Genomic DNA, 137,738 nt, shown 5'->3' with positions numbered 1-137,738 from the left:
CTGCATTCCTGCAGTCACGTGAGACACTTTTATAAATAGTATATTTTCAAGTGTTCCCTGTTGATTCTGTTTCTCTAGAGAACCCTAACTAATACAGTATGTAACAGAGAAGCTTAGCCTACCTACAGGTATGCCTAAGAGTTACTTCTGGAAGACCTCTTTTGTTGCTCAGATGTGGCCTCACTCTCTCTAAGCCCAACTCTGCAAGTGAAATCATTGCCCTCTCCACTACGTGGGGCATGACATCCATGGGTGAAAGTCTTCCTGGTGGCATGGGAGAGGACTCCCAGCTTTGAATCTGGCCTTGGCACCACGGGATCAACAATGCCATCCTGACCAAAAGGGGGGAAAGAAGTGTAACAAATAAGGTATCAGTGACTGAGAGTTCAAATAGAGTCAAGAGGCTACTCTGGAGGTCACTTTTACACAACTTCAGTTAGACATTACTACCTATCATAACTTGCCAAACCCCAACAAAAACCATTCCAGCCAATTCTAAAGCACACTTAGGGCAATATATACGATTCTACAAGGGTTCCATGTACTAGGGTAACTTTCCAGAAACCTACCAATCTCTAATTGGGTGTCTGGACCAGATAAGTCCTGAAACCTAGACGGCCCAGCCTCTCCAAAACATCAGCTAATTCCATCTCCCTACTCCATATTATTGACACCCTTTCCAGCATGAAAAAGTTAGAATGGGCATAGCCCAAATATTCCTAAAGAGTGGGATAGAAAGATCAAAAGTGATGGTTGAGTTATACAGAGAAGGTAGGGTTTAACAAACAAGTATGATTGCTAAATCATTATATTGATATTTATTTTAGTCTCCTGTATCTTAGTGTAGCTAAAAGTAAAAACCTAAAATTGTGGAATTGTAACCCATACCAATCTCTGAAGTCTATTCTACAACTAATGGTTGTGCTGTGCTTTGAAATTTACTGCTCTTTTGTATGTACATTATTTTTCACAAAGAAAGTCAATTGTGATGATAAAAAAATAATTTTTCCTTCTAGCTTCCAATGTTCTGGTGAAGCTAGAAGGAAAAATCTGAGAGGATCATATAGTAGCCCATGACAAACTCTGGGATCTGTCCTGTAACTACTTGTTGAAGAGTGCTTTGATAGCTATTGTTTTTTTCTTTCTTTGCATTGTATATATTTTATATTATACCATTTAAAAAGTTAAAAAAATATTACTGTCTTTTGACAACATACCTGGGCACACAAGAGCTGTAATGGGTATGTACAATGAGATTAATGTTGTTTTCATGCCTGCTAACACAACATCCATTCTGGGCATCCATGAATCAAGGAGCCATTTCGACTTTCAAATCTTACTATTTGAGAAATACATATTGTAAGGCTAAAGCTACCATGAATAGCGATTCCTCTGATGGATCTGGGCAAAGTAAATTGAAAACCTTCTGGAAAGGATTAACCATTCTAGATACCATTAAGAACATCTATGATTCTTGGAAGCAGGTCAAAATATCAACATTAACTAGAGCTTGGAAGAAGTTGATTCCAACCCTCATGGGTGACTTTGAGGGGCTCAAATCTTCAGTGGAGGAAGTAACTGCAGATGTTAGAAATAACAAAAGAACTAAACATGGAGCCTGAAGATGTGACAATTGCTGCAATCTCATGATAAAACTTTAATGGATGAGGAGTTGTTTCTTATGGATGAGCAAAGAGAATAGATTCTTGAGATGGAATCTATACCTGGTGAAGATGCGTGAACATTGTTGAAATGACAACAAAGGATTTATCTATTCATTTATTTTAGAATAAGCAGGCAGAAAATTTATTGAACACACATGTGAGAGGACATGCAGGCACTCTCACAAAGACAGAGGTGAGAAAGGTGAAAGGCCCCCACAATGTGGGGCCATTTGCATTTTTTCCCATTTTTAATGCTATTTGTTCTAGCAGCCACAACATTCTTACAAAAGCATAATTTGAATAGTGTCATCTGCTCAGGTACTTTAATTATCAGCTCTCACTTATACTGATTGATAAATCATCTTTGGTGTTTACGGACCCTATGGCAGTAAGAGTTATAACCATACAAGGAAATGTAGTTAAATTGAAGCTTGAAATAGATCACATGAAAAGAAGTTAGCTCTGGTCTTAGCTTTTTCTAAGTAAAGCACCATAAATAAGCCATCTGCTATAGCTGCTCCTATGACAATGGAAGACAATCACACATGATGAACTGGTTTCCAGAGTTCTTCTCTAGCAGGGTCAGTAAATGGATGGCAGCTCATGCCTTGAGAAAGGATTCCTAGTAAATATCCAGAAACAACTACCAGCCAAAGTCATTATTTGTTCTCATCACATCTATGTATCTTCAGACTTGGAAGAAGAAAAAGAGACTGTACTGTGGGCTCATTCTTTTGCAGTACATGAGTGTCATGGTTAGGTTCATGTGTCAACTTGCCCAAGTGGTGGTACCTGTTTGTCTGGTTGGGCAACTGCTGGCCTATCTGTTGCAATGAGGACATTTCATAGAATTAAATCATGATCATGTCAGCTACATCTACAGCTGATTCCATTTGTAATCAGCCAAAGGGGAGTGTCTTCTGCAATGAGTGATGCGTAATCAATCACGGGAAGCCTTTTAAGGAGGATTCAGAAGAGACAGATTCCATTCCTGCTTCGGCTGGTGAGCCTCTCCTGTGGAGTTCGTCCAGACCCTCCATCAGAATTGTCAGCTTCACAGCCTGCCCTGCAGGTTTTGGACTCTGTGTTCCCACGGTCATGTGAGACACTTTTATAAATATTATATTTGCAAGTGTTCCCTGTTGATTCTGTTTCTCTAGAGAACCCTAACTAATGCAATGAGTCATGCTCTGACTCTGCCAATGCTCCTTTTTTGGATTCCAGGGGCTCATCCAATGGATCTGCCATGGAGGAAACAATAGGGATTTTCTTAGCCTGGGAATATTCATAGACCTCTTCCCATAGATCAAGAGTACAACCTTCTTCTCACTGCTCTGGGTCCTGTCCACCAGCTTCGCATAAGGTTCATCCAGCATATTTACCCCAGTCACTTCAGTGATGATATGCTTACCTTCTGACCCAGCCAGACCGGCAGGGCTGCCCTACGGCACCTCTTTGAAGAATAAGCCTGGCAGATCCTTGAATTTCATTTAAGTGAAAGCCATAACCATTTTCACCTTTAACCAGCCTGCAGAGCGTAGGCTTCCAATCTCCTACTTCCTCTGTCGTATCTGGACTTGAGACCACCAGAGAAGCAGGAGCAGGAGCCTCCTTGACAGAACCATTGGGAAATTCTTGATTTTGGTAGTAGAGAAATGGAGAAAAATGAGCCAACTATACATGTTGTCCATCTCTTTGTTGGAGGTATCCAACAGTAAAGTCTGAGCTCCACCTAACCTAATTATTTCCACCACACTGTCCTGGCCAAGGGCTTCCACAGACTTCCACTGGCATGGGGTCATTGTTCTCCCAGCTAGCCTCCTCTGCTAGCTTCCAGAATCTATGTCCTTGATGATTTGACCTTTCTGTTCTGGGCCTGCTTTCAGGTAAAATCCGTAGCCACGCGGGCCACGGTGGCTCAGCAGGCAAGAACGCTTGCCTGCCATGCCAGAGGACCCGGGTTCGATTCCTGGCACCTGACCATGTAAAAAAAAAAAAAAATCCATAGCCACTGCTTCCCTTCTTCATCTCCACACCAGGGGCTTGTAGGGTAGCAGTTTCAAACTGGCTGTTTCTCTCTTGAATTTTATCTCCTGCTGTTCTAGTTTGTTAGCTGCCGGAATGCAATATACCAAAAATGGAATGGCTTTTAACAAGGGGAATTTAATAAGTTGATAGTTCATGGTTCTAAGGCCAAGAAAATGTCCCAATTAAAACAAGTCTATAGAAATGTCCAATGTAAGGCATCCAGGGAAAGATACCTTGGTTCAAGAAGGCCGACGACATTCAATGTTTCTCTCTCAGCTGGAAGGCCACATGGCAAACATGATGGCATCTGCTGGCTTTCACGTGGCTCTACCAAAAGGAACTCTCTCCAAAATGTTTCCTCTTTTAAAGGATTCCGGCAACTCCACTTTCAGTGGGTGGAAACACACCTCCCTGGAAATCATCTAATCAAAAGTTACCACCCACACTTGGGTGGATCACATCTTCATGGAAACAATCAAAATACTCCCACCCAGCAATATTGAATGAGGACCAAAGGACATGGCTTTTCTGGGGTCCACCACAGATTCAAACCAGCACATCTGCTTACTGTGGTACCTTTCGGTTTCCTTATCCATTAACAGAAACACATGGCTTCCTGGCTGTTTCACCTTTTCAACCACTTCCATGGATGACATTTTCTGCATTGTCTCTATTCACTTCAGTCAGCTAGGATACCAGCTTTTGTGTCCACACTTTGAGGTATTATATCAGTCATGTACACTTCCATTTCCTGTGAACAGTTCTCAGAGGGCAGCCGTAGTTGTTCCCCTCCTTCTCCAGATAGCACTGCCAAGGCTGGGTCCAAGTCTGCGGTCCACCATTCACCACGGGGGGCAGTTCCTTGTCACTCAAACCAGGCACCTTCTGACTTTGACCCAACTCCTTTAAGTCCATTCATTTTTTTAATGGCTTTCTCATGGAAATTCTCAACCAGAACTAGGAAAGTCACCGGATGTTCACCCTTTCTGACCAAATCCACAACCTGCTTGTGTTCTTTCTTGTCCACAAAGACCCCATTGGTCCTCAGAACCCTGTCTCCATTCTGGAGGCCAGCCTTCTCTGCTGGGCTACACTTCTCAACCACCTGGACCACTCGGCCATCAGTGACCTCAATTTGCAGGAAGGAGCCATGACTTTGCCCTTCTTGTTTGGACAGCTTACACTGTTGAGGTTTGAAAGTGGAGGCCATTTCTGGATCTGGAAGGGAGCGGAGCGTCTCCCTTCATTTGGGAACTATCTTTCTGCTTTTGTAGATTAGCTTCACTTACTCTCCCTCTTCCCTCCTTGTTTGGGGTTTTTTCTCCTACCCTCCTTTATCTCCAGGGCAGAGTCTGATGGTAGATAGTGCATTGAGGTAGGTTGGTTGGCTCCGCGTTTCTCTGTACATTACTCACTCGTTGGGGGGGGGGGGTGGTGGAGTCCCAACAAAGGATTTATAATATTATGTCAACTTAGTTGAAAAAGCGGTAGTAGGGTTTGAGAGGATTGACTCCAATTTTGAAAGAGGTTCTACATGAGTAAAATGCTGTCAAACAGCATCCCATGCTACAGAGAAATCTTTCATGAAAGGAAGAGTCAAATGATGTGGCAGACTTCATTTTGTCTTATTTTATTAAATTGCCACAGCCACTCCAGCTTCAGCAGCCACTACCCTGAGGGTCAGCAGCCACCAACATCAAGGCAAGATCCTCACCAGCAAAAACATTACGACTCACTGAAGGCTCAGATCAAGGTTAGCATTTTTAGCAATAAAGTATTTTTAAATTAAGGTTTGTACCTTGCTTTTTAGACACATGCTATTCACACTTAATAGACTATGATATTATGTAAACAACTTTCATATGCACTGGAAAACCAAAAAAAAAAAAATCATATGTATTCACTTTATTGCAAAATTCACTCTATTGTGGTCTAGAACCAACCCACAATATATCTGAGGTATGCCTGTAAGTCTCTTCACCAAATGGTGCTGAGACTACTGGAAATTCACTTGCAAAAAGTGGACCCCTATCTCTCACCATATAAAAAATTAATTCAACATAGACTGTGCTGGTTTGAGACTGTTATGTACCCCAGAAAAGCTCTTTTAATCCAATCTTGCGGTGCAGACTTATGATGGGTGGGGTCTTTTGATTACGTTGATTCCATGGAGAATGTGATCCAACCAGTTGTGGGTGGACCCTTTTGATTATATCATTTCTATGGAAATGTGACCCTGCCCATTCAAGGTGGGTCTTAATTCATTTACTGGAGTCCTTCAAAGAGCCAACACAGAGGGTACTGAGATAAAACCAGACACAGACATCTGGAGATGCTCAAGACAGACAGAAGCTCAGAGAGAAGGCCACTGGAAGCAGTGAATCCTGGGAGCAAAGGACCAGCAGACGTCACCATGTGCCTTCCATGTGACACAGGAACCTGGACATAATTGGCTTTTCTTGAGTGAAGGTATCCTCCTGTTGATGGCTTAAGTTGGACATTTTCACAGCCTTAGAAATGTAACTTGTAGCTTAATAAATCCCCTTTATAAAAGCCAATTCATTTCTGGTTGACTGCATTCTGGCAGCTTTAGCAAACCAAAACTGATTTTGGTACCAAAGACGTGGGGTGCTGCTGAGTTTGCAAATATAAAACATGTTGGAAAGGCTTTTAAAATGGATGATGGGAAGATTCTGGAAGAATTGTGAGAAACATGAGAGGAAAGACCTAGAATGCTGTGAAGAGAGTGTTGGTAGAAATAAAGATGCTGAAAGTTCTTCCCATAAGGCCCTAGACAGAAATGATGAATGTGTCACTGCGAACTGGAGAAAAGGTGATCCTTATTTTAAAGTGGCAGAGAATTTGGCAAAATTGAGTCCTGCTATTGGATGGAAGGTAGAATTTGAAGGCAATGGGCTTGGCTATCTAGCTGAGGAAATTTCCAAACTATATGTGGAAAATGCAGCCTGGCTTAGTCTTGCAGCTTGTAGTAGAACACCACAGGAAAGAGATAAGCTGAGAACTGAACTTTTGGGTACAAAGAAACCAAAAACTGACAGTCCGGAAAATTCTGAACTTTTGGAAAATTAGACCCCAAAGAATATTGCCCCATGTGAGGATTTAACCAAACATGGAACTAGTCAGCCATTTCAGAAAAAAAGCCAGGATTGGAGATAGTTATCCAGAAAGGATTTGTGGAAAGTCCTATTGTCTTTTGGTCTTGACCCCTGTATGCTGCCTGCCAAGTCAACACATCTTTTTGTGATACCTGTATGAATGGGACCATTGCCAATCTGGACAGAAAATGGATTGATTGGAGGAAAAATGACTTCAAAAGCAGAACCATGGAAGCTAAGGTCTAGAGGCAGGAATCTCAGGCCAGGAGAGTGGGATGCACCCATGCATGTGGAGAGGATGAGTTTACCCTGGAAGCAGAGGGCAGGCTTTCCACTTCATTGCTAGGAAAAGCTGTCCCCTCCGGCCTCAGAGAGGGTGGAGCACATTCCCTGGGGAATGGGGAGCCCAGCGATCATCCCATTGTTCTGACGGTGTGGAGCACGTTGTCTGGTGCCACCTAAATGTTTGCAGAGAGTGGGGCTGAGAACAAGGTGGTCCTCCCAATGCTTTGATACATTAAAACCCTCATCCCAGTGTTTGGAGAGAACAGAGCTTCTGTGTAAGCCCTTGGAAAGGGTGGGACTGCTACTCTCTCAAGCCCCAAGGAGGAAACGTCATTCGATAAATGATTCTCAGACTTTGAAATCTAATAGAGTTTGCCGGGCTGACTTTCAGAAATGTTTGGGTCCAGTGACCTTTTCCTTTCGATTTCCCCCTACAGAAATGTGATGTTTATCCTATGGGTGTCCGTCCTTTTGTATATTGGCAGCAGATAACCTGCTATGAGTTGCACAGGTTCATAGCCAGAGGAGAACTTTGCCATAGGACAAACCATGCCTGTAACTGACTGATGAGATTTTGTACTGTTTTTGACTTTGTATTGTATTTGTACTGTTACTGGAATGGTTTAAGGTTTTCAGTACTGTGATCAAATGAATGTATTTTGTAGATGGAAAGAACTGTATTAGTTAGGGTTCTCTAGAGAAACAGAATCAACAGGAAACACTCGCAAACATAAAATTTATAAAAGTGTCTCCTGTGACCGTGGGAACGCAGAGTCCAAAATCCCCAGGGCAGACTGTGAAGCCGATGATTCTGATGGAGGGTCTGGATGAACTCCACAGGAGAGGCTCACCAGCCAAAGCAGGAAGAGAGGCTGTCTCTTCTGAATCCTCCTTAAAAGGTTTCCAGTGATTAGATTAAGCATCATTCATTGCAGAAGACACTGCCCTTGACTGATTACAAATGAAATCAGCTGTGGATGCAGCTGACGTGATCATGATTTAATTCTATGAAATGTCCTCATTGCAACAGACAGGTCAGCATTTGCCCAACCAGACAAACAGGTACCACCACTTGGCCAAATTGACACATGAACCTGACCATGACAGAACATGTCTGTTTTGGGTCCAGGGAGTAAAATGTGCTAATTTGAAACTGTTGTATACCCTCAGAAAAGCTATGCTCTTTTAATCCAATCTTGTGGATGAAGATTTATTGTGAGTGGGATCTTTTGATTAGGTTGTTTCATGGAGATGTGACCCTGCCCATTCAAAGTGGGTTTTTAGTATTAGTATTTAGTGTTAGTATACTGGAGTGCATAAAAGAGCTGACACAGAGGGCAGAGAGATAAAACCAGACACAGTTTTGAGATGCTTGGAGACAGACAGAATCTCAGAGAGGAGGCCACTGGAACCAGGAGCTGAAAGCAATGAAACCCGAGAGTAAAGGGCCAGCAGAAATGGCCATGTGCCTTCCCATGTGACAGAGAAACCCTGGACACGATTGGTCTTTCTTGAGTGGAGGGATCCTCTTGTTGATTCTTTAATTTGGACATTTTCATGGCCTTGGAATTGTAAACTTGGAACTTAAAAAGTCCCCTTTTGTATTAGTGTGCTAATGCTGTCAGAAAGCAGTATACCAGAAATGGAATGGCTTTTAAAAAGGAAATTAACTAAGTTACAAGTTTACAGTTCTAAGGCCATCAATAAGTCCTAACTAAGGCACCCAGAAAAAGATACCTTGGCTCAAGGAAGGGCAATCTGGGAAGGCATGTGGCTGATGACTCCTGGTCCTTGTTCCTGGTTCCGTCACTCCCAGCTTCTGATGTCAGTGATTTCCTCTCTAAGCATCTGTTGGCCTTCACCTAGCTTCTCCAGGACACAACTCTGGGTTCTGGCTTGCTTAACATCTCATAGAAAGGCCCTTTGGTGACGTCTGCCCGGCTCTACCTGTGTCTAGGCATCTGCTCTCTCTCTGTCGGCACTCCAAGCATCTCCAAATATCCGTGTCTCTGTCAGCTCTGAAGCATCTGAGGTTACTTCAAAATGTTTCCCCTTTTAAGAGGGATGAAAATATCAAAGGTGATGGTGGAATTATATGTAGAAGATACAACCTAACAAAGGAATATTAATGTTGAATCATTAAATTAATATCTCTTTTAGTCTCCAGTATTTTAGAGAAACCAGAAGTAAAAACCTAAAATTGTGAAATTGTAACCGATGTCAAAGTCTGAAATATATTCTACAACTAATTGTGGTGCTGTGCTTGGAAATTTATAGCTTTTTTGTATATATGTTATCATTCACAAAAAAAAAAAGAAGGAAAAAAAAGTCGATTGTGATGATACAAAAGTATTTAAGCCCTCTAGCCTCCTATATTCTATTGCAGCTAGAAGGAAAAATATGAGAGGATCCTATGGTAGCCCATGACAAACTCTGGGATCTGTCCTGTAACCATTTTTTGAAGAGTGCTTTGAAAACTATTGCCTTTTTATTTCTTTGCTTTGTATATATGCTATACTATACAATAAAAAAAAATTTTTTTTAAAGTTCCCCTTTTTAAAGAACCCCAGTAAACTAATCAAGACCCACCTTGAGTGGGCAGAGTCACGACTCCATCTAACCAAAAGGCCACACCCCCATTTGGGTGTGTCACATCTCTGTGGAGATAATCTGGTCAAAAGGGTTTCCACCCTGCAATATCGAATCAGGGTTAAAGGACATGGCTTTCCTGGAGTACACAAGACTTTCAAACTAGCACACCTTTATAAAGCCAATCCATTTTCGGTATATTGTGTTCTGGCAACATTAGCAAACCAAAATATAGAACGAAGACCTAAATATAAGAACTAATCCTATAAGACTCTTACAAGAAAGCTAGGGAAATATATTCAAGGCCTTTTAGTAAGCAACAGATTTTTAGATTTTAGACTAATAGCATGAATAACAAAAGAAAAAATAAGAAATGGACTTCATCGGAATTTAACATTTTTGTACATCAAAGAACATTACTAAGAAAGTGAAAAAACAACCTACAGGATGGGAGAACATATTCGGAAACCGCATATCTGGTAAGGGTTTAATATCTAGAATATATAAAGAGCCCCTACAACTCAACAACAAAAATATAAGCAAATCAATTAAAAATGGGCCAAGGATGTGGATAGACATTACAATGTGTAACATTACAATATGTAAACTCATGGGCATAAAGTCTAGAATATAGATAACCAGGAGATAGAACAAGGCTAGAGAAGGAGGAACAGATGCTTAATATGCACAGAATTTTTAACTAGGCTGAATTTAAATGTTTGGAAATAGATAGAGGTGATGGTAGCACATTATTGTGAGCTTAATTAACTGTGCAGAATTGTGAGCAAATGTGTTGGAAAGAGAAAGTTTAGAGTCATGTATGTCATTAGAAGGAAAGCTGGAGATTAAAGCATGGGAATATGTAACAGTGAATCTCATGGTGGATAGGTGACCATGATTAATTTAAAAAAACTTCTTTCATGTTATAGAACAAATGAATGCATGTCATTATTACGAGGAGTTAATAATAGAGTGGTATATGGGGGAAAATGCATCTATTGCAAACTATGGACTATGGTTAACAGTAATATTGTAATATTCTTTCATCATTAGTAACAAATATTCCATACTAATGCTAGGGGTCAATAACAAGAAGAGGAGGATAAGAAGTGTGAGATGTTTTGGGTTTTATTTTATTTTATTTTTTTGAGTAATGAAAATGTTCTAAAATTGATTGTGGTGATCAATGCATAACTATGTGATGATACTGCGAGCCACTGGTTGTATACTTTGGATAGATTATATGGTGTTTGAATATATCTCCACAAAATTGCATTTTTTAAAAAATCAGCCAAGGATTTGAATAGACATTTCCCCAAAGACAACATTCAAATAGCCAATAAGTACGTGAAAAAATGCTCAACATCATTAGCCATTAGATAAATGCAAATTAAAACAAAAAGAGATGCCGTTTTATACCTACTAGGATGGCTGTGATTCAAACAGCTGAAAATAAGTTTGGGGAGGATGTGGAGAAATAGGAACCCTAGTACATTGTTGGTGGGAGTGGAAAACGGTGCTACGGAAACGTCTGGCAGTTCCTCAGACAGTTAAACATAGAATTACCATAAGACCCAGCAATTCTCCTCCTGGGTATATACACAAAAGCACAGAAAGCAGGACTCGGACAGATATTTGGACAGCAATGCCCATCACATCATTATTCTCAATTGCCAAAGGTGGCTGCCAAGAAAGTGTCGGTTGACAGATGATGGAGAAACAAAACGGGGTCTGTCCATACATGGGATATTACTCAGCCATGAAAAGAAGTGACCTGCTGGAACAGGCTACAACGTGGGTGAAACTTGGAGGCATCATACAGAGTGAAATAAGCCAAACAGCAAAGGACAGATGTTGCATGATGTCTCTCAAATAAAATACTTAGAATAAGCAAAGTCGTAGAGACAGAGGGCAGAACAGGAGGTGAGCAGGGAGGGGGAAAGGGGAAATGGGGCGTTATTGCTAAATTGAGTGTGAGTTTAGGTTTAGGATGGTGAAAACAGCCTGGAAACGGATTGTGGTGAAAGTCACACAGTTTTGTCAATGTACTTAATGTAACAGAATTGTCCACTTTCAAATGGTTTAAATGATCTTATGGATATTTTGCCACAATAAAAAGAAATAATTTTTTTTTTCTTTTTGCATGGGCAGGCACCGGGAATCCAACCCGGGTCCTCTGGCATGGCAGGCAAGCATTCTTGCCTGCTGAGCCACGATGGCCCGCCCCAGTAAGTTATTTTTTTAAGTTAAAGGTATTTTATTCTCCTGTATGCCCCCACAGCACCTGGCACATCTCTTTGTGCAGAACTTGCTCAACAGATGTCCACTGATTTCACGCCATCTGTGGGACAGCCCCCAGCCTACGCCCGCCGGGAATGCACCGTCTGGCGGTGAGACCAGGCTTGCGGCCCAGGTGGGGGCTGGCTGGCTGGGGTTGCTGGGTCGCCCCGCAGGCTCAGGGCTTCCCACAGAGCAGCTCTTCTGTCTGTCTCCAAACAACTAAGCCTACCCGACGAGGGTCCACCTGTGCCAGCCCCGCACCTGCCGAAAACTGGGTGCCCGGGTTCAGAGCAGAGGAAAGGAGTGAGGGGGCGTTCTCGCCCTGGGAGGGGCTCCAGGGAGGAGGCGGGGCTCCAGGGAGGAGGCGGGGCTCGAGAGAGGAGGCGGGGCTCCGCGGAGGGGCGGGGCTCCGCGGAGGGGCGGGGCTCCGCGGAGGGGCGGGGCTCCGCGGAGGGGCGGGGCTCCGCGGAGGGTGTGGCCCCCACGAAGGTACAGGGCTCTGGCTGTCTCTTGAAAGATGAACAAGGTAGGAAAGGACCTTGCCGGGAGATGGAACAGCATACACAAAGGTAGAGGCAGGGAGGGTCTTTTGCCCCTAAAAGGGTGAGGGGTGCGAGGGGAGGGCCCACGAAGACGAAGCTAGGGAGGGGGGGAGGGCTGCCGGGTACCCTCTCTCCTGCCTGAGCTCTGAGTTCTCCACCATCATAACCGCAGGAGCCCTGAACACAGACACTGGGCGAACGCCCTGTCTTGGAGCCCGTCCGAGCCTGTCCGAGCCCGTCTGAGCCTGGTCTCTTCTCCTCCCATGCGGGGCGCACACACACACACACACGCACACACACACACTCAGACACACACAACACGGAGCAGCAGGCCCTTGCCAGCTTCAGCTGTGACAGTTGCATTTCCTAGGCAGGCACTTCTTGGGCCTCAGAGATGGGCACTGGGCAGGGAGCTGCCCCCCAGTCAGGCTGGCCGGGTGGTGGCCAAGAAGGGGCTGGGGTCCACGGCTCCCAGGGCCGCAGAGCAGCGATGGGGAGGCCCCAGGTGGCCGAGAGGGGCTATCTCTGCAAAAAGCAACCCCCACCGAAGGATCAGCTTCCTGTTCCCCCACCTGAAAACCCCACACCTGGAAGAGCTCACGGCTCGGTCAGCCAAGGAGGAGGCTCTGGTCGGCAGTCCCCGCCTGGGGCAGTTGGGGACTGTCGGAGGGGGCCAGGAAATGAGGGGCCCCCACAGGGCACCCCCAGAGGCAGGGCTGAGTGCGTCTGGCCCTGAGCCAAGACTTCCCCTGCCTTCCTGCTGAGCCCACGCGGCCCTTTGAAGTGCATGCAGCAGGAGCACCCTGGGCTCTTGGGAACCTGGCCTGGCACCAAGGAGGTGGAAGCTATGGCAACTGTAACCCCAGAAGACCAGGGACCAAGTTCATAGGTGCTTCGGACTCTCCACTGCATAACACTGCTCACTAGAGACCCCGCATTCGCCCCTCAGCCCTGGCTGCTTCCGTGCCTCGGTCTCCCAGGGAGGTCACAAGCAGGACCTCCCTCTGAGAATCCTGGGGCCACGATGGGGGGTTGTCCCCCCACCCCCTGCCCTCCACAGGGAGTGTCTCCAAAGAAGCAAGGACTCTCTTAGCTGCAGAATGTTTATTGGCTGAAAGTGGGGGAGCCTGGGAGAAGTTACATGGACGGTGGGGGGACGGGCGGGGGTCTCCAGTCTTCAGGATCCACTCTCTTGGCTCCGGGCTCGCCCTGCGCAGACAGGAAAAGCTGCCGTTCCTGTCTCCGCCGCGCACTAGGCAGACACTTCCCAGGCCACCGGACTCACCAGCCCCTTGCCCCACCATACCCGCAAGGCAGATGTGGGCTAATTCAGCCACCAAATCCTCTGCAGACGTGAACACAGCCCCTCCGCCGCCACACCCAACCCCCACCCTTACTGTCCCCCAATCCTGCGCCAACCCCAAGAAGGGATTTTGCTCAGCTCTTTCTTTTTAAGGCAACCCTTGGGGTGGCCACAGGGCAGGGAAATGCAGCTCCAGCACCAGCTGGCAGAACCTCCCTTGACAGCCGCTGAGCGCTTTGTATGGAGGGGCCTAAACAGTGCACCCCCAAAATCCACCTCCACTCTCCACATAAGAATGTGCCCTTATGTGGAAATAGCTGTTCTGCAGATGTGATCAGTTAAGACGATGCCACAGTAGTGGGCCCTAAATTCTTGAGGTCGGACTTTTGGCCTCCAGGAGATGGTAATTTCAGCCACCAGGTTGTGTTCTTTTGCTCTGGGAACTCCAGGACTTCAGTACAGCGTTCAGGGTGCTCATTCTCTGCCCCCTACACTGGCCCTACATGCTTAGGAAACATCACCGTGTAGGGAGACCAAAGTGCCTGCAGCCTTCAAACCCACGAGAAGTTAGAACAGCCCGGATGTCCCCAAACTGCAACTCAGAGGAAGGCGGCCGGCAGGCTCCAGCACTGAGCAGTCAGCGTGGTTCATCAGCCCTTTATAGCCTTAAGTGGGTTCCCATGTACCTCACTGAGAACTAGGACAGTGCCTGGTCGCGTTCCAGTGTCGAGCTTTGGGGCGAGGGTCTGCCTGAGATCCTGCCCTGCCGTGGGGTCCCGGACCTCTCCTGGCCTGGAAGACCCTGTAACCATCCAGCTGTGGGACATCCTCTCACTCCCCAGAATGGGGGGTGCTGCCCACCCTGCCCTCAGCTCATCTGTCGGCCTCCTGCCATTCGCGCCTGGAGGCTATGGGGGCACAGGGGACACCAGCCCCAATTCCATGTCCACCCAGAACCTCAGAAAGTGCCCTTGTTTGGAAATAGGCTCTTTGTCATCAGTAATGACCTTGAGACTAAACCATCCAGGATTAGGGTGGGCCCCAATCCAGCGACAGGGATCCTTAAAAGAGCTGGGCAGGGAGATGGAACAGAGGCCCTCAAGGGACAGGGCACCATGTGAGGAAGGAGGCAGTACCCCCTGGGGGTGGCAGCCACCAGCCCAGGCACCAGGGACAAGGAAGGGCTCACTGCGGGTTTTGGAGGGAGTATGAGGGATCCGCACCTCCTGTCTTAAGCCACCCCACTTGCGGTCATTTGCACAGCAGCCCAGGAGCCAGACTCCGGCGGCGGGGTGAGGGGGATGGGAGGTGCAATCAGGGAAAGCTTCTCTGAGGAGGTGTTGTCCAGGCTGGGACCTGAGCACAGGGGAGTCCCAGGGAGGCAAGGATGGGGATGGAAGCCCCCAGGGGCAGCCCAGAAGAGGGGAAGGGGCCTGGGAAGGACCCACCCTGCCCCACCTGAGAGAGGCCGAGACACCGCCGGAGGATCAGGGCGTCTCCTGGGCCCCCTTGGAGCAGGCATCTGTGGGGAGGGAGAAGGCCCATGAGCAGCCAATCCAGCCGGGGCTGCCCAGCCCTTCCCACAGCCCCCAGTCGCTGAGGCTGCCAGGGCACCAAGGGTCACAGAGCCCCTTTCCCCAGCTACCTGGGCCCTCCCACTTAGTGGGGTGGGGGCCTGAGCAGCTGCGGATGACACCCGGCTGGGAAGTGGGACTGGCCGCGTACCTGACTTGGGCAACACGACCGCCATATCATGGGGGAGCTCCAGGGTTGGATAGAAGTCTCGGAAGGCCTCCATGGCCTTGGGGCTCACCACCTGGGCCCGGCCTAGGGCAGAGGAGGGGCCACTCTGACCGATGCTGGCAGCTCAGGGCTCCCCCGGCCTCCCCTTGACTCCACATCCTGGGCGCTAACAGCAGGGTGGGCCCCCCAAGGTGGGGGGGGCACACTGGGCACTGTGCAAAGGTGCTGCCCGCCTAACAGGAATGGAATGGCAGCTGCCCAGAAGGGTGCCCCTTGCCAGTTCCCAGGAGGCTTTCTGAAGGCTGGAGTGGCCTGGCTGCTGGCCCCAAGGCCGTGACCCCCAGGCCCCCGCCGCCCTCCCTCCCTGCAGCTCCCGGACCCATCCAGGCCCCTCCTTCCCTGCAGGAAAGCCCAGTGGCCCCAGCAGGGGGATGGGACTCAGCCGGGGGTGTGCTCCCTGCTCACCTCCCTCCCCCCTCAAACCCCCTCTAGCAGTGGGGGGGCCATCCCACCTGCCCCCCACCCGCCAAAGAACAAGTCCTTGCCAGGCCCAGCATGGGGAGAGTTGGCTGGGGAGGGGCCTCTAGGGGGTGTGGGCAGGGCTGGGTCCAGAGGCGGGGGTGCGGGTGGTCTGGGGGGACCCTCACTGTAGAGCTGCACCATCGTGCTGAGCACCCCCTCCAGCTCCTTGTAGATGTAGATCACGGCGAAGGAGCCGTAGTCCGTGGCCACCACCCGCACGTCCAGGTAACCCAGGTCTGCGGAGGAGACGGGGGCAGCCGCGAGGGCAGGGGGCGACCGAGACGACCCCCACCCCCACCCCGACCCCCACCCCACTCGTTCCCGACCCCCACCCACCTGCCCCCTGCCCAGCCCTGCTGCCCAGCCCTGAGCGGGGCCCTGGGAGGGCAGAGGGGGGACGGTGCCAGGGGAGGGCCGAGGGTCAGGGGAGAGGGCGCTGGCGGGCATCACAGGGGAGGATGCGCGGCACCTACCTGGGGCGCGGAAGTGCCCCTCGGAGCTCACCTTCAGGTACTCGGCTTCCTGCTGGTGACAGCCATTGGCCCTAGGACAGCACCGCGGGTCACTTGTGCCCGCCCCGCGCCCCTTGCTCCTCCCGGCCACCCAGAGACTCACCAAGGAACCTCCATGTGGAAGTGGAGGCTGCCATTCGCCGTGGGCTGCACGGCCACGGTGGACATAAGCAGGTGTTCCTTTTGGCCCAGAAAGACCTTGCAGTTGGAGGCTATGGCGACCACATACCACAGGCCTGAGAACTGGACAGCAGCTCATTGAGAAGCAGGCCTGGCCCACGGCACCCGGGGGACAGGGTCAAGGGTCACACAGCCAGGGGTCTCCAGAGAGCCCAGGGGGTCGGGAATCCCTGTTCTGCCTCTCACCTTGGGTGGGTCACGCCCTGGCGGAGAGCCTCAGTCCCCCCAGTTATGAGATGGGTCTGGGAACTACCCCCACCCAGGATTATTTGAAGATTAAACAGAGCGTGGATCTGAGCCTTCACCGAGCAGGGGGCATAGGTCAAGCCCCACACGAGAGGGGGTGGTCATCGCCAATGTTGTTTCCTGCAGGGGCTTGGCTCCCCCGCCCCAGGCCCAGGTACCTTTTCGGCATCAAAGTTGGGCTGCACCAGGACGTCGGCCAGAGCCGCAGGGGCCCAGAGCAGCACCAGGCTCAGGGCCAGCAGAGGACACAGCATCCCCATCCCTGCTCTTGGCCCCCAGCCCTGCGCCTGCCCTGGCTTTATAGCCCAGCCCACCCACAGGCTCGCCAAGGGAGCAGGTTTGCCAGGGGTGCGGCAGGCACCAGGAAGCTCCGGCCCCCCTTTGTCCATTGTTTGGCAAGGGTCACTTCCTGGCCGGCTCCTGCCTGCCTGGCTCTCACCTGACTCACCTGGGTGAGAATGTTGTTTAAACATGTGCCAGGACCATCACCAGTCACGGGGCCCAGCATGGCCAGCTACTGAGCCACAGCAGAGACACCCGCCCCCCAACTCTTGTGACCCACCAGGGCTTGCACCCTGAGCTCCTCTGTTCTCTCCTGGGGATGGCCAGGCTGGAGGTTGGAGCCCTGGGGCCCTTGTGGGGTAGCAGCCAGGCTTGGGTTTGTGTGGCCACTGGGCCCCCAGCCAAGGTCTCTGAGCAGCTGCATCCTCGCTCCCTGTCACCCTCATTGGGTCGGCTCTGCATTGGGGGACAGAGCATGGGACAGTACAGCTAAGACCAGGCGGATGTAAGACCTGGCCGCCCTTCACCCCACAGCTGGGCCTCCAGCAGGCACATCCAGGAGGGGGGCGCTGAGCTGGCACTTAGGAGGATTAGAGCCTTATCACTGGTTGCATAAGTGGGGGTGGGGGGTGCTGACGCCAGGGAGGTGGCATGAGGCGGCCAGGCTCTCCAGGCACCCTCCGCCTTCCCGCACAGGCAGGCTCTCAGGCATATCACCCGAGACACCTCTGCCAGGGCCGGGGTCCCCGGCAGGGCAGGAGGGACACAGCCGAAGTCATGTATCACCTGCTAGCCCACCCAAAGTCCCTGAGGAAGAGCTGTGAAGCTTTCCCAGGAAAAAAATTTGCAAAACACAGCTAAGGACTGGCATTTAGAAGCTGTCTATAAACTTAGATTGGATTGTATGAAGTGTGAGTAAAACTGTTTTAAAATGAACTGAGAGAAACAAGTGCTAGAGAAAATGCAGAAAAAGAGATGTACTTATTCACTGTTGGTAGGGAAATGAGAGGTGCAGCCCCTTGGAGAGTAGTGTGGTAGTTTCACAGGAGGCTAGGGGTAAGGTTGCCTTAGGATCCTGCAACCCCCGTTGCTCAGTATATCCCTGGAGGAACTGAGTGTGGGGACACGAATGGACATTTGCACACTGGTGTTTCTGGAGGCAGTGTTCCTCCTTGTTCACAATGGATGGAGGTGGCCTAAGGGTACCACGACTGAAGAATGGAAGGGGAGCTAGTGTATACATACAACCGACCACTGAGTGGCTACAGGAAGGATGTTGTGAGGCAGGCAACTGGGCGAATGAACCTTAAGGATTACACATTGAATGAAATGTCAGAAGCAAAAAGACAAGCATCATCATGCCTCACTCATACGGATGAACCATTATATAAAAACTTGGTGAACTGAGGTCAAGAGCATGGGTTATCAGGTTGGGGCCTATTGTAAAAGGTCCTAGATTGTAAACTCTTACAGCACTCACCTATGTTCAGGAGGAAACTATTAATTCTAAATTCTGAGATACTAAGTTGTTTTTTATAACCTGGATGTTCCCGGAAACTTCGGGTATTTATGTGACACCTGAGACTCAGAATTAGAGCTCTAAAGCTATGACAGTCAGCAGTAACACATACAGGAACTGTTTAAAAAGTTGAAACAGGGATCTGACTTTGAGTACAGATATGAATGAAGCTGATCTGGTTAGGACCAAGGTAAGTCAAATACAGGATAAAGGATGATATCATCCATATTTTAAAACTTCAACTTCTGTGTGAAACCAAAGGGAGAGATGTTTATTTGGTGCAAAATTTATATTTTGGGTAGTGTATTTCCTAATTTAACTTGTATGGTCAGTTTAGTTGAACACCATAAGTACATGGAATCTTGAATAGGGTATGAAACCTTGTTGGTTTGTCCAGATTAATAAGATGCCCTGATATATCCCAGAGTAATTTGGGTAGTGAATAAAGAAGAATTTGCAAGATCCTCTGGTGACACTGGGGAGAAAGGAGGAAATAGTCAACTTCCTCATTTGAAGAATTTCTAATAACCTCACAAGCACAGGTTTGCCCCTATGAAACTTACTCCTATAAAGGATAGGCTAAGCTTACTTAAAATTAGGCCTAAGAGTCACCCTAGAGAACCTCTTTTGTTGCTCAAATGTGGCCTCTCTCTCTAAGCCAACACGGCAAGTGAACTCACTGCCCTCCCCCCACACACACACGCATGGGCCATAACTCCCAGGGGTATAAATCTCCCTGGCAATGTAGGACAGAAATCCTAGGATCAGCCAGGACCTGGCATCAAGAGACTGAGACAGTCTTCTTGACTAAAAGGGGGAAGAGAGAAATGAGACAAAATAAAGTTTCAGTAGCTGAAAGATGTCAGAGTCGAGAGGTTATCCTGGAGATTTTTCTTATGCATTATATAGACAACTCTTTTTAGTTTATGATGTATTGGAGTAGCTGGAGGGAAGTACTTGAAACTGTTGAGCTGTTTCTGTCTTGATTCTTGAAAACGATTGTATAAAGATATAACTTTACAATGTGACCATGGGATTGTGAAAACCTTGTGTCTTTTGCTCCTTTTGTCTAGGGGATGGATGGATTATATATCCTGATATTTAGAGATGATAAAGAAGTCAGTCAGGTTGGGGCTAACGTAATTCAGAACACAGGGGTAAGGAAGACAGTGTCTATATTTTAGAACCACACCTACTCTTTGAGACCAAAGGAAGAAAGGTTTATTTGTTCTGGAACTGAAATTTTCTGTAGGGCATAATCTAACTCAACCTATCTGTATAGGTCATTTGAATAATTGAAACACAGGAAGCCCACAATAAGAAAGAGGTCCTTTAATCCTGTATAGATTATTGTATATTGTATATTCCTAATATACATCCTAGAGTATATTAGGAAGATAATCAAAGAGTACTGGCAAAGTCCCTTGAAGGATGGGAGAAACGTTATGGAACTATTAAATCTTATCATCAGGGAACCCCCCAATAATATGTTCAACTTTAGGGACACCCAAATCAATAGGCCATGCCCTCGATCCCAAGGCTTACTTTCGTGAAGCTTATAGGTAGTGGAGAAGCTTAGACTACCTAAAGGTATGCCTAAGAGTTATTTCTGGAGGATCTCTGTTGTTGCTCAGATGTGGCCTCAGTCTCTCTAAGCCCAACTCTGCAAGTAAAATCATTGCCTTCCCCCCTAAATGGAACATGACATCCAGGGGTGAAGGTCTTGGTGACATGGGAGATGACTCCCAGGGATGAATCTGGCCCCGGTACCATGGGATCAACAATTCCATCCTGACCAAAAGAAGTGTAACTAATAAAGTATCAGTGGCAGAGAGAGTTCAAATAGAGTTGACAGGCTACTCTGGAGGTTGCTCTTATGCAAACCTCAGTTAGACCTTGTTAGACCTTGCTACCTATCATAACCTGCCAAACCCCAATCAGGACTATTCCAGCCAATTCTAAAGAACACCTAGAGCAATATATAGGATTCCACAAGGGTTCCATGCACTAGTGTAACTTTCTAGAAACCTACAACCTCCAGGTGGGTCCCTGGTCCAGATAAGTCCTAAAACCTAGAGGGCTCAGCCTCTCCAGAACATCAGCTAGTTCCATCCCCCTACCCCATATTACTAACAGCCCCTTCCAACATGAAAAAGTTAGAATGGCCGTAACCCAAACACCCGTGAAGAGAGGGATGGAAAGATCAAAGGTGATGGTGGAGTTATACAGTGAAGATAGGATTTAACAAATGAATATGAATGCTGAATCATTAAATTGATATCTCTTTTATCTCCAGTATCTTAGAGCAGCTAGAAGTAAAAACCTAAAATTATGGAATTATAACCCATGTCAAACTCTGAAATATGTTCTACAACTAATTGTGGTGCTGTGTTTGGAAATTTATTGCTTTTTTGTATATATGTTATTTTTCACCAAAAAAAAGAAGGAAAAATAGTTGATTCTGATGATAAAAAAAAATATTTATTCCTTCTAGCCTCCTATATTCTGGAGCAGCTAGAAGGAAAAATCTGAGAGGATCATATGGTAGCCCATGACAAACTCTGGGATCTGTCCTGTAACCATTTGTTGACGAGTGCTTTGAAAACTCTTGCTTTTTTTTTCTTTGCTTTGTATATATGTTATACAATACAATAAAAAAGTTTTTAAAAAAATGCCCAAGACCTAATAATAAGAAAACAAACAACCCCATTGAAAAAACAGCGGCAAGAAACTTGAAAAGGCACTTCACCAAAGCAGAGATGCAAGTGGAAAATAAGCACATGGAAAGGTACTCAACGTCATGAGTCCTTAGGGAGTTGCAAATCAAAACCCTGATGAGACAACCACACATCTGTCAGAAGGGTTGAGGTTTTAAAAGTAAACAGTGTCAATACTGGACACTGAACAGGAGGTTGAAAGCTGGAGCTCAGGTGTTGTGCAATGGGGGGGCCACACTTTGGAAAACAGTATGGCAAGTTTTACAAAATGAATTAGTCACGTTCCACACAATTCAACAATAACACTCCTGATTATTTACCCAAGATAAATGAAAGTGTAGGTTGACCAAAAAAGCCTGTACATGAATGTTCATTGCCACTTTATTCATAATCATTAACAATTAGAAACAAGCTCAACTTCCATCAATAGGTGAATGGACAAACAAACTAGCTCAGCCATGCAACAGAACACTTCTGATCAAGGAAAAGGGGCAAAGCACTGTGCACCCACCCACAGGATGAGAGAGAGAAACCACTTGCAGAAAGCCCCGTGCCTGGTGATTCTGAGGCCGGGTAGAATAAGTATGGTGGCTTGCTGACAGACAAACGACAAATTCCCAAAAATGGCCAGGGTGCAAGGAGAAGAGATCTCTGAGAACAGCAGTAAACAGTACCCGGGGCCAATCAATCCCACCTGGGTGAGTCACCTACAATCAAGCATCATAAAGGAGGGAAAAGAGGAGGGAATTCAAATAGTTAATACAAGTTACAAAAGAATAAAAATCTATAAAAGCAGGTTGCCTCACCGTGCCAGGGCCTCTCACCCTCACCTCTTTCTTTGCAAGAGTGCCCGTGTGTTCCTTCTCTGCATGTGTACTTAATAAATCTTCTACCTACTTGCTCTATCTGTGTTGTGTCCTTGAATTCTTTCTTGTGGTACAGCCAAGAACCTAGACCCAAATCTGGCAACATATTTTGGTGAGCCAGCCAGGAGACACTTATCCCCAGCTATCTGGATGGTAAGTCATGGCTACTGACCAGGAACCTTGGTCATGTGATTTACCTTTTTCTTCTTGCTTGGCTCATTGCTATCTTTTTCTATGTCTTCATGCAATCCTGTGTCTCTAGGAATCTGGGGCCTCTCATCTGACTCCCTCAGGTCATAAATTCAGCCCACTCTGAGTCCTCTGGCTCCCTCCTCGAAGGTGGCAGGAGCCTGTCTCCACGCCATGCAGATCCAAGGAGACTCAGAGTGGGGGGTAATGCTGCCCTTGGGACCTGCCTGGAGGCTTCTCCCCATGTCAAGCAGGAATCCAATGGGAGCCAAATCAAGTCCATCTCTCTCTCTCTGTTTTTCTCTCCCCCCATCCATTCTCCAAGACTCCCCCACACTCTCTCCTCCTCCCCTCTAGGGACCCAGACCCTTCCTCCTGCTGAATCTGTTCCTCTTTCCACCTCTATGACAGAGGTCCTCTCCCCTGCATCCATGAGAGCCTCCCTCTCTCTCCTCTGCCTGGTTTTTCCATGCCCTCTGACACATTCCGTCTTCTGTAACACAGGATTCTGGGCCTAAGGATTCTTAAACCAAACAAGATGCTGCCTTTGACATTATAGGGAGTCACCTCTGGTCTGTGTCATGGCGATTAGGTACTTCCCAGTGGGCCTTGATCCGTTAGTCTCTACTGAGATCTACTGTGGCCCAACATAAAGCTTTCTTTCTAGACCTTCAAGCGCATACTCACTTTTAGTCCTAAGGAAAATAGAGGACAAAGGTATTCTTGGAGCATGTCCTAGACTTCTCTCAGGTGGACAGGTCCCCACCTTGGAAGTGTAGGTCTGGACATCTCCCTGGGAGCAATGTCCTGGGGACGTGTTCCCAAGGCATTGGGCTGGCAGAGAGGCTGTGCAGAGTTTGAGCCCCTGATCTGCGTCTGTAAGTTCCTCTATTTCCTTATAAAGAGAAAATGGGAAGAGCCAGCAGTGAATACAGGCTAAAAGACAGGGAAGCACAGCCTTCCAATGGGACTCTAAATTACAATACCATCCTCTAGTCTGGAAAAGACAGGGAAATTGGTCAGAAATTCCCCATGCCCGGATGTCTATAGCTCTTTCAAGACAAGGACCTGAGAGAGAGTCATCGCTTGTGTTATGTCCATCTCTCAATTTCCATTTGAGGAGATCTTCTTTTTTTTTTAATATAACTTTTTTTTATTAATTAAAAAAAGAATTAACAAAACAATTAGAAATCATTCCAATCTACATGTACAATCAGTAATTCTTAATAACATCACATACTTGCATATTCATCATTTCTTAGTACATTTGCATCGATTTAGAAAAAGAAATAAAAAGACAACAGAATAAGAATTAAAACAATAATAGAAAGAAAAAAAAACGAAAAAAACAAAAACAAAAAACCTATACCTCACATGCAGCTTGAGGAGATCTTCTTGATGATCCCCTTTTTATAACATTTTAAATTGTGAAATATAACACATAATCAAAAAGCAATACATTTCAAAGCTCACTGTAATGAGCAGTTATAGGACAGATTTCAGAGTTTGGTATGAGTTACAAGTCCACAATTTAAGGTTTTTCCTTTTAGTTGCTCCAAGACGCTGGAGACTAAAAGAAATATCAACATAATGATTCAGCAGTCATACCCATTTGCTAAATTCTAGCTTCTCTCTTATAACATCTCCTTCTCCTCTGGTCCTTCTCCCAATCTTTAGGGATATTTGGGCTATGCCCATTCTGACTTTTTTCAAGTTGGAAAGTGATCTGATAATATGGGATAGGGGGATGGAACTGGGTGATGTTCTGGAGAGGCTGACCCCTCTGGATTTCAGGATTTATCTGGCCTAGGAACCATCTGAAGGTTATAGGTTTCTAGAAAGTAAACTCAGTGCATGAAACTTTTGTAGAATCCAAGTAGAGCCCTAGATACTCTTTAGGGTTAACAGGAATGGTTTGCTTGGGGGTTGGCAAACTATAGCAATTAGCAAATCTAGCTGAAGCTTGCAGAAGAGTAGCCTCCAGAATAGCTTCTTGACTTTATTTGAACTCTCTTAGCCACTGAAACCTTGTGTTGTTACAATTCTATCCCTCCTTTTGCTCAGAAAAGCATTGTCCACATCACTGTGCCAGGACAAGGCTCATTCCTGGGAGTCACATCCCACGTTGCCAAGGAGACTTTCACCCCTGGATGTCATGTCCCATGTAGAGGGGAGGGCAATGATTTCACTTGCAGAGTTGGGCTTAGAGAGAGCGAGGCCACATCTGAGCAACAAAGGAGGTTTTCTGGAAGCAACTCTTGGACATAATTACAGGTAGACTTAGCTTCTCCACTACAGAAATAAGCGTTACAAGAGCAAGCCTGAAGATCACAGGCTCGGCTTACTGCCTTGGGAGTCCCTAATGTTTGAGACAGTACCAGGGGGTTCCCAGGAGGGAAAGTTTAATGGTTCCATATTTTTTCTCCACTCCCTTAAGGGATTAATGATCCCCTTTTAAATTTGTTTGCTAAAAGGTATGGAAAATATACCACCAAGCCAGTTAGTTATAATAAGCTAAAAAAAAAAAAAAAAAAATCAGGAGAAAGAGAAAACCCTGGCCCTGTTCCAGGGGAGGCTGGTGGAGGCTCTTAAAAGTCTACCAATGTCAGCCCGACTCCCAGAAAGGTCAGATTTTGCTGGGCGCCCATCTCATCAGCCATCTGCCCCTGACACTTGGCGAAAGCTGCAAAAGCTCTCCATGGGCCCGCAAACTCGACTAATGATCTGTTAGGAACTACCTCTTCTTTTTTTATCGAGACAAGACTGAGAAGGAGGAAGGGGCAAAGAGAGGTAAGCAAAAGACTAGGGAAAGAACAGACTCAGCCTTACGTAGTCGCTGTTAAAAGCACCCTGTCCCCTCGAGATCACCCAAATTGTGGCTCCACAACTGTGGGTCAGAGGCCCACTGGCAGAGACAGTGCCAGAAATCTTGAGACAATCCTCAATCTCAGGACCCACAGGGCCTTGCTCCAGGGGCCACCAACACGGGCTCTGGGCCCAGGGACTGCACTGTCTCCCAAAGGGGTGGCAGGACAGGCCCTTGAGCCCTGCCCATGGCAAGTGAAGAAGACTGAGGGTGCCCAAGGCTACATATGGCTCTGCTGACTTCACATCTGCCGATCAACCTAGAGGAGCCTCAGGTGACACTCAACGTGAAGGTAAGATTACTAATTTCTTAATACTGGAGCCACTTACTCCGTTCTGAGCTGCCACTTTGGACCTACCTCCACTCAGACTTGCCCGATTATGAGAGTTGACAGTAAAGCCAAAACTAGAACCTTCACGATCCCTCTCCTTTGTAAGCCTGGAGAGATTCTGGTCGTTCCATCAATTTCTCATTGTCCCTGAATGCCCCACCCACTTCTAGGGAGGGGTCTTCTTCACTCCCCAGGGGCCACTTTAAGACTTGTAAACCCAGCTAGTGCTTACCCCCTTCTTTGCCCCAGGCCCCTACTAAATCAAGAGCTCTCAGCACTGCAAACAAATCCCTCAGCAAATAGACCCACCCGAGTAGCCCCTGACTGCATTCAGGTTCTCAGCTCTGGATCTTAAAAAGGCATTTTGGGGGTGCACAGCTGGTACAGTGGTAGAATGCTTGCCTTCCATGTGGGAGATCCAGGTTTGAATCCCAGACCAAGCACCTAAAAAAATAAAAAAGGCATTTTTTTTTGTAGCCCTCTTCACCCTGACTCTCAATACCTATTTGCTTTTGAATGGCAGAGACTTAACATAAGATTCCCACCCTGCTCACTTAGCTGCCCCAAGGGTGTCCAGATGGTTTCCTGGACCTGATGGCCTCCAGCTGCCTTGGAGCACAGTCTTGCCATGTGTTAACTGGTGAGCTAAACGTTCCTAGTGTGAAAGCGAATCTTGTTTGTTGTCATTGCTGACTACAAGCCCTAGAAGGTTGCTGAAGGTTTGAGAGGGTGAATTTTGTTAAAATAATGTGGATTGTTGGTCTGTTTTTAATGAAAGGTCATAATAAGTTTTTCTTAAGCATCTGAGTACTCTGCCTACAAAGATTTTATATCATATCAGAATAATATCCTCGTTGATGTTTATGTTGGTCTTCCCATCCTTTACTTCAAGAGATGTCTTCTTTCTCTTAAAACTGTTACAGAAGATTTGTTCTTTATAAGTAAAATGTTATTCATACTTTCCAAAATTGTATAAAACTCCTAAAAACTTGACAATGTCCTCACTATATGTTAGACAACAATATAAGGTTGTTAGTCATGGTTTTAGTTATTCTTAGAAAAAATTACAGATTCTAAAAACAACCACATTTATTAGTCAGTTCTTCCAAATTTAAATTTTCTGTAGCAGTTTATTTAAACAATCTAATTCAGCTTTATAAAATATTTGCAAAATCCCTTAAGAGACTAGATAAAAACATAAAACAATTTTCTTAAGCAATAGGGGCTCTCAATTTAATAAGCTAAGCTCTCAATCTTGAGGCTTGCTCTTACAAACCTTCACTCTCTCTCTAAGCCAGACTGTACAAATAAACTCACTACCTTCCCCCAACGCGGGGCATGACTTCTAGGAGTGTAAGACACCCTAGGAGAGTGAGACATGACTCCCAGGGATGAGCCCGGCCTTTGCATCATAGAATTAGTTGACCAAAAAAAGGAAAATGAAATTTCAGTGCCTAAGAAATTTCAAATAGAGTCGAAAAGTCATTTGAAAAGTTACCATTATGCAAATTTCAGCCAGATATTGCCACAGCATGCCGAGCTCCCACTAACAGTGCTCCTGAAAACTCTTAAAGAATACCCTGAGCTCCGTGTTTCCACTTCTGTTCATATCAAGCATACAATTTCTCAAACAGTTTGTTTCTTCCAGATTGGAAGCCTTTCACAACAAACTCCTCCCTGCCAGAGGCCACGCTCCCGTTGCCCACACTTCCCCAGCCACACTCAGGAGCTCAGCCAGAGACATCCATGCTCCCACGGGCAGGGCCTGCAACCCACACACAGCCTGAAGCAGCTAAAGAAGACCGTCCATGGGCCCACATTCCCTGAGATCAAGGGAGCTAGAAATCTCTGAGGGGGAAATTGAGGCAGGGTTAGTATTAGGGTGGTGGCTGGCCAACGAGCAAAGGGCAAATTCCAAGAAGCGGTTCCGCCACAAGGAGAAAGAGACATATCAGAAGAACAGCAGTAAACAGTGTTAGGTCTCAGAACAGAGTCCCTGCCCCCATCAGTTTCCTTGGCAGGTCCAGGAATCCAGATATGAATGAACCACCCATACTGGCTGATGCTGCATCCTACAGATGGCAAATGAAGACATCCCATGTAACTAGAAATACTGTTATAATCTATTTCTGCTGATAACACTCTTCCCTAATAGTGTGTTACTCTGCCTGGTACTTGTAGGTCCATTAAAGAAGAATAGTGCAGCTGGGCAGGCCATGGTGGCTCAGCAGGCAGAGTTCTCGCCTGCCATGCTAGAGACCTGGGTTTGATTCCCTGTACCTGCCCATGCAAAAAAAAAAAAAAAAAAAGGGGAATTTATCACTCCCTAAGCCAACAAGCCCCTTTGTTAGTGCAGTCTTGCTGGAGTAATTTTCTTTAAAAGGCAGCCCCCTAAGAGGGGAGCCAAAGCCACTTTTCTAAACCCTGCAGACCTCTACCTCCATGGCTTCCCTCTGCTTCTTCCCCAATAAATCTTTTTCTTTACTTTGACTCACTGTCTCACATGGAATCCTTAACAACTCGGTGCCTAACAAACAGCACCTGGAGCCAATCAACACGACCTTAGTAAGTCCTCTATGTCAAGCATTAGCAAACAAGGGAAAAGGTGTTAAAATAGTTCATACAAATTATAAAAGGAACAAAACTCTACAAAAGCAGGGTGCCCCAAAATGCCAGGCCTCTCTCCGCTCATCTCTTTCTCTGTGAGAGTGCCCACGTATTCCCTCCCCTCACGTGCACTTAAAATATTTTCTACCTACATGCTCTATCTTTGCTGCGCCCTTGAATTCTTTCTTGCGGTGGAGCCAAAAACCTAGACCCAAATGTGGCAACAATTCCATTTATGGAAATCTCTGGGAAGAAGAAGCTGCTCAGTGGTGCCAGGGGCTGTGGAGGGGCTGGCTCAGAGGGGCACAAGGGCACTTCTGGGGGTGACAGAGCTGTTCTCTCTCGAGTGGGTGGTGGTCACATGACCATGTGTCAAAATTCATGAATAACCAAAAACGGTGCATTTTACTATATGTAAGTTCTACATTTTTAAAAAATGTTTTTCATATATATAAAATAAAATCTGCCCCCACAGAGCCCTTCCTTGGACTCTGGGCAGGGAACCCTGAAGGGGCACTGAGTCCACAGGTTGGGAGAGACAGGGGGTATGAGGACAGGAGATGGACTCCAGTGGGGCCTGGAGCACATCTAAGGTCTGCAGCCACTGCGACACCCAGAGCTCCAGGGACCTGTGAGGACAGGACTGATGGTCTCCACTGCAGCGCTGCCAGACAAGAAACTGTCACAGCTGATGTCCCCCTGGTTCAGAGAGGACAGATGTGTGGCACCCCAGAGCCAGGAGAATCTGATCGCAGGAGGAGAGAACAATGGACTCCCATGTCTGGGTTTGTTCAAGTGCCCCAGGCCAGGTTTGACCTGACCCCTCCCTACCTGCTTCACCTCCAAGGGACATCCTGGCCTCAGGCTCTTCCTCGACCTCAACATAGTTGACATAGAGCACACTGCCCATTGGTGGACTCGGAAGTCCCTGCGACTAGGGCATGGATCAGAGGCCACTGCAGGACAGCTTCAGCCCCTCCTCCCTGCTGACTTAGGTACCCTGCCTGGGACGAGATGGCCAGATGAACTAAAGGGTGCAGCCTTGGCCCTGGGCCATGGGCACCCTTTCTCCCAGTCCCCAGACCCCAGTCCTAAACACAACCAGCCCCAACTCACTTCCTGGGATGGAGGACAGGGATCATCGAGGCGGGTCGGGTGGGTGACGGGGGCAAGGGCTGGGGGCCGGCTCTCCTAAGGAGCAGTCTCCACCCACCTGCCCTGCCACCGACGTCGCGAGTTGCCGGAGACAGGGAGAACGGCTCGCTATCAGGACGGATTCAGGTTGGGATGTGAAAAAACTCAGCCCCGTACCCTGTTTTTTTCTCCCCCCTGCAAATGCTCCTTGAAGCCTCCCGGGGCAGGGCCTCCGCAGAACGCGGTACTACAGAAGCAGAATCGGACAGAGATTCCCCGAGGAGTCGCTCCCCAGGGGCGGCCTGGCTGCCGGAGAGGGGCGGGGATGCGTCCGCTCCTCTAGGAGGTAGGGAGGAAAGGAGAAAAGTGGGAGCAGCTCCTCGGCCGTCTGGGAAGCTGCTGGAGAGAGCGTGGGGAGGGGACGGAGACTCAGGGGAGCGAGGACCTCCACGCACCACCCCTCGTCGCGCAGTCTGGAAGAAGAACCCCAGTGCTTTGCGGAGGGGGAGCCCCACCCCAAGCCCCCGGCTCTGCGTGTGCGCCTGGTGCAAGCTCTGCCCGGACCGTCGCCCCTCGCAGGTTAGCCCGGGTCCCCTGCACGAATCCGCCCCCCGGCCCGGCTCCTTTCCTCCGCTCGGCTCCGCCCCTTGGCCGCGCAGCTTTGACCCGCGTCAGGCTCCGCCCCCCGGGTCGGCCCCGCCCCTTGGCCGCGCAGCTTTGACCCGCGTCAGGCTCCGCCCCCCGGGTCGGCTCCGGCCCTTGGCCGCGCAGCTTTGACCCGCGTCAGGGTCCGCCCCCCAGATCGGCTCCGCCCCTTGCCCGCGCCCGGCTCCGCCCGCGTACCCGCTGTGGCCCCGCGCACGTCCACCTCGTCCAAGCCCCGCCTCCCGCGCCGAGCCAGCCATGGTGAACCTGGGCCTGTCTAGGGTGGACGACAGCGTGGCCGCCAAGCACCCGGTGACTGGGCCGTCCTGGGCTGCGGGTCCCGGACCTCGGAAGCTGGCCTGAGCGGGGCGGGGCGGGGGCCGGATGGTGGTGCCCTTGTCTGGGAAGGGGGCCGGGGAAGGGGACGGCCATCCGGGTAGGAGGGTCAGACATCCCGGGTGAGTGTGGGAGCAGCGGTGTATCCAAGCCCTCAGTGCCTCTCCCTCTCCAGTCACCCCTCCTCCTGTCCGTCCGTGGAGGTGGGGACCAGGACGGTCCTGAGCCTCCACCCCCTCCCCCTCCCCAGGGACTCGGGGAATATGCCGCGTGCCAGTCGAACGCTTTCATGAAGGGCATTTTCACCTTTGTCACAGGTAGGCTGGGGCCAGGTGTCCTGAGGAGTGGAGAGGCCGGCCTTCCTGCCTCACACCAGCTCCTACAGGGCTGGGGTGCTGAGAGCCAGCAGTGGAATGGCAGGTGCCACCCGTACAGGCCGGCTGACACCGGGCTTGGCTCTCAACAGGCACAGGTGCGGCCTTCGGCCTGCAGATGTTCATCCAGAAGAAGTTTCAGTACCCCCTGCAGTGGTCCGTGCTGGTGGCCGTGGGTGGGTACACCAGCGTGTCTGACCCCTAAAATGCACTCAAGGTGCCAGAGGTGACTCTGGCTCCTCAGCAGGTGGGTTTGCCCCCAGGGTGGAGGGACTGAGGTTTGGGGCATCCCTGCAGCCTGGAGTGGGCCCCGGAGCTCGATGGGAGCCCTGGTCGGTTGTACATCCATACACACGGTCTGCCACAAAATAGCCTCTACCTTTCCCTGAGTTGTTCAGAGACCCTGAGCCCCCAGCCCACCCCCCACCTGCTCCCCAGTTGCAGGCTCAGTAGCCAGCTACAGGATCACCCGCGTGGAGACCCAGAAATGCAGCAACCTCTGGCTTTTCCTGGAAACTGGGCAGCTCCCCAAAGACACAAGCACAGGTGAGAGGGCCCATGGGAAAGCAGGAAGCAGAGCCTGAGTCTCCAACACCCAGGGTTTAAGGCGTTACACCAGGGTGTCCCAGGGTAACAGACAGACAGAGCACCTCTCTTCTGGCCCCTGCTCCTAAGCATGAGAGTCCTGAAAGGGTCTGGAGCCAGGAATGGGTATGGTAGAGAGACCCTCGAGAACTCCAATGGCTGGAGGTAGCCCTGGGATGGAGGGGAAGTGTGCAAAGTGGGGGCCCCCCACAGAGAGGAGCCAGATTGTGCAGCCCTGCACCAGGCACCATGTGGATGGTCCCAGGCCTGGGTCTGCTTCCCACCTTCCTCCTTGATAGGGGCCTCACTTTTTTGCCATGGTAAAGTGGGTGCAGGGACCCCATGTATCTGATGGTCAGTGTGACCCTAGCTGTCTCCTTTGCCTCTTATAGATCAGCCCAGCTAGGAGAGCTCCAGAGGAGCTGCAGATCAGGTGGGGCAGGCCTGGACCACAGCCTCCAGGCCTTCACCGGCCCCAGCCTGGCCACCCCACCCCCACAACATGCTGGCCCTCTGCACCCTAGGGTGCTCCAGTCAGTGCCCTCTGTAGATATGTGCTTTTGGGTCCTGCAGACCAGTTCAGACTGCCAATCCTGCCCAGGAGGCCAGACCAGAAAAGGCTTTCCTGGGAAACTTCTGTACCCCGCTGGCCCATGAATCCCCAAAAGTCAAAGGTGACAGCTGGTACTGGGGAATGTGGGCCAATAAACAGCTCCTCTTTTTCCAACCTAATTGAGTTCTAACCTAATTGAAAAGCAAGTCAAAAGAATAGGAAAATAAGAGTCTGAGTATCGGTCATCTTTATTACCAATACAGCTTATACTGGAGGACATGTGGGCAAGGGGAGTTACTAATTCTGAACTTCAGAATGGGACAGTACTAGCGGCCCAGGTAGGCTCTGCTGGACCACCAGGGCTTCTCTGCAGGGGGCTCTGCATCTGTAACTGTGCAGCCTGACCGTCAGCTGCTGGCTGTCAAGGACATGGGAGGGGAGGTGGCTGGGCTAACCCAGCTGCTTGTCATTCTAAACTCACCAATCAGATTAAGTCACATCTCTCCAGGGGAGAGCCAAGTGAGGAGTGCAGAAGCCAGAGCTAGCTTTCTGGTGCTCTCTGCACATTAATGCAAAGCTCAAGAGTAGGCAAGTCTACCCCATTCAGCACCACTACCCCCCGAAAGAGGAAGAGGAAGAGGAAGGGATTGTACAAGACCTTGGCAAATCCCCACATCCTTTATAGTTGTCTTCAGGAGTGACACAGGTCCATACTATTCCAGCCCCTGCTCAGCTCCTGAACCTCTTGGCCCAGCCAGTCATTCAGAGGGTTATTTTTTGAGCAGCTACCAGGCCAAGACAACAATGGCTTAAACAAGCTACACTTATTTTGCTTTCATGTAGAAGTCCAAGTGAGCAGACCAAGGCTGAAGTGATGTCAGGAACTCAGGCTCCCTTTTATACTGTTCTCTGCTGTGGATGGCCTCCAATCCCAATTCCAGCCCCCCTCCACCATGATCCAAGATGGTTGTGCCAGCTCCAGCCAACACATCTCCATTCCAGTCAATAGGAAAGAGAAAGGGGAAGAAGGAAAGCAGTTGTACCCACCACTTCTCACATGCCATTGGCCAGACTAAGTCATATGGTCACATGGAATGCAGGGGAACTTGGAGGATGCAGCTTTGTCTAAGCAACCATGAGCCCCACCAAAATTTGGGGTTTCTACATCTGAGGGGGAAGGGAGAACAGCTAGCAGACTCTGCCTCAGCCAGATGCCGAGCTGGGCCCAAGGGGACCTTCAAGCACCCTGGGGGTAGAGCCTGGGCTTGGAGGGAGGGCAGGGGATGAACTTAGGGCTTTGTGCAGGAGGCCACTGAGAGGCTGGGGAGAAAAGAACCCCATCGCGTACACTTCCCAGAAGTCCCAGGCTGTTCAGTGTTGTGGGCACCAAATCTCGGGAAACTCGGGGTGCACAGAGACACAGGGAACTGACCCCTTCCATGGTAACGTGACATCTGAACCAAGAGCTAGGATTCCCCAGGGAAGTAGGGGCAGATAGGGTAGGCTGCAGGCAGCATCGCCAAGCTCGGTGTTCTAGTTTTCTGGCTGTTGAAACAAACACTTTAAATGATGGGAATGTCTTGGCTCAGGGTTTTGAGGTAGGAGGAGTCAAACAGAGGTGTCAGCAAGGGGAAGCTTTCTCCCTGAAGACAGGGTTCCCTAGGCTTCTCTGTCACACAGTGGTGTCCTCTCCTCCTCCAGCTTCTCGTAGCTTCTCACTCTGTCCAGTTCCCCTTGCTTATAAGGACTTCAGCCATGTGGGATGAAGGCCCCCTCACCCAGTTTGTGCACACCTTAACAAGAACATCTTCAGAGATCCCATCTATAAAGGGGTCTACGCCCTCAGGAGCAGAGTCTGGGAGCCTTTAGCAAGGGGACCTGGTTCAGTCCCCAACAGTTGGGAACAGACGTGGGAAGAGATGGAGTAGTGAGAGTTGAGGTGGGGGGGGGGGGCGTCTCACGAGTCACATCCCCCCAGGCATTGTCACTAGAGCTGGGGATGGGGGGAGCATGGGTGAAGGAGATCTGAATAGTTTCAGGAGCTTCAGTCTGGCTGCTCCGAGGGCACGGGCCTGAGGATATGGAGGGGAGGGGACAGGGAGGATGCAGGGGCTCCAGCAGGAGGGCTGTCTTGTTTGCCAGGGCTGCCAAGACAGACACCCCCCAGCTGGTGGCTGAGACAAAGGCTCACAATTAAGGTGTTGGCAAGGCCATGCTTCCTCCTGGAGTCTGCGGCTCTGCTGGTCACCCCCCGCAATGTTCTTGGTCTCCTCCTGTGGCTTTCTCTGGCCAGCTGTTTACAAATTTCCTCTCCTGAAGCCTCCAGTCATATGAACTAAGAACACCCTGATTCCCCTGATTATAATGTCTTCACAAGGGCCCATGTACACACACAACAGCACGCTAAGGCTCAGACCTGTCTTTGTGGGGACCAGAGTCAGTCCCCCGCAGGGGCAGTGCCAAGTCCACATGCAGCAGCCCCTCTCCCCCTACAGAGCTCCTGAGCAGAGTGGCCATGAGACCCATCCCCATTGCTGCCAGCGCCCCGGGGTGCCCAGGATGGACAGGGGGCAGTGGGAGACGCTGGAATCCCAGTGTTCCCTGGGTGTCAAGAACCCTGGTCCACATCACAATGGGCCAAGGCTCCCGGGACAATCTGACAGCAGCGGCTCTGCTGAGGAGGCAGGGCCGGTGGGTCAGGAAGTGCAGAGAGCACGTGGGAGGACCCCAGGGGGGCCACCATGAAGATGCACAAGGAAGGCGACATGGCAGACCAGATCCAGGAGCTCAAGACCATCACACGGCTCCAGGGTGAGTGGGCACAGCTGTCCCAGTGTGCCAGGGATGGAGAGGGGACTTTGGTTTGGAAACTGGAACAGACCAGGACAAACAGAAATGAGTGGGTCACCTTACTGTCCACCCCACCCCCCCAACAGTCTGGGGGAAGGGACCGAAGGGTGCCTTGCAGAGGGGAGCTGGGGCATGGCAGGGGGGAGTGTACTTAAGGAAATTTATGACTGTAAGAGTAGTGTGGACCCCAAAGCTAGAGGGGCAGAAAGGAATTGCCCTGCTGTGGCAGACTGGAAAGAATCAGAGGACAATCCAGGGTCCACCAAAGGCCTAGAGCAGAGAAGCCAGTGTCCCGGAAAGTAGGGTGGGAAGGAGGGGGCACAGCACAGAGGGCCAAGGCAGTGTCCACATGTCCCTCCACTGACGGCCTGACCATGGGTCCCCTCTACCCGCCCCCAGAGCAGTGTCGGGCACTGCAGATCCAGGATGTGAAGGAAAAGACGGTCCAGAACAAGGCGACAGTGGCCCTCTTGCGCAGCAACATCCGCCGCGGTGCCCACAACTGGGCTTTGGCCAAGGAGGTGTGCAGTTCCCTCCCAGCGCTCACACATTACACACACACACACAGCCCAGAGGTTCAGGGCAACACCACCTCTCTTTCCTGCTCTGACTCCCACCTTTCTGGAGCCAACAGGGACCCTGCAGATTCCCCACCCCCCACCCTAGAGGACTCAGCATCAGTGGGCAGGGCCTGGCTGGGATCTCTGCGCTGGGCCACCCCATGCAACAGGGGCCATTGTGACTGGGGCCTGAGCCCCCTTCTCCGGACCTTGGTCACAGCCATGCTGGGATGGCAGGGCTGGGGTCTGGTGATACCCCCACCCCACCCCCAGAGAACGGGGATTTTGCTACTGGGCTGCCAAAGGGCACAATAGGCCCTGGGGGGCGGGGGTGTAGATGGGCCCGCCAGCGCCCGCTCAGCCGCCGCTGCTCCTCAGTTGGACCAGTGGACCATTTCCAAGGCCTGCGGGATGGATGTGCCCATGAGGCTGGCGCACTGCCGCAGCACCATGCAGGTAAGGGGGCCGCAGCCCCCCGGCACCACCTCTCCCCGGGCGGGTGGCCCGGGTGCCCCCTGGCGCCCCCACAGGCGAGCCGTGCGTTCCCCGCTGCAGGGGGCGCGGGAGAAGCTGCGCAAGTACGTCTTCGACCGCGTCAACGTGCACAACGCGCTGATCCACCTGGTGCGCCGGCGCGGGGAGAAGCTGGAGAGCCTGCGGCTGGAGCTCGCCAGCCTGAGCGGCCAGCCCGAAGCCACCCAGGAGGAGCTGCGGCTGCGGCAGGTGGCGCGCGGGGGCCGGGAGGGCTCTCGGGGCGTGGCTTCCCTGGCCTGGGCGAGCGCAAGCCCTAGGAAGGGAGCCCCACCCGGACCCGGGGCCGGCCCTGCTCCTCAACAAGGGAGCCCCTCGGCGCGCCCCCAGGTCATCCGCCAGCTGGAGAACAACATCGAGAAGACGACGATGAAGATCACAACAAGCCAGAATATCCGCCGGCTGTACGCGAGCCTGCTGGACCACCTGAAGAAAGTGAGCCCCTAAGGGGCGTGTCCCAGGCCCCGGTGCACCGGTGCAAACGGCCGCGGAGCAGCCGGGAGACGGAGCCCCGACCTTGCGCACCGGACAGGGCCGCCAGCGTATTTGAACGGCGCTTCTTCAGAGCTGGGATGTGTGGGAACGGTTGGGACTCACGGGAGTGTACCCAATCTAGTGTTGTTCTTACTTTCCTGTCATTTCCCGCGCCTGGGCAGTCAGAACTGAGAACCCTGGGCTCTAGGAGACCTCCGACCCTCTGAGACGCTGCCTAGAGAAAGCAGCAGCCCCACTCCTGGTCCCTGCCGAGGCGGCTGGGGTTTGAGGAGCAAAGCCCGGCCCCTGAGGCAGAGCCACTTCCCTCGCTTCCACACCCAGCACAGGCGCCTGACCCAGGCTGGAGGGCCGGAGGGATGGGGCAGGAGGACAGAGGGATCCAGGATGGGCACCAGGGTGGGGCAGGGAGAGTGAGGGCCAAGAGCCTGGAGAGCTAGGCAGGGAGCCCCTCTAACACCTGTGTCCTAAGACCAGACAAAGGGAGAGTTAGGGTGGAGGGTGCATGTAGGAGGTGACGTGGTGAAAACGTGGTCCAGTCCAAGAGGAGGGTGTGGGCAGATGGGTGGAGCACTGTAGCTCTCCTTCTGTCCTCTGGTTGGGTCACATCCCTACCCTGTGGTCCCCCAGAGTCAGGCGGCACCCCAGCTCGGCCCCCATTATGTCCTCTTGCCTGGTACCCATTCTGCCTACGTTTGCTGGGAGGGAGGCTGGGGGCCTCTTCCCTCCCATTCACCGTTACCCCTTGCCCCCTGCTGTGCTCTGGGCACCGAACCCCCCCACAGTGGGCTCTAAGTCCCCATCCCCAGGATCCCCTTTCTGTCATGACAGAACATGCACACCTCTGTTTTCTCATAACTCCCATGGTCATCCATATTAAAATTAAAAAAACATAAGCAAAGATTCTACATTTAGGGTTATTAACAAAATACCAGTAGCTGAGGCTTATTGATATTGATGACCCTGGTCCTGTGCTTGTTTGATCCTGACACAACCTTCTGAAGGGCATCATCACCTTTTTACAGATGGGGTGCTCAGAGACGTTAAGTAAGCCTCCCTAGGTCACACAGCTAGTCAGGTTGTGGTGGGTCTCGAGCCCTTCCGCCTCACTCCAGGCGGCTTCCAAGCACAGGCCCAGCGTGGGATCTGGAGTTAGGTTTTCACATGGGGTAAATGGCAACACAACTGCTCTGGAAATTCCTCAGGGCTGTCAGCACCTGGCAGGGGGCAGAGTCCAGTGGGCCCCACCCAGGCTGGGGCCACAGGCCAGGTTCCATCACTGCACTCCCTTGGGGCTCTGTCTCCACTCAGCGTGGGGGCCACAAGAGGGCCAGGGAGGGGCCAGGGAAGCAGGCACGGAGGGGCAGCATTCAAGCTGCAGGGGCCCCTGGGCGACAAGCCCTGTGCCCACCCAGCCACGCCCTCTCATTGCAGGAGTTGGCAGAATACCCCACGCAGCTGGACAAGCTGCAGAACCTCGTGGTCGACTACTGCTCGGAGCTATCGGACATGACGGTCATGTCCCAGGACGCAATGATGATTACGGATGAGGTTAAGGTGCGCGGGGTTCCCGGGGCTGGGGAGGCCCTCAGGGTGCCCCACAGCCATCCCCATGCTGGCTCACCATGCTCCCACCCCCTGGCCTGCGCTGCTCAGCCTCTGCCAAAGCACCCTACCCTGGCCGGGACAGAGCAGCCTGCTGGGACAGCAGCCAAGAGGCCGGAATGCACAGAGAGGGCCAGCCTGGCCTGGCCAGAGCCCGCATGGAGGGCATGCAGCAGTGACCAGGGCAGGCATGGTCTCATCCTCATGGAGCGGGCAGTCTGGGGAGCAGCCCCTAGACCAGCAGCCTCTTAACACGTGTCCAGGGGCCTCTGGGCCGTGCAGGCCTGGCCCAGGGAGCTGCCATCGCCAGGAATTCAAGATGGCTTTCCACAAAAGTCACACTGGAGCTGGGATCTAAAGGAGCAAACTGGCCGACCGCAGGGGTGGAGGGAATGCGCAGGAGGAGGAGGGGCAGAGGGCAAAGGCCTGAGGCCCCCAGAGTGGGGGACAGGCAGGCGCAGCCGGCTAGGGGAGGTTGGGAGGAATGGCCCACAGGTCCAGGGACCAGCACAGTAGGAGGTGTGGGAGCCAGAGGCAGCCAGAGCTGGGAGTTTTTACGAGGGGACCACGGAGGGGTGTGTTGATGGACTGGATGAGTGGTGAGGGACAGGGCAGCATCCAGGACGGAGGTGTGGGCACTGATGATGGCCGAGCTGCCCAGGCAGGAGGCCCTGGGGGGCTCCTGGTTTGGGGGAAAAAGAGGAGTTTGTCTTCTGGTTTTATTTTTAAATAAACTGCAGTTACATATATATGACATAAATTTGGCATTTTAACCATTTTTAGGTGTGCAGCTCAGTGGCATGAATTACTTTTACAGTGTTAGGCCACGTCACAGCCACCTATTGCTAAGATGTCTCCATCTCTCCGGACTGAGTTCTGTGACCATTAAACAGTCATGCCCTCTTCCCCCTCACCTGGCCCCTAGTGACCTGTAATCTACTTTCTATGTCTATGCATTTGCCTGTTCTAGGGATAAGCGGAAGTGCTCAATATTTGTCCTTTTGCATCTGGCTGATTTTCACTTTGCATGCTGTCAAGGCTCACCCATGCCACAGCATGTACAAGAACTTCAACTCCGTTTTCTGGCTGAATAATATGCCATTGCAGTCATCTGCCTCCTTTTGTCTATCCTTTCACCCATCCGTGGACACCTGAACTGTTCCCAGCATTTGGTCTTAGACTCATGATCAGAGGTGCCTTTGGGCCCCAGGTGGAGCTCACAAAGGGGCAGCTGGATGCAGGAGTCTGGGGTTCGTGGAGAGCCCTGCTAGGGAGGGAACGCCATAAGGCCTGGTGGGAATTGGGGGTCCTGAAGCTCGGGATGACTCAGGGCAGAGGAGAGCAAGACAAAGGCAGGCAGCCTGACCCAGCTGGCAGGACGGATAGGTAACCCCAGAGGCGGACCTTACCAGCCCGGAGGTGCAGGGCTCAGCAAAGACAGTGGGGCTGGAGGGGAGCTGGGCTGCGGTGCAGATGCCAAGCCTGGAAAGATGAGGCCTGGGTGCTGGCAGCTGGCTTGGCACCCCCAGGGCTCCTGGCCTCCTTGGGGAGATAGACCCCCACCCCTCTGTCCTCAGATGAACATGAAACAAGCCGAGGCGACGTTCATCGAGGAGCGGAGGGCACGGGAGAACCGGCTCACCCAGCAGAAGAAGCTCATCGACAGGATCCACACCAAGGAGACCAGCGAGAAGTACCGGCGGGTGGGTATGGGGCGGGGGTGGGGGCGGCGGCGGGGCGCGGGGCTGGCAGCTCAGCCCCCCTGGGGATGCGGCTCACCCTGCCCTCCTCCAGCAGGGCCGGCGGGACCTGGATTTCCCCTCCAGCCTCACAGCCCAGGAGACCACGAGAGGTGAGTGGCTAGCCCCCCGGGGCACTGGGTGGGTGCCGAGGTGGAGGAGCGCTGGCCTCTCCCGGACTCACCGCGAGGCTGCGCTCATCCACTTTGGACTGGGGGCCGGGTGGGGCGGGGCCTCAGGGCTTCTCTCCTGGAAGATGCTCTTGGAACCCTGTGGCTCCCCGGACTCCCCCACCCCCTCCACCAAGCACTGCGATGCCCAGCATCCTCGGGTGGCCTCACGCATTGCTCCCACGTGTGCCCTCTCTGCTCTGCCCAGTGAAGAGAAGGGAGGCCTCCAAGGTGGACCTCGAATACCAGACAGCTGTGACCGCCTTGGTGGAGCGAGTCAAGACGGCGGTGCACTGCTCCCACCTCTGGGTAAGGCCAGGGGCTCTCCCTGGTCATGGCGGGAGGGCTCCCAAAGCTGTACCCCCTCGGCCAGCCTCCCAGGACCTGCAGCTCCCAGCATAGGGGTGCTCCGGGGCCACACTGTCACACCCCAGGGACCACACCACGCCTGGCCCCACTTGCAGGACCCAAATGCCAGCCAGGACATGGCTTTACCCACTGGCAGAGACCATCCAGCAGCCGCCACTCCAGCTGCCGCACCCCCCTTTGTTTTTATTTTATTTAAAAAAATTTATGTGGTTACATATATAACTCATAAAATGTGTGGTTTTAACCATATCAAGTGTAGACTGCAGCTCCATGAATCAAATTCACCATGTTATGCTACAATCACCATCATCCATTACCAAAACTTTCTCATTAACCCAAATAGGAAATCTGCCCCCACTGAGCAGAACACGCCCCATCCTACCTCCCTTCCCTGCTCCTGGTAACCATAATCTGTCTCAATATATTGGTTTGCTTATTTGAGGGATTCCATATAAGTGAACTTATACAATATTTGTCCTTTTGCGCCTGGCTACTTTTTACTTAGCATGTTTTCAAGATCCATCCATATTGTAGCATGTACAAGAACTTCCTTCCTTGTGAATTTTGATTTTTGACCTGCAGAAGTGCCTGGGAGTCAAAGGAGGAAATATTTCACTCAGTTTTCAAAAATGAGCTACATACATGTTTCACAGAGTACTGGTTCAGTCTTAAGATGGTGTTTCTCACTCAAGGAAGTACCTGGAGTGAATGAAGCAAGTTTTTCACTCAGGTTTCAAAACTGAGTTGCATACTGGTTTCACAGAGCACTAACTAGGTGGGTGTTCTGTGAAAATGGCATTTGTGATCCACAAAAATGTATGAGAGTCAAGGGAGCAATTATTTCACTCAGTTTTCAAAACTGAGTTACATTTGTGTTAGTTTGCTAAAAGCTGCCAGAATGTGATATACCAGAAATGGAACAGCTTTTAAAAAGGGGAATTTATTAAGTTGCAGGTTTTCAGTTCTAAGGCCATGAAAATGTCCAAATTAAGGCATCCAGGGAAAGATACCCTGGCTCAAGAAGGCTGATGATGTTCAGGGTTTCTCTCTCAGCTGGAAAGGCACATGGTGATATCTGCTAGCTCTCTCTCCAGGCTTCTTCACTGGCTTTCCTGGGGGCATTGTCTTTATGCATCCCCAAATGTTTCTGGCTGTGGGGGCTCTGGTGGTTCTAGAACTTTTTCAAAATGGTTCCCTCTTAAAGGGCCCCAGTAAGCAACCCCACTTTGAATGGGTGGAGAAGCATCTCCATGGAAACCATCTAATCAAAAGTTACCACCCACAACTGGTGGGTCCTATCTCCATGGAAACAATCAGAAAAATCCCACCCAGCAATATGGAATGAGGATTAAAGGACATGGCTTTTCTGGGATACATAATAGCTTCAAACTGGCACACTTTTTACAGCTAAATAGTCCATTGCATGGACAGACCATATTTAGTTTATCCATTCCTCTGTGAATGGCAGTCAGGTTGCTTCTACCTTTTGGCTCTTGTGAATAATGCTGCAATAAGCATTGGTGTACAAGTATCTGGCCAAGTCCCTGATTTCAGGTTTTTGGGTAGATAGCTAACAGTAGTATTGCAGGTTTAATGTATTTTTCTTTTTTTTTGTTTTTTACTCTTTTTTTCCCCAATATTGTATTTGATCAAACTTACAAGACAGTTACAAAAATAATACAACCCCCATAGAGAGAGTTTCCACATACCCAGATACCCAGACCCACTGATTTTAACATTTGCTTATCATTCTGGCTATCCACTTGTCTATCAATCCATTTTTTCAACCCTTGAGTGTATGTTATATACATGACGCTCCTTGAACACTTAAAACTGCCACACACATTACCTAAGATCAACTGAGCTTAAGTGCAGTGATCAAGTTTGAGAAATTTAACATTGATATAAAGCTTATAGTCTATATTCTAAGTTTTTCATATGTCCCAAGAATGTCCCTTTGAGCTTGAATCCTCCCTTGCTAGATCCTGTACACAACCATGTATTATATTTCATTGTCATTATCTCTTTAGTTGCTCTTTCTTCTTCTTTTTTTTTCAATTGTGGGAACATACATGCAACATAAACTTTCCCATCACAACCACTCCCAGGACACAACTCAATAGGATTAATCACGATATTGCAGAATCCACCCCCACCTACCATTACTAAACCTTTCCCATCTCCCCAAACAGTAACCCTACACCCATTATGCATTAGCTCTCCACTCTTCCTGCTGCCCAGCCCCTGGCAACCTGTACTCTAATTTCAGTCTCTATGAGCTTGGATGTTATCTGATATTTTCTCTGTCATTACTGTGGGGCTTAAATTTAACATCCTAAATCTATAACCATCTCGTTTACCTTGATACCAACTTAACTTCAACAGCGTACACAAACCGTGTTCCTGTGCCCCTCTGTCCCCCACCTGTATGCAGTTCTTGTTACAGATGGCATGTTTGCACATTTTGAATCCCAAACCACTGATTTATCATTACCGCTATACATTTGCCTTTTAGTTTCTAGAGAAATAAAAAGTAGAGTTACAAACCAAAACTACAATAATACTGGCATTTATATATTTTTAATTAAAGAAGTTGTATGTTTACCAAAAAATCATGCATAAAATACAGAGTCCCCATATGCCACCCTATTATTAACACCTTGCATTAGCATAGTACATTAGTTGCACTTCATGAAAGAACACATATAATTGTACTATGTAACTGTCCTTCATTTAAACAGGTTCACTGCACTGTAAGTTCTTATGTTTTTTGATGTTTGTTTGCTTTTTAAATTTTTATCCTAGTAACATATAAACACCTAACGTTTCCCCTTTTTACTTTTTTTTTGGGGGGGGGGGCAGTGCATGGTCCGGGAATCAAACCCGGGTCTTCTGCATGGAAGGTGAGCATTCTACCACTGAACCATTCACGTACTCTAACATTTCCCCTTTTAACCACGTTCCAATGTATAACTCAGCACTGTTAATTATGTTCACAGTGTTGTGCTACCATCACCACCACCCATTACCAAAACTTTTCCATCACCCTAATAGAAACTCTGGATAATTAACTCTCCATTCCCTAACCACAACTGGGCCCCAGCTAACCTATATTTTAGTTTCTGACTTTATGAATTTGGCATTTATACTTACCCATGTTATTACCCTCACTACAGATCCTTATTTCTTCAAGCAGCTTCCATCTATTGTTTATTGTCCTTTCCTTTCAACCTGCAGAGCTCTCTTTAGAATCTTTTGTAGGGCAGGTCTAGTGGTGATAAACTTCCTCAGTTTTTGTTTATCTGGGAAAGTCTTAATCCCTCCCTCTTTTTTTTTTTTTTGCATGGGCAGACACCGGAAATGGAACCTGGGTCTCCAGCATGGCAGGCAAGAACTCTGCCTGCTGAGCCACCATGGCTCCCACCCCCATTTTTGAAAGACAGTTTTGCCAGATTTAGAATTCCTAGTTGGCCATTATTTTGCTTTTGGCACTTACTTAACCATTATTTTTGCTTTCACCTACTACTGCCTTCTTGCATCCTCTTTTCATCTGATGATAAACTGGCACTTAATTTTATTAAGGCCCCCTTCTAAGTGACATGTTGCTTCTTTCTCGAGGTTTTCAGAACTCTGTCTTTGGTATTTGACAGTCGATTATAATATGCCATGACATGGGTCTATCCTGTTTGGAGTTCACTGAGCATCTTGGATGTGTATATTCATGTCTTCTTTCTACTCCTCAGACTGGATGATTTCAATTGTCTTATCTTCAAGTTCCCTGATTCTTTCTTCAGCCAGCTTCAAACTACTGTTGAACCCTCCAGAGAATTTTTAATTTCTGTTGTTGTGGTCTTCAGCACTATTTGGTTCCTTTTCTTAATTTCCATCTCTATTGATATTCTCTTTATGTCCATCTGTTGCTTTCCTGATTTCCTTTAGTTCTTTGCTTATGTTTTCCTTTAACTCTTGGAGCATATTTAGGACCTTTTTTTTTTTTAGTTTTTATGAATAAAACCTATCAACATACAATATGAACATTCTTTTTTCATCACAAAGTTGTATATTCATCATCATGATCATTTCTTAGAACATTTGCATCAATTCAGAAAAAGAAACAAAAAGAAAACAGAAAAAATTCATACATACCACACCCCTTACCCACCCTTTCTTTGACCACTAGCATTTCAACCTACTAAATTTATTTTAACATATGTTCCCTCTATTATTTATTTATTTTTAATCCATATGTTTTATTCATCTGTCCATAAGGTAGATAAAAGAAGCATCAGACACAAGGTTTTCACAATCACACAGTCACATTGTGAAAGCTATATCATTATACAATCATCTTCAAGAAACATGGCTACTGGAACACAGCTCTACATTTTCAGGCGTTCCCTCCAGCCTCTCTTGTTATGCCTTAACTAAAAAGGTAATATCTATTTAATGCATAAGAATAACCTCCAGGGTAACCTCTCAACTCTGTTTGGAATCTCTCAGCCATTGACACTTTATTTTGTCTCATTTCTCTCTTCCCCCTTTCAGTCAAGGTTTTCTCAATCCCTTGATGCTGAGTCTCAGCTCATTCTAGGATTTCTGTCCCACATTGCCAGGAAGGTCCACACCCTTGGGAGTCATGATTTAGGACCATTTTTAAAGGTCTGTCCTAGTATGTCCCAGCTCTGGTCCTCCTCATAGTTGGTTTCTAATGCTTTACTCTTCTCCTTTGCCTGGACAACCATTACTGTTTCTTTGTATGTGTTCTAATCTTCAGTTGAAACCTGGACATTTGATATTTTTAGGGTGTTATCAATGGAATTTAGACTCCGCAGCATATGTTCCTTGAGCTTGTATCTAGCTCAATATTTCCTTGAGTGCCAGGAGCTATGACAAGAAAGAAAAAGAGAAAGGAAAAAAGAAAACACCCTTCCCAGTCTTTGCACTGACTTGTGCTAATGCTCTCCTTCAAAGTTTAGAGAACAGCTGCAGGCCAAAGAATAGGGACCTCCCTGGTCCTCTCTGCACGTTTCTTTTCTTGGGCATGCACATGTGGCCCTAAGAACTCCCCCCACTTACACAGATACAAATGTCCCCTATTCCCAGGAAGGAGTTTCCTCATGGTTGCAGGCATTGCACTGTATACTCACAGCCAGCAATCCCCTGCCCCAGGCTGCCTCTTGCCTGCTCTCCCACAGTGTTCTGTAAGAGCACTCAGTGAACCGCCTTCTATACACAAGGCCAGTTCTAGGATCGCCAGTCCCTCAGCCACCACCAGACAGATTGGGCAAAATGTACATGCTGCCATTATGTGCATGAGGGCTACTCTGCTCCCTCCAGAACTGGGACCAGGGTGTCCACACTGGGAGCATGGGCTGATTTTACACAAGCTGGTGAGGGCTGGGGGAGAGGCCAGCCAGGATGCTAGTAGAGACCACCATTTTTAAGTAGATTTTTTCTTGATTCGGTGCTCACTCTGTACTTTGGTCCTTTGTCTGGAACTTTGAGAAAGATGTTCCTGCCAGTTCTTGCTGGTTGTTCACAGCTTCTGTTGGAGGACAGAGCCCTGAAGCTTCCCGCTCCTCCATCTTGAGCAGGGTCTCTCAGATTCAACTTTTTGAGGAACTGCTAATCTGTTTTCTACAGCAGCTGCACCATTTTATATTCCCACTCTTCTAGTTTGCTAGCTGCCGGAATGCAATATACCAGGAACAGAATGGCTTTTTAAAAGGGGAATTTAATAAGTTGCTAGTTTACAGTTCTAAGGCCAAGGCAATGTCCCAATTAAAACAAGTCTATAGAAATGTCCAATCTAAGGCATCCAGGGAAAGATACCTTGGTTCAAGGAGGCTGATAAAGTTCAGGGTTTCTCTCTCAAGTGAGAAGGCACATGGCAAACACAGTCAGGGTTTCTCTCTCAGCTGGAAGGGCACGTGGTGAAGACAGTGTCATCTGCTAGCTTCTTCTCCTGGCTTCCTGTTTCATGAAGCTCCCCAGGAGGCTTTTTCCATTTTCATCTCCAAAGATTGCTGGCTGTGGACTCTCTGCTTCGTGGTGCTGCAGCATTCTCTGCTCTCTCTGAATCTCTTTCTCCAAAATGTTCCTCTTTTATAGGACTTCAGTAAACCAATCAAGACCCACCCAAATGGGTGGAGACATGTCATCACCTAATCCAGTTTAGCAACCACTCTTGATTAAATCACATCATCCAGGGAGACAATCCAATCACAGTTTCAAACATAGAGTATTGAACAGGCATTATTCTACTTTTATGAAATGGGATTTTGATTAAAACATGACTTTTCCAGGGGGCATACATCCTTTCAAACCAGAACACCCACCAAGTGCACAAGTGTTCCAATTTCTCCACATCCTGCCAGCACTTGTTTTTTTTAATAATAACCTTTCTGTTGAGTTGGCATGGTATCTCATTGTGGTTTTGATTTGCATTTTCCCAATGACTAATGATGTTGAGCATCTTTTCATGTGCTTAGTGGCCATTTGTATATCTTCTGTGGAGAAACGCCTATTCAGGTCCTGTGCTCATCTTTTAACTGGGTTGTCTTCTGTTGTTGGATTGTAGAAGTTCTTTATATATTCTGGATACTAGACTCTTATTAGATATATGATCGGCCACTATTTTCCTGCATTCTGTAGGTTGTCTTTCCACTTTCTTGATAATGTCCTTTGATGCACAAGTTTTTAATTTGGGTAAAGTCTAATTTATTTTTTTCATTGCTTGTGCTTTTACTGTCATATGTAAGAAACCATTGCCAAATCCAAGACTGTAAAAATTTTCCCCTGTGTTTTCCACTAAGAGTTGTATGGTTTTAGTTCTTATATTTAGGTCCCTGATCCACTTTAATTTCTGTATATGGTATGAGGTAGGGGTCTTCCCCTTTGACTGAATCCTTATCCTATCTGGATTTATTATTAAGCCTTGAGCCCCCACTCTTGACCCTGAAATGAGTTCCCCCGTCCTCAGACAAGTTATTCAAAGCAACTGAGCACCTCCCAGCTACAGCCTCCTCACCTCTCTCATAGCACTCTCTACACTCCTGGTTGTAGCAAGAGTCCCATGCAAAGACACTCACTCACTTGACAGCTAGTCCCAAAGAGGCCCCAGTACCCAGCGGCTGCCAGCCACATTCCTGAGCCCTGCAGCCTGCACAAGCCACTGGGAGGGAACCAAAAGAAACCGGTTCTGGGGGAACCACTTTCCTGGTCCACACTTGCTTTCTCTCCCCGCTGGCCCGGCCAGGACATCACCGGCCGTTTCCTGGCTCAGAGGAACACAGAGGAGAACCTGGAGCTGCAGATAGAGGACTGCGAGGAGCGTCGGAAGCAGCTGGAGAGCCTGATGAAGAAGCTGCAGCTGGAGGAGGCAATGCTTAAGTTCCATCAGACGCCCAGTTCCATCAGGTACCCGGGAGGCCCCTGTGGGCAGGGGCCTGACTCAGGGATGAGCTGTATATATCCGGCCAGGGACCCCAGTTGGCAACATCTGAAGTCCTGTGCACCTGAATTTAGCACAGCCACAGTCACTCTGCCCTCCGTGGGTCCTCGGGTCTGCGCTACTCTTGCTGCTGACTCCCTCTACCCCCATCATCCTCAACAGCTTCAAATCCGTCGAGAAGAAAATGAAGGACCTGCTGAAAGAGGAAGAAAAAAGACTCCAGCTGGCCTACAGCAACATGACCAAGAGCCAGCAGCTGCTGCTGACCATCCAGACGGGCATTGACAACCTCTACATCCGTCTGATCGGCATCTCGGGGCCCACGACCCAGGTGTGGCCCAAGTCCTCCCCGGGGTAGGATGGGGCCGGCAGAGGGGAGATCCCACGGATTTCTCTGCCCACAGAAAGAAGCGGCGCCCACCGGCACCCTCGATGTGTACAGCAAACTGGCCTACTGCGAGGAGAAGCTCACGTACCTGATCGACAGGGTGCAGACACTGTCCAGGACCGAGGAGGTAGCCGCGGGTGGGAGGCGCCCGGCACGCGGGTCCCGCGCCGCCGGCCAGCTCTTGCAAAGCTGAAGGGTGTTCTGGCCTACAGATCAGCACGAAGGTGAGGGACATCCTGGAGTCGTCCACTCTGAAGGAGAAGTACAACACCAGGATCAGCTTTGAGGACCTGGAGGAGGATATGATAGGTACCGCCGGGTTCTGGCGGTGGCCCACGCCCTGTGCGGCCGCGGCGGGGGGCGGGCGGGTCCGTGGGCTTAGGGCGGGGCTGCAGGACACCGCCCCTCCTGCAGAAACCTTCCAGTTCGCCGACGTGGACCTCAGCTACGTGCCTTCGCGGGCAGAGATCAAGAGGCAGGGCCAGCGGCTAATAGAAGGGAAGCTCAAGGGGGCCAAGAAGAAGAAGAAGTAGCCCCGTCCTGCCACCCCTTCGCCAGCTCTTTGTTACACAAATAAACATTTTTCCAGGACTGGAGGAGAGTCACTGGGGGTGAGACCGGAGTCTCGGAGAAAATGAACAGGCAAAGAGTGGGATCTTGGGGGTATCGTTGGGAAGACCTGCAGACGAGAGGGCTGTCCGGCGTAAATCTGGGCTTCTGGCCCTGAGCTGGGGGGTCGGAGGGGAGGTGCGGTCGGGGTCCACGTGGTTTGGAAGCCCTGGGGGTAGACGATCGGCTGCGAGAGACCAGGTGCTCTCGGGAAGCCCGCCGTCCCGGGCCGGCCCTGCGCATGCGCGCGCCTCACGCCCGTGTCCCTCGCGGCGCCCCGTAACCGCCGCGTTCTCGCTTCCCACCAAGATGGCGCCGCTGGCAGACGGAGGGCGGCCGTGCTGGAGGCCGCTGGGGCCGGATCGGAGCCGCCGCGCCTGAGGCCACGGAGCGGCCGAGCGAGGCAGGCGCCGTCCCTGGCGCCCTCGCCGCCCTTGGCCGCCGGGACCCCGGCTCCGGCCTTGGGGGAGACCCGCGCCCGGCCCACGGGCCGCGGGACATGGTGCGCGCCCCGCCGCCCCGCCGTCGCCGCCGCCGCCGCCGCTGAGCTCTCCGGCCGAGGCCCGGCTCGGACTTCCCAGCGGGAAGATGTTTTCCGCCCTGAAGAAGCTGGTGGGGTCGGAGCAGGCTCCGGTCCGAGACAAAAACATCCCCGCCGGGCTGCAGTCCATGAACCAGGCACTGCAGCGGCGCTTCGCCAAGGGGGTGCAGTACAACAGTGAGTGCGGGGCCCGGGTCCTGACCCCCCACCCGTGCCCGGCCGGCTCCGGCTGCCCACGGCGCCCAAGGCGAGCTTTCAGAAAACGGCGGCGGTGTCGGAGGGGCAGGGTGAGCACACGGCAGCTGCCCCGGCGTGAGCCGTTGAAGCTTCCCGACAGCCGGCCTTCTGACCCATCTGCTTTGTAGGTGCCGTTTTGCAGGTGCCCGAGGAGCGCTCAAAAGTTATCAAAATATATGCATATATACATATATAATCGTAGCAAGTGTTGTTGAGCGAAGGAGTTGCGCTGTGTCCCGTGAAGCCAGCAGGAAGAGCCAGGAATCGCGGTGACTTACACTTTGCGGAAAACGTGGAAGGAAGTATAGGGACGCTGTCGTTCATGCCCCGCGAGGGCAGGTAATGGAGGAGGCTGGATGGTGCCGGGGCGATTTGCAGCGAGATTGTTGGCCACTCTTGTTTGTTTTGAAGGTTTACTGATCTTTTACCTGTGCTAGGTAACTTTCTAAGTGCGCTTCAGGAATGAACTCGTATCTTAGGGACGGCAAGTGGGACCACGCCGGAAACGGGAGTCCTAGAGGACCGAGGGACCCAGCAGGGTAGGCGACTCTCTTTTCCCAGCACACTTCTCTGAAGTGTGGGTCTTTCCTGAGAAATGCTTGCGTGGTAGGAAATCTGGTTTAGTTTTAAACAGTAAAATTCGTTGAAGGAGGTTTCAGTAACGGCGGAAGCTGCCTGGTGGTGATTCTATGGGGGCCTGGCTACCCTAAGAGGGATTACTACTTAATGCAAGAGAATAGCTCTACAGTCGGTGACACTTGGCGGTCTCTCTACTGATAAGGTAACGGAGTTCTCAGTCAGTGAACCGCGTGATAATCTGGAAGGTATGCTCTGAAGACCCGCTGACTGTGGAATTTGAGCTATGGGATGTTTCTTTGTTGACTTCGTATTCAATTTGAAGACAGATTATCAGCTACGCCACACGTTTTAGCCCTTTTTAAAAGAAGCATTTGTAAGAATATATTTAGAAAAGCTCCAGAAGGCGTAGAGACTTGTTATTATAGGAGACATCTCTTCCCCTTTGTGGAAGAGGAGTTTACAGCTGCACTGAGGAGGAGGTTGTTTCCATCTCTCTGTTATAAATTATGTAAATCGCATAGCTCCCAGACACGACCCTTCCTTTGACCTCTCGAGTTTTTCCATTTGGCTTGCCCTTCTGTAGCAGGATTAAAGGCTTTTATGCTGTTCTCTGCTTTGAAAACGTTTCCCACTCAAGTATTTTTCTTATGTTGGTACGTGATTTTAGACTTTTCCCTATTTGCTCACTTTAAGGGGAGTATTCTAGTTTCCACAATGATGTATTTTAGTGATAATGTAGGATATTTAGAAACTGATTAGAAAGGCTTTCATCCAGATTTAATAGGGCTTCTTTTAGCTGTGTTGTACAGTGTTTAGTATAGATTTCTAAGTCGAAGTGCTCTTTTACACAAATCTTTGGAATCCACGTTGGTTCCCTTATTTAATTTTATTCCTTTTAGTGTAACTTTAAATCTCAGTCTTAGAAACTGGACCTCACCTTCAGGGGAGTACTCCAGGGTGGTTATAACCACTGGCCTTGGGTGGGCTGGGGCCAAAAAGGGCAGTGGTATCCCAGAAGAAAGGGCCAGATCCTGAGTGGTTGGGGATGGGTTATGATCTCCTAGTACCGAATGAAAGGTGGTGATTGGGAGAAATTTGGACTTGTACCTGTTCTGGTTTGCTAGCTGCTGGGATGTGATATACCAGAAGCAGAACGACTTTTAAAATGGGAATTTATTACATTGCAAGTTTACAGTTCTAAAGCTGTGAAAAGGTCCAAATTAAAGCAAGGATATAGAAATGTCCAATCTAAGGTATCCAGGTAAAGGTACCTTGGTTCATGAAGGCCGAAGATGTTCAGGGTTTCTCTGTAAACTGGAAAAGCACATGGTAAACATGGCTTCCTCTGCTAGCTTTCTCTCCAGGCTTCTTGTTTCATGAAGCTCCCCCAGGGACATTTTCCTTCATCTCCAAAGGTCTCTGGCTACCTGGGCTCTTGTGGTTCTGTGGCTCTCTGGCTCTCTGGCTCTCTGGCTCTCTCTCCAAAGTGTTTCCTGTTTTAAAGGATTCCAGCAAGCTAATCAAGACCCACCTGGAATGGGTGGGGTCACATCTCCATGGGAACAATCCAAAAGCTCCCAGCCAGCAATATTGAATGAGGATTAAAGGACATGGCTTTTCTGGGGTTTGCCACAGATTCAAACTGGCACAACACCTAAAATACATTTTAGCGGGAGGTTGCCCCAATACTGAGTAATATACAGTTTTGAAACTTTATTTTCTTTATTAGTAGAAGGGAAAGTTTCTAGCATTTATTTTCCCAAATATCTTACTTAGGGGAACAACCCAGCAATATGTTAATTATAGAGGTAAGAGTTGCCATTAACTGCTGATGATTTCCAAAGGAATTAGTTGTTTGTCTCATATAAAATATGATTCTGGGTAGGTAAGTCATTTTCTTGCAATTTACGTGAGAATGAGGAGTGATTCCTTTTACAAGTGCATAGAGTCCAGGCACACAAATGAAATTTAGAATCAAAACCTGTTTGAGACATAGGAGCATGTTCTCAATTTGGAAATAATTTGCACATAAACTGAAGAAAAATGTTAGCTGAGTTGGTCTGTCCCTTTCTATTGCAGTTTTACAGTTTATCAGCTGTGTTTGGTGGAGAATTTCTGAGGGAGAACAACTTCCAAATGAGAAACTGTTATTATGGAATACTAGGTAGCAATGGCACTCGGGACACCCGGACAGCCAGAATCCTTTCCAGTTAGAGTTCAGTGTTAACAATTTGAAAGCAGGAGTTAAACACTTCCTCACCGAGAAACTTTTTGAAAGGTTGATTTCAGGGTAAAATGGCTTTTCCTTTAGGAAATAAGCAGCTGTATTTAGCAGATTTTCTGACCTGCCCCAGTGGGCCAATTTGCAAATGCCCATGCCTTCACTGGCAGCACTATGCCATGTCTTTCTTTAAGGGTTTTCTTTTTCTATGTTTATTCATTCATCAAATAGTTGAGTGTTTACGAGTGGAAAAAAGTAGCCAAAAATCTCTTCCCTTGTGGAGCTTACATTCTTTGGGGTGGAAAACAGACAATAAGCAGTAAACAGAAAATAAGTAAATTTTACAGTCCGTATGAAGTATTAAGTGCTATGGAAATCAGAGCAAGGTAAGTGGACTTGCTTACCTTGGGATGGTGGAGGTGGGATTGCAATTTTAAATAAAGGGTCAGAGCAGGCCTCAGTAAGAAGGTCACAGCGGAGATGGGAAGGACATACCGGCAAGAGCAGGTTAGGTTTCAGGTGAAAGTGTATCTAGGGCAGAGGGAGGTAAGGAGAGAGGCACAGGAGGCAGTCATAGGTGAGGCCATTGTAAGAGCTTTGACTTTTTCTCTTAGTGATATGGGAACCTTCTGAAGGGCTCTGAGCAAACAGTGGCATGGTCTGGCTAATGCTGACTGCTGTGTTTAGAATGGGCTTCCAGGAGCAGGGAGACCAGTGGTCATCCACAGATGGGATGACCATGTACCCATCCTTGCAAAAGATGGTGGTTCAGTGGAAGGACATAGTATTTAAATGGTCTCCTGCAGAGATCATCACATATTTGCATCTGAGATAAATTGTGTACTTTTTTGGTGTGAAAGTACAGGAAAATTCTTATATATTCCGCAGGAAACTTTTGGAAATATAAATGATTTAATATTCCTTCAAAGGGTGAAAATGGGGCATGGGTACTTTAGTAGGGCCGTGTGTTTTCTGCATTGTACCTTTACTTAAAAGGAAAACTTAGAGTAGAGATAGAGTTAATAACCATACTTAGTAAAATAGCAACTCCTTGAGCAAAAGAATTCTCTTAACTCCTTGGGCAAATCTTAATTAAAGTAAATTGTTCATTCAGCTTATTTGAACCAAATTCTAAGGTTCGGAGATGAATCTTTCTGGCTTTTTTTTTTTTTACTTCTTTTAACTGATGAAACCATATTTTATTTTATTTTATTTTATTTTTGACATTACAGATTCTAATTAACTTTATCCTTTTTTTAAAAAAAATGGGCAGACACCAGGAATCGAACCCAGGTTTCTGGCATGGCAGGCAAGAACTCTGCCTGCTGAACCACCGTGGCCCACCCTTTAATTAACTTTTAAAGGGACTAAATTTTAGTTCAGGGGGAAGAAAGTTAAATTTTTTAATCTAAAATCAGAGACTAGAACACAAATATTTTTTAAAATGATAACAAAAGAAAGAGAGGGAAAAAAGCCTAACACTGTATCCAAGACTATGAACAAGCAAGTCATATTTGAAAAAGAACCTAAGTGAACTTCTGGAAATGAAACAGGTCATTAAAATTACAAAGTCCATAGATAGGAGAAGCAGCACAATAACCCAACTGAAGGGAGAATTGTACCTTGGAAGAGTGTGCTGGTTTGAAATGATGTGTGTACCCTAGAAAAGCCTAATCCCATTTCGTAAAGGCAGCCGTTTTTTCTAATCCCTATTTAGTATTGCATGTTTGAAGCTGTAATTAGATCACCCCTCCGAGATGTAATTTAATCAAGAGTAGTTGTTAAACTGGATTAGGTGATGACATATCTCCACCCATTTGGGTCGGTCTTGGTTAGTTTACTGGAATCCTATAAAAGAGAAAAGATTTTGGAGAAAGAGAGGAGAGCAGAATGACATCTCTGCGAGAAGCAGAGTTCACCAGCCAGGGACTGTTGGAGATGAGGAAGAAAAATGTCTCCCGGGGAGCTTCATGAAACAAGAAGCCAGGAGGAGAAGCTAGCAGATGACACTGTGTTCACCATGTGCCCTTCCAGATGAGAGAGAAACCCTGAACTTCACTGGCCTTCTTGAACCAAGGTATCTTCCCCTGGATGCCTTAGATTGGACATTTCTATAGACTTGTTTTAATTGGGACATTTTCTTGGCCTTAGAACTGTAAACTAGCAACTTATTAAATTCCCCTTTTTAAAAGCTATTCCATTTTCTTTTGGTATATTGTATTCTGGCAGCCAGTAAACTAAAACAAAGAGAGACACGGAAAAGGACCCAGTGTGGTATAGAGATGGCAGGTGCAAAAGAAGGGACATGGGGAGTAGAATTAGGACATCCAGCACACATCTGATACAAGCTTCAGAAGGAAAAAATAGTGAAAATAGAGAAGAGGCAGTATTTGAAGATACGAGCACTGAGGATTTTCCAGAATTCATGAAATATGTGAAATTCCATGAAGTCCAACTTCAGGGTTTTTTATTTTTTTAATCCACGGGTAGACACATCATTGTATATGTTCAAAAAGTCAGAATCAAGAAGAAAAATCTTAAGAGCGACTAGGGCAAAACAAAGTGCCCTAAAGGGAAACTGGTACATGAACAGCAGAACATATAGCAGCAAGAGTGACCATAGGGAAATTCTCGTCAGCCTAGAAACCTGTCCTAATTAAGCTGTTATTCAAGAGTATTTCCAGTTAGAGATTTACACTTCAAAAATTTTTGCTGAAATCAATATTGAAGAATATGCTTAATAAGGTAGAAATTAACCTCAGAAGATTCAAAAAGTAAAGCTGAGCAGAGAAATAGTAAATATGTGGTGAGGTCTAAATAAACATTAGTATATGTGTCACTGTGATGATTACCAGAAGAGTATAAAAGGAGAGACTGAAATACCAGAAATTAGCACATACCTCAAATGGAGCCATCAGAGTTAGAGCATCCTAAACTCCTTAGGTTATTTAAGAGAGGATAGAGAAATGTATTAACTTGACCTTATTAAGGCAAATATAAATGTTAAAAATTTAAAGGTAACTATTCAAAGAATAGATGTAGGTTGCAAATCTTCCAAATAAATACTGGGCAAAGGGAGGAATAAACTATCATTACCCAGCTTAATAAAATGTAGAGAAATTGGAGGGTGGAAGAAACAATAATAACTAAAAATTATAAGATGAAGGTGTAGAAATAATTCTGCCAATATCAACAATCACAATAAATCACAAGCAAAACTCACCAGTTAAAGGAGAGAGAATCTTAAAGTTGATTTTTTTTAAAATTTGGTTATACAGTGTATGAGACATTTCCAAAACATAATGGCAGAGAAGATGGAAAGTAAAGAAAGAGGGTATTAGTTAAATATTAGCCATAAAAAAGCTTTTATAACTGTAGTAATATCAAGACAAAGAATACTTCAAGTAAAAGGAGTGATTAGGAATAAAAGGGTTATTACAAATTAACAAATCACCTGCATCTAACCCCTTTCAAATCAAGGAACATACATAGAAATTGACAATCTCAACCAACACCTAAGTATATATATTATGTAAGACCTTGTTCAGTGGCCACAGTGGAGTAAAATTGGACATGAATAACAAAAAAGTAACAACTTTCTTTTTGAAACTTAAAAACACTTCCAAACAATATATGGATTAATGAAGAAATCACATGGAAACTGTAAAGTATTTGTAATTCAGTGATAACTGAAAACACAACATACTAAAGCTTGTGGGAGTCACACGTGAAGACAAGCTATTGCTTTACATGTGTATATAAGGAAAAAAGAAATCTGGAAACAATTGTCCCAAGAATACAACTTAAAACCTTAGTAAAAGAGCAATAGAATAAACAAGAAACATGAAGGAAGCTAATAGCAGAAAAAAGCAGAAGATTAAGAAAAGAATCATTTGTGTTCAACAAAACATATGGGGTATGTGTGTGTAAATGACTGATAAAGGAGACAAACCAGGGAGGAAAAAATAAATAAATAAATATGCGTGATAGAGAATACATAATACATATAGGATTTTTAATATTAAACTGTTATGAATAATATCAACTAGTTCCATCACCCTATCCTGTATTTTTGACACCTCCTTCCAACGTGAAAAAGTTAGAATGGGCATAGCCCAAATACCCCTAAAGAGTGGGAGAAAGGTCAAAGGTGATGGTGGAGTTATACAGAAAAGTAGGGTTTAACAAATGATTATGAATGCCGAATCATCATACTGATATTTCTTTTGGCTCCCAGTACCTTAGAGTAGCTAGAAATAAAAAGCTAAAATTGTGGAATTGTAACCCATACCAAACTGTGAATCTGTTCTACAACTTATTGTTGTGATGTACTTTGAAATTTATTGCATTTAGGTATATATGTTATTTAAAGAGAAGGAGAAATGTAACAGAGAAGATAGGATTTAACAAATGAGTATGACTGCTAAAGCATTATATTGATATTTCTTTTGGTCTCCAGTGTCTTGGAACAGCTAGAAGAAAAAAAAAATCATGGAACTGAAACCCATACCAAACTTTAAAATCTGTTCTATAACTATTTGCTAAAATATAGTTGGAAATTTATTCCTTTTTTTGTATATATGTTATATTTCACAATTAAAAAAAACATTAAAACCAAAGAAAAATGTTATAAATAACTTTATGCCAATAAATTATAAACTTAGAACGGACAGTGTCCTAGAAAAATAAGACTTGCTAAAATTGACTCAAAAATAGATCTCAGGTGATTTCTCTGTTGTCATTCAGAGAACGGAGTATCAAATTGATATAGATAATACAAAAGGCATGAAACTGCCCAATTTGCACTGTGAGATTAGGAAACCTTGATCTCAAAACAGAAGGACAGTATAAGAAAGGGAAGGCACAGTTCAGTCTCATCTGTGAGCATGATGTAAAAACCTGATAAAAGATTGGGAAATTGAATCTAGCAGTTTATTAAAATATTAACACAAATGAGAATAACAAATTATATTGGGACCGTAGGATTATCCCAGGAAAGATTATTTAACAGAAAGTATATTTATGTGATTTACCAAGAGGTAAAGGAGAAAAAATTCTTACTATCAGTTCAATGGGTGCATAAAACAAATGTGGCATAATTCAACACTCATTAATGATTTTAAAAAACAAAAACAAAACCAGCAAACTAGAAGTAGAAGGGAATTTATGAACCAATAGTGAAAAATAAGAAGCATTCCTTTTAAAATATAAAACAAGAAAAGGATTCCCCGCTTTTATTGAGCTTTTCATCAGTATACTGAAGCCTTAGCCAACACAATGAGATAAAGAAAATAAAAGTGTTTAGGGGAGGGGGTAAATGTAAGCTTCTCTTTAGGATAAAATTAACAAAACCAGAAATATGCATTTTCCCTTATATCACAATACTTTTATGTGTAAGAAACAGAATGGTGGGCCAAAAATGGCTTTTTAATAATAGCAGTCAGCTTCTGGTTTGGGCAGTATGATAAAGTAGAGAACCTGCAAAAGCTCTTCCTCCAAAAATGACTAAAGAAGATAAATAAACCATTTAGGAAAATATCAGTTCATCACTCAATTAGTAAATTTGAGTGAAGGGTATGCAACCATTTGCTTTACTACTCTTGTGTGTTTTCTGTACATTTTGAAATTTCTCAAAGAGCTCAACGTGGTGGGAAGAAGAAATGCACGGCTGAGCTAGCATGAGAGTAAGAAAACCACTGGGGCCAAAAACAAAGTGGAAGTCAAAAAACTGGGAGTCACAGTCTCCAAAGCCGCCTTTCCCCCTGAGTGTATCTGCCAATCCCTAAAGAGCATGAGCTTCCATTTGGATGGCTTTGGTGTTGGTGGGGATGGGACAGGACGAAAACCTAGAGCCCAGTTAAGAAGTGGGGGACAGGGGTGTTGTCTAATAAGAGATCCCTGTGTATAGCTGGGAAGACTTGTAATGCCCTCAACATAAGAGTAAACCAGAAATAAATCCACCATGCAGGAGACAGAAACTATACTTGCCTGTCTTGAACTCAGTGCTGGAAGAAGGAGGGAAATCTCTCCTAGTATTTTTTTTTTCCCCTAGTATTTTTAAGTAAAAACTGACTTGTAAGTGGGTTTGTCCTCAGGATCATCTATGTGGTCTGTATTCATTTGTTAAGCTGCCAGAATGCAGTATACCAGGAATAGAAAGGCTTTTAAATGAGAAATTTAATAAGTTACAAGTTTACAGTTCTAAGGCCATAAATATGTCCTAACTAAGGCATCTAGAGAAAGATACCTTGGCTCAAGGAAGGGTGACCTGGGAAGGCATGTAAGCTGCTGGCCCAGTTCTGTTCTCCCAGCTTCTGATGCTAGTGTTTTCTCATGCCAGTGTCTATGGGCCTTCACTTAGCTGCTCCAGGACAGAACTCTGGGTTTCATCTCTTAGCTTAGTATCTGCTGGAACCGGAGGTTTCTTCTCTTCGGGTTCTGGCTCTTTCCATGAGTCCTTGCTTAGCACCCAGGCTATTTCTGTCTCCATCTCCAAACAACTACATTGGCTCTGAGCATCTCTGAGGTTTCTCCAAAATGTTTCTCCTTTTAAAGACTCTAGTAAACTAATCAAAACCCACCTGGAATGGATGGACTCAGATCTTTGTCTAATCAAAAGATCACACCCAAAATTGGGTGTGTCGTATCTGTGGATATAATCTAATCAAAGCTTCTACCCTACAGTCTTGCATTAGGATTGAAAGAAATGGCTGTCCCTACAAGATTGGAAGAGGATTAAAATATGGCTTTTCTGGGACACTTAATAGCTTCACACTAGCACATGGTCCAAGAAATCTCAAATGGAGAATTTATTTAAAGAGTTCCCAGGTTGATAGTGTTCTCAGCAATGGGCATTAGCAAATACAGATATGCTGTGCCGAATGTCACAGAAGAGTTCTCATGGATAAAGTTCTAAGAAACATGAGCTGCCTGCCAGTAAAAAGTCAGAATATACACAGGAAGCAGGCCACCATGAGGGAGCCAGTGGATACAACAAATATCTGACTCTGACTTTGTAGATCTAATCTATAAAGACTTCAGATTTTGGACTGTCATTCACAGAGCATAAAGCCACAGTGTTTAATATGTTTAAAGAAATGAAAGAGGTTTGACAATATAAGATAGAACCTAGAAGCTATAAGAAAAGACCAGGTAGATTCAGAAAAGAACCTGCCACTCAAAACTGAAGGAAAAACTAAGAAGCTAGAAAGATGAAAAAATAATATGGTACTGTAAAAACTAATATTCTGAGAATTTAAAAAAAAACTTCTTAGAAATTAAGAAATGAAAATAAATAAGAATTCAAAAGAAGAGTAGGAACATAAAATTGAAGGAAAATTGCAGGTAGTAAAGCAAAATGACAGGTGGAAAAGTGATAGAAAAAAAATTATATTAGAGGACTGTCTGATATCCAAACCATAGATGCTCTAGAAAGAAAGAACAGAAAAAATGGCAATGGAAAGTCAAGAAAAAAAAATTCCAGAATAAAAGGATGTGGCCTTCTAGTCTGAAAGGGCTCATTAGGGGACTTAGAACATGGAAAGTCATAGCACCAGATAGGTAAATGTGGCTTCTGGGTAGCAGCCACTTCTCAGCTGTGTGCTACAAACAAAAATGTGGTAACTTCACAATTATTTCCTGCCTGAAGGCCAGATCCAGTCAAACCCTCAGTCAGGTATTTCAAACATGCAAAGTCTCAAAAATTTTTACTTCAGTTTTCCCCTTTGTAGGAAGGTCGTAAAGGATTTGCTTGATGAAATGCCGAGAAAAAAATCTAGAAAGGATTAGCTGTTGGGTGCAGCATTAGGAAAGTGTGAAGAGACCCTCAAACGGATGACGAGGGGGAGACCCCAAGATCCCAGTGGTGTGCCTGGCAGAGAGGGTGTGGGCCACATTGCAAGGGCAGAAGGCTCCAGAAGACGCCTCTTAAAAAAAGTTGAATTGATAGAAAAACAGATACTTCTTAACAATATGAAGAGGAGATTTAGACTATTAGCAAAGAGTTGGGGTTGAATTAATGATAAATGAAAACATTTATTATCTATAGGAAAATTTAAAAATTGTGTAGGAAAGGAAGAATAGTCAAAGATTACAACAGAGCTTAGTGGTGAATAGCATTACAAAATCATAAAAATGTATGGTGGTATATAACAGGCATGGTTAATGTCTTTTTCCTAGGTAATACAAATTCAACAGAAAGCTTTAAGCTCTATCAGCATTTTAGATGAGCCCTTTCAGACTAAAAGTGCACATCCTTTCATTCTGGAATTTTTTTTTCTTGAATTTCCATTGTCATTTTTTCTGTTCTATTTTTTTCTGTTCTTTCTTTCTAAAGCATCTATGGTTTGGATATTGGACAGTCCTCTAGTTTAATGATCTCACCCTAATTACAATATGAATCTACTGGTAGAGGGGGTATAGGAAAGAGTGGGTGTGTGCAGACAGCCCCAAAGATGAGAGAACTCAGTGTCCAGCTTGCTCAGAAGGGAGGCCACAGATGATGCCTAAAATCGGAAAATGTAGAAGAAACAAGATAAGAATTTTATTTAGAGATATGGAAACAAGTACCAACATGATAAAATAAGTGACAGTAGGGTAAGGAATTGAAATAAAGTCAGGGTCACAAAGGACTTGTTTTATTTGACAAAACTTGTAGATCCATTTGAGTAAGTTACACTTAGAAATTTTGACAACAATAAAAACTTTAGAAAAGCTGTTGATCTAGAATTAGGGCTGTTGAGAATTGAAGTGTTTTCAGATAAAGAATAAAAGTTTATAATCAAAAGATCCAAATAAATGAAAGCATCCCAAGGAAGGTATAAAATGCAAGAAGGAATAATGAGCAAATATATTGGTCAGTATTAGTTTAAACATGTAATAAGTACAAAATTAGAGTAATGTGTAATCTGCGTGAATTTAAAAAGCAGGTCAGCCCGCAAAGGATAGGCTAAGCCTACTTAAAATTAGGCCTAACAGTTACCCCCAAGAGAGCCTCTTTTGTTACTCAGATGTGGCCTCTCTCAGCCAACACAGCAAGCAAACTCACCACCCTCCCCGTTTCTGCGTATTACATAACTCCCAGGGGTGTGGACCTTCCTGGCAACATGGGACAGAAATCTGAGCTGGGACTCAGCATCCAGGGGTTGAGAAAATCTTCTTGACCAAAAGGGGGAAGAGCAAAATGAGATGAAATAAAGTGTCAATGGCTGAGAGAGGCCAAACAGAGTCGAGAGGTTATCCTGGAGGGCATTCTTATGCATTAAATAGATATTACCTTTTTAGGTAAGGTGTAATGGAGAGGCTGGAGGGAACTTCCTGAAAATATAGAGCTGTGTTCCAGTAGCCATGTTTCTTGAAGATGATTGTATAATGACATAGCTTTCGCAATGTGACTGTGTGACTGAAAACCTTGTGTCTGATGCTCCTTTTATCTACCTTTCAACAGATGGGTAAAACATACAGATTAAAAATAAATAATAGGGGGAACAAATGTTAAAATAAATTTAGTAGGTTGAAATGCTAGTGATCAATGAAAGGGAGGAGTAAGGGGTATGGTATGTATGAATTTTTTTTTTCTGTTTTCTTTTTCTGAATTGATACAAATGTTCTAAGAAATGATCATGATGATGGATTTACAACTATGTGATGATATTGTGAATTACTGATTATATATGTAGAATGGAATAATCATATGGTAAGAATGTTTGAGTTTGTTATGTTTAATAAAATTTTAAAAAAAAATAGTTTCAGTTGCTGAGAGATTTCAGAGTCGAGGCTATCCTGGAGGTTATTCTTTTTGCATTATATAGATATCCGTTTTTAGTTTATGGTGTACTGGAGTGGCTGGAGGGAAGTACCTGAAACTGCTGAGCCATATTCCAGAAGCCTTGATTTTGAAGACAATTATATAACTGTATAGCTTTTTTGTTTGTTTGTTTCTGGACATGTTTTGATCCAAGCTAAGGGGCTGAAAAAAGAAATTGAACAGTCCCAAGTAAGTATGGGAAGCTATAGCACTGATGAAGCATTTGACATTTCAGCCTCTACTCCTACCTGGTTGGTACTTTTCTGTGGGTTTCTCAACATTGAGTTTAAACCTCACTGTTGTCATTTGCTAGCTGCTGAAGTGCAATATACCAGAAATGGAATGGCTTTTAAAAAGGGAAATTTAGTAAGTTGCTAGTTTACAGTTCTAAGGCCGAGAAAATGTTCCAATTAAAACAAATCTATAGAAATGTCCAATCTAAGGCATCCAGGGAAAGATACCTTGGTTTAAGAAGGCCAATGAAGTTCAGGGTTTCTCTCTCAAGTGAGAAGGCACAGGGCGAACATAGTCAGGGCTTCTCTCTCAGCTGAAAGGGCATATGGTGAACAAAGTATCATCTGCTAGCTTTCTCTCCTAGCTTCCTGTTTTATGAAGCTCCTCAGGAGGCATTTTCCCTCTTCATCTCCAAAGTGCTGGCTGGTGGACTCTCTCCATTCTCTGCTCTCTCTGAATCTCCTTCATTCTCCAAAATGTTTCCTCTTTTGTAGGACTCCAGAAACTAATCAAGATCCACTCAAATGGGTGGAGACATGCGTCCACCTAATCCAGTTTAACAACCACTAGTGATTTAAGTTACATCTCCAGGGAGATGATCTGATTACAGTTTCAAACGTAACAATGCTGAATAGGGATTAGAAGAAGCGGCTGCCTTTAAAAAATGGGATTTTGATTAAAATGTGGCTTTTCTAGGGTACATACATCATTTCAAACCAGCACACTCACAAAGCAACTTTTACAAAGCCTGGCTTGTCCAATGTTCCAAGTATGGCATAGGTCCAATAGCCTGGATATGCGAACTATGTAAATTATGGTCCCATAACTCAAGGACCAGGTGCCGAGACTTCCCCTTGTGTTCCACAGTTGCAAGAATAAGTAGTGAACCTTAGGTAGTTTTCTGCTTCTTAGCAGATGGCCTTTCAAATATATCTTGAACCCCAGCTGCCTTTTGTTTAAAGAACTTTGTGTTCTGGGCACTCTCTTTTTTTTTTTTTTATTAATTAAAAAAAGAAAAGAAATTAACACAACATTTAGAAATCATTCCATTCTACATATGCACTCAGTAATTCTTAGTATCATCACATAGATGTGTATGATCATCAATTCTTAGTACATTTGCATCGATTTAGGAAAAGAACTAGCAAAACAGCAGAAAAAGATATAGAATGTTAATATAGAGAAGAAAATTAAAATAATAATAATAATAAAAAATATATATATAAAAGGAAAAAGAAAAAAACAAAAACAAAAGATACAAACAAACAAAAAAACTATAGTTCAGGTGCAGCTTCATTCAGTGTTTTAACATAGTTACATTACAATTAGGTATTATTGTGCTGTCCATTTTTGAGTTTTTGTATCTAGTCCTGTTGCACAGTCTGTATCCCTTCAGCTCCAATTACCCATTATCTTACCCTGTTTCTAACTCCTGCTGGTCTCTGTTACCAATGATATATCCCAAGTTGATTCTCGAATGTCGGTTCACATCAGTGGGACCATACAGTATTTGTCCTTTAGTGTTTGGCTAGACTCACTCAGCATAATGTTCTCTAGGTCCATCCATGTTATTACATGCTTCATAAGTTTAGTCTGTCTTAAAGCTGCATAATATTCCATCGTAGGTATACACCACAGTTTGTTTAGCCACTCATCTGTTGATGGACATTTTGGCTGTTTCCATCTCTTTGCAATTGTAGATAATGCTGCTATAAACACTGGTGTGCAAATGTCCGTCTGTGTCTTTGCCCTTAAGTCCTTTGAGTAGATACCTAGCAGTGGTATTGCTGGGTCATAATCCATTCTGCCAGTCTATGTCTTTTGATTGGGGAATTCAGTCCATTAACTTTTAGTGTTATTACTGTTTGGATAATATTTTCCTCTACCATTTTGCCTTTTGTATTATATATATCATATCTGATTTTCCTTCTTTCTACACTTTACTCCATACCTCTCTCTTCTGTCTTTTCGTATCTGACTCTAGTGCTCCCTTTAGTATTTCTTGCAGAGCTGGTCTCTTGGTCACAAATTCTCTCAGTGACTTTTTGTCTGAGAATGTTTTAATTTCTCCCTCATTTTTGAAGGACAATTTTGCTGGATATAGAAGTCTTGGTTGGCAGTTTTTCTCTTTTAGTAATTTAAATATATCATCCCACTGTCTTCTAGCTTCCATGGTTTCTGCTGAGAAATCTACACATAGTCTTATTGGGTTTCCCTTGTATGTGACAGATTGTTTTTCTCTTGCTGCTTTCAAGATCCTCTCTTTCTCTTTGACCTCTGACATTCTAACTAGTAAGTGTCTTGGAGAACACCTATTTGGGTCTATTCTCTTTGGGGTGCGCTGCAGTTCTTGGATCTGTAAATTTAGGTCTTTCATAAGAGTTGGGAAATTTTCAGTGATAATTTCTTCCATTAGTTTTTCTCCTCCTTTTCCCTTCTCTTCTGCTTCTGGGACACCCACAACACGTATATTTGTGCGCTCCATATTGTTATTCAGTTCCCTGATCCCCTGCTCAAGTTTTTCCATTCTTTTCCCTATAGTTTCTGTTTCTTTTTGGAATTCAGATGTTCCATCCTCCAGTTCACTAATTGTAGCTTCTGTCTCTTTAAATCTACCATTGTAGGTATCCATTGTTTTTTCCATCTTTTCTACTTTGTCCTTCACTCCCATAAGTTCTGTGATTTGTTTTTTCAGATTTTCTATTTCTTCTTTTTGTTCAGCCCATGTCTTCTTCATGTCCTCCCTCAGTTTATTGATTTGGTTTTTGAAGAGGTTTTCCATTTCTGTTCATATATTCAGCATTAGTTGTCTCAGCTCCTGTATCTCATTTGAACTATTGGTTTGTTCCTTTGACTGGGCCATATGTTCAATTTTCTGAGCGTGATCCGTTATTTTCTGCTGGTGTCTGGGCATTTGATCAGATTTCCCTGGGTGTGGGACCCGGCTGGTTGAAAGGTTTTTCTGTGAAATCTCTGGGCTCTGTTTTTCTTTTCCTGCCCAGTAGGTGGCGCTCGTGGTGCTCGTCTGTCTGCGGGTCCCACCAGTAAAAGATGCTGTGGCTCCTTTAACTTGCCAATCCGAATCTTGCAGTCGGCCCGGGAAACTGCGCGTGGAGGGGGGGTTGCCGGGCACCGCGGCTTGGGGGAGTGCCGGTCCAAATTGCCCAGCTGGCCTGAGACGCCAAGCGTGGTGGGAGGGCCCCGCTATCCAACGTTCCCAGTCGGACCGGGGAGCCACGTGCGTGGAAGGGACCCCGGTCGCCAGCCGCCCCGGCCCGGGGAAGCACGCACCCCTCGGATATCTCACTGCAGCGGATTCTCCCTGCCTGTTCAGCTGTTCCAGAATGGGGTACACTGTCTTTTTGGTCTCTGTCATGGCTCCGGGAGCTGTTTCGTATTGTTTCTGTTTCTTTAGTTGCTATTCTGGAGGAGGAACTAAGACCCGCTCGTCTTACTAAGCCACCATCTTCTCCGGAAGTCCTCCTCTGGGCACTCTCTTGACCCCATGCTGAGTCAGAGGAAGTGGTGTCTTGATCCACAAGGTATTTGGTACGGGCAGAGCGTCTGAAGTCCTTGACCTGCATGCCTTTAGGAAGAATGGTTTTGTTGAAATGATCCTCCAGCGTTGGTGCACTAAAAGCTCTCATATTTATTCATCTTCACCATGAAGATAATACTTCTATAAGAATTTATATTTGCCCTTAACAGGCAATGTTGGTAATATTGGTAATGACTTTGCCATTTGCTTGAAGCTCAGCTCGCCTTTAGTTCTCAGTCAGTTTTCTCATGTGTTCAATTTCTGCTTTTTCCTTCTCAAGCGCTTCTTGATCTTCTCTGTCCCTCTTGATTCTCTTTAGCTCCCGAACTTTCCATACCTCTTATTCCTCCTCATCATTTTCATCATCAGTATTAAGTGGACCACTTGTTCTCTTCTAGCCCTTTCTTGGTCTCCTCTTCTACAATCTTAAGTGTGAACTTGCAACTCTCTTCCATGTGTTTTGCCTCCTGCCCCAGCTCCTGTTTTAATGCTTCATCCTCATGTTCTTGAACTGTCACTCGGTCCTTCTTTCAAATGAAGACTGGCTTTAGGTGAGGTTCCATCTCATCCTCACTCTCTGTATACTCTTCATACTCAGACTCTGATTCTGACTCCTCCCCAGAACGCCCCTCGTCCTCCACCTCCATGACTTCATCTCTTCATTTTCTCTCTCTTGTGCTCGCTGACGCGTCGTGCCACGGCGCCACTCTATTTCCTCATCGTCAAGTTCTTCCTCTTCTTCCTCACAGCTGTCTTTTCTCTGCATGTGCCAAGCATCTCCTTCTACCTCTGAGTCACTTTCTCCTACTATTTCAGGTTCCATGATTTTCCTACGTTGAGCCAATCTCTCTTCCACATCTTCACTAATACGGTTCAGCACACGTTGCAGATGGGGGTTGCTAGATGAATCTTCCTCCTGTTACTCAGGCTCTGCTTCTTGTTCTCTGGCTTTCTTAGTGAACTGAAATTCTTCATCCTCCTCATCTGAGGACTCCATAGGGGCATAGTCTGGCCGCTTTTCTAATATGTAATGTTTCACCTTCACTTTTTCCATGGAAATCTCCCTTTCTCGTTGCAAACTGGAACAGCTCCAGCTGTAGAATGAATGGGCGGTTGTTTCATGAGTGCGCTTGGGACCCACATGTTGATGGCAGCAGCGGTGATTCGCGAAACCTAAAATCATATAACTGTATAGCTTTTACCATGTAACTGTGTGATGGTGAAAACCTTGTGTCTGATGTTCCTTTTGTCTAGAATACAGGCAGATGAGTAAAAAAATATGAATAAAAATAAATAATGGGGGATAAAAGGTAAAATAAATTGAATAGATGGAAATACTAGTGGTCAATGAGAGGGAGGGGTAAAGGGAATGGGATGGATGAGGTTTTTTCTTTTTTCTTTTTCTGGAGTGATGCAAATGTTCTAAAAATGATCATGGTGATGAATATACAACTACCTGATGATATTGTGAGCCACTGATTGGACACCATGTATGGAATATATATGTGTGAAGATTTGTCATTTAAAAAAAGAAAGCAGGTTAGAACTAAAATGCTGATAAAACTTAAAACTTTCTGTATAGTTTATATTATTTAGGAAGAAGACATTAGGCATGACTGTTATACACTACCAGAAGAACGTAAGTATTAATAATAGGAGGGAAAAAAACAGACTAGGGGAAAATTAGTTCAAAAGAAAATAAAGGGGAGGGCAGGTAGGCAAAAAATAAGAGATAAACACAAAGTAAGAAGGCTAAAATGCATTCAAATATATTGACAATCAGTAAATGTAAATGGACCAAATGCTTCATAAAGACAAAGATTATCAGACAATTTACAAACAACATACTTAAAACAAAGGTGACAAAAAAGGTTAAAAATGAAATGCTTAATTAATGTATATCAGGAAAATGCTAACAAATAAAGCAGATTTAGTTATTCACTTGGAAGATAATTCTAAACTTATTGCACTTAATAATATAGTTTGATATATGTGTAGGAAAAATAACAGGTCTCTAAGAAGAAATTGACATTGCTACCATTGTGAAAACTTTCAACCCATCTGTTGCGTAATTGAAGATCAAGCAGCCAAGATATTGTAGAAGAAAATCTGATTAGCACAATTTTGAAACTTGATTTAATTTATGTAGAGAAAAGTTTGTGTCAATTTAAAAATGTACATTCTTTTCAACCTCATTTAGAAAATTAACAAAACTGACCATAAAGTACATTTCAATACATTTCAAGAAGTTGGTATCCTTTTACTTTCTCTAAACAACAACAACAAAGAGACAATCAAATTTTTAATATCTTACATTTGGTTATTATAGTAAACACCTTTAAAACAAAGAAGAAAAAATGGAAATGAGAAAATATTTAGATTTGAAAACCTAAAGTACCACATGTTAAAATTTGTGGGATATTGCCAAAACAATATTAGAAGGAAATTTATAGCTAGTGAATGCTTACACAAAGAGGAAAAGGTAATAAAAAATATTTTTTAAAAATAACAATAGGATAATCAAGATGGTGGCTTAGCTATGTGTGCATTTTAGTTCATCCTCCAGAACAACTACTAAATAACCGGAAACAGTACAGAACAGCTTCTGGGGCTATATCAGTGACTGGACACACAGCGTACCCCTGTCTGGACCAGCTGGACCAGCTGTGAGGCCCCCCAGAACTCGAGTTCCCCAAGCAGTGGTGGCTGGCACCCCTCCCCCACAGGCTGCTTCCCAGAGGGGAATGGAAAGGAACTTTACTAGCAGCAGGGGATGAGCCCAACCAAACGCCAATTGTGGAATTAATTAACAAATTCTGACTACTAAAAATAGGCCCCCAGCTCAGGTGAATCTGGTCAAAGCAGAGGTGGCTCATTTTTGCCCCGGCACCAAGGGGGCAGGGCTGACAGAAAAAGAAAGAAAAAAGAAAGGAAACAGAGGTTTTTGTGGCCGTGTTTCTACGAAGGCTTGACTGCCTTTGGATACAGCAGCAGGGCTTCTCAGGCTGCAACTGCCCCAGGCATAGGCAGAAACAAGCTCATTTGAGGGCTTGTCTGGAGCCTGTTCCTTCCCCAGGGGAGGGGTGAAGCCCAACTCAGGTGGAATCCCTCCCTCAAGGAATTCAGACCCCAGGGCTTGGTAATCTGAAGCCATTAAAACCAGCCTACAACTTCTCCTCTGTCTCCACCACGCCCCCAGCCAAAGTTAAAGGTACCACATCATCTTATGCTGGTGGGACCTGCAGGCAGACAAGCACCACATACTGGGCAGGATAAGAAAAACAGAGCCCAGAGACTTCACAGGAAAGTCTTTCAAACCATTGGGTCTCACCCTTGGGGAAAACCGACGCAGGTGACTCTTTCCTCCTTATAGGAGGCCAGTTTGGTCTGGGAAAATCTGGCTGGGGTCTATAATACCTAAGTAGACCCTCCTAAGGGTGAGGGGAAAAAGGCACCATACAAGCAGGGTAAAACAAAACCTAAGCTAGAGGTCCAGAAAAATCTGGACTGAATGTCAAAGAACAAATAGGGTTTTCTTGCTGGATAACCCTAGGTAAAAGAAGTGAAAGCAATCTCCAGAATAAACTAATTAAGATAATTAAATGCCTAGACGCCAGCAAAAAATAACAAATCACACTAGGAAAATTGAAGATATGGCCCAGTCAAAGGAACAAACCAACAATTCAAATGAGATACAGGAGCTGAAACAATTAATTCAGAATATATGAACACACATGGAAAACGTCATCAAAAATCAAATCAATGAATTGAGGGAGGATATAAAGAAGGCAAGGAATGAACAAAAACAAGAAATCGAAAGTCTGAAAAAACAAATCACAGAACTTATGGGAATGAAAGGCACACTAGAAGAGATGAAAGAAACATTGGAAACCTACAATGGTAGGTTTCGAGAGGCAGAAGATAGGATTAGTGAACTGGAGGATGGAACATCTGAAATCCGACAAGAAAAAGAAAATGTAGGGAAAACAGTGGAAAAATATGAGCAGAGATTCAGGGAATTGAAAGACAATATGAAGCGCACGAATATACGTGTTGTGGGTGTCCCAGAAGGAGAAGAGAAGAGAAAAGGAGGAGAAAACCTAATGGAGGAAAATATCACTGAAAATTTCCCAACTCTTAGGAAAGACTTAAAATTACAGATCCAAGAAGTGCAGTGTACCCCAAAGAGAATAGATCCAAATAGACATACTCCAAGACATTTACTAATCAGAATGTCAGAGGTCAAAGAGAAAGAGAGAATCTTGAAAGCAGCAAGAGAAAAGCAATCCATCACATACAAGGGAAGCCCAATTAGACTATGCGTAGATTTCTCAGTAAAACAGACTACTTACAGGAAGAGAGGAATGAGACAAAATAAAATGTCAGGGGCTAAGAAATTTCAAACAGAGTCGAAAGGTTATCCTTACGCATTATATAGATATCTCCTTTTTAGTTTATGGTTTATTAGAGTGGCTAGAGGGAAGTACCTGAAACTGTAGAGTTGTGTTCCAGTAGCCATGTTTCTTGAAGATGATTGTATAATGATATAGCTTTTGCAGTATGACTATATGATTGTGAAAACCTTGTGTCTGATGCTCCTTTTATCTATGGTATGGATTGATGATTTTAAAAATATGGAAAAGAAGTAAATAATAGGAGGAACAAAGGTTAAAATAAACTGAGTAGAATGAAATATTAGTGGTCAGTGAGAGGGAGGGGTAAGGGGTACAGCCTGTATGAATCTTTCTTTTTTCTTTCTTTTGCTGGAGTTGCAAACGTTCAAAAAAATGATCATGGTTATGAATACACAACTATGTGATGATATTGTGAGCCATTAATTGTAACCATGTCAAAGAATGTCTGTATGTTTTTTTGTTGTTCATGATAAAAATATTTAAAAAAAAGAAAATTACAAATAAAAAAAAATAACAGGATAAACCCAAAGAAAATAGAAAGATTCTAAAGACAAAAGTAGAAGCTCGTAAAGTAGAATACAAATTAACAATAAAGAAGATTAATGAAACCAAGAGATAATTCTCTGAAAAGGCTAATATTAAAAATTTTAAATGGACATAAGTATAGTTGCTACAGAAATAAAAAGATAAGACTTGGACATTTCAAACAATTTCATGCAAATAAGTTTAGAAAAGTTAGATATAATAGATGAGTTCTTAGAAAAATAAAACTTGCCAAAGCTGGTAACAGGGACACCTGAAGTCCTATAGCCACTGAATAGATTGAATCAGTAAGTAAAAATCTCATTTAAAAAATACCAGATGATTTCTTTGACGAATTTTACCAAACATTTAAGGAACCCCAAAATTCAATCTTAACAAATGCTTGAGAGAAATTGAAAAACCCAGAAGGTATACTCCCTGCTTCGTTTTCTGACTCATGCATCACCTGGAAACTAAAGCAAGCCAGATTGGGGGAGAGTGCTGGAAAGGAAAGTCACAGGCCAGGCTCACCAATGAAGTCAGAGGCAAAATAATAAAATTCGTGTACATCGAATCCAGCAGGGTTACCAGTTTGCCTTCTCCAAGGAATACAAGGTTGTTTTAACATTACAAAGTCTATCAATATAATTTAGTTGAAGAGGTTGGGGGAGGAGATGTATGATCATTTAATAGCCATTTGTGAAAAGAACAGCAGAAAACTTCTAACTAATCAAGGGTAGACCGGACTTCCTTAATGTGGTAAAAGTCTAAAAGACTTCTCCGAAATCCCTACGGCAGACCTTTAACTTATTGGTGAAAGTATCCTTTTAAGAGCTCTGAGGATCAGGAACAAGTGGAGATACTTGCTATTGCCATTTATAGTCACATATTTTATTGAAGGATTAGAACAAGAAAAAATAAAAGAGTAAGGATTGGAAGGGAAGAAATATAGCTGTCATTTGCCAATGATATGATTGTCCACATAGAAAACGGGCAGCAGTTGGGGAGTCTCACACACTTAGCTGGTGGGAATAACACCTGGCAACATTTGCAACCATTCCATGATATCTAGGTAGGTAGGTATAAGGCTCACAGAGCTTACAGCTGAGGAGCTCTATCCTAGGCACCATGTTAGAGAAGCTCACACGTGTTTAAACCAGCACAGGAAAAATTCATAGCAAGTGAAAAAACGTGGAAACAATCCCGGTGTCCATCAGTGGCCAAACAAATGGAGCTTCACGCATGCGGTAGAGGCCACAGATGGAGCCGCAGCGACACCTCAGCAGACCCTGTCGGGGATAAGGCAAGCAGCAAGCCGCAGGAGAGCACAGGCAGTATCGCTCCTTTCCAGTTAAGGCTCCGAGGCAGGCCGACCACGCATCATATGGCGCAGTCTGAAAAGTGGTGATCCCACCTCAGTGGTCCTTCTAACCTTCTTTCTAAAGAAATGTTTATTTATATTATCAAGTAAAATGGCTCTTTTATTGAAAAATAGCATCAGTAGTACGATCCCACTGTGAAAACATTTCTGCCCAGCTGGAGTTGTGCACCAGAAGCCATCTGAAGTGGTAAGCCTCGAATGTTGGTGATATTTAATGACAACTGGTTTGACTATGGTATTTGAAAGTTTTTTTACAGTAAGTAATCTTTGCACTTCTCTGCCTTGTTTAATTCTTTACAAGGAGCATATGTCATTTTCACAAAGTCAAGTGATTAAAAAAAATAGAGTTCAGAAGCAGATTCATCAGGATATCACTGTGTCCTATTATGGTCTTTCTTATTTATTTTTTATTAGAGAAGTTTTGGGTTTACAGACAGAGGATTCCCATACACCATCCTTTTATTAACACCTTTCATTGACGTGGTACATTTGTGACAATTGATGAAAGCATATTTTTATAATTGTACTATTAATTACGGCCTTTCTACTCTTTCATATTGTTAAAATTCTTTTTAAAATAATTACATAGTACATAGGAAAAAAAAAAGTAAAAATTACTTTGAAACCATGGAAAATAAAAAGAATCATATGGGAGACACTCAAGAACCCATTGACTGTCCAGAAGTGGACTCCTTGGTGGTGGAGGCAGGAGGGCCTGGGCGGTGGCCCTGGCTCTGTAAGCGGAGACAGGCCCTGTCCCACACTGGCTCAGAGGCTCTGCCCTGCTCACTGAAGGTCCATGCGGCTCCTAATAGGTGAGGAGGCCAGTCAGTGCCCACGTTTGTACGTGCTCAGCTTGCTGTGATCCCTGGAAGGATGGCTAGTTCACTCGTCATCCCTTCAGCGGGTCACAGAAAGGTGGATGGCAGAACTGGGTGTGTCCCGGGTGAGGCACGCTGCCTCCTGGGCTTGAGAGGAGGGATGTTAGAGCTTGCTTTGTCACAAAGCCAGAGGACTGCTGCACCTTTCCCTCTTCCCAGGCCCCCTGTGTGGACAGTGTGGGGCGACTTACTGGGCTTATCTGCCCTCTCTGTGGCCAGTACCTCACTTTAGGGGCCTGCCCTCTGGAAAATGGCCTCTTTTCTACCTCAAGTCCCCCTGAAGGAGGAGGAGAGACGAAGGCCCCTCTTCGAGATTTCCTGTGCATCAGCTTGGACACACCCCAGAGTAGTTGCCTCCTCTTCCTTGAACCTCAGTGCATGTCCCACCATGCTCTGTTTGACAGCACCAAGAGAGGGCAGAGTGGGTGAGCCCCTACATCAGGCTTGAGACCTCCAGTTTGAGAACCACCTTCACATCACTGGGGGAATTGGAAATGGAGGAAGAAATTAATTGAACAGAAAGTGTCATGGAGGAGACATGCCTGTGAGAAGGTGGACGGGGGCCTCCCACTACAGGTCGAGAGGGGGCCCTGGTCCTTTGCATTTAGTGCCTGGAGCCAGGTGGAGGGTTGGAATTTGGTCTCAGTGAAATGAGCTGGGAAAAAAGATAAATGAGTAGGGAGAAGAACTTTCTAGCTTCTGTTGTTTTGGCTTCCTGGCCCTTGTGTCCCTGGTTTTCCTCTGCCTTCCTGACTGGCTTCTGGGGTACCTCTGCTGGCTGCCCCTACCAAAATCTGTGTGTCAGCCCCTGGGGCCCCTCTCTTCATGTGTCCCAAGGCCTGCCGGTGGCTCGGCCCTGCCCCACGGAGCTCCGCTGCAGGCCTCCGATGTCTGTCTTCAGCCTTGACATCACCCACACTCTTTCCTCCTGTAAGTCCCTGTCAGGAGGTGCCACCACCTTCCACGCAGCATCTGGAGCCCAAAACCCAAGAGTCATGTGGATACCTTGTTCTTCCCCTCATGTCCAGTCTCTCCAGTGGCTGTCCATCCTTCCTCCAAGATAGATCTCAAACCCTTGTTCCTCTCTACCCTGTTCTCACCATCTGTCCTAGAGCACTGCAATAGGGTCTCTACACTGGTCTCTTGTGTGATCTTTTAAAAACTCGAATCGGGTCATGGCATTCTCTGCCTGATCCCTCTGATACCTTCTCATTAGAGGCGGAAAGAGTCCAGGCTCCTGCGAGGTGCTGCCAGATCTGGCCCCTGCGTGTTGCCCTCCCCCTATCATGCTGTACCCATCTCTTTGTTCCCCATACTTGGCGGCTTCCAGGACTGGGCCCCACTCATCCATTCCTGGAACACAAATACTTCTCTGCATCCAGGGGGACCCCTGCCCACCCCTCTGAAGCCCAAACACTTGTTGCCTACTTCTTCCTGGACTTGCTCATGCTATAGCCATGATCCCCAGGGCCCGTGGCAGGAAGCTCTGTGAGTGCTTAAGTAATGAGTGAGATAAGATACAGGCCTCCTTGAGCCCTATGCACGTGGTCTTGAAAGACCTTGTGTTCTATGCAATCATGTCCTAAAAATAATGGCTTGTGGGGATGTAGGTTAAGAACAAAGCACCCAGCACCCAGGGACCTGAAAAGGGGAGTCCCAGCCAGATCCCGCAGTGCTCGGCAGGCAGGCAGGGTTCATGGCCACCTCACAGGCTTGAAGGGAGACCACTGTCTTCCAAGGGAGTGTGGCCATGGGGTGCTTCCACCACTACCAGTGGACATGCCTTCTTAGTGCTCTTGTCTGCTGAACAGAGGAAGGGAGGAAAGAGTCTTGGACCACCAAACCTGCCCCTCTCTGCCCCTCCCAGGTTGCTCTACTGGGCTCTTGAGCTCTTGTCTTCAGCATACAACAGATGCTCAGCATCCCCTCCGCTGCTGAGAAAGCTCGCCCTGGGTGGTTGTGGGAAAGCATGTGAGCCAGCCACACCACAACGTCACCTCTTTCCTGTCCACCACTTGCCTACAACATGATTCGTGTCCCCAAAACAGTAGCAGAACAGACTGCACCTGTGAAAATCATTGTCTGCGGTGAGGACTCTGCTGGGCCTGCCTGGCCTGATGTGTCTGTCTCCTCTTTGTGCCCCGCCAGTGAAGATCGTGATCCGCGGGGACAGGAACACGGGGAAGAGCGCCCTGTGGCACCGGCTGCAGGGGAAGAAGTTCATGGAGGAGTACATTCCCACCCAGGAGATCCAGGTCACCAGCATCCACTGGAACTACAAGAGTAAGGAACCTGGCCAGAGGCGCGTCTTCATGGGGCGTCCAGTGCACAGACGCAGTGTTCGGGTGGGAACCCCAGGCAGTTTGGAGGGCTTACCTGGGGGTACTCATTTTCTACATCCCTTGCTGTCTTGGATTTGAATTCATGAAATTGTCACTCTATTTGGAGACTCGAGCCCAGCGGCCATCAGCTGCTGCCCAAGAGCAGACCAGAAAGGGAGCTCCTTGTGTGTGTAAGAAGGGGCTGCCACGTGTGGGGTGGACGGGCCTAAAGGAGAGGGCTTCCCCATCCACACATTAAGCACAGCATCCTAGGGAGTGAGACCCCAGTGGGTGCAGACACCGTGGCCTTGGTGAGGGCCCTGGGCTTCCAGGCTTCACAGCAGTGGCAGGCCCCCATGGCCCTACATGCCTCTTTGTGGAACCCAGAGTTTATGCTGGACATTAATCTTCATATTTCCCTTTTTAGCCACTGATGATATTGTCAAAGTTGAAGTCTGGGACGTAGTTGACAAAGGTAGGTTGTGTGTCCCCCTCATCTGCCTGTCCCCTCTGGGCCGTCTCCCAGTCTTCCCTTAATCTCAGGGTACGTGTGAGCCAGGGAGGCCTTCTCACCACCATCTGCACAAACCAGAGCTGGGTGTGAGAGGCCTGGGCTTGCCTGTTGGCTGGGCCGGTCCTGGGCCCAGGCTCCCTTTCCTGTCTCTGAGGAATGTGGCACAGCAGTTACAGCAGCACATTTGCCCAAGCATCTTCCTTCCTGCTCAGTGCTTGTTGAATGATTGGAAGTGAGGGTGAACAGGCAGGTGGAGGTGGGGTGCATGCTGAACCCCAAGGTCATATGGGGCATTTCCCAGGGTCCCTGCAGTACCCCTGGCATGGTACTGCCAACTGCTCTGTGCACTCGTGCATGCTCCATGAGTTGCCTGTCAGCTTTTGCAGTGCCATGCTGCTGGGTAGGTTCTCTGCTCTCTTAGGCAGTCTCGGTTGTCAAGGCCCTCAGTGCACACACCAGGACAGCCCACAGTGCAGCCCTCAAGCCAGCTGCAGAGCAGGGCAACAGCTGAGACGCCCAGTGGTGACAGGTGAATGTGGCAGAGGCAGTGGGTACCACCTCATCATGTTTTATCTCCTCTTCACACTCAGATTCGTCTCTGACACACTGGGTGACCGCTGGTCACCCACGGGCCTGCCACATTCCCCATTTGAGATGAGCTGATGGTGTCTAGTTCATGAGCTTCTGGTGGGGAGTGGGGTGGTCAGCAGGCAAAGGGCCTGTTGGGCTCTGACCCCCTCTCCTTTCCCAAAGAGAGCTGCCAGTGGTGCTTTAGCCCTTCAGTAGGACTCAGGGTGGCCTGCTGTGCTTACTTACACCTTCCCTGCAGCTTCTACCCTTTGCATGTCTCTTTGCAGCATCTGCAAGTTAGCCTAGCACCTTGGTGCACAGTCTCTGCTCCCTCATGCTTCCTCCTCCTGGAGCTGCCCCCCTCAGGGCTCCACTGCCCCGGGGAGGGAGCAGCCGGGATAGGGACTGCGTCCCAGGCCACTTTGGAGGGAAGTGCCCACTATCTGGCCTAACTCTTTAGTCTTTATTTGCAGCTGGAGCCAACTTTAAGCATCGCAGCGATTTCCTTAGCCAGGGATTGATATCTCCCCCTTGCCTGGGCTCTTGCTTCTTAGGTCTGAGCTTCAGGGGTGGGAAAGGGCTTTCCTCTGGAGACGACACCCTAACCTGCTGAGGGGAACATGAAGTTCACTTCCATGCAGAGCTGTAATCTGGCCATGCTCCAACTTTTAAGACAGGGTCTCCCCTGGTTGGCGTTTGTGCTCTCTGCTGCCATGACCACCCATGGTGCAGAGGCCCTCCCTCTTCCTGGGGAGCCCCAGGGGCCCTCCGCCTTCCACTACCTGTTCAGGCTGGCCCTGCACAGTGCCCATTTGCCAGCAGGGGGTAGGGCCTGAGGCCCAGTGTGCACACTCACCCCACCCGTGAGTGCCCCCCCTAAAGTCACCTCACTGGGAACTGACCCCCTGTGTCTAGCAGGGCAGTCCCAGGGGAGAGAACTTGGAGTCAGTTGGGCACTTTTCACTGTGGGTCCTCCTGCTGGCCTGGGGGTCGGCAGAGTGGGAGCAGGCTGTAGAGAGGAAACAGCAGGAAGGGCCTCCTGTCTGTCAGGCTTGGCCTGAGCCCAGCCCACATGGAACTGTCTGGATCCTGACAGTGTGTCACTCATGAGAGCCCCCACGTGTCCCTGCAGCTGTTCAGAAAGGCTACCCCAGACTTCCTTCAGTTTTGTGGCTGTGACAGCTGGGATACTGACCACTATAGACTGTCCCCCAGTGTGGTTGCATGAAATTTTCCCATGGTTAGACCAGGACTCTGGGGAAGAGCATAAGGTGGGCGCCCTTCTTGTCATGTTGCCTCAGGGTCTAGGACACCCCCCAGCTCTGCACTGTCTTTGAGGCAGGGGTGGGTGTCACTAAGTCCAGTCCCTCAAGGGACTCAGGGGCTCTTCCCCACCTCCTGGAGGTGGCGCTTTCATAGGAGTGGACTTCTGGGTGTTTATTGTATACATGCTTGTGAGATTAGTGATACCTTCGCTCGAGAAGGAAACTGGTGTAGCTGGTCAGTTTCCCACCCATAACAGGGTCTCAGAGGGACCCTGACCCTGGGTGGCTGTGGGTGCAACCAGCCTGAGAGGAGGCCACTCCCTCACACCACTCATCCCGGGTTTTGTGTGAGTGTGTGCGTGTGTGATGTGCACATGTGTGGGTGTGACTGCACGTGTGGATATATGTGAGTACATGTGTGAGGGTGCGTACATGTATTGCTTGTATAACTGCATGTGAATGTGCATGGGTAAGGACACATGAGAGAGCGTGTGTGTGTTTTGCCCCCGTTCCTCCCTTCTGAGAACAGTGGAACTTGCAGGCAATGACTAACCCTTCCCCTCTGTTAAAGCGTTTCAGAAATGAAGGGAAGGGAAGGCGTTGTAGCAGCCCGTTAGTGATTAGTGATGGCCTGAGCTCTGCTGTCCTTCCTGGTCCTGGATGCGTGACCACTCCCCAGGGAGGACAGGGCTGTCAGCCCAAGGTCTGCGGAGGTTTTGGTGACCTCGACAACTTACACTCTGAGGTCGGCTGGTGGCTGTGGCCCTGCTCCTGTGTCCTTTCTCTGGTGCGGCACGTCCCCGTCCCTGCAGGGTGCCTGGTCGGTTTTCCCCTGCCACCTTCCTTCCCCAGGTTTGTCTGCTTGTTTAGAGTAGCAAGGGCTCTAACGCTCCCACTCTGCCTTTCCCCCAGCCTTGCCCTGGCCACAGGGCCTTTCACCTTCTCACTGGCCATACTGTCTTCCTCCCTGGATGCAGATGCAGGAGAAGGCAGCACCAGCAAGAGGCATGTTTCTCAGGGAAAGCAGCCCCTTAGCTGTGTGGCAGAGCCCTCCGACCCTCCAGGCCAGCCCTTTCTAACCTGCATCAAGCGGATGCTCCATCAGTCCCCTAACCCCACCACAGTGCACAAGATGAGGGAGGCCCCATTCCATAGGCGCAGGCTCAGGGGTCCAGAGGAAGTGGCTGCCTGGGGCCACTCAGCCAGCGGCAGTCTGCGTGAAGGCCCGTTTCCTCCAGCCGTGCAAGCCCTCCAAGCATGGCATCCACCTGCCATGGGGTGCCTGCTCTGTGCCTTCCTCATTCGGGGCATGGTTGTTTCCTCCACATCTACCACTTGGGCAGCCCTGGGCCTAGTCTCGAGGTGGGAGGTATGTCTCCTTTAGGCAGTGACCCAGCAACTCTACCCCATGACTTCTCTTTGTCTCTCAATAAGGAAAATGTAAAAAGCGTGGTGATGGCTTGAAAATGGAGAACGATCCTCAGGAGGTAAGCTGCCCAGCTCCCTGAATGCCTGGGCTCAGGTCCCAGGGCAGGGTACACCAGTGCCCAGCCCCTACAGACCCCGCAGACACCATACCCAGAGACTCTTGTGCTCAGGGGCCTCTGCTCCCCTCTGCTGAGGCTTTGGGGTATAATGAAGAGCCTAAACCATTACCCCTCAGGCCATTCAAGGGAGGCTTCTGACCCCTGCACTGAATCATCTTCAGCTTATCTCACAATGTGGTCTGCTCAGCATACTTTTTTCCAAGATGAAAAAGTCTCTGTTACTGTTTCTGATTATGCCAGTCCTTTCCATTGTGGTGGGGGGTTCAAGGTCTACAGATTCCTGCCTGGAGACCAGTCATTTTTCTTTGTCTTCCTCTTCCTAGGCAGAGTCCGAGATGGCCCTGGATGCCGAGTTCCTGGACGTGTATAAGAACTGCAATGGGGTAGTCATGATGTTTGACATCACCAAGCAGTGGTGAGGCTTGTAGGGGAGCTGAGGGGATAGGGTTGGGGAGCAAGGAGCCCAAGAGCTGAGGAGCAGTGCTATCTACTTCCTTCAGCAGAGTTACTGTCTGCTCACCTGGCCCCACACTGTATAATGGCCATAGGTAATAGTGGGGCCAGCTGTAGGCCTTGGGCATGCAGGAGCTTGGCAGATAGGACAGCCTGAGCCCTGGACCCAGCCCGGGGCTGGGTAAGAAGAGCATCTCAGCTAGGTGCATGCCTCACTTAGCACCACAGTCCTCCTTGGAGACACCTCTGAAAAATTTGGCAGAATCACTGGCCACTTGGGTCATTCGCCCCTAGGCTTAGCAAGTCCTTTCCCAGTGGAGTCACGTGGGATGTGCTGAATTCCAACAGCCTGTTGTGACAACGTGCAGGAGACGCTTGCTCCCAGGGAAGTTCGTGACACCCACCCCAAGGTTTCCATTGGTGGCTTTTCCCATGGGCAGCTCTGCCTGGCACAGACCAGTAGTCCAGACTCCAGAAGGAAACCAGAAGTGCACTGTCTGCACAAACAGTCCAGGCTGTGACTGGGAGCACCCCAAGAACCAAGGCCCCAGACGCCTGCCCAAGGCCTCCCTTGCCAGCAAGGCCTCCTGAGGAAAACGTCTCAGGCTCACGACGGCCTCTCTTTTCCCTCACGCAACATAGAAACTGACGGCAGCTTTGTTTTAAAATAACGTGTGATAGAGTCACCCTCCCTTTTAGATTATTATTGCAATCCACGTTCATTGTAAAAAGGTTGGAAAACGCAGAGGGGAGAAAAAGTAATTCATAAACTGCCACTGATAACATCTTTGTGAAATTCATCTAGGTTTTTTTCTGAGTATTGCACATACTCATACTTTTTACAAAGTCGTGATCTTATTATCTACACAGCAGGCACCTGTCCACACTCCAGTTTGATGTTCCTCCGTGTTTCTGTGTTAGTGCAGCTGACCCTTGACTTGGTCACATGCTCCAGGGTTCATGTCTGGTGGCCCCTGGAACTGCAGCTCCTCAGTGGCAGTCAGGGCTAGTATGTCCATACCCTCCAGCCCCAGGGCACATGCCCTACAGCACACCTGATGTCCCTGGAGCCACCTCCCATGGGACCTGGGACTGGCAGGTGGCTCTCAAGCCATAGGTCTCTGGGCATCTGGGACTGTGGTGAAAAGTGAACAACAGCAGTGGACCGTTTACAAAGCAAACAGTACACAGTGAGGCACATCTGTCTAAATAAGGCCATGATTCCCACTCCTCAGGCCCAAAACAGGGAAGGAAAACATTTGCTACAGTTGCCCTCCAGTGATCTGTTTAACCTGGTAGACTGTAGGAGCTTTTCCTATATCAGATCTAGTCTAGATGCCATGAGCACCACCTGGCTCTGGTGGGGCCAGGACCGTCACTTAGACATTCTGCAGCTTTTACCAGGTGAGCAATGGGCAGTTCGGCTGGAGTGTAGCGGCTAGAGGGAGAGTGACAGGGACACCACGTGAAGGCCAGCAGGGACCACTTCAGAGCCTCTGAATGGTGTGTAGAGTGAGGCCCCGGGAGTGTTTGTAAAATTGATCCCACAGTGGTGTGTGGAGCAAATCAGAAGGAACAGGACAGTCACAAGACCAGCACAGAGGTGCGGTGGGTACAGGGTAGAAGCAGCAAGGGCCCTCCGTGTGAGGCCTGCAAGACAGCAGTGATCAGTGGGAGTGTCGAATGGCAGGCAGCATTCAGAGGAAGGTCGAGGCCGAAGGACAGGTGGGGAATCCAGGCTTGGCCAGATGGAGTCATAGCTTGGTGCCTCTGGGACCTCCAACACGTGTGCCAGGGGTGGCAAATGCTCAGTCTAGGGCCAGTCATGCGTGATTAGGAGGATTGAGACACATCGCTGACAACATTTTGAGATGGGGTTGATGCGGGTTGGCGCAAATCCCGCAACCTGAGTGGGTGAACCTGCTGAGTCACGGGAAACCCGCGCTCCCAGCAGCAGATGTGATGCGGGCTCTGGAGAGGCGTCAGCCTGCCCCAAAAGGACTAAAGATAAGATAGCCTCACCCTTGTTCACAGTTAAGTGATTTATTATATGGAAAAAAGAGATAAAACCAAGTTGTATAATAGACAAAGAATAAGAATGTATATATTGATAAAAGGTTTAATCCAGGAGGAAGATAAGCGATTATACATATATGTGTACCTAACAACCAATCACCACCACTTACAAAGTGAAAATTGCTATAATTCAAGGAAGAAATAAATAATTCTACAATAATAGTTAGAAATTTCAGTGCACCACCTTCTATAATGGGTAGAATATCTATACTTAAGATCGATAATGAAATAACAGACTGAGAATGCTGTAAACCCTTTTATACCCAAAAGATATATATACAACACTCAACAACAGCAAATACACATTCTTCTTAAATGCACATGGATTGTTCTCCAGGCTAGCCCATAAGTTAGGCCACAAGTCCAATTAAAATAAGTATAAAAAGATAGAAATCACAGTGTCTTCTCTGACCACAGTGGAATGAAGCTAGAAATCAGTGGCAGAAGGAAAATGGGCATTTGTGGAAATTAATACACTCTTAACCAGTGGGTCAAAGTTATCAGTTTGCATTCCTCTAACCTCACACTTAGAGGAATACAAACTACACCCAAAGTTAAGACAGATCTACAGGGAATAAAGAGATTGAATCAGTAATCAAAAACCTCCCAAAAAGGAAAAATTCAGGATTAATGACTTCAATACTGACTTCTACCAGCTATTTCAAAAGAATCCTCAAACTTTTCTAAGAACTAGAGGAGGGAAGTCTTCTTAACTCATCCCTCCCTAAGTATTGGTAAACCAAATCCAGTGGTATAGTTAAGGAATGCAAGGGTTAATGCAGAAAAAGCATTTGACGAAACCCAACATCCTTTCATGATAAAAACACTCAGAAAACTAGGAGTAGAAGGAAACATCCTCAGCACAATAAAGGGCATATATGGAAACCCCACAGTTTACATCTTAATAGTGAAAGACTGAACACTTTCCCTCTAAGATGGGGAATAAGATGAGGATGTCTGCTGGCACCACTAATTCAACATTGTACAGGTAGTTCTAGCCAGAGCAATCAGGCAAGAGAAAGAAAGAAAAGGCATCCAAATTGGAAAGGAACACATCAAATCATCCCTATTCACAGATGACATGACCCTGTATATCAGAACTGATAAACAAATTCAGGAAATTAGCAGAATATGTGATATATACACAGAGGTCAGTTAGGTTTCCACACACCAGTAATGAACAATCTCAAAAGAAAATCAAGGGGTGCACGGATGGTTCAGTGGTAGAATGCTCACCTTCCAAGCAGGAGACCCGGGTTTAATTCCTGGACCGTGTACCCCCCCCCCCCCAAAAAAAAAAGAAATTCAAAAGAACAACTCCATTTATAGTAATATCTATAAGAATAAGATCTGTGGGAATAAATCGTAATGGGATCTTAAATATGACAACAAAATCAAAAGCAACAAATGAAAACAGCTGGACTTCAAAATTAAGGACATTTTCGCATGAAAGGACACTATCAAGGAAGTGAAAAGACCGCCTACCTACAGAATGGGATTAAGTATTTGGAAACCACGTGGCTGATAATGGTTTAATTTCCAGAATACATAACAATTCCTACAACTCATCAAAAAGTTGATCAGTTTAAAAATGGGCAAAGGATTTGAATAGATGTTTCTCCAGAGGAAATGTACAAATGGTGAAAAAGCATATGAACAGTTGCTCAGCATCATTTGCCATGACTGAATTGTAAGTCAAAACCACAATGAGATGATGCTTTAAATCTAGTCGAATGGCTGCTATTTAAGAAGTGGAGAGTAGCATGTTGGTGAAAATGTGGAGAAACAGGAACCCTGGTGCACTGCTGCCAGGAACATAAAGCAGTGCAGCCACTGTGTGAACCAGCTGGGTGGTTCCTTGGAAAGTTGGAATTGCCGAGTGACTAGCCACCCCACTGTGGGCATTGGCTCCCTAGAGCCAAAAGCAGGGCATGAGCAGATGTGCCTACACCAGCACACACCATGGCCTTGTTTACAGTCACCGTGAGATAGATGCAGCCCAGGAGTCTGTCCATCAGCTTTGTGGGGACATACACTGGAGAAGCGGGGAGAGACCCTGGCCTGGGAAGTCAAGCAAGGCCTCCTGGGAGGGGCCCCCAGGTGCTCACTTCCCTTTCCGTTTTGAAGCTGCGTGGCCACCTCATGCCTGCCTTTGGTAAGCATGGTCACCTCAGCCCGAAATGAGGGGCGCTTACCCACCAAAGGGAGTTACTTGTCAGCACAGAGGGCTGGTCATGGCAGGGCCCCAGGGGAGGTAGGGGCAGTTCCTGCCAACTGTCCCTGCAGCGAGGTCTCCGTGCTTGTGTCACCACAGGACCTTCAATTACATCCTCCGGGAGCTCCCCAAAGTGCCGACCCACGTCCCTGTGTGCGTGCTGGGCAATTACCGTGACATGGGGGAGCATCGGGTCATCCTGCCCGAGGATGTGCGTGACTGCATCGAGCGCCTGGACAGGTGGGTGCTCACACTGCCTGGCCCAGCATGGACACCTGTGGTGACAGAAGCTCGGGTGGTTTGGGAGAAAAGTTGGTACCACTGCCCATAAGCCATGTGCCCTGGGCCGTCCCACCACCTACTGAGCCATTGGTGGTGGTAGCACCCATACCTCCCCCCAGGGGTTATTGAAGCCTGGAGTATGCCCAGAAGAGTTGAGGAAGGGCTGGGCGTGAGCTATCACAGTGATCCTGCTGCTCTCACCCCGAGATCCTAGTGTGTGTGGCTGCTGCCAGGGAGGGGTACAGACATAGACACAGCCTGCTCTGCAGAAGCTGTTCCAGGGGGGGACCAGGAGGTGGGGCTGGCAGTAGTTTTCCATGCCCCTCGCAGAGGCAGGTCCCAGGTTTCTTGCCTTGGGGAGGGAGGTGCTTCAGTTTAAAGGGGACATGGGATTTCCTAGTGTGGGGTACATAGAGGTGGAGAAATGGGAAACTAGGGTGCAAGGGACGTGATGGGTCTAGCCACCAGCCCAGGTGCCTAGGCAAAAGCCAGAAAAAGGGCCGATGGCACTTGGCCAGAGGTCGGGCCTAAAGGCCTCGGATGGATGCTGCCTAAGGCACCATCACATAGGGGCCTTTGGAGATGAGGCCAAGGATCCCCAGGAGGGGTCCAGCAGGCCAGGGCCCTGGGCGGTGGCAACCGAGTGGTCTGCTGAGTGGCTCACTGTTGGCTGGCAGCCAGGCCCACCCATGTCACTGAGCAGTGGGACGCCTTACTCAACTCCGTGGCTTCACCCAGCTGCCTACTCCCCACCTTCCATCTCTCTTCTGTGTCTTTGTCCTTTTTTAAAAAACAGACCTCCAGGTTCCTCGTATTTTCGCTATGCTGAGTCTTCCATGAAGAACAGCTTTGGCCTAAAGTACCTTCATAAATTCTTCAATATTCCATTTTTGCAGCTCCAGGTAAGCCTCTGCTAGATGGAGTGGGGCACTGCACTCATTTCTCCAGGGGTTCTTTTGGTGTAAGGACAGCTCGTCCAGGGACTGAGACCCTTCTGGGCCTGGTGAGAGCACTGTGGCTCCCTGCAGCCTGACCACATTTAAGGTGTCAAGCTGGAGCTTGCAGTGGGGCCAGGTGAGCGCTGAGGCCCTGGGTGGCTGGGCCCATCGATGCTGACAGTGGCTGGAGGAAATAGGTTTGATTGGCTGCTCCCCATGCTTCCCGGGGTCCTCAGCACCACCCTCACTTCTCTTCATGTAGTGGCCCTGAGGGCAGGGCCCTTCCTGACTCCACAGGTCAGAACACAGCTGTCCACAGTTGCGGGCTCTCAGCCTATGCAATGGCAATCCCTCTCTGATCAGGCTGTTTTGGAGAAGATGGGCTGGTGGGCAGGCAGGTTTCCAGGGCACACAGACCCCCACGCACACAAGCTTGCTCTTAGCTCTGTGCCTGCCCTGACCAGCCCCTCCCACTTGGCACGCACGCTCTGGCTCTCAGACCCGAAGGGGCTGCTCCCATGCACCCAGAGAGGCTTGCATAGCAGTCCACACAGTGGCTGGGAGATGGGCATGCACTTTTTTTTTTTTTTTTTAACAATTTTTATTGTTAAATATAACATATATACAAAGAAAAGAAATAATTTTCAAAGTATACTTCAACAAGTAGTTTCAGAGTAGATTTCCGAATTTGTTACTGGCTACCATTCCACTGTTTCAGTTTTTCCTTCTAGCTGCTTTAAAATGCTAGAGGCTAAAAGAAATACCAACATAGTGATTCAGCAGTCATACTAGTTTGTTAAATCCTATTTTCTTTGTCGTACCTCCTCTTTTTCTTTTGATCCTTCTCGCAATCTTTAGGCAATGTCCATTCTGACTGTTTCATATTGAGAAGGGGTATCGACTCTAAAGGATAGGGGGATTAATTAATTGATTATCTTGGAGAGGCTGGTCCCTCTGGGTTTCAGGATTTATCTGGCCTGTGGTAATTCCAGGAAAGCAAATTTAGTGCATGAAACCTTTATGGAGTATCAGTTTGAGTCCTAGTTGTCCTCGAGAGTCAACAGGAGTGATATTGGTTGGGGTTTAGCAAACCATGGCAATTAGCACTGTCTAACTGAAGAGTAGCCTCCGAAATAGTCTCTTGGCTCTGATCTCTCTTGGCATTTGACAGTTTGATTAGTATATGTCTTGAAGTAGATCTATTTGGTTTTATTCTATTTGGGGTTCTTTGGGCCTCTCTGATTTGCATATTTATGTCTTTTATAAAGGTTGGAAAATGTTCCCTAATTATATCTTCAACTAACCTTCCCAGCCCTTTACTCTTCTTCTGGTACACCATTGATGATTCTTACATTTGTGTACCTTTTGTGTCTATCATTTCCGTAAGATCCAGTTCCATTTTTCCATCTTTCTTGCCATTTGTTCTTTTGTGTGCTCCAGTTCAATTGTTATGTCTTCTAGCTTACTCGTACTTCTTTCTGCTTCTTAGAATCTGCTGTCGTGTGTCTCTAGTTTATTTCTGATTTGGTCTACTCTATCTTTCATCTCTGAGGTCTGCCATTTTTCTGTTTAATCTTTCAAGTTCTTCTTTATGCACTTCTAACATCTTGATATACTTTATTTCTTTAAAATATCCTTGAGTAGTTGTTCTGTCTTATGTGACCCCTTCTGTGTTTTGATTTGGTCATTTGGCTGGGCCATTTCTCTTGGATCTTCCTGTGCTTTGTGACTGTCTGTTATGTACTGGGCATTTTGCAAGTTGGTTTCCTTCACTTGTCTCAAGTTTTATATTTACTTGGTCTTGCATTGAAGGTTCCTTTTTGCACTTGGTATATTAGCAGTTCCACACCCAGCCAAGGCACAGAGTGCATGTAGGAATTACATTTCTACCTGAGGATCTATTAAAAGTTAGGCAGGGGTGCACAGGTACTTCAGTGGTAGAACTCCCACCCACCATGTGGGAGACCCGGGCTTGGTTCCCAGCCCATGCATCCCCCCCAAAAAATTAATTGTAGTATAAAAATTTTTAAAATAAAATAAACACACCTCAGCAGTAGTAGGCCCCAAAGTCAGAAGGAGACACCCCAAAATATATTGGGAATAAACTCAGACTGGTACTCACAGAAGGAAGAGTAAATTCAAAAATTAAAAATAAAAAATAGGAAGTGAAAAACAAAAAATTAATTAAAATATAAATATATGTTAAAGAATTGAAAAAAAAAAAGAAAAAAATACCTAGGCAGTTAGGGAGTGTGCCAGCATGCACTTACTGCTTCTCACCAGCAGGTGGTGATCCTGAGCCCTTCCTCAGGCCTGCCCCTCCCCCACTTCAGCAGTGGCTGGAAGTGGGCGGGGGGGGGGGGGGGGGGTGCTGCTCCCAGCGCAGGATGGGGGAGCAGCTGAACCGCAGTGCCCAGCGCCTGGTGGATCCGTCGTCGTTCACCATGCTCAACAAGATGGCTATTCGCGGTACCCAGCTTTTCAGGTGCATGTACAGACACACCAGGGTCCCCACAGGCGCTGCTGGGTCCAGGGCTGCTCGGGGAGGTTTCCCCAGCCAGCAGCTGTGGCAGGCTGGAGGAGGGATTGTCAGTTCCCTCCAAAGCGCGCTTCTCTGCGTGCCGCCACCCACCTCCAGTGGGGGTCGTGGCCAGTCAGACTCACCCCACTCTCCCTGTCCCAGCCTCCCTGCCTGTTTGCTCCCCACGAAGTATTAGAGACCTTCTTTGGTCACTCAGCCTCTGGGACTGCAGTTCCGGTCATTCTATCCCCGCCCCCTACCTTATCCTACAGAGCAGGGATGAAGCCACTCTACCCTACTCCGCAGTCTTCCCAGAACGTGCACTTTCTTTTAAAGTCCATTTTGGACTAATTTTTATTTAGAAGAGAGCTGCAGAGATGGTGTAAAACTGCACCACCCCTCAGCCTGTTTCCTCACAGCTCATACCCCACCTTCCCACAAGAATATTAGTCAAAACTGATGGACCACATCATTGCCATCGACTGACCCCCGAGACATTTTGGGCTCTCCTGTTCCCTCCACCCAGGTGCCCCTCTTACCCCAGGACCCCACCCAGGCAGTCTTCAGGCTGCCACCATGTCCCCAACTTCCCTGGCCCCTTTTGGCCTTGCTGTTTTCCATACTGGTCAGGTGTTCTGTAGACTGCCCCCTGATCTTGGCTTGTCTGATGTTTTTCTCATGGTTAGCTGATGTCATGGGTTTGGGGAAAAACACACAGGTGAGGTGCCTTCCCACCACATCTCAGCAGCAGGGCATGGTGCCCACTGGCCTTAGCACAGGTGACGTGAGCCTCCTCTTGCTGAGTCTTAGCAGGTGAGGTGCCTCCCTGGGAAGTTCCTGGACAGGCCCAGTCTTCTGTGCAGGAGAGCCTGCTCCGTGCACAGCTCCCAGGCCTGGGGTGCCTGTAGTCTGTCACCCTGCTCCTAGAACATGTGGAGACAGTTTCACTGACTCTCAGGACACGGAGCTCTTGTGTCTGTCTTTTCTTGGACTCTAAACTGGGTCATATGCCTCCCAGAGTTTTTGTCATCCTCCTCTTCCTAAACTTCACATTCCTCATTTCTAATTGCTAAGATGGAGTGTAGGAGACACTGAGCAAAGGAGGGGCGTGAGTTCTGTGACTGGGGGCTGAGGTGCAGAGGTGTAGCTCCCTGCACCCCTGGCAGTAACTGGAACACCCACCTGTGAAGCCCTTAGCAGGTCTGGGTCTGGGGGATGCTTAGGCCACCCTCTGTAGCCACAGTGCCTTCTGGGTCTTTCTCTGAAAAATAGATAATACAAATATTGATAACAGAAAAAACCTTGGGGGATATCACATGGGAATACTATCCTTTTGCATAATTTTATCTGTAAATCTACAACTACTTGTAAAAATAATTTTCTAAAAAAAAGAACTTGCTTAGGAAAGCGAAAGTGTTTCTTCTCTTGGCTTTTTCTTCTTTGAAAAGAAAACGAGGACACTGCAGGCTGCGGTTGTCATTGGCACTGTTCTCAGTCGGAAGAAAGGCCAGCGTCCTTACCTAACCCTGGCCATATACAGAAACTTCCAGAAGGCAGCCTTCCCATGGGCACCACGAGAAAGCCTTCTGCTCACAAGGGTCCAGAAGTGGGGAGTGCCCCAGCCGGAAGGACCTGAGCTAGTCTCATCGACACCCACCCTTAGGAACAAGAAAAAGCGAGCCAGTAACTGTCCCATCACGGATACTTTCAAGTAGTTCTGACGGCGCACACACACACACACATGCATACGCATGCACACACACATCCGCGCACACGCCACGGTAGTTACCACTGCTGCCCCCCCCAGATGTTTGGGAAGCAAGTCCCACGTGTTTTCCATTTCATCTCTAAATACTTCTTATGTACCTCTAAGAAATTGGGACTCTTTTTTTCTTTTAATACAACCACAGTTCCACCATTTCATGTTAAGAATTGGCAAGAACTTTTATATATCATCAAGTATTTGGTCAATATTCATATTTTCCAATTCTCTCTACTTTTCCTGTCTTAATTATTTTAGTCGTGGTAGACTATATGTAACATGAAAAATATTTTAACCATTTTTAGTGGACAGTTGTTTGACATGATAAGTGCATTGACAAGACTGTGTAACTGTCACCATCCATTTCCAGGCTGTTTTCATCATCCCACCAAAACTCAGACCCATTTAACAGTAACTCCACGTTCTCCCTTCTCTCCATCCCTAGTAACCACTACTCTGCTTTTTATCTATTGATTTGCTTCTTCTAAGTAGTTCCTATAAGAGAAGTTATATAAAATTTGTCTTCCGTGTCTGGGCTTACTTCATTCAACATGATATCTCCAAGATTCACCCATGTTGATGGACCTTCGAGTTGCGTCCACTTTTTGGCTATTGTGAGTAATGCTGTAATGAACACAGGTGTCCAAATATCTGTCCAAGGATATACCTGGAGTGAAACTGCCAGGTTATAGTAACTTTATGTTTAATTATCTGTGGAATCACCAGCTGATTTCCACAGTGGCTGCACCATTTGACATTCCACCAACAATGTACAGAGATTCCAATTTGTCCATATACTTGCCAATACTTGTTGTGTTCAGTTTATTTAATAACATCCATCCTGGTGGGTTTTAAGTGGCATCTCATTGTAGTTTTGTTTTTTCTTTTTATATATTTTTATTGGCAAATCTTCACACTCATATGGCCCATACAAGGTGTACAATAGTGGCTCACAATATCATCACAGTTGAGTATCCATCACCATGATCATTTTTAGAACATCTGCATCACTCCAAAGAAATAAAAAGAAAAAGCTCTTACATCCCATACCTCTTGCACCTGTCTCACTACTAGTATTTCAATCAACCCAATTTATTTTACTCCTTATCTCCCCTATTATTTGTATATTTTTTAATCCATATTTTTTTACTCATCTGTCCATACCCTGGATAAAAGGAGCAGCAGACACAAGGTTTTCACAATCACACAGTTACATTGTTAAAGTTATATCTTTATAACTTTATATCTTTATAACCAGGTTCAATTCCTGGTCCATTCACACTCCACCCCCCCCCCCCACATACACACACACAAATTTTTTCCATAAATGGTGCTACAATAGCACGATAGTCACAAGGAAAAAGAATGAAATGTGACCCCTACCATACAGCATACAAAAATAAAAAAGAATCAAGGCTACTGGAACACAGCTCAACAGTTTCAGGTATCCTCCAGCCACTCCAATACACCATAAACTAAAAAGGGATATTCCTTGGCCATGTACCTTCCTTGAAGAAATGTCTATTTAAATCCTTGACCCATTTTTCAGTTGGGTTGTTTGCTTTTAGTTGTTGAGTTGTAGGAGTTCTTTATATATTCTGGATATTAATCAGCTTTTCCAAATATTACCAGATTTGCAAATGTCTCCCTTTCTATAGGTTGCCCTTTGTTCTAGTTTGCTAGCTGCCAGAATTCAGTATACCAGAACAGCTTTTTTAAAAAGGGGAATTTAATTAAGTTGCAAGTTTACAGTTCCAAGGCCATGAAAATGTCCCAATTAAATCAAGTCTATAAAAATGTCCAAATTAAGGTACCAACAAGAGGTTACCTTCACTCAAGAAAGGCCAGTGAAGTTCAGGGCTTCTCTCTCAACTGGAAAGGCACATGGTAAACATGGCAACCATCTGCTAGCTTTCTCTCCAGGCTTCTTTCATGAAGCCTCCCCAGGCTCATATTCCGTTTTGGCTCTAGGGGCTATCTCCAAAAATGTTTCCTATTTTAAAGAATTCCAGTAAAGTAATCAAGACCCACTTGGAATGGATAGAGTCACATCTCCCTCCATTCAAAGGTTACTACCCACAGATGGGTGAGTCACGTCTCCGTGGGAACAATCAAAAAGCTCCCAGTCAGCAATACTGAATGAGGATTAAAGGACATGGCTTTTCTGGGGTCCACCACAGATTCAAACTGGCACACCTTTTTACTTTCTGATATGTCCTTTGGTACACACAAGTTTTTAATTTTGATGAAGTCCATTTTGTCTATTAATTCTTCAGTTGCTTCTGCCTTCAGTATAAAACCTAAAGATCCACCGCCTCCTACAAGAGCCTGAAGATAGTTTGTTTTCTTCTAAGAGTTTATAGTGTTAGTATTAAGATTTTTGATCCACTTTTAATTAATTTTTGTAAATGATGAGAAGTAGGGGTCCACATTCCTTCTCTGCATGTGAATTTCTGGTTGTCCCAGCTCCCTTTGTTGAATAGACTCTTCTTTCCCTATTGAATAGACTTGGTGCCCGTGTCAGAAATCAGCTGGCCATAGACGTGTGGGTGTGTGTCTTGCCTCGCAGTCCTATTTCATTGGTCTCTGTCCTTGTGCCAGTACCACACTGTTAAGAGGTTTTGAATTACTGGTTCAATCAAATTGTTATAGTGTGCTGAGATTTTCTATATCTTCTTGTGTCAAGGTAGGTGATTTGCATGTTTCTAGGAATTTGTCCATTTCATCTAGGTTTTCTTATTTGTTGGCTTATAACTGTTCGTACTGCCCTCTTAGAATCTTTTTATTTCTGTAAGCTCAGTATTTATTTCCTCAATTTCATTCCTAATTTTAAGTATTTGTGTCCTCTCCTTTTTCTTTGTCAACCTGGCTACAAGTTTGTTGGTTTTAGAGACCTTTTCAGAAAACCAACTTTTTATTTTATTGATTCTCTCTGTTCTTTTCTATTCTCTATTTCATTGATCTCTGTTCTGATCTTTACTATTTCCTTCCTTCTAACTTTGGGTATAGTTTGCTTTTTTTGTTCTAGTTTCTTTAGGTGTAATGTTAGGTTATTGATCTGTGGTCTTTCTTTTTTTTTTTAATTTTTTTTTTAAATACCAAAAAACACCTAATGCAAATATTCCTAACTTTTGATCATTCCGTTCTACATATAATCAGTAATTGTGAGCTTTCTTTTTTAATGTAGGCATTTAGAGCTGTAAATTTCACTCCAAGAACTACCTTCACTGCATCCCCTTAGTTTTTGGTATATTGTGTTTTCGTTTGTCTCAAGATAGTTCCTAATTTCCCTTGTGATTTCTTTGACCATTTGTTGTTCAGCAGCGTGCCGTTTAATTTCCACGTGCTTGTACGTTTCCCAGTTTCCCTTCTGTAACTGATTTCCAGCTTTATTCCATTGTAGTCTGAGAAGATACTTTGTATGATTTTGATGTCTTCAAATTTATTAAGATCAGATCTGCACCCTGACACGTGGTCCTTCCTGGAAAAGGTTCCGGGTGCACTTGAGAAGAGCGTGTGTCCTGCTTTTGTTGGGCGGAGTGCCCTGCATGTGTCCATTAGGTCTGATTGACTAATGGTTTCCTTACTGGTCTTCTGCTTCGATGTTCTGTCAGTTATTGAAAGTGATAGTGTGGGGCTGTGTGTTCCCCTTCAGGTCTGCCATTCTTTATTTCATGTGTCTTGGGACTCTTGTGAGGATGCATATACGCTTATAATCATATCTTCTCTCTCGAATGAACCTTTTATCAATATGTAACATCTTTCTTTGTCTCTTGTAATCGTTGTAACCCTTGTTTTCCTCTTTCGTCTGACAATAAGATAGCCACTCCAGCTCTCTTTTGATTGCTGTTTGCATGGAATATTTTTTCCACCGTTTTGCTTCCAATCTCTTTGTGTCTTTGTACCTGAGTCTCTTGTAGACAGTGTACAAGATGGATCATGCTTTTGTGTCCAGTCTCCCAATCTCAGCCTTTTTATAGGGAGTTTCATCCATTGCCATTTAAGGTAAAATAACTGAGAAGAAAAATTATGTCTGCCATTTAGCTGTTTGCTTTCTGTGTCTCTTGTATTTTGTCATCGTTGTTCCTCAGTTACCCCACTGCTGCCTTTTTTGGTATTTAGTTGCTTTGTTGTAGTACCATTTTGATTCCCTTCTTTCCTTTTCTGTATTTTTTATTTTGTAGGGGTTATTTTTGTAATTTCAGTTAACCTCTTAATCTAATAACAGCTGCGTGCCAACCTAGTTTCAGTGGCATGTAAGCTCTACTCCTGAATGCCCCTGTCCTTCCGCTATTAGAGCATTATTGTCTAAGACAGCATCTTATCACCTCTGCCCAGTAACAGACCTCAAATGTGAGTTTATGCGTTTGCTTGTTAAATCATATGATGGTTGGGGGTGCAGTTGCAAACCAAAAGCAAAATAATGTCAGATTTTATTTCTGCCTGTGCAGCTGCCTTTACCCATGCTCTTTATTTCTTCTTAAGCCTTCAAGTTACTGTCTAGGGTCTTTTCATTTCCACCTGAAGGACTCTTCAGCAGATCTTGTAGGGCAGTTCTCCTGGTGATGAACTCCTTCAGCTTCTGTTTACCTGTAAATGTTGTAATTTCTCCTTTTTTTTTTTTTTTTTTTTATTACATAGGCAGACACCGGAAATCAAATCCGGGTCTCCGGCATGGCACTGAGCTACCGTGACCCGCCCTCTCCTTCATTTTTTAAAGATAATTTTGCTAGGTACTTGGTTGACAGCTATTTCTTTAAGGACTTTATGCAATCCCACTGTCTTCTGGTCTCCATGGCTTCTGATGGGAAACCCACTGTAGGTCTTGTTGGGATACCTTGAATGTGACAAATTGTTTTTCCCTTGCTGCTTTCAACACACTCTTTGCCTTGGGAATTTGACACCTGCTATAGTGTCTTGGTGTGAATATCTTAAAGTCTGTGCTCCCTGGAGATCACTGAGCTTTTGGATGTGTGTATTCATGTCTCATCAGATTGGAGAAGTTTGGGGACATTATTTCTTCAAATACTTTTTCTGTTCCTTTCTCTCTCCTGTCCTTTTGGGACTCCAGTGATGTGTGCATTGGTACATGTGATAGTGTCCCCTGGTCCGTCAGGCTGTATTCATTTTTCTTTCTACCCCTCACACTGGATAATTTCTGTTGTCTTTTCTTCTAGTTCACTGATCCTTTCTTTTCCCTATTCAAATCTGCTGTTGAATCCATCTGATGAGTTTTTCATTTAAATTACTGTCCTTTACAACTCAAAATTTTCTGTTTGCCTCCTTTTTATAATTTCTATCTCTTTATTTGTTCAAACATTTTCCTAATTTCCTTTATTTCTTTGTATATTGATTCCTTTAGCTCATTGGCATATTTAAGACACTTGATTTTAAATCTTTGACTAATAGCTCCACTGCACGCACTTCCTCAGGGAGGGTTTCTGGTAAATTGTGTATTCCTGTGAACGAGCCATACTCCCTGTTTTTTTTGTGTGAGTTTTGTAAGTTTGTGTTGAGAACTGGACATTCTGGGTATCATTTTCTTATAACTGGAGATCTAGTCCCCGCTCCTCACGGATTACTGTGGTGGTGTTGAGCTGCCAACCTGTGACTTTTCCATCCTATATCTGCTCCCACACAGGGAATGAAAATGGTTAAGAGAAGGCCAGAAACAAACAAACCAAACGCTGCGTTGCTTCTGCCCAAGGCGGGTTGGGACAACAGCCACACTCAGAGCAAGCCTGTCCCCCACCTCCCCCCATAGTTATCTGCAGTAACCAGCCAGAGGCAGTGGTCAGCAGCCAGACCTCAGCACCCCCAGTCTGGAGGCCTAGGTCCTTTCAGCCCACCCTGACCCTCACGAGCTCACCGGGAGCCTGGGCTGCAGCCCCCACTGCTGCCTGCCTTGCAGTTGGGGGATGGGGGTGGCAGCCATTGCTTGGAAGGGGGAATTCACCCATGTTAACTGTAATTTACTAGGCTCTTTTCCCTGCTCCCCCCTGGATATAGCACAGGGTTCCACTAGACCACAGATTCCCAAAATAGTGGATTCAGAGGGTTCCTGCAGGTTCAGTAGCTGTTCTGGTGTGGGGGCTGGTTCCCGGAGCTTCCTGCGCTGCCATCTCCCCACGTCCTCTTTCTGATCATCTAAGGGTTCTTTTCCTAGTTGGTTTGTTCACATGGGATCCAGACAATGCGTACATTTTGCAATTGGTTGCTATTTAAGTTTCTTTTTTTAAATCTCATCTTTATTTAAAATGGGGTCTCATCTGCGTCTTGTTCCCACGTTCTCTCCCTTCAGGACCCTGGGCATGTCAGCGGTCCCTTCTACTTTTTTCGCAAGTAGGACGCACGTACAAGTCATGTGTGCCTTCCAAGCTGTCAGCCCCCACCCCTCGCAGTTACTTGCCCCAGGCCATGCTGCACCTCAGTCTGGTCTTAGCGGCACACCTGGGGCTGCTGCTGCTTGACCCCTTGTTTCCCATGAACGGTAGTTAGAGCTGCATAGCCCAGAGAGCTTCTGCAACAGTGGGAATGCACACGGCTGTGCTGGCATGTACAACAGTCACCAGCCCTGTGAACCAGCAGCTACCGTGGAAAGTGCAAGATTAGGGGCTCGATCAGGTTTGCTTTTCAGGCCAGAAAAGCACAGGGTTTGTTAGGGCATCAGCTGGCGAGGACATTGTGACCAAGGGCTGACCCTCCTGTCTGCCAACTTGGGAGCAGTGCCCTCAGGACGTACTTCTGGGCCACTGCAGGAAGGCAAGTGCTGTTGCTGTTTGAGCCCCATCTCAGTCTGAGCAGAGGGCTAATGGTGGACAGGGGGACGTTCTGGCTGACGTGTGTGCAGGTACTGAGGCTCGATGAAGCAGGGCTGTGTTCACTTCTCAGGCAAAGGCACGTTCTACTGTGCCATACCCGAGAGGGCGAAGAGATGAGTTGGGGCTCCTTAAGCTCCCGGGATGCATGGGGTTTTACACTGTGGCTGTTTCTGGGTGCGTTCAGCTTATGTTGCCGGTGTCTGCTCTGCAAACCACATAAGGCGTTATCCTGGAGGTTGGAGTGTTCTCTGGGGCTACAGGGGATCTGGCCGCTTGCCCTCGGGCCTAGCAGGAGTGGGTGGCCTGCCCTGCCACCTTTGCATCTCTGTCCCAGCAGCGTCCTGCCAGCCCCCCCACGTTGCTCATCTTCCAGGCCTCAGCCCTGGGCCCACTGTTGCTTATTCATGAAGTGCTGTCTGAATGGGCACACTCAGGGGCTGAAAAGGGGCTGGCACTCACCACGGTGTCCTACCTGACCCGTCTTTTGTTTCTGTCTCTACAGAGGGAAACGCTTCTGCGGCAGCTGGAGACCAATCAGCTTGACATCGACGCCACCCTGGAGGAGCTGTCGGTGCAACAGGAAACTGAGGACCAGAACTATGAGATGTACGCAGCCGGTAGGGGTGGGGCTGGGGGGCTCCACAAGGGCCATGGCCACCCTGATGGTGGCCCAGGTGGGCAGGTATGGCGCCCACCTTGAGTCCCCCACCGAGGGTCTGGACCTGCAGAGATCAGCCAGGGCTGTCTTCTGGAAAGGGCACTGAGTCCTCTCCCACATCCTGGAATTGACCAGCGTCTTCAGGATTTCCTTGGAACACTAAACACATGTCCTTCTGGGAGGCTGTAGCTGGGGCAACTGCCCACAATGCTGACCCTGCACCACCCCAAGAAGAGACAGAGGGCCTTGCCAAAGGACTCAAGCCAAAATTGTGCTGTGGCAACAGGAGGCCAAATCCCAACCAAGTCCTGCCCTGGGTCGTGGTCCTGCCTCCTCCCCAACCGCAGCCCGGCCCCAAAAGCCCCCTCATCTCTGTCCGTGGGGGCTCTGTCGGGGCTGCAGGTGGGCATCTGGGCACTACCCCAAAAGCAGCATCCTCTTATTGACACTTTGCACATCTTAGTGGTATCTCCTGCTCCCTTCTGGAGGAAGGCAGAAGAGCACTTGGTTGACTGCGTGTGGTTCCCCTGGGCCTGTCTGCTGCCCCATGTAGGCTGCCGAGATTGAGTCCACCCCTAGGCTTCTCAGAAAGTGGTCAGCTGCAGGGAGGTTCGACCCCATCTCCCAGGCAGGTTCATGCCACACTCAGCCCTGCTCCCCTGCCCTCCAGCTTCCTCGAGATGATGGACGCCCGCAGCCGCGGCCACGCGTCTCCCCTGGCAGCCAATGGGCAGAGCCCAGCCTCGGGCTCCCAGTCGCCCATTGTGCCTCCCAGCACCACATCCACCGGGAGCTCCAGCCCCAGCACACCCCAGCCAGCCCCGCAGCAGCTGCTCGCCACCCCCTCCGCCAGTCCCTCCCCGCTGTCCTCAGCACCCCCAGCTGAGGCCCCACTGCCTGCTCCCCCTGCCCCACGGCGCAGTATCATCTCACGCCTCTTCGGGACACCACCTGCTGCAGAGGCGACCCCTTCACCTCCAGGTAGGCCCTGAGCCCCTCTACATGGTAAGACCCCACCAGCAGTCCCCCTGCCACCATTTCTCCAGCCACCCATCCTCCTCCCTGGCTTCGCGTTTCCTGGGTGTGGGTTAGCCATCGGGCCCCACACCTGTGGCTGCACTTGATCTAACACCCCTCCTCATCCCCAGCCCTAGTAGGAACCAGCCCTAGGGGCGGGCCAGCCCGGGCGGGGGCATGCCAAGGGCCCTGAGTCGGGGGTTGGCACCTTTGCTGCCCACAGAGCCCACTGCCTGTGCCGAGGCCCCAGCAAAAGTCCAGAGTGTCGAGGACTTTGTTCCTGAAGACAGCATGGACCGCAGCTTCCTGGAGGAGACAGCCCCCTTGGAGGCCGTGCAGAGAGCTGGCGCCAAGGCCTTGCAGCAGGACAGTGACAGGTGTGGGCAGGCTTGGGCAGCCCCTGTATGCAGGCTGGGAGCCACAGCTCAGCCTCACTCTGCGAGCTGGCAGCTCCTACTCCAGAGTCCCTGGGCACCTCCAAGACAGCAGCCCTTTGGGGGACCCTTCTGTGGCACTGTCAGGTCCTATTCATAGGTGGGTGGGCTTGGGGAAGGGCCCTCAGCCCACCCTAGGTGCCCCAAGGTGCTAGGCCTAGGGCTGGTGACCCAGTCTCATTACAGCGGGCAGCAGGCCACACAATGCCCTTTACCTTGGCCCCCAGCCTCTGCCCCACCCAGAGCTTTGGCCCTTCTCTCTAAGCAACAGTTCCTACATTCTGACCCTGTGTCAGACGTGGGTGTCCGACTCCTGCTTGCTGGGCCTCTTCTCAGTTATCCTGTCCTCTCAGGTGCTTGTCATGCTGTGTCCCTTCCACCCCCCATGCGCTTGTGGGTACTCCGTGGACAGCTTCACCCCTTAACCCTCAGAGGTGTCAATTAGCTTCAGCTTTGCTGTAGGGGCCTCTTAAAACCAAATCAGATCATATTGCTGCCCTGCTTAAAACCAAGCCAAGCCTTCAGTTTCTGTCCTTGCCCTAAGTGCCTGTCCCACCTCACTGCCCCCTTTTCCTTGGGGACCCCAGCCACACTGCCCTTTGTGCCATCCATTCCTGGCAAGCCCATGTCAGAGTCTCCTCTACAGTGGCCTGAGGCATACTTGGAATAGGTCTCCATGCAGGATCCGTCCACCTGTACACAAGTATAAGTGCTCCAGGGGAGGTGCCTGTGGTCAGCACCCTGGTGCCAAGGGGTCACCACGTGTGCCTCTGTGGTGCAGGGTGCTAGACGGACCTGGCCTGAGGCTGCAGAAGCCCTCTGCCCAGGCATGACTTTTGGCTGCTCCCTTCTCTGCAGTGACGGGGAGGCCGTGGGGGGAAACCCCATGGTGGCAGGTCTCCAGGACGACGTGGACTCAGTAGACGAGCCACACAGCAGGTCCTTGCCGCCTGCAGGCCCTGTGCCCAGTAGGAACATTACTCTCTCAAGCGAAGAGGAAGCCGAGGAGGGGGCAGGTCACCCCAAACTCACCGAACGGGCTCCCCAGCCATGTTCAGCACCAGAAACTAAACGGTATGTGGGGGAGGTGTCCAGGGGCCCCGAGGGCAGCCTCCAGGGCTGATACCTCTGTGGTGCTGCTTCAGGAGACGCTGACCCTTCTTCTTGTCCTGGAAGGTCTTCCAGAAAGATCTTGAGGCCAACAAAGGAAGTGGCCCCCACGAAAGCCTCGGAGTCCCAGCGACCTGCAAGCTTCTCAGCTGGCTCAGGGGTGGAGAAACATAGCGGCCCCCTGCTGCCCTCCAGGGCGCCCACAGCAGTGCCTCACACTGGGGGCCCCTCTCTCAGGCATGCGGCAGGCAAGGAGGGGCAGGCATCATCAGACAGCGACCACGAGGGACCCATTGCTGCCCAGATGCTGTCCTTCGTTATGGACGACCCTGACTTCGAGAGCGAGGAGTCAGATGCTCCACGGAGGGTGGTAAGGGGGCAGAGGCCCGCCCCGCTGGACAGGGCTCCCCTTGCTCCCACAAGGCACTGAAGACACGCAAGTGGTCAGCCACGTCATTTGTCGGCACCATGTGTCGACTGAAAGGACAAGTTCTCAGGGCCCAGGGGTGGCAGTGGGAGTGGTCAGCCTGTGTAGGCTCTGCTCCAAGCCTCTGTCCACAGCAAATCCGCTGGGGCTCCTCTTCCTGCCACCGTAGTGGGGGCTGCCATGGAGCCAGGCAGCCACCAAGAGCCTGGGGCCTGAGAGGCTATGATTGCTCTTGCCCCCCGGAGTCCCAGAGCACATGGGTCAGGGGAGGGGGAGGGCTGCTCTCCCAGCGTGGGCTGGGGCACCCTCCCAGCTCTATGAGGCAGGGCAGCCCCCACCATCTCTTCCCTGAGGTAGAGGCAAGGAGCCCCCAGGGCCTAGCAGGAGAGGCCAGGCGATACCCAGAGGTCAGGCAAAAGCAAAGACAGGAGCAGGGTTCTCTAACTGAGCAGATTCAGTGGCAGCAGTTGGGGGCAGAGGGGGGGAGCAGCAAACCTGTGGCCTCCTGGCCACTCTAGGCAAGGGCAAGGTGACAATACTTGCAAATGGCCCCTCCAAGTCAGGGGCCATGTGCCTTGTGACCACCAGAGGGCCAGGGAGTTGGAGAATGGGTCATGTGGTGCAACTGCCATCTCCCATTTCCTCCAGGAGGAATTTCCAGTCCGGGAGGACCCCTCCGACATAAGCGATGAGGACCTCACCCCTGCCCGCCTGCCCCCACCCCTGCAGCCTCCGGTCCACTCCTTCAAACTGAAAAACGACACTGATCTCTTTGGACTGGGCCCTGAGGACCCGGGACCCAAGGACAGCAGCGACGAAGGTAGCGTGCCTCACGGAGGCCTGGGCAGGGGCCGTTGGTGGGATTCGGGAGCCAGGGGTGACTCAGGCCGTGGCCTTACCCTGTATGCAGCCAGGAACCTGCCTCCAGGAAGACAAAACCAGCTTGGGGTGCTTTTCCGAAGGCAAAAGGTCCCCCAACCCGTTGCTTTGTTGTGGGACTCTTCAGATGGGGCAGGGTCAGGACCACGAAGCTGGTGTGGGTCCAGGACTACAATTCCAGCCCACCCCAGGAGGCCCCACCCACCCCTGCTTGTTCCCAGATAGCTTCAAGTTTGTTGAAGCTGCCGGTCACCAGGCTCCCTGTCCCCAGTTCTGACAACACCTGAGACTTTGAGGCCAAAGCAGGAGGGCGTTCTGATGCCACGTGTCCCACACAGTGGCCGCCCTGTTGGTCAGAACCCCACGCCGGGGCATAGTCCCACCTTCTGCTCTGGGCCCACACGCCATGTCACTTTGGAGAGTCCATGGCACAGGGAGTGTGTCCAGCATGCCCTGGTATGCTCCTGGCTCGCCCCACCTCACTGCGTTCTGAAGCTACTGCATGAGGAACCCACTGAACCACCAGGTCCTGAGGGCCTTGGAGCTGCAAGCCCACCTCTGAGGGGCCCTTGGTTGCTCGTCCACAAGGGAGCCAGCAGTTCAGAGGGGCCAGGGTACAAATGGCTTGGTGGGCTGCAGTAGCAGAGGCAGGCAGCAGGCGGGTGCACCAGTGGACAGCAGGGTCATGCCCAGGCATCCTGGCAGGGCTTGCCAAAGGGGTATCTGAAGGAAGGACTGGGAATGCCTCACTGCCCCTGACAGGGGCGGTGCTCAGCAGCCTCTTTGCCCTGTGTGGGGAGAGGGGCACGTGACCCCTTTTCCTGCTGGAGGCCCAGCCTAACCTATCTGCTTTCTTGCCCAGGATGCCCCCCTGCCCATGACAAGCTCCTCTAAGAAGGGAGGTCCTGGTGTGGCTGCAGGCCGCTGAGGCCAGCTCCCCCGCAGGGACCCTGGGCACGTGCGCTGACATGTGTCTCACCTGCAGATAAGGAGGACCGACCTCCCACTAGAGAGAAGAAGAAGAAGAAGAAGAAGAAGGAGGGCAAGGAGGTATGGCCACCCCGCCCCACCCCCGAGGCCAGGCCGGCACGGTCAGTGCAGTCGGTGACGGCCCGGCCTCCCTTGACACTGCCCCCAGGAGGAAGAGAGGGCGGCCAGGAAGAAAGGCAAGCACAAGAAGAGCAGGGACGAGAAGAGGAAGAGGAAGCAGCAGCCGCGGAGCAAGGAGGAGGAGGCCGTGGACGAGCTGGAGGCCTTCCTGGGGGGTGCAGCCCCAGGCAGCCGGCACCGTGGGGGTGGTGACTATGAGGCGCTCTGAGGGGCGGGGACCTTGGGCGGCCCCTCTGCTGGGGGCCTGTAGGGGTGGCACGGAGGCCCTGTCTACACTGAGCCCGGGACCACCTGCCCCTACTCCAGCCCTCTTGCTGGAGAGGCCCAGGGCTGAGCAGCCGAGGATAGCCACGGCTCCCTGGGCCCATGCAGTTGCAGAGCAGGGGCAGCAGACCTGGGCGGCTGTGCCTGCGGCTGCAGCACCGTTTTCTGCCAACATTACCCCTGCCCCTACCCACCCACCCTGCACACAGCACCGCCTGGCTGCCCTCTGGGGCTGCCGCGACCAGCCCTCAGCGTTTCTCAGGGATGTGACTGAGGCCCGCGGCGGGACCTGCAGGGGGCAGGGAACTGGGCCACCTTAGGACCCACGCTGCTCCACCCAGCGGCCACAGCATGATGGGCCCCGCTTCCTGCGTGCACGGTCAGGGCCCCCCACCCTTCCCGTGGACCCCAAGGCCAAGTGTGTTCTGCCCTCGGGACCAGAGCTGACCCTCCAGGACAGCCTTGGCTCCACACAGGGCAAGGCTGACAGGAAACAGCAGTTGGCAGTCTCTTCAGCTTGGCCACCTGTGGCCACAGCTGCACCTGGGCTCAGGTGAGCCGGAGCTGGCCGAGTCTCCGGACGTTCATTCCTTTCGTTGGACACTCCACTCAGACCATAAAGCTCTCCTGTTTTACCACTGCGTCTGTGTCATTTTCTCCCTGTAGGTAGGCCTGGCACACACCCAGCTCCCCTATATGGCCCCCTCTCCTGCCTTGGGACAAAGGCACTGGGGTGAGCTGTCTCCCTAAGTAGCTGTGGATTGGCAGGAAGGTCCTGATTCCCTGCCTGCAGCCCAGGAACCCATTTCCCAGAAGAGCTGCTCTGACAGTGGGGGGAATGGGGGGCAGACAGGAAGCTATCTATCCACACCTGCCCCTGCCCTTTGGAGAGCTTACCCCTCAGCCTTAGTAACAGGCCTGATGTCCACCCTGGCTGTTCATGGAGCTGGGCTTCCATTCCTCCACATGTCTCTGTGTTCCCTGGCAAGGAGGGGCAGTCACTAGCCTCACAGTTGCAGGGAGCACAGGGTCCAGGGCGAGAGCACTCCAGGAGGCAAGCAGCCCCCCAGGGCCTTCCCAGCTCAGTCATGGGGCTGGGCAGCTACACCCAGGTAAATGTAGACCCAGTGCAGAGGCGTGTCCAGTTTCACAGGGCCTCCAGCTGCACCCCCGCATCCCCCAGGATGCCTGTCCCCAGCCCTGCATTTCAGTCCCCTCCACCATCACCATTGCCATGGGAACAGCTCTGGATCCCAGAGCTGGTCCCTCCTTCTGGGGGTGGCTGCGCTCTGGAGGTGGCTTCACCCCCAAACCAGGCAGCACGTGGTCCCAGCCTCTCCTGCCCCCAGATACCAGCCAAGCAGCTGCACCTACTCCTCTCAGTCCCAGAGGCCCCTGTTCCAGTTCTTGGGCCTAAAGAACCTCCTGTATTGGAGGCAGTGGAACAGTTGCCATTTTCTGGGCGAGCTGCTCTGTAGATTGCCCTAACCCCACCTCATCCTTTGTCCATGTGGGACAGGGGCTCAGATGACATGAGCTCCTAGGACCACACAGCCAGGGCCAGGCTGGGAGGGGTGGGCCCTGCATAACAAGGACACTCTGCCACCACCAATTCATGGAGGGGCAAGTTCCTGCCCCACCACAGAGCCAGAGATGTTCCAAGGTTTCTCTGGCAGAGGCCAGCAGGGCTGGGGTGGGAATGTCAGCCTGCAGACCCACTCTAGACATGAGAGCACAGCAGAGGACATCGGTCCTCAGTGAGGGCCTGACTGTACTGGAGAGGCATCTGGCCCCAGAGCACTGGCTGAGATGCTGGCACCTCCAACCCCACGGTGGATGGGCGCCCAGGAGAGGCCCATCTGCTCCCACCCAGGCCAACACCTGAGGTGTGGGGCCGAGGATTCCAGGAGCCTGCCAGCCCTGCCAGAGCTTGGGGCTTCTTCAGAGCCCTGCTCCAAGGACCCCACCAGGCACCAGCTGCCCCCATCAGCAGGTGTCCTGAGGGCGGGACCTGGCAGGACAGCCTAGTTAGCTCCCTGTCGCCTGGGAGCCCGGGAGGGGCCATGATCCAGCCTTCCGGGCCACCACGCGGCCCGCCAGGGTGCGGCCCCTTTAAGTGCAGCCCCCTCGGTCGCCAGCGGGGGCAGCACTGAGCACGGCCGGGAGGCGGCGCCGCTGCCTCGAAGCTTCTGCCGGAGCCCGGGACGCCGCGGAGCCGGGGCGCGGGGCGCCACGCAGCCCACCAGGGCCGGGCCGAGAGCAGCGCCCAGGTAGGGGGTCAGGGGCCAACAGTCCTCTACGCTGTCGCAGCCAGGGCGCCTCCGAGCCAGATTGATGGGGGAGTTCCGCCCCCAGGCAACATCGGCGGGTCCTTGCCAGGCCGCTCCAGGCGGGCGGGGCCTGGGGGGAGCGCTGCGCAGTGGGGGCAGCTGGGCCACCGGCACCAGCCCCGGGAGGCCCAGGACCTGGATAGGGCCGACCGCTCCCAGCCCGGGAGAAGGGCTGTCACCAAGACCAGCTCCCGACAGCCACAGCAGCCGGCAAGGACCAGGCTGTCACTTCACTGGGGCAGGGCTTGCCGCCCACCACCGGACCCCAACTCTGACAGAAGGCTAGAATGGAAAGGGTACTGTCACTGATGGCCACGACCCAGAAGGGGCGGCTGCTGCTGCTGCTGGGAAGCCCTTCCTCACCTGGGCCCAGAGGGCTGACCTCCTCAGGCCGAATGCTCATGCACCTGCCGTCCTGCCAGGGGAGGGGCTGGCCGACCCCCTTCCCCCTTCCCCCTGGGGCAGGCTAGGCCAGCAAGCTCCAGCCCCACCCCAGACTGGTGTTAGGATGCGGGATCCATGAAGGGAGGTGGGGGTACCCTTAGAGCTGACTGCACACCCCTCCCCTCCCCTCCCTCGGTGTTCCCCAGCCCCAGGGGGGCACGGGGGGCTGGCAACCTCATCCGAAGGTGGATCCAGCCTGCAGCGTGGGGCCACAGAACTGCAGGTTTCCATGGAGTCTTCCAGTGCTACTGGAGAGGGCCCTCTCCTGTGAAGGAAACCATGGCCGGGGGGGGGGGGGGGGGGGGGTGGAACACAGGACTTCCACCTTGCCTCCCCCACTGGCAGCCTGCTGACCCAGGCAGGGCGGGCACGCAGAGAGGAAGGGCAGCCATGGACTACTGGCTCATAGGTTCCCATGTCCCCCCATGTGGTCCCATAGCAGGGCCTGAGTCCCCTGCTGCCTGGGTGGTGCTCACGGTGGGGGGGGGGGAGTTGTGTGCAATTTATGCAGAGCTGGGAGTGGTGCTGTCTCCTGGCCTGTCACGATAGCCCCAACCATCTTGGTAAGTTTGAATCACGTGAGGGGTCACAGGAGGCTTCTGCATCTGAAAAGGGCCTTTAGGGCCCAGCTCTGCTCTGTGGAGCACTTTTCTGGACTGGGCCAAGCCTGGAGGGGCAGGGGTTTCGAGACTGCTTTGGGGTGGCACCTCCGGGCCCCCTTAGGGCTCAGAGATCAAGCCTGAGCACAGGAGACAGTAGCCCTCGGTCCTGGGGTGCAGTTCTGCGTACACCCAGTTAGCAAGTGGGGAGGGGAGCAGCAAAGACTTGGGATGGGTGCTGGTTAAGCCTTGGGCCCAACACCCACCCTGGTCAGGGTGCTGGCAGAGTCTTGGTGAGGCCCACCCCAGAGACAGTAAAATATGGTCCAGAAGTCAGCACCTAATCATTCTGAGGTGTGCACCAGAGGGGAGGGGGTGGAGGGAGGGTGGCACTCTGGGATCATGCCCCGAGTCTCCTACCTGTCTGGTGGGACCTGGAATGTGAAAATGTGCCTGCCCGAAGTCTCTAATGGGGAGCTGGGGTAGGGGGCATCCAGAAGCTTTGGCATGGGGGCATAAGCAGAGAGCCAAGCAATGGCAGGTGGGAGGGGCATTGGCAGCAGAGCTGGGACCAAGGTAGTTGGACTGCTGAATCCCTCCTGCAGGTGCTTCTGCCGCCACCATGGAGCAGGCACCCCCGGCCTCAGCCACGGCCCCCAGCAAGGGCTGTTGCGCCTGCTGCAACCCAGGTAAGCCTGGACACTGTGGGGCGGTGGGGTCTGGGCCGCAGAATGGGTGCCCTGACCCGCCTCTTCTCCCTAGGGCAAAGGCCCCGCCAGGCCGAGTGAGCTGGAGCCGCTAGCCTGGGGACCTCTTTTAAGATGACCCGCACGGACCCGCCGGACCTGCTGGTGTCAACCGTGTACCAGGACATCAAGGTGGCGGCTCCGGGCCCCGTGTCGCGGCGCCTGCCATGTGAACGCGCCATGGCCCGGCCTGCTGCGCCCGCGCGGTTCAACAAGCGCCACTGCCGCAGCTTCGACTTCCTGGAGGCGCTGGACGGGCCGCCCATGGAGGTTCGCGTGGGACCCGGGCGCCCCGAGCCACCGCCCCCGGAGCCCGTAGCGCCACGCCCCCGACCCCGCGATGGCGAGCCCCGGCGCCGCACCCGCTCCAAGAGCGCGCCCCGCGCGCCCCCGGGCCTGGCGCCCGTCGCCCCCGCCTCGCCCCCAGTGCTGCAGCGTCGAGGCCGGGAGGCCCAACGCGCGGCGCGGACCGAAGGGTCGCCACACCGGGAGCCCACGTACCCCGCGCTGCGCGCGCTCGCCAACGAGCTGCACCCCATCAAGCTGCAGCCGCAGCGGGGCGGCCCGGGCCGCATAGCGCCCCTGTGCGCCGCCGCATCCAGCCGCTGCCCACCGCCGGAGCCGCCCCCGGGACCCGCCCCCCACGTCCGCTGTCGCCTGGACATCAAGCCGGACGATGCGGTGCTACAACACGCTGCCCGGGGCTCGCGGCCCTCGGGGCCCGCTGAGGCTGGGCCCTGGGCCCGCGCCGCCCCGCAGCTGCACGGCCTTACGGTGCCCGGGCCTCGTCATGTGGCGCTGTCACGCACGCCCACCCCCAGTGAATCGTACTGCGCGGACCCCCGGGCGCTCTACTGCGATGGGCCCCTACCTGGGCCCCGCGACTCTGCAGAGCGCCGCGGCCTGCCCTTCACCACCCCGCCGGGTCCCACCCAGTTCTTCTACACCGAGGAGCCCGACGGCTATCCCGGAGCCTTTCCGGTCAGTCCCGGCCCTCCCTTCGACTACTGCCCGAGGTCCTACCCGCTGGATGAGCTCCCGAGGCCCAGTCCTCCGCGCGGGGGCGGCTACTATGCAGGGGACGTCCGGACCTTCCCGATCCAGGAACCTCCCTCCCGCTCCTACTACTACAGCGAGGCCACCCCAGCGCGAGCCTACGGCCAGCCCTGCGGCCCCCGCTATGCCCCCGAGGAGTCCCGCGTCCACCCCACCACCCGCCCCTTCTACAGCGAGGACTTCGGACGGTACCGCGAGCGTGACGTCCTGCCTCGGACTTACCCTCACCCTCGCGGCAGTCCAGCGTGGGGCGACTGGGGCCTCCGGCCCTACCGCACCCTGCAGGTGGCCCCGCCCCCCAACCCCGGACCGTTGCTCGCCTCGTGGCACGGTGGTACAGGCACCAGCCCACCCCGGCTGGTTACCGACAGTCGCCACTACTCGCGCTCCTGGGACAACATTCTGGCGCCCGGGCCTCGCCGGGAGGACCCCCTGGGCCGCGGCCGCAGTTATGAAAACCTGCTGGGGCGGGAGGCGCGGGAGCCGCGAGGCGCCTCCCCCGAAGGCCGGCGCCCTCCTGTCGTCGTGAACCTATCCACCTCGCCCAGACGCTACGCGGCACTGTCATTGTCCGAGACGTCGCTATGCGAGAAGGGCAGGGCCGGCGAGGGCCCGGGCCGCGCGTGGTACGTTACACCAGAGATCACCATCACTGACAACGACCTGCGCGCCGGGGAGCGCCAGGCAGCCAGGGGCTGGGAGCCGTCCGGGGACCACCCGCGGCCGCCGCCACCGCCGGCGGTCCCTGAGGGTCCCACCTCAGGCCGCCAGCGCAGCCTCGAGCAGCTGGACGAACTCATCACCGACCTGGTCATCGATTCACGGCCCCCCGCCGGCCCAGCCGCTGAGCCCGCGGCCGCCAATCTGGGCCGCCAGCTACGCCGCCTGCTGGACTCCAGGCCCGAGGGCCCCGGCGGCCCCGCGCTATCGCCCCCACGCTCACCGCCCGCGTCGGCAGGTAGCGTTGAGGAGCCCGCGGGCACCGGGGAGCCGGCCGATGCGTCGCCCGAGCCCAGCGCGGACGAGGACGACCTGATGACTTGCTCCAACGCGCGCTGCCGGCGCACCGAGACCATGTTCAACGCCTGCCTCTACTTCAAGTCGTGCCACAGCTGCTACACCTACTACTGCTCGCGCCTGTGCCGCCGCGAGGACTGGGACGCGCACAAGGCGCGCTGCGTTTATGGCCGCGTGGGCAGCGTGTGCCGCCACGTGCTACAGTTCTGCCGCGACAGCGGCCCGGTGCACCGCGCCTTCTCGCGCATCGCGCGCGTCGGCTTCCTGTCGCGCGGCCGCGGCGTGCTCTTTCTGGGCTTCCCGAGCCCCGGCTCGGCCGACAACTTCCTGCGCTTCGGTCTCGAGGGGCTGCTGCTGTCGCCCACCTACCTGTCGCTGCGCGAGCTGGCCACGCACGCCGCGCCCCTGGGCAGCTACGCGCGCGAGCTGGCGGCCGCTGGGCGCCTTTACGAGCCGGCCGAGTGCTTTCTGCTCAGCGTGTCCGTGGCCGTGGGCCCCGGCGCCGCACTCCCTGGCGCCCCGGCCCGGCCCGCCCCGCGTAGCCCGGGCCCCACGGTGCGCAAATTCGCCAAGGTGGCACTGGCGGCCGGCAGTCCCGCGCGCCCGCCCCCGCCGCTGGGCCGCGAGCCCGAAATGGAGACGCTGATCCTGACGCCGCCGCCCGGCACGGCCGGCCTGGACCAGGAGGGCGAGGCGGGGCGGCGCGCGCGCGAGGTGGCCTTTATTCACATCCAGCGCGAGTTGCGCCTCCGCGGCGTCTTTCTGCGCCGCGAGTTCCCGCGCGTCTACGAGCAGCTCTGTGAGTTCGTGGAATCCAACCGGCGCTTCACGCCCACCACCATCTATCCCACAGACCGGCGCACCGGCCGCCCTTTCATGTGCATGGTCATGGCCGCGTCCGAGCCACGTGCGCTCGACTGGGTGGCCAGCGCCAACCTGCTGGACGACCTCATGTGACACAGCCAGGCCTCGCCGCGCTCCGCACCCTACTCCCCTCGCGCAGCCCCCCAGGGTGCTACCCGCAGGCTCCGCCTCTTCGTCCCTCCGTCCTCTCCCCCCACTACTACTCACCCTGACCTGGGAGCGCTCCGGCCACCCCTACACCCTCCCACCCGGAGGCCGATCCTCAGCTGCTTGGTGCTCCCCGCTGGGAGGCGGGGTGGGCCTGAGGACCGGCCTCGGCTCTGCCCCCTGCTGGCCCGGGGTCATCCTGGCACGGGCCGTGTTCGCACAGAAGGCGGTCCTTCTGTCCGCAGAGCTCCTGCTGGGGACCGGTACCGCTCCGGCCCCGCAGCCCCTCCCCAGCCGCCCAGGAGCTCCGTGTCGACCAAAGCCTACAGTGGGGTCCTTAGGGCAGGACCCCCACCCCGCGGCCCGGCCCCCTCCGCCTCTGGGCCTCAGCTCCACACGGCCACCCCACCCGATCTGGGGCCGGGTCTGGACTTGCCGGCCCTGCGGGGCCGACCCGCCTCCTCTGGCCTAGGGTGTGACCGGCTTAGAGGCCCTTTCTCTCCGGATAACAGCAGAGGAAGCCTCGAAGTGCGATGTCTCCTGCTGCAAGGCCGCGCCGGCACAGAGCACGGAGCCTGTCGGCTGGTCCCAGCCAAGCCCGGAGGTGGGGGAAGGAGGGAGCAGAGACCGAATCTGAGCCATCACTTTTGGTCTCCGCAGCTGTCAGCACCTCCAGCCTCACTGGGGCCCTGCAGGAGGTTTGGGGGAAGCAGCTGTGGCGGGAGCAGAGGCAGGCAGGGCCTGGGCCGGGACACCGAGGGGTGGGCGGGGCCAGGCTGAGAGGCGTCGAGGTGTGTGCCCTCCGCGAACACAGTCGCCCTTCGGTACGGAGGAAGGGCCCCAGAAGTGGGCGAGGGGCGAGCAGCACGAGACCAGGGGTGGAGGCGCAAGGACCAGGGAGAAGGGGCCTCTGCAGGGGGGGAGACCGTGTTGGGAGCCCGGGCAGGGAGGCGTGCGGGTCCCGAAAGCCTAGTCCTTGGAGCGCGCAAACGTTCCCGGACCGGGGAACGGGAAGCGAGCCCGGTGCCCAGCCCCTGCCCTGGGGAACTCGAGGTCGGTGGCCTCGGGCCTCTCCCCCCGAGATGTATCCTCTGTCCGGGTTGAGGGCCCATGGAGAGCCGGAGAGATCCGAGGAGGGAAAGGCGCCAGGCCGGGCGCTGTGCAGGCCGCCCTCGGGTCCCTCCTGGAACCCCCGCCGTCCGTCGGAGCCGAGGCAGATGCGCCGGGTGACGCCCGCGGCCAGCCCCCCCATCCTGCCCACTACACACACACACACACACACACACACACACACACACAGCCCGCCTGCTTCCCCCATCCTGCCCACTACACACACACACACACACACACACAGCCCGCCTGCTTCCCCCATCCTGCCCACTACACACACACACACACACACACACACACACACACAGCCCGCCTGCTTCCCCCATCCTGCCCACTACAAACACACACACACACACACACACACACACACACAGCCCGCCTGCTGCTTCGCTCCCGGTCGTGCCTTCTTGGGCGCCGTCTCTCCTGATCCTTCCTGCCCCGCCACGTCTGCGCGCTCGCCCCGGCCCCGCAGCTCGCCATGGCGCCCCGCGGGCCCCCATCCGCCATTGCCGTCTCCCGAAGCCGGCCGTCGCTACCCCGGCCCGGCCCGGCCTGTCCCGCTTTCGGCTCCACGCCCGAGGCCCAGGCAGGAGACCCAGCCCGGAATTATTCCCAGAGGGCAAGTGCTTTCACCAAGTAAAAAAGAAATTGAATGTAGCTCCCGTTGTCTCCTGGGGTCGGGGGTCGGGGGTCGGGGGGGGAGGGAGGCCTTTGGACAGAGCGGGCTAGGGGGCTGGAGGCCTGACGGCGCGGGGCGGGGTGGGGAGTGAGAAAGGTCCTGATGGCCAGGGGAGGGGGCGTTAGTGAGGAAGGTCCTGACCGCGAGGGAGGAGGACGGTGAGGAGGGTCCTGACGACGGGGGTACGAAGAGCAGGTCCCGCGTGCGTCTCTAGGCCCGGGTCGCCTAATGGCCCTCTCCAAAGGGGCCTGTCATCCGCTCCCGCCGCGCACTCTGAGTCCCAGACCCAGCCCGGAAAGAGATTTTTATCGGCTGGATTTAATCCCCATTTACTCCCGTCTCCAAGTTCCCCTTTAAGAGTGACCGGAATGGCCCCAAGGCTATAAGGAGCTGGGCTGCGATTGGCCAGCCCGTGCTGGGTTCGGCAGTACCATTGGCTGAGGCGACGAGCCCGTAGCATCCCGCTACGGGGTTGGCTAAGGGTGTCCCAGAGCCCGCCCCGCGCAGACTCTGGGAGGTGGGGAAGGGGATGCAGCGGCTGTGGCTCTCGTGCGCTCCGAGGGAACATGGCTGAGGCGGACTTCGCTCAGATTCCTGATGTGGACATCGACTCCGAGGGAGTTTTCAAATACGTGCTGATTCGAGTCCACTCGGCGCCGCCCTCCGGCTCCCCGGCGGGCAAGAACAAGGACATTGTGCGCGGCTACAAGTGGGCAGAGTATCATGGTGAGGGCGGGGCTAGGGGCGGAGTTGCGTCCACGGGGCGGGGCTGAGGGCAGGTCCTGCACCCGGGGGGGGCCAGTGGGGCGGCGACTCTAGGGGAACTGCCCGGGTGGAATGGGTCTGGGCGAGTGGGCAAGGCCTGACCGGAGCCCGGGCGACATGAGAGATGACCCTGGAAGGGAGGATTTGCGGTTCTGCGGGTGGATGGGGCGGAGGGCGGGACGCGAGGGGGTACTAGTATCTGACCACTCTGTCCTAGTCTCAGTCCCCCAACTCGAGTGTGGGTCCCCCCATCCCCTCTCTCCCACCCCAACCCGGAGGGCCTCCCTTTCGCCGGGGAAGGGCCTGCTCGGAGCTGGGGCTCGGACTCTTCGTCCCTCATCATCCAGGGCGTCCGCGTTGAACTGCCCTCCCTCACCCCCATTCCCAGCCGACATCTACGACCAAGTGTCAGGCGAGCTACAGAAGAAGGGCTTCGAATGCGAGTGCTTGGGAGGCGGGCGCATCTCCCACCAGAGCCAGGCCAAGAAGATTCACGTGTATGGCTACTCCATGGTGAGCCCCTGGCTTCAGCCGCACAGGCAGGGCATCCAGGAGCCTAGCTCTGGCCTTGGCCCGGGCCCCTCAGCCTCTCACCTCCCACCCTGGAATTACATGCCTGGAATCTGGTTTTCCAGGCACCTTTGCTGTAGAAATCCCCCTCACAGGCACATCATTGCCACATGGCATGGGAGGTGGCCCAGGGGTGTGAGAGTGCAGCTGGCCTGGTATTTCAAACACTCGGCCCCTTAGGCCTTCTTACTGCCTGGAGGTGCCTAGCTGGGTCTTAGGGGCCACACTGTGGGCTCAAGCTCTTGAGTGTCACTGTCAGGGACCTGTACCCAGCACTGCCTGGCCTGCACACCTCTCCTACCACAAGCACACAGGTGCACCTAGCCTCCCTTGGTCTCAGGATCTGCTCATCTTGGAGGCCCCTTTTCCTGGGAGAGCTCTACCCTGGGAGGGAGTAGGGGGTGTCAGGCTCCACAATGGGCCCCCTTCCTACCCTGGCTGCTGGGTGTCCCAGAGCTGTCCTTTCTGCCCAGGGTTACGGCCGTGCCCAGCACTCTGTCTCCACAGCGAAGATCCAAGCCAGGTACCCCAACTATGAAGTTACCTGGTCTGACGACGGCTACTGAGGTGACTGCCTGGTTCCCAGCCACAGCCTCCGCCCCTGCCCCCCAAGACCTCCCAAGGCTGCCTTCTCCTGCTGCAGCTCCTGGCTCTCACCCGTCCCCACCAGGCTTAGGAGACAGAGAGCAGCCTGAGCCCTAGGAATTAAACGTTATCATCCCTGCCAGGACCCTGGACTCTACATTGTGACTTCCCAGCCCCACAGGGCCCCATTTGGTCCCCCAGGCCTCAGGCAGGGGCGGGCAGGTGGCAGGGGCAGAGGCAGCAAGTCTGTTCTGACCATCCCCACCCAGCTCCACCCCTGGAAGCCCAAAGAGCCTCAATGCACACTCAGCCCTTTGGGGTCTGATAAGGGGGCCCCTTCACTGCCCTGGTTTATGACCACATACCTGCTGTCCCCAAGGACACCCCGGGGGAGGTGTGGGTGAGCCTTGTACAAGGGCTCAGCACCTGGTCCTTCAGGCCGGCTAGGGGCCCCAGGTGCCCTCACGGGGGGCAAAGGGGGGGGGGCGCCAGTGACAACTGTTAGGCCAGCGTCACAGTCATGAATCTGACATGACTGTGAATCCACCATGACCACCCCATGGTCCCTCACTTCCCAGATCAGATCCCACAGACCCTGCCAGCAGGGCTCGCTTACCTGTCCTAGCTGTGCTCATTCTCTTGGAGACCCTCCCTCACCTGGGAGCCTCCACCTGTCCCCCACCTCAGTCCAGACCCCGGTGGCTCTGATCAGACTCCTGGACAGTATGGGTGTGGGCCGCCAGCTGAGGTCCCTGCCTGGCAAGGGTTTGGGAGGCTCAACCTGGGGCAGCAGATCCTGGTCGGTGCGGCAAGGTGCTCTGGGCTGGGGGAAAGGGGGAGGCCCAGCTGAGGGTAGTTGTGGAGAGTGACCCCCTCCCTCTGGGACAGTGGACCAACCAGGCCCCCCCCATCAGCATGTCAGCTCCATGCACCTGCCACCCAGAAGTCAGCATCCTGCCAGGAGGAAACTAAGGCTTGAGGTGCCATCAGCTCCAGGGTCACACAGCAGTTCACTGTGGGCAGAGTGGCTCCAAACAGCACGTTCCTGCCTGCAGCCACAGCATCTCTGCCCGCCAAGCCAGGTCTGTGGCAGCAAGAGCACAATGTACCAGCAAGTCAGAACCCTGTACCTGGTCCCCCAAACTGCTGCTGAATAATTAATAAATGAGTAAATGAAACCCCACAGACTTGGTAAACTATATGCAAGGGTGGGGTGGGGAAAATAGAGTGGGATTGGGGTCTCTCCTCCAAGGCAGGGAGCGAGGGCAGGCTCTAGGAACTATGGGGGGCCAGAGAGCCAGGCCTGAATGTGCTGGTCCCTGGGTGCCTGCTGGCACTGCTGGGACAGGCAAGACCGACCTCCTTGCCAGGGCCCAAAGGAGCAATGGGACATCAAGAGGACAGGTGCCACTGCTTCTGCTACCCCCATCGTGGCTGCACAGACACGTATGTGGGTCTCTGCCAGGTTCAGCTACTGGCAGTTGCCTCCACATGGGGAGCTGGCAGAGTGGACGCTGGCCCTGGCCCCGGGGCCTCCCGGGGTTCTTTTACAGCCCCTATTCAGCTGTGTCAGCGCTGGGTGGGGCCGGGCCCTAGCCCCCTGCTGTGCAGTGGGGGCCCAGTCAGACTGTGGGTCCACAGGTGCTCATAACAGGCCGAAGTCCCAACCTCCAGGACCTCTGCCACTCAGCAGCACCAGTCTGCCTCTGCCAGCCATGCGACTGCTTGGCCTGCTGCCCTCCCTGGCCCTACTTGCCGGTGAGCTGTCCAGCCAAGTCCCAGGCAGGCGGGTGGGCTCCGGGGCTGTGGCCTTGCCGTCTGGATGGCGGGTGACCATGGCACCCATCTGTGAGAGGCAGACCCCCAGGGCCACTCCCAGTTCCCTGAGCTGCCCTTGGACTGGGTGGCCGGGCAGGGGCCTGTACCCCACATGTAGCCCTGGGTTCCATGCTAGGCGCTGGGGGTTCCCACTTGCTCCCCCAAGTTGTGTCCCACCTTGACCCTTGCGTGGCCTGGGCACCCCTGACCCCACTGCCTCTTCAAGGCCTGGGAAGTTAGGAGTGCATTCCTCTGGTTCCTGCTGTGGAGCTGGGGGTCCTGCTGTGTGGGTACTCCTGCCCCCACCCTGCCCAGTCTGGGCCCCAAAGGAGGGCAGCCAGTGGGGCCCCTGAGACACAGCGTTTCGGGAGAAACCAGATAGCGCGCAGCCCCAGCCCCAGCTCCTGTCCCTGCCAGCAGGGTCCCTGGGTGTGGCCTGGGTCCCCAGCCACTGCAGGAGCCCCCAGGAGGCCATGTGCAACTTTGTGTGCGACTGCAGGGACTGCTCAGATGAAGCACAGTGCGGTGAGCCTGGGGGTGGGGGCGGAGGGCGACCCCCCCGCAGTGGTAGCACAGCACTGACTGCTCCTGCCCCCCAGGTTACCGCGGGTCCTTCCCAGTCCTGGGCGCCCCCTTCACCTGTAACTTTGAGGAGGACCTCTGTGGATGGCGGGACGTCAGCACCTCTGGCTACAGCTGGCTCCGAGACCGGGCAGGGGCTGCACGGGAGGGTCCCTGGCGCCCCTCAGACCACACGCTGGGCACGGACCTGGGTGAGGCCTGGGCAGGCGTGTCCCACAGTGCACCTACCCCGGCCCACCTGAACCCTCCTCACCCCATCCTCCTGCCCTGGCCAGGCTGGTACGCAGCTGTGGGCACCCACCTTGGGAAGGAGGCGGCCAGAGCGCGGCTGCGCTCCCCCGAGCTACGCGAGGCGGCCTCCACCTGTGAGATCCAGCTGTGGTACCACGTGGACTCTGGAGGTGTGCCAGCCAGGGCCCCTGGAGTCGGGATCCTTGTGGGGGCTGCAGAAGGAAGGAAGGGGGCTGCTAGCGGCTTGGAGGGGCCCCAAAGGAGGAGCCACGACAGGAGCAGGGTGGGGGTGGGGGCGGCGCTGGGCCACAGCTGCCCCAGGCCCTCTTGCTGCAGGTGTGGCTGATTTGCGGCTGGAGCTGACCCATGGCGCTGAGACGCTAATCTTGTGGCAGAGCTCCGGACCCTGGGGCCCCGGCTGGCAGGAAGTGGCGGTGGCCACTGGCCGCATCCGAGGGGCCTTCCAGGTGAGCCAGGGGCGCTCTGCACTGGGGTGCTGTGGCCAGGGGGTCCCTCCCAGGCAGTGGGAGGTCTGTTGTTGGGCCCAGATCCTACGGCCCCTGCTCTCTTCAGGTGACCTTCTCTGCCACCCGAAACGCCACCCACAGGGGTGCTGTGGCCTTGGACGATGTGACCTTCTGGAGCTGTGGGCTGCCCGGTAAGGGCCCCATGGGGCCCCATCTGCCCCAAACCCGGGAGGGGCGGTGGGCTACAGATGCCCCCCCACCCCCACTACCACTCTGACCGCCCTGTGCAGGGCTTTGGGGCTGGGGTAACTGTCCCTCCCGCAGTCCCCCAGGCCAGCTGCACCCTGGACAAGCACCAGTGCCGCAACCGTGCGTGCGTGGAGCGCCACCAGCTGTGCGATGGGGAGGATAACTGTGGTGACGGCTCGGACGAGGCCCCACCCAACTGTGGTGAGACTGCAGCCCTGGGGAGCACCTGGAGGCTTTGGGGGTGAGCTTGGCCATTCCAAGGGCGACTCACATCTGCCTGGGGGCTGAAGACTCTCAGGGCAAGTCTGGATGGGGAGGAGGCCCCAGCAGCCCTGCACGGCCCTGAGTGCTGCCACCGCAGTCGTAGGCCAGCACACGGCCACCAGTTTTGAGGCCGGCCTGGGCCCCTGGAGCCACTTGGAAGGCTGGGCCTGGAACCGCAGCACCAGTGCCCCCCAGCACTCCTCCTGGCCACGCCGCGACCACAGCCGGAACAGCGCACATGGTGAAGCCGCAGGGCCTGCCTACCCATGCCCACCCCCACCCGCCCCTATCTGCTACACCTACTCACACCTGCCCACACCTGCCCACATCTACCCACACCTGCCCACACTTTCCCATACCTGCCCATGCCCACCTAGGCGCCTTCCTCATCTCCGTGGCTGAGCCCAGTGCTCCTGCCATCCTCTCCAGTCCAGAGCTCCAAGCTACTGGCCCCAACAACTGCTCGGTAAGGCAGGGGCGGCAGGGGTGGCAGAGGTGGCAGAGGCAGACCTTCCCAGTGCACGGCCCCTCAGCCACGCCCCTCTGCTGCCCCAGCTCGTCTTCTATCACTTCCTGCACGGGTCCGAGGCCGGCAGCCTGCAGCTGTTCCTGCAGACCCAGGTCCCTGGTGGCCCCCAGGCCCCCGTCTTGCTAAGGAGTCGCCGTGGAGAGCTGGGGGCTGTCTGGGTCCGCGACCAGGTGGATGTCCAGAGTGCGCACCCCTTCAGGGTGAGGGTCCAGAGGCTGCCACGGGGGCCATCTGTGAAAGAGGCCTGGCTAGAGCCCCAGACTCCTGTGCAGACACATCCTGCAAGCTGGGGTGGGGTGGGGTGGCTGCTGTGCACCCCCTGAACCCATCTGCCCTCAGATCCTCCTGGCTGGGCAGACAGGCCCTGGGGGCGTCGTGGGTCTGGATGACCTCATCCTGTCAGCTGGCTGCAAACTCCTCTCGGGTGAGCCTGCCTGAGCACCTGCCAGGAAATGCGCATGCGCACACTCACACACATGCCTGCGCACACTCAACATATGCATGTGCACACAGGTACATGCATACACATGGGCAATGCACACACACATGCACTTATGTGAACAGGCACACGCACACAGGCACACGCACAGGCACATGCACACATATGCACACACATGCACAGGCACACACACACGTCTGCACAGTGCACATGTGCAGGCAGGCATATGCATACTCGTGTGCATAGGCACACATGCACACACATGTACATGTGCAAGCACACACATACGCATACCCATGCACACCCGCATGTGCCCCCAGCCTGACTCCAGTTCTTCCCCCACAGAGGCACCCACTGGGCACATACTGCCACCTGTGTCCTTGGCCCCAGCCCTCCAGTCCCAGCCTCCCAGACCACGGCCCCAGGACCTCTGTGAACCAGGACACCTCTCCTGTGGGGACTCATGTGTGCCCCCTGAGCAGCTGTGTGACTTCCAGCTGCAGTGTCAGGGGGGTGAGGACGAGCAACTATGTGGTAAGAAGGTGACCAGGCAGTGTGGGGGTCCACACTGGGTCCACAGCGGTCTCCACCCTGGGGCCCAGGGCCCACCCAGCCCACCTCCCCGACAGGCACCACGGACTTCGAGGCCTCGCCCGGGGGCTGGGAAGATGCCAGCGTGGGGCGGCTGCAGTGGCTGCGGCTCAGGGGCCAGGAGAGCAGGGAGCCCGACATGGATGCCAGCGGGGCCACTGCAGGTGAGGCCAGGCCCCCTGAACTCCGTCTGGCCTCCCAGGGCTCTCCCTGCACTGGCCCTGCGGAGGAGGGCCTAAGGGAGGCAGGGGTTCTCTAAATGTGGCCTCCCAGCGCCTCCCCTCCTCCTCCAGGCCACTTCCTGTCCCTGCAGAGGGCCTGGGGGCAGTTGGCCCCGGTGGCCCGGGTCGTCACACCGGTCCTGGGCCCCTCTGGCCCCAGCTGTGAGCTCCACTTTGCTTACTATCTGCGGAGTCGTCCCCGAGGTAGCGCCCTGCCCCCCTGCGCCGTTTGCCCAGCCCTGGGGGAGTGGGCGGAGGGGGGGGTCGGGCCTGCCCTGCCAACGCCCCTCGCCCAGGCTTCCTGGCGCTAGCCGTGCTGGAAGGTAGCTCCCGTGAGCTGCTGTGGGAAGCTCCGAGCAGCGCCACCCAGAGATGGACGGCGCACAGGCTCTTGCTCGGGGCGCGGCGCCGGCCCTTCCGGGTGAGCAGGGCACCCGGGGGTGGGGGGTGGGGGGTGGCTTGGCACTGGCCCTGCTAACAGCCCCCGTGCCCCTCCCCTCCCCTTCCTGTGAAGCTGGAATTTCTTGGCCTCAAGGAGCTGGATGGCCCAGGCCCAGAGGCCGCAGGTGTGGACAACGTGACCCTCAGGGACTGCAGCTCCGGGGTGACCACAGAAAGGGACAGAGGTGCCCCTAGTCTGCCTCCACTTGGGGTGTCCCATCTCCCCACTTCTCAGGGGCTCAGGGCGGGCTGCGGGACGGGGGCACGGACTAACCCCACTGCGCCCCCAGAAGTCTCCTGTAACTTCGAGCGGGACATGTGCGGCTGGTACGCCGGGCACCTCACAGATGCCCACTGGCGCCGCGAGAGCTGGGGCCCCGGCCACGACCACACCACTGGGCGAGGTAGGCACAGCCCTGCATGGCCCAGACTTCCCACCCCTGCCCAACACCTGCAGCTTCATGTCCCACTCCAGGCCACTTCATGCTCCTGGACCCCATGGACCCCCCTGCCCAGGGCCCCGGCGCCCACCTGCTCACCAGGCCCCAGGTGCCCGCTGCTCATAAGGAGTGTCTGTCCTTCTGGTACCTCCTCTATGGGCCCCAGATTGGTGAGTGGTCAGCACCCCAAGGCCCATGGGCTCCCCACCCCACCCCCACGCTGGCCCACCAGGGTCTGAGGGGCCGAGGAGCGGGATCCCCTCCCAATGCTGGCCTCCCCAGGAACCCTGCGTCTGGTGATGAGGCGGCAAGGGGAGGCGGACACGCTGCTGTGGGCACGGTCCGGCACGCATGGCAACCACTGGCACCAGGCCTGGGCCACCCTGCAGCACCTGCCTGGCGCAAACTCCAAGTACCAAGTCAGTCTATACCCGCAGGGGGTGTCCACTCCAGCCCAGCCTCCCAGTCTGCCACCCCCCAGCCCAACCCTCCAGACTGCTGACCCCCCGCCTGCCACCCCAGCCTCTCAGTCCCCTCAACCTGCCATCCCTCAGCCTGCTGCTCCCTGCCCCCCCCCTCCAGCTGCTGTTTGAGGGCCTCCGGGATGGGTACCAGGGCACCATGGCGCTGGACGACATCACTGTGCGGCCCGGCCCCTGCTGGGCCCCCCGGCGCTGCTCCTTTGAGGACTCGGCCTGCGGCTTCTCCTCAGGGGCGCGGGGTGGCTGGAGGCGCCAGGCCCGGGGCAGTGGCCAGGCCTCTGGGGGCCCCTGGACGGACCACACCACCGAGACGGCCCAGGGTGAGGGGCCGGGCAGGGTGGGGGCGGTGGGGGCTGCCGGGCGGCAGCACTGACTACCGCATCCCCCCCAGGGCACTACATGATGGTGGACACGAGCCCTGAGGCCCTGCCCTCTGGCCACGCGGCCACTCTGACCTCGGAGCAGCACCGGCCCCTGGCCCAGCCGGGCTGCCTGACGTTCTGGTACCACCTGAGCCTCCGCAACCCAGGTGAGGGGAACGCTGCAGGGTGGGGCGCCCTGTGCACCCACCGCTGCGGGGCAGCGGACAGGGCACTGCCTGCGGGTCTGACCTCCCAGGCATTCGGGCTGGCAGGTGTCCTCCGGGTCCACGTGGAGGAGGGTGCGAGGCGCCAGCTACTCAGCATCAGCGGTCCTGGCGGGCCGGCCTGGCGCCTGGGCAGCGTGGATGTGCAGGCTGAGCGGGCCTGGAGGGTGAGTGAGGGAGGGCCCCGGGGGTGCCCCTTCCTCACCCGAGGTGGCCGGCCCAGGTGGGGCTGAGCACCCCTGCCCTGCCCTGCCCCCTGCAGGTGGTGTTTGAAGCCGTGGCCGCTGGCGTGGAGCACTCCTACATAGCTCTGGATGACGTGCTCCTCCAGGACGGGCCCTGCCCCCCACCAGGTGGGCGCCCCATTGCCCTGGCCTTGGCTGGGGTCCATGGGTGGGGCCAGATGTGTGCAAACCCGAACTACCCTGGTCTCCAGTCCCACTCTGAAGTGCCTGCCTGGCCCCCATAGCTGTGCAGTGAATAGGAGGGGGACAGGCAGTGAGGGAGCGGCACAGCAGGCAATAGGGAACATGGGTGTGGGGGTCAGGAGGGGAATGTGGCCAGTGGGGATGTGGGCAGCAGAGGACAGCAGTGGGAGGCGTGGACATTGGGACGCATGGGCAGCAGGGACTGGTGCCCACCATGGTCCTCACTCCTTGTAGCCTCCTGCAACTTTGAGGCCAGCCTGTGTGGCTGGAGCCACGTGCCCGGATCTAACCTGGGTGGGTACAGCTGGGACTGGAGCAGTGGAGCCACACCCTCCCGGTACCCCCAGCCCTCTGTGGACCACACGCTGGGCACAGAGGCAGGTGAGCACCTGCTGCAAGCGGGAGGGGCTGAGCCAGGGAAGCTGGGCCAACGGTCAGACCTCTAGCAGCCTCCAACCTGGCACATGCCCCCAAGCCCCGTCTGTATGGGGGCCTAGGCTTCTGGGAGTCCTGAGCTGTGGACCCTCAGGGCTGATGCAGGCTCCTCGCATGGCCCCTTGTTCCCAGGCCACTTTGCCTTCTTCGAGACAGGTGTGCTAGGCCCTGGGGGCCGGGCAGCCTGGCTGCGCAGCGAGCCTCTGCCTGCCACACCCGGGGCCTGCCTCCGCTTCTGGTACCACATGGGCTTCCCCGAGCACTTCTGTGAGTAGCGGTGGGTAGGGGCAGGGGCAGGGAGGGGTCCCAGGAAGGAGGGATCTGACCTGCCTGGCGCCCACAGACCAGGGCGAGTTGCGGGTGCTGCTGAGCAGCGTGCAGGGCCAGCTGGCTGTGTGGGGTGCAGGTGGACACCTGCGGCACCAGTGGCTGGAGGGCCAGGTGGAAGTGGTCAGCTCTGAGGAGTTCCAGGTGAGCCCGGATGCCCAACGCAAGACCCCGGCGGCTGTGGGCCAGGGTGTCCCCCCCTCCTTAGGTGCACTCAGCCCCCGTGCTCCCTGCAGATTGTGTTTGAAGCCACCCTCCGTGGCCAGCCAAGCCTGGGGCCCATTGCACTGGACGACGTGATGTACCTGCCTGGGCAGCGCTGTCCACAGCTTGCACCCAGCCCAGGTGAGCCCCTGGGGTGCCCAGTCCACTGGCCTCTGGTTCTCGGATCTGGTTCTCTCAAGTCCCAGATGGGACTCCAGCCCACCCAGCCCCCTCATGGGCCTGCATGCCTTCCCCCAAACCTTGGGGCAGGTCTGTGCATGGAGGCAGGTACAGGGTGGACAGAGTGTACAAGCCCCACACTCCTGGCCCCCCAGTCCAGCCCCAGCCTCCTCCCCGGCCCCCTGGGTGCTCCTGGGGTCAGCAGGAGCTGGGGTGGGGCAGTCCAGGTTTCCTTGCCTGGGCACGAGTCACCTCTTGGGCCCTTCAGGGGCTCAGGACCTTCCCGTGCCCCATGCCCGCAGGGGACCAGGCTGTACCCGTGTCAGTGCCAGCCGCGGTGAGTGGAGCCCTGCTCTTCGTCATCGTTCTGGTGTTGCTGGGCTTTGCCGCCAGGCACTGGCTCCAGCGGGGAGGGGGCGCCCCCTTCCAGAGGACCCAGACGCCTGCAGCCCCAGGCTTTGACAACATCCTTTTCAATTCGGTAGGGAGTGGCTACAGGTGGCAGCAGGGAGGAGTTGGGACTGCTGGGCACCCCCAGGTACCCCCCCCCCCACCTTGCTGGCAGTCTCCCCCTCCCTCATGGGACCCCTGCCTTCCAGGATCAAGTTACCCTCCCGGGGACTGTCCACAGCGACCAGTAGACAACTGTGGGGAGGCCACGCTCTTCATAGGACAAGAGCCTCCTCAGGAGTGACCGGAGGCCAGGGACCCAGGATCCTCGGCCTCCCACCTGGCCACAGCTGAGCGCAGGCCTAGGACCCTGAGCTGCCCCACCCCGGCAACCCACCCTCCCAGGTTCTGGGGTGAGGGGGACAGCCAGAGGCACCCCATCCACAGGGAGGAAAAAACAGCCGAGAACCAGATACTTTGCAAGGCTTTGTTTTCTTTGTTGGACAGCAGGCATGGGTGAGGGGGACCCCGCAAGTCTGACCCCCATTTGCTCCGCCATGTAGAGAGACCCCCACAGGTCCTGGCAGACAAAGCAAGCAGCCAGAGGGGCTCAGCGCTCAGCCGGCACACGCTGATTTCGAGGCTTTGTGTTCATTTTGCCCTTGGGCCCTTCTCGATGGGCTTCCCGATGTCCTTGCCCCGAAGCTTGAGGCCTGAAAGCAAAGGGGGCCTCAGCTCCAGGGATGGGACTCCTAGTGGCTTCCAGCTGTGCTCCAGCATCCCCTAAGGATGCCCGTCAAGGAGGGAGGGAGAGGAAGCAGCCCACCCTCGCAGGAACACCCCAGTTTTCGCAGCTAAGTGAGGGGTCTGATGGGGTCTTAGAGGAGATCACCAGCACTTCTCAGAAAAGCCGGGAGGTGGCCATTCCTCGGAAGCAACACACTGACCCCGATGGGGGCAGCGCTGGGGGCAGATGCTGACCTGGGAGGACACCTAGCAGGGGCCCTGAGTGCCCCTGTCCGTGGCTCAGGGGAAAATGGGAGGCTGGGACCCTGTGGGCCTGCAGGAGGGTCGTGTGGCTAGTCCCCCTTCCCCACCCCCAATCCCCCCAGCCAGCCACCCTGCACCCGGCAGCCGCGCACCGATGGCTCTCTCGATTTTGCCCAAAACCTGGTTATTGGGAATGGCCCGTCCACTTTCATAGTCAGCGATGACCTGCGGCTTCTCGTTGATTTTCTGAAGAGAAGACAGACATCACTTTCCCGCACCCATGGCCAAGGCGGGCAGGGCAGCCAGGGGGCTGGGGACTCACCGTGGCCAGGTCCTTCTGCGTCAGCCCCTTGCCCTGTCGGCCCTGCTGGATCACCTTGCCCACCTCCAGGGGCACCCGGTCGTGGTGCAGTTCCTCCGTCTCCCGGTCCAGCTTGGCCGTGTTCTTGGTGATCGAGTGCTGTTTGTTCTGACCAGCAGCCCCTGAGCAGGCACAGGGCGAGGGCAAGGGCAGGTTAGGACAGAGCCCCAGGAGCGGCAACTCAGGGGGCATCAGGCTTGCGCACTCCCTAGCCCTGGTCACGGGCATGCACGGAGGCCAGGCTGTCAGGAGGCCTCTTCCCAGGACGGCCATAGACCTAAGTGCAGGTGTGTTCCAGAAGTTTCTCTCAGCTCTGGGAAGCAGGTGGAAAGTAAGATACCTCCTGACCTCATGCAGACCAAAAACCAGCTAGCTCCCAGCTTCTAACTCACTATGGCTGCCAAGCAGTCACCTTCCTGGAAGCAATGAGCATGCTCCTCGGCCAAGTGCTGGCCCCACTACCCCAAGTGCACCCTGAGAGGCAGCGTGCACAAACGTGTGCAGAGAAGAATCCTGACAGCCCGTCTTCCCTCTGCAGCCAGGAACACCAGTACCTACATTTCTTGGATGTCTCCACGTCTTCTCCTCGCCTCTGAGCTGCTAAGATAGCCTAAAATGCAGGAAATGGTTTTTGGTCAAAATTAGCATTAGGAGTGGTTCCCATTCACCAGTCTCACCTGCGCTCAGCCAGTAGCACCTCGCTTTCTGAGGTACCACCACAAAGGCTTGGACTAAAATCCAAGCTCCTCAAGTAAAAACCCTCTACCCACAAATATCCAGGCAGCTCCCATGGGATGGAACCAAGGAAAAGAGAAGCAGCTCACTTGTAGGATTACTGAAAAAAAGAGAGTAATGGGTTCCTTTTGGAAATTTATCTACTTATCCGGCTCCTACCAAAGCAACCAGGACAGCCAGATGCTGCTTTACTCAGCGAGGCTGGCCCATTCCTAAGGAGAGAGTGTTTGGCAGTCTCCCCACGGTCTCCCGGGAAACATCAATAAAAACGATGCCCTTTGACCAGCACAATTGCTAGTTTTAATATGATGTTTTTTTTCTCCAAGCTTCTTACACTTCGGAAAAGTAGTAAACACTAAGTCGACTTGATTAAAGATACTTTCCAGACAACTCATTCTGAGGACTTGAAAACACTGCGGCTATCACATTTGCTTTAAAAGAAAGGAAGAGAATTTGGTTTCTACCAAGCAAGGGGCAGGTCAACAAATGTGGGATCACCATGTCCCCCGAAGGTGGAAAGGGGAAAGGAGGTGACACTTGGGCTCACGGCTGAGTCTAGGAGAGAGACGCCACGCTGGGTGCCCTGCCCAGAGCACCTCTCAGGGGCAGCTGCCTCACACCCCAACAGCAGGAAGCCAAAGCCACCTACACACTGGCCCTGATGGCCGCTCTGACCTGCGGACCCGGCTCTGCAAGACAGAGATCTGGCTGGCCCCGTTCCCCACCACAGCCTCCTTGCTCCTGGCACTCACCCCCACGTACCCCCCACCTCCAGCCCCATCCTGACTCCACATCCCCACCCCTGTCCGGCCCCCACTGACTACCTCCTGGTACAACTCCAACTCCACCCCCATCCATTCTTTCCGTGGTCCTGCCGTCCCCCTCCCCGACGCCCCCAGCCCCTTGTCCCTGTCCCCCCACCCCCATTCCACGCTCATCCTGTTCCCGACTGAGTTTTGTCCCCCACCTGCCCCCAGCCCCGTTCCCTGTCCCACCAGCCCACCCCCAGCCCTGTTCCCCCCAGGTTCTGCCCCCACCGGACCCCAGCTCTGTCCTCAGCCCCGGCACCCATCCCATCGTCCCTGTCCCCTGCCCCCTATCCCTGTCCTCCCCGCAAGCCTCGTTCCTGCCCCGGCCCGGCCCGGCCCCCACCCCGTCTCCCGCCCCCACCCCATCCCCTGTTCCACCAGCCTGCCCCTAGCCCTATTCTCGCTCTGGCCCTGTGCTCGGCCACGGGGCCCCCGTTCCCCGGGCCCCTGCCCCCACCCCGGCCTTGTTCCCGTCCGGGTCCTGCACCCCACCCGACCCCGGCCCAGGCCCTGGCCCCGGGTCCCCGCCCCCAGCCCTGTCCTCCGGCCCCGCCCCCGGCCCTGTTCCCGCCCCGGTTCTGTCCCCCTCCCGCCCCCGGACCTCTGGTCTCGGCGCTCCTGCCGCACCTGCTTGGACTTGGCCTGGGCCGCCGTGGGGCCCTTCTTGCGCAGCACCGTCACCGTGTCCCAGTCGCTCTCGGCCATGGCGGCAGCGCGAGCTCCGTCCGCGGCTCCGCGGCAGCTGCTCCAGGCCCCGCGCGGCGTCGACGTCCCGGGCCGGCTTCCGGCGTCCGCCCCGCCCCCCCAGCCCAATAGCCGGCGCCTCCGGCGGGGCGGGCACTTCCCGCGGCGGGTGGCCAATCGGGCCGCGGCTCGTCCGAGGAAACGCCGGGCTGGGGGCGGGAGGACGCAACCGCGGGGGAGGTGGTCGGGGGCGGAAGGCGGGGGCTGGAGACGGGGGCGCGCGGGGAGGGGAGGGGAGCGGGGGGCCCTGGGGTTGCAAGTCCCGGGCGTCGCGCGCACCTGCGCACCTGCGCGCCCCCGTGGTGAGCCGCCCCCGCCCTTCGGGCCGAGGGTCTCAGTGGCTCCCTGACCTGCTGCCGGGGCGAGGGTGCGGATCGCGGGGAAGACAGCCCCGGGGGTCCTTCGGCGGGAAGCGTACCCCGCTCTCGCGCTCCTGCGGTGCGGGCAGGACGGGTGGGGCTGAAAAGGACGCAAAACTGGAGGAAAATGAGTTACGAAAGTGGATGCCTTGCGTAATGCGCATTCTGTAGTCCGCGCACGTTATTTGACCGCAATTCTGTAATATTTTTATAATTATGAGTTTGTGCGATGTATATAATCCTTTTATGGAAAAAGGTCACAACAAATTACATTTAAAAACGCGACAAGCATCACAAAATTGAGAAAATTAACATTTTTATAACTTAAATGTATCTTTCTAAAGCTTTCGCTTACACTTTGCTTGCTGCGTGAGCTTGGTCGGCCTCACCGGGATGTGATCGAATCGTTTTACAGAAAGGAAATTCAGGCTTTCTGCAACCTGAATTTACAGCCCCGCGGGTCCCACCGACGTCGGTGTACGCGGAATCCCGGCTTCCCCAGGCGGTCTCATCGTCTTGGCATCTTGCAGCCTTGCGCTCCGCAGACGCGGCCGTTTTCCAGCCAGAGAGGAAACAAGCACATGGTGAATCACCTTGCATACGCTCAGTTATTGAATATACTCTGAGAAGAGACAGCTTTGCTTCCCCCACGGGGGGCCAGGAGACGCGGCCCTGCCAACTCGCCTGCGAGCGCTTGAGGCTGCAAACCACACCTTTGCCTACTCCCCGCGTGCTCCCGGCATGTGCAGACCACGGGAGGTTCCCACAGACCAAATCTGTTTTCCATTTCCGTGGACCCCAAAACTGCCTGTGGTCACGCGGGTAGCATTGGCTCCCGGGGGACAAGACAAACTGGGCAGACACCTGGCCGCGTCTCTATGCTGGGGTGGGCATTCCCGCGAGGGGAGCCACCTCAGCTCCCTGGTAAGTCTACCCTGGTGGCCTCCAGGGAGAGGCAGCTAGACCTGGTATCCTCTGCCTATGCAGGTGTCCGCCAGGACGGCCACCACCCCACCTGACCCTCAGCTGGGAGTCCTTTGGTACCTGCTGTGTGCTTCCCACCACCACCACCACCTGGCTGTGTCCTCTCTAAGGTCCTTGCCCCGACTCTGGGCCCAGATAAAGAGCCACACTGCAGCCTTTGGGGGTGGGGGTGGGGTTGCAGCAGAGAAGGAGCCACATTGCGGCCTTGGTGGGGGAGACAGAGAAGGAGCCACGCTGCAGCCTTGGTGGGGGAGACAGAGAAGGAGCCACTCTGCAGCCTTGGGAGGGAAGGTGTGGCATCACCATGGGGCACTGGCTCGGGAAGTCCTAGTCAGTGGGTTGCAGCTCTGCAGAGATGCCATGGAGCGTCCTTTTCGTGAATCCTCTGTCCACGTGGTGTAAGAGAAGCAGTCTCCCAGTGCCGTCCATATGTCTTTATGCATGATGAGAGAAAAAAAAAGGCAATTCCAATACGTACTGGTAAACAAAGAAAAACGTCTATTTGTTTATAAAACAAAGACATGGTTCTGCATGTTGTGTCGTGAGGAAAAATTAAAACTCCTTGTCAGTTGAAAGCCATCTGGTACAATCTCATAACTGGGAGGGTGCAGATAGTTCACGAGGAGGGAGCCCATTGCAGGTTTAATGATGCATCCCGATTGCAGTGGCCAAGGTCAGTTCCCAGGCGGCTTCCCCCCTTTCAAGTGTGGGCAGGACCTGGGACCCCCTTGTTTCTGACCAAGGGCACATGGAGGGCACGTGGCTGTAGCTGTGGGATGAGTGGGCTACGTCTTTGTGAGGAACCTGCTGGGACCTCCATGTGGGTACATGCCATGACAGTTGGCACAGACTCTGCCCCGGTTGAGCCCCCAGATGAGGATGCAGCTGCTGGCCCCAGGGCTGCCACTGAAACCCAGTTCTTCCACGCATATTTGTGGCAGTGGAGAACCAGTACAGCCACGAAATGTGACACTGGATTTAATGTTGTTGGGTCTATGGAAGTGTAGCTAGCATAAAAGACAGAGATGTTGAGTGAACAAGGTCATGATAGTGATGACCTCCACCAGCATAAAGAGCATTGCAGGCAAAACAGAGGACATTTTTGTCACCCCAGAGAGTTCTCTCATCACCTTTGCAGTCAACCTCCTTCCCCCCACCCCAGGCAACTAGATGTGGTGTCTATCAGCAGACATTGGTCTGGTCTGCGCTAAAACTTCACAGAAATCCAGTCACACAGTTTGCCTTCTTTTGTGTCTGTCCACTTTCATTCTGCACCATGTCCCAGATTCATCCGTGTCGTGGGGTGTTTCAGCTGTCTGATTTGGTTTATTGCAGAGGAACATTCCGTTGTAGGAAAATGGCACAATTTGTTTATCCATTCGCCTGTTGATAGAGATTTGGATTGTTTCTAACTTTTGCTGAATAAAACCGCCATGAGCATTTGTGTGCACATCTTTGTGGAAACATGCTTCTGTTTCTCTTAATTAAATACCTGGGATCGGAACGATGGGGCTGTATATAGTAAGTGTGTAGATAACTTTAGAAGAAACCACCAAACCGTTCTTGCCTGCCCAGCAGCGATGTGGGGGCTCCAGTTGTCCCCCTAACCTCTCCTGTACTTGAGAGGGCAGCTGTTCCAATGTTAGGTTTCAATTTGCATTTCTCTGATGCCTATTTATGTAGAACATCTTCTTAGGTGCTTCTTTTCTGCACTCTTTTAAAATATTTTTTTAAGTTTTTCTTCTTTTCTGTCTCTTTTAAAATATTTTGCCCACATTTTTGTTGCATCGATCATCTTTTTCAAATTATGCTACAAAAGTTCTTTAAATTCTCTGCGGGCAAGTCCTTTGTTAGATATACATGTTGCAAATATTTTCTCCCATTCTGTGGTTTGCCTTTTCATTTTCTTAGCTGCATCTTTCAAAGGGCAAAAGGGTTTTATATTTATGAAGTACAACTTACCAATTTTTCTTTTATGCTAAATGCTTTTTGTGCCTTATTTAAGAAATCCATAGCCAACTCAAGGTTGTGACATTTTTTCTCCTATAGTTTTAGCTTTTATGCATTGGCCTCTTCTCCATTTTTGAGTTAATTTTGTGCATGGTGTGAGGTCAGAGTCATTCTTTTTTTTCCTTACAGCTACCAAGGGGTACCAGCCCTTTCCCTGTTGTCCTTTGATTGAAAGCCAGCTGACTGTGTGTGTCTATTTCTGGACTCCGTATACTGCTCCACTGGCCTCCATGCCTCTGCTTTTGCCAGCGCTATCCTTGTGATTTATATGATTTATAATAGGTCTCGAAATCAGACAACTGCTTTATTGTTTTTAAAAATTGTTCTGGTTCTTCTAGATCCTTTATATTTTCACATAAATTTCAGAAGCAGTCTTCCAGTTTCCAGCCAAAAATAGCTTGCTGGGGTTTGGACTGGCATTGCCTTTAGCCATGGGATCATTTTTTGGGGAAAGCTGACACCTCAATCCTCATCTCCAGCCCACGAACATGCCGACTCTCAGTTATCGAGGTCAGCTTTATAGCTCAGCAATGATTTGTACTTGTCAGCGTGGAGGTTTTATGCATCTTTCATTGAATTGATTCTGAAGCAGTCTGTGTTTTTTTGATGCTATGGTCAATGGAATTATTATAATCTGTTTGTATAAAAGAATACGGTGGGGTTTTATCTACTAATCTTATGTCTTGCCAGCTTGCTTAAATCATCAGTTCAGAGTAGTTGTTTCGTTGATGCTTAGAAATTTCTACATAAATTGTTGGCGCCTGCAAAGAGATAGTTTCCCCCCATCTTTTACAATCCTTTTACCTTCCTTTCCCCCGTTTTATTGCAGAGGCAGGACCTCCAGGACAGCGTTGAATACAAGTTCGGAGAGCAGTGTCCTTGCCTTGCTCCAGACCTCAAAAAGAGAGTGCTGTGTGCACCCCAGGTCAGAGACAGCTGTTGGTGGTTTCCTTACATGGCCTGGAGCACATGGAGACCTTTCCTTCTCCCAGTTTGCTGAGAGATTTTCTCAGGAATGGGAATTGGGCTTTGTCACATCCACTGAAACGGCTATAGGGCTCTCTCCTTTATTCTGGTGGCATATCACTGTGCCAGGTGTGGCTCGGCTGAACTACAGTCCCCAGAATTCCCTTCCCTGCACATTTATGGCCTGGGTGAGCCACAAGAAGCATTTTGCAGGCCCCATGGAGACCGATAGGCAGCCACTCCATCGTGTTCCTGGACACAGAAAGCCAGGTGGCTCACCCTGTTGGCTGCACCTTGGCCCCTGCCTCAATGTCCCCAGTCCCTGACCTTTGGAGGGCAGCCTCCCCAGGGGGCCCCAGGGGAGCCAAGAGCTGACCATGGTTTGGCCCTCACCCCAGCGTTCCTGTTTGTCACCCGCCCCAGCTCACCCAGCCATCTTCCCAGCGCCTACTCTGGGCACATCACGCTCAGGCACCCACCCCACAGCAAGGCCGAGCCCACAGGCTGTGGACACGGCTCTTTCAGCGTCCATGGTGGTGCCCAGCGGAGCACTTCTAAATCCCCAGGGCGTACACTCAGTGGCTGAGCCGGGGTGAAGACCTGGTTGCTACTGTGTGGAATCATGTCGCTTGATTTCCGAGTGATAAACTTGAGTTTCACCGTTGGGAGACGGCGACAGACCAGGGGGCTCTTGCTCGACCCGGCAGCGTGGACCTGCTCCGCCACCCAGCGCCCCTGCAGCGCCCAGCGATGGTGTCCCGAGCTGTGTGGAGGTGCTGGGACCCACGCCTGTGTCCCACCGAAAGCGGCGTGGCGCGCGCTGCCGGGGCGCGGGGCCGGGAGGGCGGAGGGAGTGTGCGCGCCCAGCCGGCGCCTCCCGAGAGACTCTTGCTGCGGAGAAGGGGCCTCTGTGCGAGGGCAGCGGGGGACTGCCGGGCTCCGAGGAAGCGGGGAACCGGGTGCACCCCTCTCTGCGGGCGCTGCGGGTTGCGCGGGGGAAAGGAGGGTGGGGGCGGAAGGGATGGGGCTTCCCTGCGAACGCCAGGCGCGTCGGGTTGGGTCAGCACAGAACAGCTGCTTGACTTTTTTTAAATTAATAGGCCGTATGCAGGACACTAGGATTTCATTCCGGCCCATTCACTTCCAAAAAAAAAAAAGCTTCACCAAATGGTTCTGCTGCAATAATGGGATTCTCACACAGAAAAAGAATGAAATGTCAACCCCACCCCCACCACACAGCATACAAAAAAAAAAAGAAAACCCCAATTAATAGACTTTTTTATGTGTGTGTGTGTGTGTGTGTGTGTGTGTGTGTGTGTGTGTGTGTGTGTTTAGGGCAGTTTAGACTCACAGGAAACTGAGCAGATGATCCGAGAGTTCCTGCTGCCCCCTCCGGGCTCGCTCCAGCCCGGGCCCCTAACCCCTTCCCATCTTGGCAGACCCTGTTGCTACATGTTACTAGCGAGTCTGCCAAGACCGGGCCCCGTTCCTGTGGTGCAGCTCAGTGGCTTCCATGGATCAGCATCAAAGCATCACAAAATAGTTTGGTTTCACGGCCCTAAACATTGCCTCTGTCCACCTACCTATTCACTGCCCATCCCAACTCCCTGGCAATCCCTGGCTTTTTACTGTCTCTGCAGGTTGGCCTTTACCAGATTGTCATCTAGTTGGGCCACACAGCGTGCAGCCTTTTCAGGTCTGCAACTTCCACTGAACGCTATGCCCTCAGGGTCCCTCGGCGCTCCCTGTCTTTTCACAGCACCACAGCTCGTTTCATTTCTCTCCTTTTCTGTGTGATAAAAGATATCCAACTTTAAAATTCACCATTTTAACCATTTTTTAGTGTGTAAATCAGTGGCCTGTAACTTTTGCCACTACTTCCAGAACATTTTCATCACCCCAGATGGAAGACACTCTGTATCTATTAAATCATCACAACCCACCCTACACTCCCTGCCAGCCCCTCCTAACTGCTAATCTCCTTTCTGTTCCCATGATTTTGCTTACTCTAGATACTGTATATCATACAATGCACAAAAGTATCTGGCTCAGTTAACATAGTTTCAAGATTCATCGATGTTGCCACATGCCTCAGAATTCCATTCCTTTTTATGGTCAAATAATAGTCCATTGTATGAATGGACACTTTTGTTTGCTGATTGATCTGTTGATACGTAGTTGGGTTGCTTCCACCTCTGGCTATTGTAAATAATGCTGCTATGAACACTGGCGTGCAACACTTCTTTTAACACTTAAAATGATTTGTTGTCGGGTGCACGGGTAGTTTACTGGTTAGAATGCCTGCCTTTCATGTGGGAGACCCAGGTTCGATTCCTGGACCATGCACCCCCTCCCAAAAATGATTTGTTGTCGAGTACAGGAGCTCTTTATATATTCTGGGTATTAATCCCTTAGATATATGATTTACAAATAAGTTCTCCCATCCTGTATCTTCTTTTTTTCACTCTTTTGATGCACAAAAGTTTTTTTTATTTTGATGATGTCCAGTGTATCTATTTTTTTCTTTTGTTGCCTGTGCCTTTGATATAATACTTAAGGAACCATTGCCAAATTCAAGGTCATAATATTTTCCCCTTATTGTTTTAGTGCTTAAATTTAGTCTTTGATCCATTTTGAGTTAATTGTTGTCTATAATGTAAGGTAAGGATCCAACTTCATTCTTTTGCATGTGGATATCCAGTTTTCCCACACCATTTGTTGAAACACTGCCTTTCACATTGAGTAGACTTGGCACAATTGTCAAAAGTCAATGGACCATAAATGTGAGGGTTTATTTCTGGGGTCTCCGTTCTGTTCTTTTGGTGTGTGTGTTTTATATTGTGCCAGCACTGCTCTGTTTTGACCACTACAGCTTTGCAGTAAGTTTTTTTTTTATTAATTAAAAAAAAAAGAAATTAACACAACATTTAGAAATCATTCCATTCTACATATGCAATCAGTAATTCTTAATATCATCACATCGATGTAAGATCATCATTTCTTAGTACATTTGCATCGATTTAGGAAAAGAACTAGCAAAACAACAGAAAAAGATATAGAATGATAATATAGAGAAAAAAATTTAAAAAATAATAATAATAAAAAGTAAAAATATATATATATATAAAAGGAAAAAGAAAAAACAAAAGACACAAACAAACAAACAAAAAACTATAGCTCAGATGCAGCTTCATTCAGTGTTTTAACATGATTACTTTACAATTAGGTATTATTGTGCTGTCCATTTTTGAGTTTTTGTATCTAGTCCTGTTGCACTGTCTGTATCCCTTCAGCTCCAATTACCCATTATCTTACCCTGTTTCTAACTCCTGCTGGTCTCTGTTACCAATGACATATTCCAAGTTTATTCTCGAATGTCGGTTCACATCAGCGGGACCATACAGTATTTGTCCTTTAGTTTTTGTCCATCCATGTTATTACATGCTTCATAAGTTTATTCTGTCTTAAAGCTGCATAATATTCCATCGTATGTATATACCACAGTTTGTTTAGCCACTCTTCTGTTGATGGACATTTTGGCTGTTTCCATCTCTTTGCAATTGTAAATAATGCTGCTATAAACATTGGTGTGCAAATGTCCGTTTGTGTCTTTGCCCTTAAGTCCTTTGAGTAGATTCCCAGCAATGGTATTGCTGGGTCGTATGGCAATTCTGTATTCAGCTTTTTGAGGAACCGCCAAACTGTCTTCCACAGTGGTTGCACCATTTGACATTCCGACCAACAGTGGATAAGTGTACCTCTTTCTACGCATCCTCTCCAGCACTTGTCATTTTCTGTTTTGTTGATAATGGCCATTCTGGTGGGTGTGAGATGATATCTCATTGTGGTTTTGATTTGCATTTCTCTAATGGCCAGGGACATTGAGCATCTCTTCATGTGCCTTTTGACCATTTGTATTTCCTCTTCTGAGAGGTGTCTGTTCAAGTCTTTTTCCCATTTTGTAATTGGGTTGGCTGTCTTTTTGTTGTTGAGTTGAACAATCTCTTTATAAATTCTGGATACTAGACCTTTATCTGATATGTCGTTTCCAAATATTGTCTCCCATTGTGTAGGCTGTCTTTCTACTTTCTTGATGAAGTTCTTTGATGCACAAAAGTGTTTAATTTTGAGGACCTCCCATTTATTTATTTCTTTCTTCAGTGCTCTTGCTTTAGGTTTTAGGTCCATAAAACCACCTCCAATTGTAAGTTTCATAAGATATCTCCCTACATTTTCCTCTAACTGTTTTATGGCCTTAGACCTAATGTTTAGATCTTTGATCCATTTTGAGTTGACTTTTGTATAGGGTGTGAGATACGGGTCCTCTTTCATTCTTTTGCATATGGATATCCAGTTCTCTAGGCACCATTTATTGAAGAGACTGTTCTGTCCCAGGTGAGTTGGCTTGACTGCCTTATCAAAGATCAAATGTCCATAGAGAGAGGGTCTATATCTGAGCACTCTATTCGATTCCATTGGTCGATATATCTGTCTTTATGCCAATACCATGCTGTTTTGACCACTGTGGCTTCATAATATGCCTTAAAGTCCGGCAGTGTGAGACCTCCAGCTTCGTTTTTTTTCCTCAAGATACTTTTAGCAATTCGGGGCACCCTGCCCTTCCAGATAAATTTGCTTATTGGTTTTTCTATTTCTGAAAAATAAGTTGTTGGGATTTTGATTGGTATTGCATTGAATCTGTAAATCAATTTAGGTAGGATTGACATCTTAACTATATTTAGTCTTCCAATCCATGAACACGGTATGCCCTTTCATCTATTTAGGTCTTCTGTGATTTCTTTTAACTGTTTTTTGTAGTTTTCTTTGTATAGGTTTTTTGTCTCTTTAGTTAAATTTATTCCTAGGTATTTTATTCTTTTAGTTGCAATTGTAAATGGAATTCGTTTCTTGATTTCCCCATCAGCTTGTTCATTGCTAGTGTATAGAAACACTACAGATTTTTGAATGTTGATCGTGTAACCTGCTACTTTGCTGTACTCATTTATTAGCTCTAGTAGTTTTGTTGTGGATTTTTCCGGGTTTTCGATGTATAGTATCATATCGTCTGCAAACAGTGATAGTTTTACTTCTTCCTTTCCAATTTTGATGCCTTGTATTTCTTTTTCTTGTCTAATTGCTCTGGCTAGAACCTCCAACACAATGTTGAATAATAGTGGTGATAGTGGACATCCTTGTCTTGTTCCTGATCTTAGGGGGAAAGTTTTCAATTTTTCCCCATTGAGGATGATATTAGCTGTGGGTTTTTCATATATTCCCTCTATCATTTTAAGGAAGTTCCCTTGTATTCCTATCTTTTGAAGTGTTTTCAACAGGAAAGGATGTTGAATCTTGTCAAATGCCTTCTCTGCATCAATTGAGATGATCATGTGATTTTTCTGCTTTTATTTGTTGGTATGGTGTATTACATTAATTGATTTTCTTATGTTGAACCATCCTTGCATACCTGGGATGAATCCTACTTGGTCATGATGTATAATTCTTTTAATGTGTTGTTGGATTCGATTTGCTAGAATTTTGTTGAGGATTTTTGCATCTATATTCATTAGAGAGATTGGTCTGTAGTTTTCTTTTTTTTTTTTGTAATATCTTTGCCTGGTTTTGGTATGAGGGTGATATTGGCTTCATAGAATGAATTAGGTAGCTTTCCCTCCACTTTGATTCTTTTGAAGAGTTTGAGGAGAGTTGGTACTAATTCTTTCTGGAATATTTGGTAGAATTCACATGTGAGGCCGTCTGGTCCTGGACTTTTCTTTTTAGGAAGCTTTTGAATGACTGATTCAATTTCTTTACTTGTGATTGGTTTGTTGAGGTCATCTATTTCTTCTTGAGTCAAAGTTGGTTGTTCATGCCTTTCCAGGAACCTGTCCATTTCATCTAAATTGTTGTATTTATTAGCATAAAGTTGTTCATAGTATCCTGTTATTACCTCCTTTATTTCTGTGAGGTCAGTGGTTATGTCTCCTCTTCCATTTCTGATCTTATTTATTTGCATCCTCTCTCTTCTTCTTTTTGTCAATCTTGCTAAGGGCCCATCAATCTTATTGATTTTCTCATAGAACCAACTTCTGGTCTTATTGATTTTCTATATTGTTTTCATGTTTTCAGTTTCATTTATTTCTGCTCTAATCTTTGTTATTTCTTTCCTTTTGCTTGCTTTGGGATTAGTTTGCTGTTCTTTCTCCAGTTCGTCCAAGTGGACAGTTAATTCCTGAATTTTTGCCTTTTCTTCTTTTCTGATATAGGCATTTAGGGCAATAAATTTCCCTCTTAGCACTGCCTTTGCTGCGTCCCATAGGTTTTGATATGTTGTGTTTTCATTTTCATTCGCCTCGAGATATTTACTAATTTCTCTTGCAATTTCTTCCTTGACCCACTCATTGTTTAAGAGTGTGTTGTTGAGCCTCCACGTATTTGTGAATTTTCTGGCACTCCGCCTGTTATTGATTTCCAACTTCATTCCTTTATGATTCGAGAAAGTGTTGTATATGATTTCAATCTTTTTAAATTTTTTGAGACTTGCTTTGTGACCCAACGTATGGTCTATCTTTGAGAATGATCCATGAGCACTTGAGAAAAAGGTGTATCCTGCTGTTGTGGGATTTAATGTCCTATAAATGTCTGTTAAGTCTAGCTCATTTATTGTAATATTCAAATTCTCTATTTCTTTATTGATCCTCTGTCTAGATGTTCTGTCCATTGATGAGAGTGGTGAATTAAAGTCTCCAACTATTATGGTATATGTGTCTATTTCCCTTTTCAGTGTTTGCAGTGTATTCCTCACGTATTTTGGGGCATTCTGGTTCGGTGCATTAATATTTATGATTGTTATGTCTTCTTGTTTAATTGTTCTTTTATTAGTATATAGTGTCCTTCTTTGTCTCTTTTAACTGTTTTACATTTGATGTAAATGTTGGATATTAGTATAGCTACTCCTACTCTTTTCTGGTTGTTATTTGCATGAAATATCTTTTCCCAACCTTTCACTTTCAACCTATGTTTATCTTTGGGTCTAAGATGTGTTTCCTGTAGACAGCATATAGAAGGATCCTGTTTTTTAATCCATTGTGCCAGTTTATGTCTTTTGATTGGGGAATTCAGTCCGTTAACATTTAGTGTTATTACTGTTTGGATAATATTTTCCTCTACCATTTTGCCTTTTGTATTATATATATCATATCTGATTTTCCTTCTTTCTACCCTCTTCTCCAAACCTCTCTCTTCTGTC

General features: G+C 50.7%; 8 protein-coding genes, 1 long non-coding RNA gene and 2 pseudogenes across 13 annotated transcripts; 6 read left to right on the top strand and 5 right to left on the bottom strand.

The window, feature by feature from the left end:
* Positions 1–2,342: 2,342 nt before the first annotated feature.
* On the bottom strand, positions 2,343–4,902 carry LOC143662194 (Na(+)/H(+) exchange regulatory cofactor NHE-RF3-like; annotated as a pseudogene).
* Positions 4,903–13,605: 8,703 nt separating this feature from the next.
* On the bottom strand, positions 13,606–17,329 carry LCN15 (lipocalin 15). The gene is made up of 7 exons (XM_077135691.1): positions 17,169–17,329; positions 16,688–16,827; positions 16,546–16,616; positions 16,198–16,308; positions 15,533–15,634; positions 15,266–15,329; positions 13,606–13,713 (listed from the first exon to the last, which is right to left on the bottom strand). The coding sequence occupies exons 1-6, from the start codon at positions 17,268–17,270 to the stop codon at positions 15,295–15,297; spliced, it is 561 nt and encodes a 186-aa protein (XP_076991806.1). The 5' UTR covers positions 17,271–17,329; the 3' UTR covers positions 13,606–13,713; positions 15,266–15,294.
* A 13,014-nt stretch (positions 17,330–30,343) lies between these two features.
* Positions 30,344–32,188, top strand: TMEM141 (transmembrane protein 141). The gene is made up of 5 exons (XM_077149005.1): positions 30,344–30,478; positions 30,753–30,819; positions 30,969–31,052; positions 31,315–31,422; positions 31,854–32,188. Exons 1-5 carry the CDS (start codon positions 30,425–30,427, stop codon positions 31,865–31,867), a joined length of 327 nt encoding a protein of 108 aa, XP_077005120.1. The 5' UTR covers positions 30,344–30,424; the 3' UTR covers positions 31,868–32,188.
* A 2,423-nt stretch (positions 32,189–34,611) lies between these two features.
* Positions 34,612–48,876, top strand: CCDC183 (coiled-coil domain containing 183). 3 transcript variants are annotated; one of them, XM_077149002.1, is made up of 14 exons: positions 34,612–34,825; positions 35,264–35,385; positions 35,803–35,880; positions 35,980–36,147; positions 36,286–36,390; positions 37,882–38,004; positions 39,630–39,755; positions 39,847–39,904; positions 40,170–40,270; positions 47,589–47,749; positions 47,946–48,114; positions 48,188–48,298; positions 48,384–48,480; positions 48,586–48,876. In XM_077149002.1, exons 1-14 carry the CDS (start codon positions 34,756–34,758, stop codon positions 48,702–48,704), a joined length of 1,608 nt encoding a protein of 535 aa, XP_077005117.1. In that variant the 5' UTR covers positions 34,612–34,755; the 3' UTR covers positions 48,705–48,876. The 3 variants fall into 3 exon arrangements, with proteins under 3 accessions (XP_077005117.1, XP_077005119.1, XP_077005118.1); XM_077149003.1 differs by having other exon boundaries at positions 34,626–34,825; positions 39,850–39,904; positions 48,586–48,875; XM_077149004.1 differs by lacking the exons at positions 35,980–36,147; positions 36,286–36,390 and having other exon boundaries at positions 34,622–34,825; positions 48,586–48,875.
* On the bottom strand, positions 43,581–49,010 carry LOC143673919 (uncharacterized). 2 transcript variants are annotated; one of them, XR_013170760.1, is made up of 3 exons: positions 48,851–49,010; positions 48,260–48,422; positions 43,581–47,979 (listed from the first exon to the last, which is right to left on the bottom strand). It is a non-coding gene; the product is annotated as an uncharacterized LOC143673919 (long non-coding RNA). The 2 variants fall into 2 exon arrangements; XR_013170759.1 differs by having other exon boundaries at positions 48,260–49,010.
* Positions 49,011–49,298: 288 nt separating this feature from the next.
* Positions 49,299–102,953, top strand: RABL6 (RAB, member RAS oncogene family like 6). Its single transcript, XM_077149001.1, has 15 exons — positions 49,299–49,498; positions 75,283–75,417; positions 75,883–75,930; positions 79,239–79,291; positions 79,675–79,766; positions 84,195–84,335; positions 85,174–85,279; positions 96,922–97,025; positions 97,748–98,058; positions 98,318–98,471; positions 99,387–99,602; positions 99,705–100,008; positions 100,714–100,885; positions 101,930–101,994; positions 102,083–102,953. The coding sequence occupies exons 1-15, from the start codon at positions 49,369–49,371 to the stop codon at positions 102,260–102,262; spliced, it is 2,211 nt and encodes a 736-aa protein (XP_077005116.1). The 5' UTR covers positions 49,299–49,368; the 3' UTR covers positions 102,263–102,953.
* Positions 63,256–67,078, bottom strand: LOC143673916 (microfibrillar-associated protein 1-like; annotated as a pseudogene).
* A 3,340-nt stretch (positions 102,954–106,293) lies between the features above and the next one.
* On the top strand, positions 106,294–110,868 carry AJM1 (apical junction component 1 homolog). The gene is made up of 2 exons (XM_077148995.1): positions 106,294–106,380; positions 106,454–110,868. Exon 2 carries the CDS (start codon positions 106,513–106,515, stop codon positions 109,465–109,467), a length of 2,955 nt encoding a protein of 984 aa, XP_077005110.1. The 5' UTR covers positions 106,294–106,380; positions 106,454–106,512; the 3' UTR covers positions 109,468–110,868.
* A 615-nt stretch (positions 110,869–111,483) lies between these two features.
* On the top strand, positions 111,484–114,408 carry PHPT1 (phosphohistidine phosphatase 1). 2 transcript variants are annotated; one of them, XM_077148997.1, is made up of 4 exons: positions 111,484–112,036; positions 112,464–112,588; positions 113,119–113,212; positions 114,119–114,408. In XM_077148997.1, the coding sequence occupies exons 1-3, from the start codon at positions 111,877–111,879 to the stop codon at positions 113,209–113,211; spliced, it is 378 nt and encodes a 125-aa protein (XP_077005112.1). In that variant the 5' UTR covers positions 111,484–111,876; the 3' UTR covers position 113,212; positions 114,119–114,408. The 2 variants fall into 2 exon arrangements, with proteins under 2 accessions (XP_077005112.1, XP_077005111.1); XM_077148996.1 differs by having other exon boundaries at positions 111,486–112,036; positions 114,145–114,408.
* Positions 114,409–114,509: 101 nt separating this feature from the next.
* On the top strand, positions 114,510–125,002 carry MAMDC4 (MAM domain containing 4). The gene is made up of 29 exons (XM_077148999.1): positions 114,510–114,988; positions 115,469–115,573; positions 115,648–115,821; positions 115,906–116,031; positions 116,198–116,328; positions 116,435–116,519; positions 116,653–116,778; positions 116,945–117,082; positions 117,219–117,307; positions 117,397–117,570; positions 117,710–117,794; positions 118,155–118,343; positions 118,439–118,564; positions 118,694–118,825; positions 118,918–119,042; positions 119,136–119,247; positions 119,353–119,466; positions 119,538–119,672; positions 119,785–119,921; positions 120,085–120,304; positions 120,376–120,513; positions 120,619–120,737; positions 120,833–120,923; positions 121,233–121,379; positions 121,566–121,700; positions 121,777–121,904; positions 121,997–122,105; positions 122,447–122,625; positions 122,744–125,002. The coding sequence occupies exons 1-29, from the start codon at positions 114,538–114,540 to the stop codon at positions 122,783–122,785; spliced, it is 4,062 nt and encodes a 1,353-aa protein (XP_077005114.1). The 5' UTR covers positions 114,510–114,537; the 3' UTR covers positions 122,786–125,002.
* On the bottom strand, positions 123,008–126,156 carry EDF1 (endothelial differentiation related factor 1). The gene is made up of 5 exons (XM_077148998.1): positions 126,057–126,156; positions 124,444–124,495; positions 123,847–124,007; positions 123,677–123,770; positions 123,008–123,247 (listed from the first exon to the last, which is right to left on the bottom strand). The coding sequence occupies exons 1-5, from the start codon at positions 126,132–126,134 to the stop codon at positions 123,186–123,188; spliced, it is 447 nt and encodes a 148-aa protein (XP_077005113.1). The 5' UTR covers positions 126,135–126,156; the 3' UTR covers positions 123,008–123,185.
* Positions 126,157–137,738: the final 11,582 nt, after the last annotated feature.

Source organism: Tamandua tetradactyla, chromosome 2 (assembly GCF_023851605.1).
Source record: "Tamandua tetradactyla isolate mTamTet1 chromosome 2, mTamTet1.pri, whole genome shotgun sequence".
In the NCBI taxonomy this organism is placed as follows: domain Eukaryota; kingdom Metazoa; phylum Chordata; class Mammalia; order Pilosa; family Myrmecophagidae; genus Tamandua; species Tamandua tetradactyla.
This window is presented reverse-complemented; position numbering and strand designations above follow the sequence as displayed.

What these genes read in the sequence shown, in the direction of transcription:
- LCN15 (XM_077135691.1), bottom strand. Translation starts at nt 17,270, where the DNA reads ATGGGGATGCTGTGTCCTCTGCTGGCCCTGAGCCTGGTGCTGCTCTGG. An exon ending in TTCCACATGGAGGTTCCTTG is followed by an intron (nt 16,617 to 16,687) that starts GTGAGTCTCTGG and finishes GTGCTGTCCTAG; the next exon opens with GGCCAATGGCTGTCACCAGC. An exon ending in GGTCGTGTTGCCCAAGTCAG is followed by an intron (nt 15,330 to 15,532) that starts GTACGCGGCCAG and finishes CCCTCCCCACAG; the next exon opens with ATGCCTGCTCCAAGGGGGCC.
- TMEM141 (XM_077149005.1), top strand. Translation starts at nt 30,425, where the DNA reads ATGGTGAACCTGGGCCTGTCTAGGGTGGACGACAGCGTGGCCGCCAAG. An exon ending in GCGTGGCCGCCAAGCACCCG is followed by an intron (nt 30,479 to 30,752) that starts GTGACTGGGCCG and finishes CCCCCTCCCCAG; the next exon opens with GGACTCGGGGAATATGCCGC. An exon ending in GTCCGTGCTGGTGGCCGTGG is followed by an intron (nt 31,053 to 31,314) that starts GTGGGTACACCA and finishes CCTGCTCCCCAG; the next exon opens with TTGCAGGCTCAGTAGCCAGC.
- CCDC183 (XM_077149002.1), top strand. Translation starts at nt 34,756, where the DNA reads ATGAAGATGCACAAGGAAGGCGACATGGCAGACCAGATCCAGGAGCTC. An exon ending in TGCACTGCTCCCACCTCTGG is followed by an intron (nt 40,271 to 47,588) that starts GTAAGGCCAGGG and finishes TGGCCCGGCCAG; the next exon opens with GACATCACCGGCCGTTTCCT. An exon ending in TCTCGGGGCCCACGACCCAG is followed by an intron (nt 48,115 to 48,187) that starts GTGTGGCCCAAG and finishes CTCTGCCCACAG; the next exon opens with AAAGAAGCGGCGCCCACCGG.
- RABL6 (XM_077149001.1), top strand. Translation starts at nt 49,369, where the DNA reads ATGTTTTCCGCCCTGAAGAAGCTGGTGGGGTCGGAGCAGGCTCCGGTC. An exon ending in CATCCACTGGAACTACAAGA is followed by an intron (nt 75,418 to 75,882) that starts GTAAGGAACCTG and finishes TTCCCTTTTTAG; the next exon opens with CCACTGATGATATTGTCAAA. An exon ending in TCAGCACCAGAAACTAAACG is followed by an intron (nt 99,603 to 99,704) that starts GTATGTGGGGGA and finishes TTGTCCTGGAAG; the next exon opens with GTCTTCCAGAAAGATCTTGA.
- AJM1 (XM_077148995.1), top strand. Translation starts at nt 106,513, where the DNA reads ATGACCCGCACGGACCCGCCGGACCTGCTGGTGTCAACCGTGTACCAG.
- PHPT1 (XM_077148997.1), top strand. Translation starts at nt 111,877, where the DNA reads ATGGCTGAGGCGGACTTCGCTCAGATTCCTGATGTGGACATCGACTCC. An exon ending in CAAGTGGGCAGAGTATCATG is followed by an intron (nt 112,037 to 112,463) that starts GTGAGGGCGGGG and finishes CCCCATTCCCAG; the next exon opens with CCGACATCTACGACCAAGTG. An exon ending in ACGTGTATGGCTACTCCATG is followed by an intron (nt 112,589 to 113,118) that starts GTGAGCCCCTGG and finishes CTTTCTGCCCAG; the next exon opens with GGTTACGGCCGTGCCCAGCA.
- MAMDC4 (XM_077148999.1), top strand. Translation starts at nt 114,538, where the DNA reads ATGTGCTGGTCCCTGGGTGCCTGCTGGCACTGCTGGGACAGGCAAGAC. An exon ending in CTGGAGCTGTGGGCTGCCCG is followed by an intron (nt 116,520 to 116,652) that starts GTAAGGGCCCCA and finishes TCCCTCCCGCAG; the next exon opens with TCCCCCAGGCCAGCTGCACC. An exon ending in TGGCTGCAAACTCCTCTCGG is followed by an intron (nt 117,795 to 118,154) that starts GTGAGCCTGCCT and finishes CTTCCCCCACAG; the next exon opens with AGGCACCCACTGGGCACATA.
- EDF1 (XM_077148998.1), bottom strand. Translation starts at nt 126,134, where the DNA reads ATGGCCGAGAGCGACTGGGACACGGTGACGGTGCTGCGCAAGAAGGGC. An exon ending in CCCAGGCCAAGTCCAAGCAG is followed by an intron (nt 124,496 to 126,056) that starts GTGCGGCAGGAG and finishes CCTGCATTTTAG; the next exon opens with GCTATCTTAGCAGCTCAGAG. An exon ending in CGCAGAAGGACCTGGCCACG is followed by an intron (nt 123,771 to 123,846) that starts GTGAGTCCCCAG and finishes TCTTCTCTTCAG; the next exon opens with AAAATCAACGAGAAGCCGCA.